Raw genomic sequence first — 121,896 nt, forward strand, 5'->3', positions numbered from 1 at the left:
CAAATGATGCTGGTTTAAGAGTGTCATGAAGCAAAGAGCCTCGTCCCCATCCCTGCCCCTATCCTCGTCCTCAGCCTCGTCCTCAGCCTCGTCCTCAGCCTCGTCCTTGGCTTTGTCCCCGTCCTAAGCCTCAGCCTCAGCTTCAACCTTGTCCTCAGCCTCTTCCTTGTCCTCGTTCTCGCTCTCGTTCTCATTCTCGTTGTCGTCCTCAGCCTCAGCCTCTTCCTTGTCCTCAGCCTTGTCCTTGTCCTCGTTCTCGTCCTCAGCCTCAGCCTCAGCCTTGACCTCAGCCTCATCCTCGTCCCTCAGCCTCGTCCCTCAACCTCCGCAGGGACTCCTGCACTCATCCTCTGCTCCTCTTTATGTTTGTCGGCCCATCTGTCTGTCTTAGGATCACTCCCTCCTCCTCCTTCTCCTCGTCCCTCCTCAGGTTTCTGCACACTCCATTCGAGAAGTTGACTTTGATTTGTATTTTGTTCCTCTAAAATTCTGTTACGCGCTCCGCTTTGGCCGATTAGCTAGTTGTTAACATTTTTCCACGCCGCCGCTGCGTCCCTGCGAGAGTCGTCTCCGGCGGGAGCTCATTATCGCCGGGCATGAAGTTGACTGCCAGGGTCCCGACTGATTTGTCACATCCCAGTTCTCCTCGCTGCCGAGCCCAGCAGATTGGGGGTGTTTGTGTGTTGGGGGTCTGCTGTGGTTTGTCTATGACTGCTTGCTCAGGGGAGCGTTGCAAATCCTTGATTTTTTTTATTTGCGGCCCCTGTTTATTACTGTCGTGTTTCCTGACAATAACTCTCATCAGAGCAGAGGGGCGACGGCTGCGTCTAGGGCCTTTTCCGCGTTGGCATTTGTCATGCGGCCGATATTGTTTACAGTGATTCGTACCTTTTTATTTATGACTCTGCGTCGCTGTGAAATGGAAATGACTGGAGCCCACTTACTCAGTGCACGAGATGCACTGTGGAGGAGAGAATCATCAACAAAGACAAAGATTTACGAGCCAAAGAGTCGTTTTTCAGCATGTTGGCCTCATCAGCGTGTAGATCGATTCATCCAGACGCCTGACACCAGTTTTATTGAAGTACTCCGTGTCAGCAATGTACGCATTACTAGATTTTCTGCTTTCTTTGCATTTAAATAAGAACAAAAACTGCACATTTACAGCGTGGCTTTGAGATGAGGTTGTTCTGTGCAGATGTAAATGAACAAATGACAAGACAGACTTGTCTAAAAGTTCTTTATCTTTGACTAATTCAATTCAGGTTATTTATATTCCCCTAAATCACAGGAAAAGTCATCTCAAGGCACTTTCCACCATAAGGTTTATGGAGTTTTTACAGTTGTCAGCTGTTGTTGTTCTTGGCCTATTCTGTCTATGTTGCTTAATGCACCAGTGGTTTCCTTTTCGGGGCCTTGTCAGTTACTGTATTACTGCAGTTCAACACACTTTGCTTGCATGGAGGGGCTGGGACCCTGGTTTTCACTGTCGATTCAGGCGATTCAGGACTCAATCGGCGAAGAGCTGGATCACAAGGCAAATCCACTGAACTGAGCTTGTGAACCTTTGGAAGGAGGCACGGAATCACTTTTGGCTATCTTGACATCAAGCTTGTCGGCTGAATGAAAACAGTGGGTGAACGGGAGAAACGGAGAGAGAAAAAGAAAGGGGAGAGCATGTCAGGAAAAGCAGAGGAGAGCAGGAACAGGGGACTCAGCTATTCATCTGTCACTAATCCCGTGTAGGATTCCTTCCCTCTGCTTGTCCGGTGACTACCCCCCCCCCCCCCCCCCCCCCCCCCCCCCCCCCCTCTCTGTCTGTCTGTCTCGCCTTCATTCCTCTTGTCTTTGTTTGGCAGCTTTTTCTCTCAACTCCCGTCCTATTCCTCCTCAGCATCTTCCTCTTTGTCTGCCTTATTGTTGTTCCTCATTCCAAAAGCCTCCCTCTCCTCCTCTTTTTCCCATCAAACACCCCCCACCATCCATCCCTGTACGACAACAGCCTTTCCTTTTATTAAAAATGGGAAACATCAGGGAGACTGAGACCTGTCGTGTGTGTGTGTATAATTGACATGTACTCAGATGTGATGTTTCAGCGTTTCTGCAAACAAGCAGATTTTACAGTCTTGGGGATCTTGGGACGGATGGATAGGAATGCAGTGTAGATGGATGGACAGATGTGGTAAGTGAGAGAAAGATGGTGTCACGGTGGTGCAGGGAGGCAGCTGCCAACCACAGCACTCACTTGAGACACGGTGTGTGCGGAAAGTAAATAATTAATAGGTTTGAGGATTCATACAAGAGGATCAAGTCTTATTTTTTTACACCCTGTAATTATCATATTGACATTACGCACTGAATTAGTATCATCTATCATTTGAAAGCCCTATGAGCCCAAAAGACTTTAGTTGCGGCAATGATGACGTTGTATAATCGTACCCTGGCCGTATCCTTTCTGTATGCCGGCTCAGCATTCGTATAGTGAACCCAAAGTCAGTTGTTGTTTTGATTGTTGATGATTAATTTGACTTCCTGCATGACAAAACCTCACATTTCTGAGCATCTCTTCACCTATTTTCAACCTCTGGAGCCCCAGACTTCCCTCTCTAGACACAACATCTCATGGAGGTGTTGGAAAGGGAAAATGATCGATCTAACAGTTATTCTGCAATGGTACCTTATCTATATGTACAATATTATTATTAGAACCCCCATAATATTAACTATTTACAACCTGCAGGAAAAAGAAAAACTAACATGCTGAAACCCAGACATTCCAATAACAGACATCAACCACATCACAAGAATCCCACAGAGCAAATCAACAAGAACTATTTAGTCGAGTAACAAGTCCATAGATGCTTTTTTCTGGAAATAGTTCACACATTGTCCAAAAATGTGGAAAATGATGAACTCTGCGACCAGCCTCCTACCAAACCGCAGGGGATGTACGGGAGCAGTTGAAAAGATCCTCCAGGCTTGACTCATGGCAGCTTGTTATCCGTCAGCCCAACCAGACCTGGCCTGCATCAATGCAATCGCGACCCACTCATTAACTTTACACAACCACAATCATATTTACAAAATCATTCCCCATTATAGCTTTAACAAAGGTCCTCTTCGTGCCCAGGCTTCTTCCTGGTATGACTGGGAGAGCAGCGGTTCTACTCTGAGCTGCCTCCTCTGACAACAAAGCTCATTGTGATCTTGTCTCCTCCACCTTGTCATGACCCACAGCTTATTGTAGGAATGCACTCGCCTGACCGGCAAATGGAGAGCATTGCCTTTTGGCTCAGCTTCTTTACTATCAGTACATTTTCTGATCCATCTGTCGGATTCTCACCCTCCCTCCTTTCCTTCTTCCGCCTGTGAGAAAGATCCCACAGAAACCCTCCACTTGATGCAGGAACTCTCTCTGAACCAAGCCAGTGCTATGCAGTCAAGAACCATGGCCTCGTACTTGGAGGGAACTTCAGATTCTCAGCCTTGACCGATTTCCTTTTGCCTTTACTTTGTGGTACAAGGTGTGTGTGTACAGTAATGTACATTTACAGGATGCGTCTGAAAAGCATCCTGGAAAGGCTGTAAGGACAACGGTGTGCGCGCGCACACACACACACACACACACACACACACACACACACACACGCACACACACACACACACACACACACACACACACACACACACACACACACACACACACACAGGACAGAGGAACACTCGTATCTCAGTACTGTATCTTCTCGCTGTTTCTTTGATGAAGCTCGCTTGCTCTCCTGCATGTGTGTGTGTGAGTAAGAACTAGCGAGATTGTGTGTGTGTGTGTGTGTGTGTGTGTGTGTGTGTGTGTGTGTGTGTGTGTGTGTGTGTGTGTGTGTGTGTGTGTGTGTGTGTGTGTGTGTCTGAGTGAGTGAAATGGACAGATGTCCCCACTCTCTGTCCCACAGATGGGGTCTGTGATGCCATAGTGTCCTTGTCCAGAATTCACAGGATGCTTGGACACACACAAGCAAACTGAACCCAACTGGGCCCACTGCTGTGCAAGTGTCTGAGTGTGTGCACAGAAAGAATATAGTATACAGTAAGACTGCATAGATCACGTCTCAGGCAAACTAGTAAATCCTCCTGCCGCGATTAGCCACGAGCCTGCTGCACTCGTAACTCACATGTGTGACATGCGCTCACAACAGCCGCACTAAGGCTGGTTCCCCTATCGCTGAAAATGTGTGTGTGTTTGATGTGTGTTCAGCAACCTGCTGGGAGTTACATAAGTCACACTGAGGGCCAACATGTCTCCAATCTGTGAGGTGCAGGGGGGGTTAGGACACAATTACAGCCACACAGGTGGAGGCAAGGCCACAGGAAGGGCAGATAACGGAGCACGGACTCAGGTCCAACATGCCGCACGCTCTGCGCACCTCATCACACACCTGCATGTGTGTTACCTCTTTACCACCTCTGATTTCCACTGGCGGTGCCACACAGTTGTTCAATGCTGTTACGATTGACAGGAATCAAAGATTACGGCGCATTTAGGTGCTCTAATCTCATACGCATTGCTTTAAGTTCTGAAATATCAATAAAAGTAAAAGGGTAAAAAAGTATGTGGCGAATAAAAAGAAACAGCGCCACAACAATGAATGCTGGGAACTCGATTAACATTTAGTTTCTCTAAAAACTATTGGAAGGTCATTTCTTTCATCACTTTTGTTTCTTGTTTTACTATAACTTTCATTTATTATTAATATTTATTTTAGCTTCATCAGATCACCGTCGTGGGCCTGTAGGAATCAACTGTTCATTCAAAAGCATAGCTCCTTCATAAGTAGCTAAAATGGGACAATAATAATAATATTTTTTAGCAATTATTTAACAAATAATGTTCTAGAATAGTCATTTAGGGTTTGAATGATATAACATGACCTTCATCAGCTGACCAGCTGTCACACACACACACACACACACACACACACACACACACACACACACACACACACACACACACACACACACAGCGCACAGGCCAGTTTCTGTCACATATTTAATCCTCCTTATTGCCAGTGTCAGATATACTCTTCCTCCCAGCGCTGTCTTCTTCCTTCTCTCGCCATCTTCACTTCATATCTTCCTCTTTCACTGATTCTCCTCCTGCCGCCAACACTCTCTGCTTCCATTTCGCTCTCTCCCTGTTCATGCACATGTCACTTACTCTCTCTAATATTTGTTAGAATTTGAAGTGTGTCTTTTGCATTGTTAATTCCCCCCCTCCTCTGTTTTGCACTCTCGCTGTCTCTCATCCTGTCTCTGTACTCCTGCTGCTATTGCAGACCAACTTGCAGCCCACAATTAAACATCAAAGTCTGTGTGTGAATGGGGATCTGAATTGTGTGTGTGTGTGTGTGTGTGTGTGTGTGTGTGTGTGTGTGTGTGTGTGTGTGTGTGTGTGTGTGTGTGTGTGTGTGTGTGTGTGTGTGTGTGTGTGTGTGTGTGTGTGTGTGTGTGTGTGTGTGTCTGCACTGGTTTTGAGTCACAATAAATAATTCAGCTGAAGAAACCATCCTTTTGCAACATCTGAAACAACTGGTTCTCTGTCTGTGTCTCTCTAACTCGGGCTCCCGCTGCGCTGCGCGGCCGACGCAGTCAAACTCTCGCATGCTTTGTTGCGTTATTCCACAGGTTGTGTGAGCAGAGAAGCGCACATACACACACTGTCATTCGCCTGCCCGCGTTCACACGCGCCACTGTCTACTGCAGCTAATCCCATTGTGTGGGAGTGAAGTGGTTGGGCCATGGAAGACCCTGATTTAACGTATCATCTCTGTGAAAAACATTGTGAAATTGATTGATTTAGAAGAGGAATGTTTTATATAGGATGTTTTGCAATGTATTTCTGTTCATCCGTCCGTCCATCCGTCCGTCCGTTTGTCCGTCCGTCCGTCACTGGGGAGGTGTGATCACCAGTCTATCACAAACACTCACATCTACTGTACAGGCAATTGAGATACACTATTCTCATAAAATGCTCAATTAAGTCAAGTATGTCCTAAAGTCAGTGTGAAACCTAAATATGCCTTACCAATGTAATGCATTATGTCAACACACTGTTTAATTTAGGACAGGAGGAGACAATGAAGGACTTATTTGAAGCATGATGCAATTACAGTTCAAAATTCTGCACAATCTCCATCCCTTTTGACTTCAGCATGGACTGTCGCAGGCAATTGTTGGAGCTGCAGCTCCTGGTTTTCCCTCAGTCACGTCGGGTTTCAAGCCTCCCTCTGGAGTCTTCTGTGGACGACCAGTCGGCAGTTTAGCATCAGCAGCTTCACAGTAAAGCTCTGCCAGATTGAGGGAGTCCCAGTGAGCAGCGGGTTCTCTGTACAGTCATAATCCAAGCTTGGCCAAGGAGCATTTTGAATGGGGCTAAGTTAATCAAAGAATGTACAGGGACTGGCATTGTAAATGGACAAATAGAGCAGTAGAGGGACAGCGCAGATGAATGTACATTTGGTTACACACACACACATACCACATTTGTGTGTATGTGTGTGTCATTCTCGCCATGCTCCACTCCCACCAGCCTGTTATTAGGGTTGTTAAGTCATGAGTAGTTAATTAAATCTAGCAGAGGTGATCATGGCTGGCTGTTTTCAGTGCGTCGGTGCGTACAGTGATTAGCATGAGGCCTGTGTTACGCATATCTTGTTACAGTAATCCTCTTTAATCCTCTTTAATTGTCATTCCTACCTCTCCTTTCAACGTGTTCATTCATGACCTTATTTATTGGGCAGCCTTTGCTACAGTGGTGAGTTAATGGTTTAGCTGTGTCATATTTGGACACCTCATGCTTGTGGCCCTCTTTGAGTTATTTCACACATCCAGATTCTTACTTGGCCACATCAAAGAGCAGATTTGACTTTAATGCTGCTTCTCACCCAATCAGACACCAATGGATGCATTTAGCACATTTCATGAATGAATCCATCAATCATAAGGCCGATGGGTTGATTGCTCTTCCTCCTCACCTCACTGCCTCTTTAAGGGCCAGAGACAGCACAGCTCTAGTCCACTCCTCCCAACTAATGAGTTCCTCTATTTAACCTTTTGTTAAGTCAAGAGTCAACACACTTTAACACCATGAGATTTCCATGGCTGTTCTCAATAGAGTTGAAGGATCTGCTTTTGTTTGCATTTATTTCAGGCACTTTTCTGAATATTGTTGCCATTCTATCAATACATTAAATCCCATAAAAAGTATTTTATCATTTGTTTCATATGTATGTTGGTCGCATCTAATCTCTAGTGTGTTGACGTCAGCCCAGAGATGACTTAATAATTCTTGGAGATGAGTCAGGCCATTTCACAGTCACATTAATATATATGTTAACATATATATATATATATATATATATATATATATATATACATACATACATACTGTATTGTGTCAGTAGATATATATATATATATATATATATATATATATATATATATATCTACCATATATATCTACCACACCAGACAAGACCCAAGGTGTAGACTGTGCAAAGAGGCCCCTGAGACGGTCCAGCACATAACTGCAGGGTGTAAGATGCTGGCAGGCAAAGCATACATGGAACGCCATAACCAAGTGGCTGGCATAGTATACAGGAACATCTGCGCAGAGTATGGACTGGAAACCCCAAGGTCAAAGTGGGAAACACCTCCCAAGGTAGTAGAGAACGAGCGAGCCAAGATCCTGTGGGACTTCCAGATCCAGACTGACAGAATGGTAATGGCGAATCAACCAGACATTGTGGTGGTGGACAAAGAGCAGAGGAAAGCCGTAGTGGTGGATGTGGCAATACCAAGCGATAGCAACATCAGGAAAAAGGAACATGAGAAACTAGAGAAATACCAAGGGCTCAGAGAAGAACTGGAGAAGGCTTGGAAGGTGAAGGCCACAGTGGTGCCTGTGGTGATCGGAGCACTAGGGGCTGTGACCCCCAAACTGGAGGAGTGGCTACAACAGATCCCTGGAAAAACATCCGAAATCTCAGTCCAGAAAAGTGCAGTCCTAGGAACAGCAAGGATACTGCGCAGAACCCTCAAGCTCCCTGGCCTCTGGTAGAGGACCCGAGCTTGGAAAGTGGATGAGACCACCCGCGGAGGGTGAGAATAGAGTGTGTATATATATATATATATATATATATATATATATATATATATATATATATATTATTGCAGCACTACTTTGTTTTGATCTGATTCCAAACTCAGCTGCTTGCTGCCAAGGTGGAGGACAGCATCAGAAGGGGAAATGTTGAGAGGCTAAAAGACTAGAGACATGTGATAAAGACATCAATTAAGAGGAGTTACAGCTGATTAGACACACAAACTCTAAAACAAACAACACTAACCAGTTAAATTGGCCTTTCTCTCCTGTTCTTAACAAAGGTGTATGTGTGTGTGTGTGGTGTAATATTATTATTAATGTAATAATAATAATAATAATTTCTCATTTTATGCAAATATACATTTACAAATATTCACAACACAGTAGTTGAGTACTGCAGGTTGGTTTTACCTTTTTTTCTGTTGTTCTTGGGTGTATTAATCAAAATGTATGTCTTTCTTTGTGTGTGTGTGTGTGTGTGTGTGTGTGTGTGTGTGTGTGTGTGTGTGTGTGTGTGTGTGTGTGTGTGTGTGTGTGTGTGTGTGTGTGTGTCCGTGCTTGCTGTGAAATAATGAAGTAATGGTTGTGCTTTTTTCACATTGTGTAGCTTGAACATGTGTCGGGGGATTGGCTTTTTCAAAACACAAACATCTGTTTTCTCCTTCTCCTTCCCCCAAATACCACCCCAGCACATTAACTCCATCTTTAATATTCTCCACGCTTCGCCACCAATCTCCTCCTCTACGTTACTGCAAATCAACTGGTACCGTTGTAATCCCTCACAGCGTCCCGATACAATTTGAAGAATTACATTCAGTTAGTCCCGGGTTCTGCCTGAAGCAGTCACAGGAGCGCTTCTCCCGAGGAGGGAGGCGACGGTCAATCCCCTCGCGGGAGATAATCTCTTTTTTTAGTAACTCTGATGGAGACGCCTACAGTGGGCTTTCTTGGCAATGGCGCACGCTGTGAAGAGGCTCACTGCAAAATGAGATATAACCCGTTTGAAAGAAGTGACGTCTTCCCTTTACAGGAGTGATTGATGGCGCCAAATTAAAACAAGCCAGGATGCTTTGTGAAGCCACACTGTAATCCTCGCTTGACACAATGATAGACTGGATCATCAGCATTTCAGGAATGCTGTAAGTTAGGATGTTCTTGTCTTTTCTCTTCGGATGTGATTTAAAGCCTGTTTAAAAACTTTACATCTTTTATGAAGTATGTTTTCTGAGCCTGTGACAGGAACCTCTCCTACATTATAATTTCAGACACCACTGAGTTATGTAATTACTCCAAACAGTCCCTTAGGTTGAGTTCAGTTGCCCCATTCATAACTGTGTGTCTCTCCATCTTCTCTCCATCCTCGTGAATCTCTCCGTTTATCCACCCCTCTGTTACGATAAACCTCTGAGCTGAAGGGGGGGGGGGGGGGGGGGGTCTCCTCACCATCTGTCCTTTGCAGCCTCTCCGTCCCCCTGTTCGCTGGTAGCGAAGCGGCACCATCAATCGCACTGCAACGCTCATTGCATTTTAATTGAGACGTCCGAGTTAAGATGGGCATGAATATTACATAACCGCCCCCCAGACCCCATTAATATGCTGAGGCCAGTCTAAATGTTTTAATATTTGTCGAGTAAATTATTGAAATTGTTTTTCGTGGCCGGCGTCGGATCATTCATGAGAAATATTTACTCTCTGATGTTCAGGATATGATGGAATTTTAATCACTCAGTTGAAATAGGATGTGATTCCCCTAGGTGTACGTGCACTGAACTCGCTCTTCCTGTGACCCCAAGGGCAGCACTTTTACCATTATTACTCAAAAAGAAAAGAAGGTACGGTAGGAGGATGTATGAGACAAGCATGCATTTCTATCTCTTCAGGCACTTATTGTGTCCCCCCCCCACACACACACACACACACACACTCTTATATTCCTGCCTCTAAGCATGTCTCACATACACACGTGCACACCAGAAATTATTCAAAATATTCCTCATCTGATGTTTGACTGAGCACAGACACGTCAGCCTGGGCCGCGGCAATAAAGTTGGCGTTTCAAGTGACTGAACTCGGCAATTTAAAAAAATAAAAGGACAGCTGCGCGGCAGCGGAGGCTCCGCGCACGCGTACGCACGTGCAAAGTGCATGGAGGAGGAAGATGGATCGGGGCACAGATTGTAAGTGACATGTTAATTTCTTCTCCGTCAGTCAACTTGCAGACCAGGCGTCCGCCAAAGAAGTATGGGACGCGAGGCCCATGCGGCGATCAAGGCTTCTTCGCTCCTCTCCTCGATGCCGTCCTTTTTCCTCCGTCTTCCTAGTCGCACACTGTTCAAGGGCTGACTGTGATCAAGGAGACGTTTAATGCACCCACCTCTCCTCACAGAGATCTGTTTGATTCTCCTCCCCTCATCCTCCACTAACACGAGCTTCGTAAGTGCTCCAGGTTCTTACCTGCAGGTCAGACCACGTGCAGATTAAAAAATGAAGACAAGAGTTGCATGAAGGGAAGCAGAGAAGGGGAAATGTGGAAAATCAAGGGCTTTGTAATGGGCTGATCCTCTCAGACACCCAAGTCCAGACTGTTACAGCCAGTGATGCTGCCATGTGTAGTTACTGTAATCTTCTGCCTGATGAAGGCCCTTTTTATTTATAGTTTACTTCCACGTTCATCTGCCATTTTGCTTTACATTTCTTGTGTTTCCGGTCAGTTATGGACAATCACTTACAGTACAACTGCTTTTGATATTTATTATATAAGGATAGGTTCTGATTTCTCTCATTGTTGGTCCATCATTTCTGATCTCCTCAGGTTGGTCAGTTACAGCGTAATTCTCACAGTTCAGTGTCGATCATGGCTTCACTCTTTGTCAGGTGGTTTTATTGTTGGCTTTCACGCCTCCCTGTTGCTTCTTGCGTCGTCCTCTGCGCTCTTTGAGTTTTCTTCTAGTTTTTGGTGCTGCCCTGCAGTGAATTGAAGTTCTGAGCTCATTTTCTCCTGTGGTGCATCGACTTTTAGCTATTGGTGTATTATGTGTGTCAAGCAGTCAGTTGTTTTAGATTTTCTTTATATTACAACTATTTCTGTAGGTTCATGCAATTTGGTCCTCTGTAAGGCTCTGTTGGTGTGTGAAGGTGTCGCGGAAAACAAAAAAGACCACACCTCTGTAACTGCATAGTCTACGTGTGTCACAACTCACCTGAGTACTGCTACTGAGATCAACTTTTCAATAAATGTCTGTACAACTGGACAAAAAGTTTAATAATAATATTATTATTAATGTAATAATAATAATAATAATTTCTCATTTTATGCAAATATACATTTACAAATATTCACAACACAGTAGTTGAGTACTGCAGGTTGGTTTTACCTTTTTTTCTGTTGTTCTTGGGTGTATTAATCAAAATGTATGTCTTTCTTTGTGTGTGTGTGTGTGTGTGTGTGTGTGTGTGTGTGTGTGTGTGTGTGTGTGTGTGTGTGTGTGTGTGTGTGTGTGTGTGTGTGTGTGCGTGTGTGTGTGTGTGTGTGTAGGCAGCCATGGTACTATGGCTGGGGCTTCAATCTGCCAAGGGGTCAGGCTTTGCTTGACAAGTGGAACCAGATCCCGGAGAACACGGACATCCTGGTTACACACTGCCCTCCGCTGGGTGAGATACACATTACAACACACACCTGCAGCCACTCACTGACACAATACTGTATGCTGTCAGGTCCAGCAGGTCAGGACCCAGGACCATAGCTTTAAATGTATGTGAACTAGGTTTGTCTGATAGGCAATAAAAGGCCACATGTTAACCACAAAGTATAAAATAAATGCATGATACATAAAAATCATATATGTTTCCACATTTCATTCATTATTTTTAGATTCAACACTAGGACAGGACAGTTTTGTGCCGAAAGACCTGACTTGAATTTAAATGTGATTATAATAGTTTTTTTGGACTGTGTGTGTATGTGTTTCAAATGAACAGGCATATTGTTCCCCACTCAACCAACCATATTGATCATCAGTGACGGGTTTTCAAAAGGCTGTCGGACCATGTCCATAGTGACAGCTGTATTACTGATTCAAATATACATTAACCATATCATAAATGAATAGGAATTTACTGATTCATTTCAGTAGGTTTATTTGACCCTGGTGAAAATAAAGTCACGTAAGTTGAAAAAAAAGCCATCACACAAACGAAAGAGAATTTCAGCCTAAATGATCTTCTGTAAAAATGTGGTGCATCCAGTGAGGAATACAACTACATTTTTTATCAACAACTGCTTATTTCGTTCAGTTTTACACCCTTGACAAGTTGCCAAACCAACACAGGGCCACACAGTAAGACCATTCTCCCTCTATAGCCAACAATATACGCTCTTTCTGTTTGAACCAGTCACAGTCACACACTGGATACTCGCAAATATGAAAACACAATTTTTACTTTTCAGCCGATGCAGTTTGGCTTCATGCGTTGATGTAAATTTTCATGAATGTGTTGACAGCACGCAGCAGCAGGAGCACTGCACACCGAGGAGAACATTTCTCTCCACATTGTAAAATCAGCCGCAGAGGGATCTTAGCGAATGAGTCCATCTTACTGTTGCACTTCACAGGACAGAACACCATACTGTAGTGTTGAATACCTTGGTTGTAGAGAAAGACGTCGTTCCAGTGGACAACACACAGTATATTAGCTTTACATGTCTTTTGTCTAACGCTTCTACAGGAAGTGGTTGCATACTACTGTATGAGTATAGGCCCATTTATTGTAATCTAGAGCCTAAAATGTAGATAATGGATTGTAAATTTAGCCCCATAGGGTGCAATTCATTCCATCACATAGGAAAGGTGACTCCACAGTATGTATGTGACGCATATAGTAAAAACAACATAAAATGAGCCGCACGCTCTGTGGCAGATTTATCTCTTCTCAAATGAAAGTCACATGGAGTGGATGAATAAAAAGTGTCAGTAATCAAAGCAATGACTCACCCATGCGAGTCAGCTCGTCACACCTTACCTTTAGAGATTATTAGCCTTCTCACTGATCACCTCTCAGCGTCAGCGTGCACGCGCGTCACATTACGAGAATCTGAACAAACACAGATGCAGACTGACATCCTGTAAACGCTGCTGCGCGTACACAAACACACACACACACACAGACACGCACGCACACACACACACACGCACGCACACACACACACACGCACACACACACACACACACACACACACACACACACACACACACACACACACACACACACACACACACACACACACTTCTTTCACACCTCATCTCCCGTCGCAGCTGTGGCGCTCAAGACGACTGCGTGTGATTGATTTCCGCGTCTGCGTCTCGGCTGTGAGCGCGGACGCTTATTTTCCGTTCAGCTCAGCCAAGTGTCTCCAGCTATCTGCTCGCAAGCCACTGGCATATGGAGCAGCTACAGCAGGCTACTAATGCACTGAACACACACAAACGAAGACTCACAGCAAAACTGGAGGCAATGCCATCAGTGAGAGAAACAGAAGAGGCACCAAGAACAAAAAGTGTGGACAAAGGTGTGGTTTCTCTAAAGCGCCGGGAGCAAAGGATTAGACGCCCGCTTTCAAAGCGCGGTGTGTTCATTTATTAATTTATTTCTTAAAGAAAGGATAAGTGAACACTAAACGACAAGGTGAAGGGAAAAAAGGCAGCGAGACATCGTTTCGCACTGCGGCAAAAAAGCGCCTGTCTTTTATGAGGCGTGATAAAGCGGCAGATCGGAGCTAGAGAGGAAAAATATGGCCTCTTTATCTGGCTGCGAGGGAGAAGTTAACAGAAAGAGGGAGAGAGAGAGAAAGGGAGACAAAAAGAGGAAACAGGCCCGGTGCCCAAAGCAGCAGCTGCTGTGAAACAAGTGGCACATTAAGAGCAAAATACCCCGAGACACAAAAATCCTTGTAACTTCTCACTTCGCCTCCGTCGTCCCCAGGCTTGAAAAAGTACACGCTTAACGTTTTGAGGCGTTTTACACCTAAATGGATGCTAAGAGTGTGTTTTTACAGGTCCGTATACTCGAAGGACAAAGACGCGAGACTGGATCGCTTCACCGGCGCTGACGTTTTAATGCCCGCGCTGCGTACGAGGCGGCCCATTATCTCCACCGGCCGCCATGAGACTTCCAGCGCTCAGTTTGCTAGTTACACAAACGGAAAATGAAGAGTGTCGCCCTCCGCTTCTCGTGTCAGCTTCAGCCGCGAATAATTACTGTTGTGGTTTTTGTTCATAGGGATGCGACCGTTTTTGTTTTACTTCAGAATCACAGAAGTTTAATGTAAAGGGCCGATTTCCTTTCTTCATTGTTGATCCCGAATCCCTGAAATTGAGATTTGTGTTTGGATGTCTGGAAATACTGAGTTGGGTTTGATACTGACTGTGGCCAAAACACGACCTATAAGTGTTTATAAGTCTGACCTGAGCTGCCGTTTTCAGAATCAAAGTCAGAGTTTAATGGCCAAGTTTGCACAGGACAGCCAAGGAATTGTATTTAGTCTGACTCCGTCTTTGTTCCCTCATTCCCTAAATATAGTTTTGAAGACGAATATTAAAAATAAAAAACTGTGGCTCACTATGTGACATTCAAGTCGAGTCATTGCTGTATGTATCTGGTAGAGTTCAGCTTGGTTCTCTCATGTCTCCTTGTTCACTTATAAAATGGAGGGAATAAATGTGGAAAAAAAGTCTGATTTGCAACTTTTGCATCATTTGAGTCTGGCCAATAACTACATGGAATCAGAATTCCCATGTAACCTAACCTATCTTTTTCTGTGACCTTTGAACTTAGAGCACAGTAACGTTCCTATTGTTGCACAGCTGACTGGTTTCCACATCCCCCACTGACTGTGCAGTGCAAACCTCCTTCCTCCACATCTCACAGATCCACTGGACTTTTTTTTCCTGTAGCCTGCCAAATATCCATAATGCATAAATACACACATCTATCAAAAGTTGAAGCATAATTGACTGATTTTTGTGGCATTTTTTCAAAGGACAAACTTGCCGTAATTGTCTCCGAGACTCTGAGCCGAGGTGGGATGCGTTGTATTTTGCTTTCCCCACGGGGAAATTTGGGTCGGACTCAACAGGCAAATATTAACAGGTCACCTTGAGCTCTGTCTCTGGGACTATGTGAAGTATGATACAACATCAGACATTGTATAACACTTATTTACTTCAGCCCCAACAACTCGTTAGCTATTCCCCTAATGACAACTTGCAGCCATTTTCTGTCTTTTTGTCCATTTGTTCGGTTCTCTCGCGTTTCACTTCATGTTTTTTTTATGCTTCCTGTCTGAGCTGAGCGACAGACGGCAGGAAAAACGGAGACATGAGCGTCTTCTTTTTTCTTTTTTCTCTGACTTTTATTGACTCTGCATCAGCAGCATCCATCCTGCGCAGCAGCCACTAAATCATATATACGCCACGCTGCGTCTGTGTGCGTGCGTGTGTGTGTGTGTGTGTGTGAGATTGATTTTTTACTTCATCATAGTTTTTTCCTTTTTTGTGTGCCATGATGTACGTATTGCAATCAGGCAATGCTTTTGAAATGAAGAACTTGAGTATAAAATGTAATGTATTGCTTTTTTAAGGGACAGGAACATTCATGCAGGCCATTCAAAAACAGTGTTAAACCTCACACCTCTGCCTGTTAAATGTTCTGTATCCCCAGCTTTTTAGAGTCATTCTTTATGAGGAGACAGGAGAATGTTGTGGCAGTACAATAAAACCAGCTTGTAACTTGCTGGAATTTGGCTGCTAGCCGGCCAGTAGCTGTAATTCTGAGTGGGATGGGGCTCATTTGATATAAAAAAAACTTAAACAATATATGAATCACTGTTAAAACCAACACTGTTGACGTCATACACTTCTATAATTCATAGGCTCTGAAAATTGCAAAATTGAAAAGTGTTTTTTTGTTGTGTGCAGGTTTCCTAGATTGGGTCCCAAAGAAGATGCAGCGCGTTGGTTGCATGGAGCTTCTCAACACAGTCCAGAGGAGAGTCCAGCCCAAACTGCATGTGTTTGGGCACATTCATGAAGGTACTGTACAGTACAGTACACGCAGATAACAGAGCTCTATTACAGATACTGTATAGTAGATTAAAAAAAGGAAATAAACACAACAAGACTATAGACAGAATCCTACAACATACACACTAATTTTATATTGTTATAGCTGAGAAGCAAAATCCACTATCAGCATTTTATCTCCCAAGACTAAGAATTGCTCTTTTTTCAGGGGGGGGTCAGGTCAGTGTTGAGGCCATGGAGCAGTAGTTGGCCATCAGAGAGAATCAGATTAAAAACTAGTTTGGCTTTTATGAGAGGAGAAATCGTCTCTCTTCACTAACCTGAGGACTCTGTGAGCAATCATTCTTATAAGCAAAAAACCCATCATCATTGCGTTTTCCATTCATGTATTCCACATACTGTATGACGAGGGCCCGACGCTCACGAGCAAAAGTTACACTTACACTAAACTGGAGTTTGATGTGACAGGTGGGGGCCAACCTGTGCTTAACAAAGCAGTAGCGGCTTTAAATCTGCCTTTTGGGCGACGCATCCAAAGTGCTCTTGAAGCAGTGGGTTTGTTTGAACTGTAGCATTGTTAATGTCACTCTCATGCACTCACATATTTTAGAAAGCTTATTTTGACGCTAAGGGTTTATTGCTGCTATGATTCACTTCCTCCAGGGTAAATCCTTTTTGTCCCTGTCATGGACAGTTGCATAGAGGTCAACTGTCAATCAAACTTTAGCAGGAGTGTGTGAAAAATCATTGTATTCATTACTGTATACATAAGTTACTGTACAATGTTATACCAGATTCCAAACATTTTTTTTAATTATCGGGAATCTGTGCTACTGTAATTCAATTCCTCTACATGTAAATTTAGCTAAGCCTCATTTTGTCTATTGTGCTAATAGGCATACCCAAATTAAAATGGTTTGAGCTCCTAAGGGCAACATTATTGAGCTTGGTGTCATTGAAAAAGAAACTCATTCTAGTTTTCACTGAAAAGAAATATACAATTTGTTACAGTCATACTGAAGCACAGACACAGAGACACAGACACAACATTTTGATCAATCTTTGTGTATTTTTTTTTATTTTTAACTGAAGAAATGTCAAAAACAGTCTATGTGGTAAAGTGCTTGATAAAATGTACACCACAAATTGTATAGATGAATTCTATTAATATTTTGTGAAAAGACACCTGGAATTATGCTGTTTTATGTAAGACACTATTCAAGCGAGGGTGACAGTTTGGAGACTCCAAAATTGCACAATGCAATTTTGCATTTTGTTAAAAACAGATTAATACAATTTGATAATCTACTCAAAATAAAAAGGAAAATCAATATACGTACTGTAAATTTGTCTTAGGTATTCCAAATAAAAACCTTACAATATAGAATGTACAGTAAAAAAGAGAGGGACATTACATTCATATATTATTATAAAATAATTATTTACATTAAAACCCCACTATATACACATAAAGGAAGATACTGCTGAACATGAAAAATATGATGGTTAAAAAATGCAGCTCATTAATTGATTGACAGTAATTCTGACTGCAAGTCTTTGGACTGTGGGTGGAAGCTCACGCAGTCTAATCTAGTCTGATACCATTATATAATCAAACGCCCAAGGTTTTTAGGCTTTTACTTTTTCTTTTACTTGTAGTAGTAGTAGTGTTGTGTCTAATGGCAGCGTTCAATTGCTTCCCAGGTTACGGCATGATGACTGACGGCACCACGACGTTCGTCAACGCCTCTGCCTGCACCGTCAACTTCCTGCCCATGAACCCGCCCATCGTCTTCGATCTCCCCAACCCGAGGACCACATGACTAGAGGAGGCCCGCCCCCAAACCCCTACTGCCAATCAGGAGAAAGGGGCCAGGAGAGGTAGGTGAGGTCCACGAGTGGGCGCATCGGAACCAAGCCTGTAAATATCAGCGTGGGCAGGTGCCTGCGGTGCACACCTGGAGAACCCACTCCAGAGACCCAAGGAAGTGTGGATGCTCGCACACTATTAATATCATTTTTCATGACATCATTTCTTCATCAGCCTAAAAGTCGACAAATGGCCTTTTGTGGCGAGATGCTTCTACAGTACGTGGAGACATATCTGGACATAATTGTGTGTTCTGACAATCGGCTCTGCGAGAGACTAGAGACCTGCTGACCTTAGATAATTAAGGAAATGAACTGGAAGCGCTACGGTGGCTCCCGACTCAAACCCCATCTGTGGGAGAGTTGGCTCTGTGGATGGAACATTCAGGAGGAATATTTGCTCCTCTTCTCTTCTCTCTCCGTGCTCTCCTCTCCTCCGGCCCACAGTGTGCTGTCGTGCGGGGCATTTGCCAATGTGTGTGTGTGTGAGAGGGAGTGAGATCAGAGCGAGCACGCGAGGGCAGCGAGGGGTCCGGTGCCACGGGCTGCGTGGAGGTTGGGGTGTCAGACGTGTTGACACCGTTCCCCTGGGCCTCATTACAGCCCTCAGTCAGCCTCTTAGCCGGCGAGGGGAGGATGCTGAGGAAGCCGCTTGCAGCTCTCTCTCTCTCTCTCTCTCTCTCTCTCTCTCTCTCTCTCTCTCTCTCTCTCTCTCTCTCTCTTCCTCATGCTGCAAGGGACTCGCTCGGTTTTCTAAGCTAGGGGCTTGTGGCGTTTTATGGCCTCGGGCACAAAAGGTGCTACATGGTAACAGGACTTCTGAACAGTGGGAGTCGTTGCACTGGGACTCGCTTGCTTATTAATAACGGGAGATATGGGACTTTTCATCCTGTTTGAAGAGGAACAAAGCTGTAACTAAATGTACTGTAACTGGTCTGTAAATGTTTTGTCGGTGTTGAAAACGTTGTTGTTGTTATGCTTTTTTCCAAAACAAAAAAGAACTACGTGTCCAGTATTCGTGTCCAGAATGTTGTGGTTGTTACTTTTCATTTGCTCTCTTTCTTAGTAATGTAAATGCCTATTAAGCTTTTCTTTCCTGTGGAGCCACTTGGTCCCAGTTTGACGATTATTAACACTTTCATGGCTATGAGCCCTTTGTCTGCTTTTTGTTTTTCCCCCTACGCTCTGTTTTCTGAATGAGGCTGTTTCCACTGGAAATGTGCTCAGCAGAACAGGACCATGTCACACTTTGATCTCCCTGCTCTGCACGTTACTCATGAACACCTCCACAAAGGAGCGACAGTACGGCTCCCTCCTGCTTCCCTCATCTCTACAGCACATGGGTGCTCATTGTGCCAGCCGATGTCTTAGCGTTTCCAAGTGGGCAAAGGAGAACATAGGCTTGTCTACACGTTGCTCTACGACAACACAGCTGAAGCTGAAGCCATAAAAGAGAAGGCCTGGTCAATATTAGTGTGATTGTAGTAAGACAGAATAAAGAGTAACACCATTAATTAACATGGGAGATGTAAATTAGCACTGTAGGAGGCATGTTAGTGAATTCAGAACTGCAAGTCCCAGCAATGGTGTAAGATTTCCCTTCTCAGTTCCTTGTTGGGAGATTTCAGTATTAAACCCATGGAAATTTCTTTTCCCAAAACATCTATTGAACCTGCATGCCTCAATAAGTAAATAAATAAAACCCAAATACCACGCTGCATCAATCTCGTCCTCAGACTCAGAAATTTGATAAAGTGGATTTCACGTAATAGGGGACCTTTAAAGGTTGGGGAAGTCACTGGTAGATTACGGCTCCATCACACTGTGATGTGGCAATGGAATAGATGACTTAGACCATCAAAAGACAAAGCATCACAAAGTCCTTCCACCTGTCAGAATTCTCAACCCATCGTTTGGAACTGAAGGCGCCTAAAGAACCTTAAACAAGTCCAACTGCCTCAGTAGCAACTTTCAAAATGATTTCAAGCGCTCTGTGGTAATGAGCGGATTTAACCCTCCCTCTCCTTTCCCTGTATTTACCATGTTCCTCAAATAATACTACATCATAATAATAATAGGAATAAGGGGTTGTTGCTGCAGTGTCATCCTTCCATGTAACATAATCTTAGGCCAGACGTCAGATGATTTTAGATCAAGGTGTGAATTCAGGAGTAACATAATCACTCGCTGCGAGAGAGAAAAGCTTGGGCTAAAAAATTAATTAGCGTCTGCGAAAGAACGCGTTCAAGAGAAGAATAAAGGGAACTATTAAAAACCAAAAGCTGGGTGGAACTTTCATCTCTTAAGTTTCATGAAAAGCTCTGTTTGGTCTGACTCTCTAGTTCCACTCCTCATTTTTAGATGTCTTTCACTTTGATTCTCCCTCGCTTGAATAGCTGTGTTGTGTGTTTTCTGTTTTTTTTTTGGTTTTTTAATTCTAAGAAAAAGAAATTACTACAGTACTACTTCATTTATTTGTTGGGGCATGCTTAATAGAGTAAATGACTTCTGCTACTCGGACAATCTGCATATGAAGAGTTTTGTTCCAAAATGAGAAACAGGCCATTTAAGAAAAAAAAATAAATGGGGGGATCAGAGGGGGGGGTGACGCCTACACAGGCAGAATGATTGGCAGCTAAAACCTGAAAGCAGATTGCGATGGTGCATTTCAAAAGGACTGGAAGTAATTTGTGTCCTTGGTGACATTTTTTTTACTTACTGGTTGTTTTAAATTTAACAATGCTGGGTGATTCTGAACTCTGCAGTCGTTTTTCTAATGGATCATAACATTTTGGAATGAAAAAGTTCATATGTTGCGTCTCTGTTAGGGACTTCTACGTTTAAAAAAGTGAAAAAGTTTAAGAAACTGATGATTCAGCTGCTGTACTGTAGAGATGCGTTGCACCAGATGACAACTATAAAAAATGTAAAGTACCTTCCTTTCTTAAAACTGCTGGTTCTGAGAAATTATTCATGGTTGAATAAATCTTATCTGTGGGCCAGTGGATCATGTTTTTTCTTATTTCCCTCCTCACTCTCCCCTTTGTCTCTCATTCTTGTCTCTTCGTTCCTAGATTAGAGGCAGCGGGGAAACTTTTCCTCGTCCTGGATCTTTTCCCTTTTGTTCCAATCAAAGGTAACTGTGTCTCGTATCAATTATTTAGCCCAGAGCGGCAAGTTAATTTCCAGCGGCTGAACCGTCTCGCGTTTTGTTCCACAGGTCTTCCACACCTTTGCACATTCTAATGAGAACCCTCATTCAAATAATTACATTAGTGATCCCGGGGGGAGACCGAGTAATTTATTCGCAGGCAGCTTCTTACTTTGCCATTAATACACCTAGCTTTCATATACTCTTGTCTCCCGCCTCCTTTTTTGCTCTTACTCTTCATTCACAACATCAAGCTCCTCTTCTCAGCTCTCATCATACAGTATCTATTTGCATTTCCATCTGCTCCTCTTTTTTTCGCCTCCTCTGATAATCATCCCCAGTCCTTTACATTTCTCGCCCCCTTCTCTGTGTGCTATACATTATGTCCCGCTGCTGTAGCGGTTTCTTTGCACGACTCACAAACGTCGCCTCGTCATCTATTTAAATCCACAGTTCCCATCGGAAACAAAAAAACCCAAACAAAAAGCCACTTGGTGCGAGTGGCTTTGGAACACGAATTAATGTCAAACAGTGAGGCAGCAGACAGAACAGAAGTAACAAAAGTCTCAAAGCTTTCATCAATTCCTCCCTGTTAATCTTTATTTTCCATGTTTTGCCTTGATGGATCTATTTGTCATGTCAGGCTACTGTAGATCCAATTTGAAATGCTTGCTGTCAACGCCAGATTAAAGTATTAGCAGGGGCCAGGACAGAAATCAACATTGTGCAGCTATTTACCACCCCAAGGGCACATGCACAGTGTTCATACACTATTACTAAAGACACTAAAACGTGATTTTGACATTGCAGGCTTCTATACTGTAGGTGTCTGGAAGAACGTCAATGAAGAAACACCCACAGGAAGTCATTGTAGCAGATCTTTCCTGTTGCATTGGCATCCAAGTATGAGCAGAGGTGAAAAAATTCATCTTCTGACAGTGTCACGCCGAAATGACACAGCACCTGCAGGTCAAGAACAGGGAGAGATGGAGAACGTGTGTGTGTGGGGGGGCTTGCTAATTGTTTCTATCGATTAGCCCAGGGAGCGTTATCTACTATAAATCTATAAAACAGGTGAGTGGCAGGGACAAGAAATCAACCACCTACTGGGTCCAAATGTCAGATGGGTCTCGTTCTAACATTCAGCTTTATTGAACAACAAAAATTACTGATTGGTTTTGAAGCGTGCGTGCGTGCTAGCGTGCGTGCTAGCGTGCATGCGTGCGTGCGTGCGCGCGTGCGTGCGACCTCACCTTCCTGAAGTCCTGCACTGAGACGCTTCCTGTCCGGCCGCGGTCTAATGCCAGGAAGCAGCGCCGAATGGAGGACCAGGATGAATGAACCACGTCGTAGGTCCTAAACATAACCTCAGTGCAGTCTTTGGTCAGAACCCCCTGGCTCATCTGCACCATAGCCGCACCGCATCCCGTGACACAGTGAACGAGAAAGAAACAAACAGATTTTTTTTCTATGTATCTGTGATCAGATCAGATGCAGGGGGTCCCTGCAGTTTCACACAGATGGTGGGTTCGGCTGAGACAATGCAGGTCTTTGTGATTAAAAAGTTGGTTAGAAGGTTTCGAGCGAGTGGGTTGCCAGATTAGGCCCTCACCCACACGCTCTGTCAAATGTTGGGGCTTGGCTTAGTGGCTCAGCGGGAGCTCTTTCAGAACGTGCCCACCCGTGTGTCATTGTTCAAAGCTTTGCAATCACCTCCTAATGCCAAGAAAGCACTTGAAATCACCAAGCGCCCAGTTTGCCTGTCATGGGAGGTGATAGTCAAGCGCCCGAGGGTGGGAGGTCCCCGCTGAGTTTACTCGATCTGGCAAACCCGGCGTCGTCCATCATCACCCTCTCACATTCCAGAGCCACCCACCACACACACTCATGCAGAGTTTAAACTTCCAACCAATAAAACCAAATTGGATCAGGCCTTCAACAGAGAGTGTTAACTTTAACCTGCTGCTCAGCGTGGCTGTGTGTAGATTTGTGAGATTTCAAGGGGATTTTATTCTGCTTTGCGATCAAATGGTTTCACATTTAGCAGTTCAAGTTTTGTATTTTGCACTTTTTCTGAAAGCTCTACTTACAAAGAGTTGCAAGTTATACCTGAAGCCAAATAACTGACACCTTCTAAATCAATTATAAGCCTTTACTTTTTTAAATGGCATGGTTTCTTACCAGTGTGTCCATTATTCTTTTTCAGGAAACTCAAATTAAAAAAAGATTCAGGTTACAATTAAAATGAAATGTATTCAATTTGTTGGCAATTTTTAATTTTGTTGACATAAGGCTAAAACCTGCAGCTGTGGTACCAACCCACACTGACACATTCAGGTAGTTTTGGATGACCAGCTTTTTGCTTCCACCTGCTTCATGTGGTTGTGATGATAATTGAAGCTATATTGATCTGGACACTGCGGCGCCCGGGGAACTAGTGTCAAGTGTCTTGATTAAGGACACACCTGGTGCCAGACCTTCTGCTTCCCAGGCCCATGCTCTACCTACTGAGCGCCCAGGCCACCCTAGTTTGAACGTGATTTAAAGATCAAATGGTTTCAGACTATGATGATAATGATTTTCAACTTGAATCATTTCACCTCAATATAACATGAGCGGATGCTGTCAGACCACCAACCCTCGGTGAGGTTCCCTTCAAACTGTGCCAGTGCTAACTGGCTCATTTCAAATGTCAGTGTTACACGTTCCCCCAGAGGCTGTGTTAGATTCCATATTCAATAAAGTACGATAGCTAATACATTTTTGTTTATGTTTGTAAACAGACCTAACATGAAATCCGTCAGTTGTCTGTGCAAAACTATTCAGTTTAATTATAATAAAAACAGAATAAACCTTTAATCAGATTGTGAACAAGTAAGGCTGTTTTCTGTTCCCCTATTGTATAGAAATGATGTTATTGTTTTACCGGTGTGGCTGGGAGAGGGAGTTTAAGCCGCTCAAAAGCCTTTGCAGTCTCCGCCGGGTTCAGGTTCAGCAGGAAACGCTGGAGGAAGGTGTGATATAAAACACAGCCATTATTCACGCAGCCGTATTTCGCAGCCAGATCTTCGAACTGCTCCTGCGTCACACTGATGTTGAGAGACTGAAGGATTCCTGTAATGCATAATAAGCGGAATTAGCATATTGATTGTAGCACTCAATAGCTCAGTGTGTAGCTTTCTCCACTTACCCAGAAAGGAACCGGTGCTGATGCGTCCCGCTCGCTGCGAGTCTTCCGTGGCGCATTTCCTCTGAATCTCCTTCCAGCAGCGCCTCAGTGCTCCATGCAGCCTCCTTTCCATGCTACCTGGAGGGCTTCCTGTTCCAGGCCTCCCCACCGAGGCCGGATGCCTGGAGGTGCCCTGGGGAGCAGACTGGAGAGGGACGGGGGGTATCATAGAAGGGAATCTAACTTTGACTAAAATGTCTCCAAAACATACTAGATGCTGTAAGCAGTCATTAGATAGTTGAACTAATATTAGTGCAGAGCTATGAAAGATCATGCTTGTTGGGTTTGACAGATTACAGATGTCATCTCCTGTGACTCAGCAGGTTGTCAGCGGTGGACCACTACCTGGGTCCTGCCCGTTCTCGCCGAGTGCTTCTCAAATTCTCCGCACTGCAGCTCTCTCTGCTCAGTCGCGGGCATCTGACGCCACATGTGCTCCAACTGAGAAAGTGAAAAACAAAACACACACAAACATAAATCATCCCCAGTGTGGGACTGATGCCCCAACAAGAGTTACACGCAGAGCAAATTGGCTTTACGGACTACTAACTTTCTCACACAGTCAGTAATTATCAACACAATAAATTAGATTTTGATTAGAATAAAGAACTTGTATTGGACCAAAAAAGCACAGAACTGGCAAATGTAGCACGTTTCAAATTCATACTTTGTGTTTGTGAGCATGGACGCCTGCCAACTTATGTTGTTTCAGCTTGACAGCGTACAGAGAGTGGTTGGAATTTCCTCTTTTAATTCTCTCAGCAATGATGCACCAGAATATAATCAGCAGTGGAAAACCATTACATGTATGTCTATACCTGATCATTGCTTAAATCCGGGCGATGCCAAGCACAGAGGTGCTGGAGATGTTCCTTTGAGACAGTGTTGGACACGTCTGCACCTACCAACTCTTTGGTGATTTCAATTTGGTGATCTGAGGCCACTTCTAGGATCTGTTGTGGAAGCTCAGTGTTTCCAGAGATTTCCTTGTAAACAAGGGAGCTCGGTATAGACTCTTTCTCTGTGCTTCTACTCAGATTCTTGTCTGATATCTACAGAAACACCAAATATATTGTGTGTAAGATACACAGAAGGCAAGAAACCATTGTGAAAATGTTGAATACCATTACTCCACTCATCAGTGGCCTGTGTACCTTAAACTTCTTGAGGAAGTCCTTCCAGTTAACTGTGGAGTTTTCACAGTCTAGCTCCAGTTTGGTCAACAGGTGCCTGTATTGTTTTTCTGAGAGACGAGCACAAAAACTGTCCAGCACGCGTCGGAACTCCAGAACTGTTACGGTCCCTTTCCCATTCTGGTCGAAGGCTGAGAAAGCCTGAAGACACAGAGGAACAGAGAGATGTTACGAGACTGATGGCAAAGAGAAAAAGCGCGCTTGTCTCTCACCTTATAGAGACTGGGTGCCGAAAAAGCAACTCGTTCTCGCATTTTGGCCAGAGCCATGTCTGGACTGAGGCTGTCCAAAGACTCTATCTGCAGTACGGCACCAGGAGGTGGTGGCTCATTCTTCTCTACTTCAGGGACAAATCCAGATAGAAAATCCATGTAATGCAGCCTTTTGGTGTTATCATTCATAGAAATGCAGAGTCTAAAATGAGAATTAGAACCTTCAGCTCACATGTTTCCTTGCTTGCAAAAGTAGCTCACAGCACAAAATACTGTATAGCTCAGTTATCATTAGAAGGATCTTCTCGATGACCTTTGCAGGTGACGTACGAACTGCTCTCTTGGCGTGTAGCAGCCATAGCCGTGCAGCAGGCTCAGCACCTCTTCCACCGTTACAGTGCCGTCTTTCCTAGTGTCGAGGTTGGTCAAGGCTCCACTCAATTCTTCATGGTTCTCCTGCAAAATGTGCCTATGGGCAGTGGGAAAAGGACATATACAGACACATATGCAACATGAATGAATGCTTTCTCATGCACAACATCTATTAGGATGTCTCAGTAATAATGACAGAATATAAAAAATGTCTACCATTTACTCAAAGGGCGTTAACTATTGCATCTATAGTATCTTTATATTCTGCTGTGGAAAATTAACAGATGATCTAAAACCACCTTTGCTTACTTGACCTGTTCCAGTGAGGCAGAGTCACTGAAAATTGGAAGGTCTGGTTGGGAGACAGTCAGGTTGAGCTTGTCGCCTTTATGATGGAGCCCAAGTTTTCCCAGGAAGTCGCAAACTGCTAAGAAGCCCCGCCCCTCTGCATCATACCTGTCAACATGTAGTATGAAAGTGATTCTAGCACAAGTGTTCAGTGCATAATAAAGGGGCTATATTTGGATCCATTGGGTTTTCCCTCACCTCGACCACAGCTGATCAAACTCACTGTGCCTGATGGGGAGAGCATAGGTGAAGAGGAGCCTCCTCAAGCTTTTTTTATCGACCCTGCTGTGACCGTCGGAGTCCACCTGACACAACACCTGGTGACCATGTGACAAATAGCTAAAGGTCTTCACATTGCTGTATTCGTATAAGATTTTTGAAATCTGCTGACCTTGGACATGTCTGCCCACTTGTAGCGTGCGTCACTTGCCAGAAGTTCGTGGAGTTGGTCAAGTCTGGGAGGGTAAACATGACACTATAGAGCCAACTGTTCTCTAAATATCAAAATCGGGTGATTACGACCAGTAATAAAACACTTACATATTAGTGCTTGGTGCTTCTTGTTTGCCATTATTCTCAATCACATTCACAAATTCGGCATAGTTCAGATTTGCTCCAGGACGCAGGCCAATTCGATCTAGCAGCTTATTGTACTCTGCCTTGCTGCAAAAAAATCCCAAGCTCTGATAGAGCACTTTAAAATCATGGGAGTTGACCATGCCCCTACACTTCCTGTCCATCAAGCGGAACGCTGCAAAAGTGTTCTGAGTGGAAGACAGTGAAAAATGAAAGATGCAGAATTATGACATAACCCCCTTTGTAGACCCTGAATCATCAAACATGGCAGCTCAACAAGCTAAGCAGCTAAGCAGCTAAACTAAGCAGACTAAATGCTGGTTGGTTGTGAAGATAAGGAGTACCACCAAAGTCACAAAGCAATAGTAGTGCAGTGGACACGTTTTCCCAAAATAACCCTTCACTTCAGACTGCTTTGGATTTTTCATCACATTTGAAATTAAAGTCCAGACCAGTTCTAGCAATCTGTGAGAGATGATTTACTCCTCAAGCTGTGAGTTCATATTTGTCATATCATATTTGTGGGTTTAGGAGTGTAAGCTATCTGTTGGGCTGAGGGCCCCGCTGAGGCTCTATAGATTTTTATTATTTGGTAATAAATCTAACCTATACAGTACATCTGGAAGCCTTCTCAACTACTGTACAATACGTTTAACCCAGGAATTACTGTAGAATTAGGAACAATCATAGCAAAACCAGGACAGCATTTACAACAGCACCGCTGAGGAATGACTGCTTTGTAGCATCTTGTCCAACAGCTATTATAGGATACTGAAAGCCAGAATATACTGTAGGTTCACTATAAATGTGAATGAGGTTACTGGTTGCCGACCATAAACAATGACATCCAGCCATCTTGTTACCTCATCTCTCACACTCACTTTAATTTCCAGTCAAATCTTATTGTACAGTATAATATAAAATAATAAAACAAATGCTGGGCACATCTATCTACTTCTACTTACCCCATAAATGAACTTGATCCTGGTCTTTAAGGCAGCAAGACACTGCTCAGCAGAAGTAAGAAGGGGCCCAATCTTCTTTTTTTCACAATTACTGCTCCCTGAGTCCAGATGATCCCCTGTGCTGCCCATGGCCTCTGTGGAAACCCTGGATGGTAAATCTAGAAGTTTTGGTGTCTTCCATTTTAAAAGTCTTGAAGTCACCCAATATCTAACTTCTTGAGATTTAATTTTATGGAACAAATGGGAATTACTCTATGCAATTCAGAAAGTGCCCTTAAGGTCTGATGATTGGAATATCCATTTACTTTAACTACCTGAACTAATTTAGAGAGACACTTTTACCAAGTCTTGGAAACTCTATTTTTACTGTATGTCAAGCATTGGCTTTTTATGTTATTCTTTGTGTTTCCATTTATTTATTTATTTACTTTTGACGATACAAATTAAACTGATGCCTTGCTGGTCTGTTGTCTGCTTCCAAAGTGGATAATTAGCCCAAACAAGGAGAAATGAGGATGACTCTAAATTTGTGTGCTTCCCCACACTGTTAATGAGATGAAGAATCTCATTATTACTCTTTTATTATTTTTAATCATATTTAGATGGCTCACAAAGGGATAAGATTGTGGTAGGAATTGGGATGCAATGCAAAATGAAGGTGGGTTCAGAAGGGACTTTTTTTGATTTATTTAAGCACTGGTAACCCCACCAAAGAATTGATGGGATTTGCTGACACTGTTGGGTCAAGATATTGTTCCTGTCGTTTCCTGTGTCTCACCCTCGTATTTTGCCTGGAACACTGAGAGTCTAATCCGTCCATCCGTGACTCCCAGGCATTTGGCGAACTCGTTGAAATTCTCCTCGTCCAAGATGACCCAACTGTCCTCTAGGATCTGGGGGCATGTTTTAACAAAACAGAGCATGAATTGTGGCAAGTGGCTCTGCTTCAGGCCAAATTCAATGGCCATTCTGTCACAGAGCTGCACGGCCTTCAGTCAATCTGGAAATGGTTTCAAAGAAGGACTCTTGTTTGGTTTTAAATGACACTCTCTTAGCAGAGTGTGACGTGTTTTTTTGCCCAACACTTACCAGTGGCCACAATGAAGAACAACCAATTGCTAACGATATAAAGATACATAGGGTAATATACAGTACAGTAAACTCACTACCAAAGCCAGTCAATGGTGTCACTTTAAAACATGCCCGAGGTTTGTGTCCAATATACCCGATCTTTTTGTCAAGAACTTCATTTTACTACAGATATTTTAATGCAAATAAGACATACAACAGTCATTACAGAAGTACAGTATGAAATTAAAAACCAGATAATAATTGCTGAATATCCTAAGATGAAATAAATGATGCTGTGTGGAAGAACTTGTGTGAAAATAATACGACTAAAGTGACTGCGTGTGATGATTCATGTACCAGCTTCATGTTCTTTCTTTTGCATTTAGCAAACAACAACATTGATTCAGACAGCATATGTATTTTTTATTTTTAGTATCTGGTTAGTCCACAGCTGCTCTCACATTGGCACTTTTGGTTTTGATTTTCATTCTCACAAGCACCAATTATACAGTAGGCCTCATGCAAAGATTTACACTTATCAAGTGGCCCAGGCCCTAAAAGAATTCAAATTTTGAAATATGGCTGGAGTATAATGACAACTGAAAAGGCTGCACTGTTACTTTATAACAGCTGCACATTTGGTTTCTAAATGTTCTATGTTATACAAAAGGATAAAGCATAAGAGTTATGAGAATAAAACTGTAGAAGATGAGTGATTGAGTGAGTTTATATCTCATTAAAACTGCCAACTGCCATTTTCACTGATGTCATGTTTTTTTTTTTTACAGTCATTAGATATCAAGCCTTGGTCATGCATTTCACAACTAGGCCTTCGGAGATGTCCTAGTTTATCCTACCTGCATTAAAGGAACACTTAACCTTTTATGTTTACCAAAAACATTTTGAGTAGTATTAAGAATGAAAATACAAACGGATTCCTCCACAATTTCATGCAGAGAAATAGATAGAAACCCAACTGAAAATTCCAGTGCTGCAATGAATTTCACCGCTGCCAGTTTCTATTAGATAAAGTTGTGGATTCTACTGCTGACAGGGAACATATATATGTTACGGATCATCAGTTTTGGGCTACATGTGGACACTGGAACACTGAAACTAACTTCAGGATACCAAGAAGAAGCTGATACAACAGCCAGGACAGAACAGTCTAATGAGCAGTGAATAAGTAACATTCGCTAGCTTACGTTGCTAATGTTAGCTTGTGCATTAGCCTGGCTGGCAGCAACTCTAATACTAATAAGTACTGTAGCTACTGTAGGGAGATTTGTCAGGGCTTAATGCATTCTGGGTGTTGTAGGATATGACCAATTTCAGGAACAACACATAATACTTTTCCCTGTTTTCTCTGTACATAGAACATCAGTGGTAGTTTTTCCATAATTTGGCTCAATAATTAAGTGGTGTATTATTCCTTTAATAAACCTTAAAAAAACAGCAATATAACACCACAGCTCTAGAATCTTTGAATTACCAATGCCTTTACATTTCAAATATTAAATTTACTTTTCTGAGTATGTTTAGGTCAGCAGAGAAGGCTTTGCTGGCACTGACGTCCTGCCACTGATGGGTACTAGTTCACTCAAACCCGTGTGTAAATCTAAAGTCCAATTTAAAGATTTTTTTTCAGAAACCTAATATAGAATAATTTCTTTCCACTGGGTAAAGTTGTAACCATACACCATCCCACTGCCACAAATTCCACTAGAGACTAAATGTAGATTAATCCACCACTAAAAATAGTCCACAAATGCACTATCCCCTCCAGTTTGCTTCACAACAACTGGGTCACATCCCACTTATCGCCACTGCCAAGACTATGTCACCAGTCATCAAAGCTCATTTCTGGCATTATGGGTAAATGTTTTTAGGTTCATCAGCTTTGTGGTCTCTTTAAAATGGCAAAAAGTAGAGTGTAGGCTTCACTCACTCCCTTTCTTCTTCTGTCCCCGCAAGGATTGCGAGACTATACCCGCTGTCATTAAAGGCGAGAGGCAGGGTACCAATACTGTATAGACAGACCATCAGTCTTGCACTCACATCTACAGAGGGGAGGTAACCTAAATTACGGGTTCAAAGACTGCAGAAAGAAACCAGAGAACCTTGAGAAAAAAAAGACGCAGACACAGGTAGAACATGGAAATGACACCTGTCATTCAAACCCATGACCTTCAAAATGGCAGGCAACAATGCCAATTACTACACAGGCATGAAGGAGGGGTACTGTATTCCAACTGTCATGCTGCACACAGAACACAGCGGAGAGCCATCCAACTGCAATATGAAATATACACCATATTTCAATAAATGATAGATGTTCATGTACTGTAGGTTTGTTGCCTTTTCACCTTCTTTAGATTCGTTTCTGTAAGGTCCACAGTTTCAGGGTTGGGAATGATAGCCTGGATACGGTCTGTCAGGCTGGTGTGGTGTTGCTCTAATCTCGATCTCATCCTCTGGAAGACAATGTGCGGAATGTAGCAGGTCTCTATTCGGTCCTGTGAGCTGGAGAGAGGCCGCTGTCCCGAAACTGGTTTTAGCGCCAAGGGAGATGATGTACATGTTCTGGGAGCAGATGGCAGACAGCAGACAGTTACTTTCTAGTCTTAACAAAAACTCCATCAAAGACTAAAAGACAGTTGTATACTGTATATTTAGATGTTTTTGCTTTTACAGTAAATAGGCTTTCAAACATACCTCAGGAAGTAAAGTACAGATATGTCCTGATTATCTGAGTTAAAAACAAAAAACACACCACTTCCATCCACGTCGATGACTGAACTACATCAGGATCCTTTGTTAGACTAAAACAGAGGTCTTACTACTAAGGAGATGCATTTATAAACTAAACACATTGGTTTGCTGTTGATACTGTACAACATCCAAGAGTCATCCCCGTCCAAACACCTCACCTCTCAGTGTGGCAGCTAGCTGCATGGGACGACAATATGTTTCTCCTTCTGCTATTGATTGATGCCCAGGTATTCTAAAGGTCGTAAGAAACCACTGTAGAAGGCGTGCTACTTCTGAGTGACTCACAAAACCTATAACCCACTACCTAGCTTTGGGGAGCACTAGTAGTAATATGCTACTGTATGCTGAAATATTGTTGTCTTTTACACAGTTTTGGTTATATATGTATATATATACATATTGGTTATATATTTAGATGTTAATGCTTGAAAAGTATAACTTTGTCTATGGTGCCCATTAGTTTTTGATGATGGTTTAATTTATTGTGATGCACCTGTATAGGGGAACAGCACCCACTGCACTCTAAATTATTTACAGTAGCTTTTACTACAGTACATGTACACATACTACTTTAGACTACTCCTCTAGCTTTGTTCTACTCAATAGGATTTAAAGGAATTACGTGTGGTACAAACCTAGACGTATATAAATATATTTCTGGATGTGGTGATTTCATAGAAGTACACTTGTACTATGTTCCCATGGTCACAGAGAAGATGCACGAGTCTGATACAACACTAAAGATAAAATAATCCTATTACAACACTCGATTTTAGACTCTGTGGGATTTTAGGTTTTCTCTGATTGTCTCAGCCATTCATTGGCTGCAGTTCATTGGCAGCAGTTTTAGCTGCATCATTGCAGCTAAAACTGCTACAACTGTCAAATGTTTGTCTATACCATATAGTAGTTATCAGCAGCAGCGCTGATAGAAGCGCTACCGCAGGTCATTCCTCCCCTCAGCCATCAGACTGTACAATACAGCACTATAGTGGCACAACAACAAAAAACAATACCACAATACCAATGTGAAAAATCTCAATCTACAGTGTGTACTTAATATGTGCAATACCTAAATACACATACATGTGCAATACACAAATGCTGTAAATATGCTCTTTCTGAATTAAATTTATTCGAGTGAGTTGTTTTGTTTGTTATCTTATCTTATCTTATCTTATCTTATCTTATCTTATCTTATCTTATCTTATCTTATCTTATCTTATCTTATCTTATCTTATCTTATCTTATCTTATCTTATCTTATCTTATCTTATCTTATCTTATCTTATCTTATCTTATCAGCCTGATGGGCTGCAAATACATATATCAAGGGTTTTTATTTGTTGTGCTCAATGTCTGACAGTTATCTGCTTTTTCACTGTAACTTTGTGTGTTGAACCTGTGTGAGTGTCTCACTTATTGAAGTGTGCATCTGCGACGCCACAGCAGCTCAGCGCCTTCGTCAGATCTTCCTGCATGACATATCCAGTGTGCTGAGGGTCAAACTGCTCCAGCACCACCTGTAACGACCTGAGCTGTTGACTCAGATTGTCCAGCAGTGGGCTCTCTACCTGACACACACCAACGCACAAAAATAACCCACACACAAGATCCCTTAAACTTGCCTTACTAATTAACCCCATATTTTTCTTTAGCTCCATCTTCTGTTTGATCTCATAGTGTAGCTGCAGTAAGTGTGGGATTGATACTCACTGTTCTCCATGAAGCAGATGAAACTTTATCAGCCCACTGTTTGGTTTCCATTTGATCTGCTGTTTTTTGTTCCTCCTAATGATAGACAATCAGTTACATATGCATAACACTTTTATCTCTGTATGCAGATGTGTTACATAACAACTTATACTGTATCTGCTGTGATGTATTTTGTTTCCTCAGAGATGCTGAGCGGCTCTGGCGCGTTGTCGAGGGAAGGTGTTGGTGCTGTGTTGCTTGTGGGAGCAGGGGTGAAGCTAGGGTTGAGTCTTTCCAGGTTGGCCTGTTGAATTAACCCAGTGTGTTCTGGATCCAGTACATTAAACAGCTCTTTGATCCGTGAATGGTGAAGGAAACGATGGGGGGTTTGAGGGTGAGTCCCATCTGGTTTCTGCAGCAAACGTCGCAAGTCTGCTTGAGTGATACTTCCTCCCTCCTTCTGGAAAGACAGATGATGTGATCAGTCCTCTTCAGATCACGAAGGCAGTGCCATTAGACATTCCAACACTGTACGCACCTGTATCTGTGTCTGTGAACATTTCGTCTCATTCTCTTGAGTGAATTTTTTTTTGACCACCCATCAAAGTTAGAAATGGTGTAACAACAGGAAAGCACATTTACAGTGTTTCCAAATGAAGCACATTGAAAAACAGAGTAAGGGCTTAACAATACTTCTAATTTTCTAGTTTGCTTCATTGATTTTTGCAAGAAGTAACATATTTCTTTTCATGTTCCACACAAAATAGTGGAACAAGTTCTTAGTGTACTGTATATTATGGAGCTGACTGTAAGGAAGCAAAAACAAACAACAAATACCAGAACTAACCAAATACCTTCAAACAAAGGGAAAACAAACAAACATAGCCTATGGGAACTGAACAACTGCAACACGGCTACACAAAAAGTGGTTCCATGAAATATGGTTTCTTAATCTACTTAACTTCTTAAGTAGCGAGGTGAAAAATAAGACAATTCAATAAAAAGGGTTCACCTAGAACATACGAAAGGATGGGATTGCATTCACCTGGGTCTCTCTAACTGTCTTACAAAGCAAGAATTCATCACAAGGTTTCTCATAGACACAAATGTAAATCAGGTGGGAGTGGCTGGGTGCACGGGTGGTTGAAGAGAGATTGGTCGATGCTAGACCAGGGATTATGAAGTTTATTGATTGTCATTCCACCTGAGACACAGTAAAAAATCAATTTTAAAAAAAGCTGCAGTAAAAAAAAATTGACATCCTTGGAAGACTGGGTTTCAAATGTACTTAGTATCATGATTGTTGCTTTTTTAGATTGAAGATCATCAGCAACTGTGTTGTAATTACAGCCTTATTACTTTTGGCAATGATTATGCTTTTACATCTACAACTTTTAGTGACACTGTGCTAAGTTTACGATTTATAGTGATTATACACTATTACAGTACTGCAGTACTAATTATAGCCTGGCACATCTGATATGCATGTTCAATTGTGCATTATACACAAACAATGTGATTTATTGCAGCTCGTCTGAATGCTTCCCCAGAGACAAGTCTAAAACTATAGTTGGCTTAGAACCTGCCTGAGTGAAAAAGCTCATTATTGGCTGGCGGTGAGGACACTCTTGTTTGATCTCCCACCCGCTGAATGGATTATTAAAACAGTTGATGGAGGGATTTTTTTTCCCTCCCATGCCATTAAAAGGAGGAGATCCTGGCGGATAGATATGTGTGATTCATATCTGGGAGAGGCTTCACACACAAACACGCATACATGCATGCACACACTTTCTTAAACTTGGAAGCCGCCGGTTGTCTTGTGAGTGGCGGCAGCAACATCAAACATAACTGCGAATTAATAGAAAATATCCCCTCCCCCCTTTCCCCAAAAGTTTAGTCAGACTCAAAAGTTTCATCCAGCTGAAGACTGATTTGAAATTAAAGAGGCAGAACCGAATGTGGAGGCGTGTTGAAGGGGATGGCTGTCAGACGAACATATGGCTAGTGACTGAGTGGCTAACCAGTGGCCATATGCAATCATCTAATCATGTTTATGGCCATCAAAAACCTGCATGCGATGATTGGCTCATCTGTAAAGCTGTCTGGCGTTTATATTTAAAGCACATACCTGAGCATGTGCCTTCTGCTCACATTACTCCCTTGTGTCCTGTCTGATAACATTAAATATATTGCTTGTGCCTTGTCTTTCTTACAACAGTTCTCACAAGACTGAGCAAATAACGGGAAAAGGTGAACGCATTTCAGCAGTTTTTCTATGGTTGCAAATTCATCACTCCTACCAAATCCAGTTGATAGAAGATGTCTTTCAGTTGAGGGTAAATGTCATTAAAATTGAAGGTTTGACCATCAGCATCAGACTGCTTAGAGGACCTGAAGAAAACAGATGAGTGAAAAGGAAAGGAAATGAAATGAAACAAAAGGAAACATTAAATGGTTGGAATGGGTAGTGATTTCAAAATATGTAAAGTGGCTGAGTAGCTACAGGTACCTGCCACTGGGAGGTTTTGTGTCTTGATCTTCTTTACTTGGGCTCATGAAGTGACCCAAGAAGTGCTTCCACCTTATCAGCCCTGTAGCTCTTACACCATAACTGCTTTCGCACACATAATCCATGCACATGCATCAAACACATATAACATGAATTCATCATGTGCTATATTTAAAGATTTAAACAGCAGAGGGCTTGATATAGGAGAAGAAGGAGAAACAAAGAAAGATGAATAAATAAAATCCTATATTGCTACAGCTACCGGCTTGTCAGCTTCTGGAAGGAGTTCAGGTCCATGGGAAATATGAAGCTGCTCAGTACAGCCTTCAGGACTCCTTGTTTTACCAAACCAGAGCAGGTGGTGTCAGAGGCCTGCAGGGCTTGCCACACCGGTACAGAGTTCATGCACATCTGTTGGAAGGTATAAGAACATGATGTTCATGTTTGACAGGCAAAACCTCTCATGTTGTCTTCCTTTCAGGGCGTGAGACATCTCCGGTTTTGGTTGTCATGGAGAACATCCCCAGCGTGCTCAGAACCAGCTCGGGCTCCGCCGCCTTGCTGCAAATTAGCTGTGATTAACACACTAACGCAGGAGCTCATTTTTCTGGGCAAACATTTTAATTAGAAGTGTTCCCTCTGCCGTTTGCATTCTGACGCGCCACTTAGAGCCAATTTGCCCCTCCGTTTTAAAGAGGATAATGCATGGGAGAGGGCCAGATGGTGACACGCAAACAGGAGGAATTAAACACACACAGTCATTGGGAGATGTTCGCACCTCGTCGTAGAAGAGAGTCTGCAGATTCTTGTGTGAGAGGGCCGGTGGTGCGTCACAACAGCTCGACTGACGACTTTGCTTCTTCTGATCAAGTCTCCCAGAAGTACGTGTCTCTGGACGGGACAATGCTACAAAACAGGCATAATGAGGCTTAATTCTAGGCTTTTTCTACCCACAGTGTTGTGTATACTGTCTCCATACCTAGCTTAGTGCAAACTGGAGCAATATTGAAGTTATGGCCTTCGCCAAACCCCAACTTGTCCAGGAAGAGTTCGTACGAAAGTCTGGCCATGTTGTCAGGACTGTAATGATGCCACAGCCTAGGAAAAGCAAACACATGCGAAAAGAAGTGATACACAAATTATGTTTGCGTCACCAAGTGACAACTGTGTAAACTGCTGTACAAGATGACAAGAGCTCATGCTTTGTGGCGGGTTTTCCCTGTTCTACCATGCAGACAAGGGACGCGTGCACGTGTCGTGGCGAGTGCTAAGCGCCAAAACCAATTATACTGAAAATGAACCTGTCACACGCAATCCTCTGGAGTCGCGTCAAAAAAAAGTTGAGCAGCGTTTGTGGAGTGGATTTGACTGCAGGGCCCAAAGTTTTAAAAGTCAATTAGCTATTTCTCTCTCTCTCTCTCTCTCTCTCTCTCTCTCTCTCTCTCTTGTAGGGCATATTGGAAATCAATATGCCCTACAATGTTTGGTTCTGTTTTGGTGTGACCTGTTGTGTTACAAATCGCTGCACTAACACTGATCGGCCACTAAAGCTGACAGACCAACTAAGTCTTAAAAGTGGGAAGTATAGGCTAGTAAGTCTTACTGGACCTGGTCTTATAAGGGGCTGATAGACTGACTGAGTCACGGCAAGACCTTAAAGGGCAAGTATTTACATGTAATCTTTACTATATTACACTAGGCTGCTCTATGGACAGGCTGAGGCCAGTACAGCAGACAAAAGGGAGGAAACCCTAAAAAGCATGACCAGCAGACACACACAATGGATAAGCATAATAAATTAGTTAATTTATGCGTACAAGAACAAAAACGTAGTGAAATAAAATAGAGAAACCAAAAGGATATAAATTATTGGGTAAGGCAGAAGAAACTGACCTGAAGTTAACACATGGAACATTAAGGCATAAACTGAGAATTGCTGCTTAATCAGGGTAAACAAACTCACTGACGACAAAATACAATCTAACAAACCAATAACAGACATGGACAAGGAGTAATATTAATAAACTCAAAATCCATCCCTTAGAAAGAAAGACAGAGAAGCAGACGGAACACATTCAGACAAGACAGACCTGCCACACTGTCACTGAAGACAGGTTATGGAGACACGTGATGAGTCAAATACAGACAGAAAGTGATGTCACAAACAGCAACAGAAAAAGCATGGCCAAACATAATCAAAAGATTAGCCCTGGTATACCAGAGGGCTGAACACGCGTCACTCTACCCCACCTTTGAAACTCTTTATTTGTCAGCTGGACGCAGTAGTTGTCCAGGATGCGCCGGAACTCGTGCTGCTCAATGTGTCCTTCCCGGTTGTGGTCGAACAGACGGAACGCTCTCAGCACGGTTCTCAGGTTGCCTTCAATCTGCAGGTTTTAATGCACAAAGGTGAGGTGGGAGAGGGAAACGGAGCAGTGCAAAGATGGCTTGTAGAGAGAGAACACTGAGCAGGATAATGTCTTAATATATGTCTTGGTATTGTCACATAGATGATGGTCTCCACTGACACATGATGCCACGATGAATGAACATGCCAACCTATTGGCTATGAGAATGTTTTGGATTTAAATGCCATGATAAGAGGCCAGCATGCATGCATGAACTCAATGCAAATTCCTTGGGCAACAGTATCTTCATATTACAGTATTTAAGATTATGTTGTACTAATTATTTGACCTCATTCTATATTATTCTATTTCTAAGGTACATTTGTTGGTCCCAGCCAACCTCCATGTGATGCTGTCTGCCTTTTGTTCTTTTCTCTCTTCCCTTTCTCTTCACCCCATTTGTTAGAGGCGTATGGCCACCCAACTTACTGTAAGCCTGGTTCTGCTGGAGGTCCTTCTCTCCACTTGTCTAATAGGATTTAATGGGTTTATCAAATAATTGCTGTATGCTGCAAGGTCCATCTTAAATCTCATACCCTAGGTCACTCTAAACCATCTCCACAGTATATTTAAGTAAAGCTGCTATACACTTTGCATCAAATCCCAAAGTGCATCTGTGTTAGGGCTTTGAGATCAGCTACAGTAAAAAACTGAATGTACTGTTACCTGAAGTTTTCTGCTTATGAAGCCTGAACAGTCAGCCTTAATGAGTACTGTATACATAGAAGCAGCAGATCAAAGATCATGCACGTTACTGTAAATGTAAATGTTTGGAAGGCACCGGACACCAACATCATCCTATTGGTGTTCAGGTTCAGAGCTGCAAAAAGGGGACTGAGAAGCCACCAGAACAAAGAAATCCAACGTATGTATAATTTGGAGCAGCCTCACACTCAGGAAACCTGGATCATGACATCATGAGTGAGGGGAGGTGTCCCCCACTTTCAGTGCACTCTAGTTCCACACACTCACATTTAAGCTTGGTTGGAGGGTTCTAGAGTGCCTTTACCGCTGCCCCCTGCTTCTCCCAGGTCGAGGTGGGTGGGTGGGCGGGGCTCGGGAGGTGCTGCGGCCCCTGCCTGGGGCCATATGGGCAGCAGGCAGGGACCTACTGTATCCTCCCCACTCCCCATTAATGAGAACAAGCGAATGGTGTGGGTGTGAGAATGTGCATGGGTTCACGTATGATTGAGTAGTTGTTTGTGAGAGAGTTTGTGGTAGTTTGTGTTGATGTGTGTGTGGGTGTACATGAGTGTGGTGCCGTTGGTTTGTTGGGGGGCCCGAGGTAGGTGGATCCGCTGCCTGGGTGGTCTCTTTTCTGCCGGTCCCCACCAATTGCCAGACTCATGTTGTGGGCAGGGGTAGGCCCCGCTCTGCTTGTGTAGGGGTGGTGGACCGGGAGTGGGCCCCACTCTGGGCGCGGGGGCATCTCCTGGCGGGCTCCCTACGGACCGTGGGTCCTCAGGCTCCACTCTTTCAGGCCAACCCTCCCACTGGAGGGGAATGTTTGCCCCTGGTTCTCATGGGGCGGACAGCGTTGACCCCCGGTGGCCCACTCTGGCCCGGGTGCTGTCTCTGTGGCTGCTGCAGCTCTGCCTGGGGGGCTCTGTGTGGGCGGCTTGGGTCGTGACACCTGCCCTCCTGGAACTGAAGGTGTGTGGGCTCCCTGGCTGCTAGAGTTCTTTCCTCTGCTTGTTGGATGGGCGTAGTGTAGCTCCTCCCATCACCCCATCACAAGTGGCATTGTTCATGCACCAACGTCTGCCTCACCCTTTGGGTGAACAATGTTAAGCTACAGCTTTACTAACCTTGTAGTGGGACACTCAACACCTGAGCTAATAAACAGGCTTTCTAAACCCAACTGTAAGTATTACTGGTACTAATCACTACAAATATCAATATTGTGTGATTATGGTAGTTGTGATGTTGTATATCATGGCTATTATTAAGTATTATGAGATTATGTATAATAATGCATATGTGTTTGTTTATAATATATGTATAAGTATGTTTGTATGAGTGTGTGCACATACCGTAACGCTATTATTAGCATTAAAATTAATTTCACAGGTAAACCACAGCACAGCAGTTATTTAGTTATAAATGTGTCAGCCTAAGGTACATCCCTAATTATTTACTATGTGCCTACTGTTTGCGTAACACACACACCCCAACGCACAAACCTGTTCACCAGCACAGAAAAATCACACATAGTTAGGATGGACTAAATAAAACCAAAAAAAAAAAACATTATTCAAGAAGACTATATATTTCCTATACTGTATACTCCTTTTGTTTAAGCAAAACTGTCCATCACAATACAGCATTCAGCCTAGTACATGCTGCCTGTTAAACTGCTGGACAGGACAAAACAAGTATGGGTGAGGGGAGCGCTGCTAAAGCTGAGCTGCAGCCAGCCAGGCTCTCCGTCTGTCCGTCTGAGCCTGCACCCCCGCCAAGTCCGGCCGGTCCCCCCTTCCAAAGTCTTCACCAGCCCGCTCTGTAGCTCCAGGGCGTCATGCTAGCCACCGAGGAATGGGAGCAGAGATACTAAATATACCCCCAGTGACTCCTGGGTAATCAGAGTCTTCTGTCGCCCAGAGAAGGCGCCTTCTAATTGCACTCTGATTAGATGAGCTGCCAAGTCTCTCAGTGAGTGGCGTGGAGGGAGCCTCCCTCATGTGCTGTTACACTGACATTGTCTCCGTGCTACGACGTGAATGGAGCAAAGTCGAGCTAAATTATAGACGCTGACTATAATATGAACAGTGCAGTAACTTCCGTGCTGTACTTGACCGCCGCAGTGTGTTTCTGTAATTCTCATTCTTCAGATCTCTGCTAAACTCACAGGGGAAGGTGGGGGTTTTTGGAACAGCAATAAAACTTTCCTTTTTGTAATCGAGCAACTTCAGCTACGGCGCACGCCTTCCTCGCGAGCATGACAATTAGCCTGGCGTTCCCACCACCTTTCATTCTGACGGAGTCGGGGGGAAAGGAAGAGGCGCCGCACAGAGCCCCCGTGTTTAAAAAAAGATCAAATGAAAGTGAATTTATTAAAGACAGATATAAATATGATTATCTCCCCCCAATCTCCCTCCCTCCCCCTCCAACTTAGAGGATTCTGTGCTAATTAGAAATGTGTTAAAATCACAAAGGAGGGAGAGAGGAGATCATACGGCATTAATGAACAGAGACAGAGGAATATCATTCAATCTCCATCTTTATCTCCACACACTCCCCCTCCCCTTTTATCTGCCATTGTGTCTCAGTTCCCTCGCAAACTTTGTTTCCTTTCCACTCTCCCCCCTTGGTCTTTTCATTCCGTACCTTCCTTTGAATTTTTTCCTCCTACAAATTCCTTGATTATTTGGTTTTTCTCTCCACTTGCTTGTCCTCTGGCGGTGCCAGTGCTTCATTAGGCAGCTGTGTTCTGGTTGGCATGGTTGGAGGCCTGGCGCTGTGCCGTGCTCGGAGTGTCTCAACAGCCCTCGCCCATCCGTCTGCCCGCCCAGCCCCATGGTCCTTAATTAACCAAAGCTCTGTTGTTTTTGTTTACCAGCCTGTTATATGCTAATCCTGCGAGCTCCGTGTGTACGTGCCTGTCCTCCATGTCTGTTTGACACAGAGGGGGGACGGGCAGAGGAAAGGCCCTCTCAGCTGATTAGCACGATCTCAACAGCCCTGACCCAAAATCGCTTGTGATGGCCAGTTGATGAGAATCCTCAGCATTTGTCTATCTGTTAGTCCATGCACATTCAAAGGGTCTGCTTATTTAAATTATAAAACACACAACAACGTCCTTTCTCATTTATTCACGGCGTCACGGTATCAATCTGAGTAAATACCATTTGTGTGTTTGTCCAAATATGGAGACAATGGTATTTGATTCCCTTCTGATTGGCTCATCAAATGATAAAAAGTCAACAGCAGCCAATTCCAGTTTCATGCAATTGACTGACATTTGGTTGCAGGGACACGCCAAGAAGTAAAGCGATGCGCCAACAAAGACACAAGAATGTGTGCGCTGTGCCTTATAGTTCACCTACAGCATTTCATCTTTAAGGTTTGCTAAAAACCGTGTGTTAATGAACAAGACAAGTCCTACAGTACAGAACAGCCTCAATCCCAGGGTTTGAATAAATTCAGCAACCGCATTATGGGGGAGTTCAGTCCCTCACTGCAGTGATAACAGGCTTCAAACTTGACAGCGCCGCTGACTGGCATGTTCTCCATAGCAACAGCGGCTAGGTATTGTCATATCGACAGCCATCTGCCACACAGGCACTAGAAGAGAAGGTGGGAACATTTAAAACATCCAGGAAACTTATTGAAGGACTAAATTATTCAGACGGCTCCTTAGTGTGTGTGTTGATGAAAGTGAGGCATAGGATTTAAAGATGGAAGGAACCTTCGACAACTGAAATCTGAACAAGTTGCAGTGTGTTTGTGTGGATGTGTGAGAGCAATGATTTTTTTCAAATTTTGAATCACTAAAGCAAAAATGTGAATTTACAGTAGCTGCCTGAGTGTGACCCAGTCCAGCTGGGCCCTAATTAGACTGATAATTAATCGCTCATGTGATGTGTTTACGCCTCTGGCCTTGTGGTGTTTGCTTTGGTTGACTTGGCATTAACATGATACTTAACAGAATCTAAATTCACGTGCATGAAATCAGTAAAAACATGACAGTTAAATAAATGTAGAGCTGGCATGATAATCCTCACATGTCAGTGATGTCGCTGTCCTTCAGTGTTGCAGTTCGTGCGTCTGACTTGTAAACACGTGTCTTGACGAGGCGTTAAAAGACACTCCTCTCCCCATCAGTCGGGGCCTGTGTCTCGCTCTAACCTTTCCTGTCATCATGAATTATGGGAAAAGGAGGAGCAGAGGGACAGGGACATCTCTCTGAAGAGGCGGGATGAAAGAGGAGTGGGGGGGGGGTGAATGAAGGAAGACAGTCGGATCACAAGCAGGAACACGAAGGAGGAGAAAGCGCTAAGTGACACGGCGACGAGGAGAATGAGAGCAAAAGCAGCAGGAAGATCAAATAGTGATCATCAGAGAGCAGAGAGATTATCTTTCTTTTGTTTGTCAATTAGGGGGCTAATTTCTCTCTGGTTGGGTTTCAGAGTGCCAGAGACAGGCGGCATTAAAGTGGAGCTCAGAGGGATAATAAGGAGCTCTGGGACCAGTCTGCTGCTGTCACTTCGTATCCAAACATGGGTATTACAAAGGCACTACATAACCTAAACAACACAGAGGGGTTTCAAGAGGCCTTCACACAAACGCATTCTGTGGCTCCTGATATGTTAGACAGCAGAAGCCCATTTGACAAAGCTCTTGCACTTGGGAATTCCTGTACACGAATTCTCCTGCTGTCGTGTTGGGAAAAATGGGAGGAGGATGGCAAATTTATAAATTATCGGTGTGAAGGTTCGTCCAGGGCGTCAGACCTCTAAACTGACCGTCACCAGGCTGACTTGATTTCTTTTTTCTCAAGAAGATCCACCTCCCATCAAATTAGAAAATGATCAAGCTTATAGTGATCCAAAAGCAGTGGGTAGCACTGTACTTTTCTTTTCCAATCAGTTATAAACTTTTAAAACTGCAGATTTAGACAGGGATGAATCAGATTAAAGTGCCAGAACATGCTGATCCGTCACCAAGAAAGACAGAAACTGTGATTGAGCAGTGCCACAGCACTTAGTGTAGTTTGGGATTTTTGTGACACATTTCAATCAGAAAAGGTGCCGCTGAAGGGATAATGACGGCATCAAACTTAAACGATTTAATTTTTCAAAAACCTTTACATGATTAAAATGGACAATCTGACACAAGCTGGAGGGAAGAATTGGCTTATGAAAAGTAAAGGCTTCTAGTATTTGTTTTTTAAATGTGTTTGCTGGTTGAGCTGCAGGAAAAGTAACAAAAAAAAGGAATTAAGTGCTAAAAAGCTGCGACTTTGGAAGCGATCCACTTAATGTGACTAATTTGGAAGGTGGAAGCCTTATGTTGTCTTCAGAGAAAATGTTTTAATATATTTCTTTGCACAGATGGAAGGCTGTGGATTTTGGCCTCCATCGCTTACATACTGTAGGAAGTATCTTTTAGAGGGGTCCTTTACAGACCTGTAATGGAACTGGTTACATAGTGATGCTTATAAAAAAAGTTGGACTTCTCCTTTAATTGAGATACAAACAATCTGATAAAATGTGATACTTACTTTTACTTGGATGTGAAATCATTATTTCCTGTTTCTGCCCGTCAGGAAAGCATCACAAGAAGAATAGTTTCACGCCAGTCGTGTGTCATTTTTCAACACAATTGATTAGAACTACTGTAAGTCACTATTTACCTGCTGCCTCTCTGTGTCAGCACGGTCTGATGTGTGTAGCCCATTCTCACAAAAATTGAAGAATCCCAGTGAATATGGAAGAATAATATTCTGTCTCCGGTATGTTGGCACTGTCAGATTCAACTCTGCAGTGATAATAAAAAACAAGTGTGTGTGTGTGTGTGTGTGTGTGTGTGTGTGTGTGTGTGTGTGTGTGTGTGTGTGTGTGTGTGTGTGTGTGTGTGTGTGTATGTGTATGTGTATGTGTATGTGTGTGTGTGTGTGTGTGTGTGTGTGTGTGTGTGTGTGTGTGTGTGTGTGTGTGTGAGCATACTTTGTTGTGATCTTAACTGAATATTGATAAGTGAGCTGAGCACATGGGGTAAACAGCTGTGACTGGTACTTCATCATATGCGTGCATGCATCACTCATTATCAGGCCCAGCTGCTCTTCCGAGACAAGTCATCAGACAGTGACCGTACACACATACGCGGTCCACACTTATTACAATAATTGACAAACAATTTTGACAGTGATCAAAGTTGCCAAAACTGAACAGCGTACAGAGGGAGTCCCTCGTGGCTTTGTTGTTTGTTTAGTGAACACACTCCTACCTAAAGCATAACTAAATTTATTTGTAGCAACTTTTCTGAATGTAGTCCCAAAAAAGTCAAGTCTTCTTCCTGTTGCCACGACAACAGAGCTCGTCAAGAGAACGTCTGAGACAGAGTGTTGATTGAAATGGCTTCAAAAATGACCATTCATTTGGGCGGATGGTAACTGTAGATGTACAGGATTTACTGGATACAACACAAGTCTCCTAGCAACCAACTTGAAGCCATGATGGAGGACCACCAGACAATGGGCTGTGCATCAATGGGTGAAGATCAGTCACAAACAAAACCACACTGGTAAACTTATTAAGCGTTCAGCCAACAACCACAACAGGACATGACTGGGTGGGAGTCACGCAGATGGCGACTTGCCTAAAAGGGGGTCAGGGTTCTGCGACAGGCCTCTAGATTGCATAGATGATTTTCTTGTCTATTCCACCTGACTCACCCTGACACTCAATGACAATCTTTAAAGGATGCTGCACTTCAGATGAAGGGGACATATGGCTTCTCCCACCCTTGTAAATCACTGAAGTCACTGTGGACCATCTTGACCTTCTTTTCAACAAGGTTGTAGTGGTGTTAGTAATGGTAGCTTGGGGGCTCTTATTTTGAAAATCGCTCACCTTTGCTATGTGCACTCTGCTCACCCACTTACACATAATTTTTTATTTTCTGTTGGACTTTCCTTTGGTTCACCTTGGATTGCCAAGGACTTCCTGGTTCTTGTCGGTCCTCTAAACCAGTTCCTTTTTTAAGCGTGACCTGGCGCCACAGCCAGGTGCTACCAAACCCTGTTGTCACAGTCAGGGTTTTTTTTGTCACGCATTTCCTGCTTTATTTTGTAGTTATCACAAACAGCATTTCATCACAAACACGTTACAGGAAACGAGCGCTCTAAGTTTAATCAGTTTAATCCGTATGTTGGCTGGCATTTCACCTTGCCTTACCTGACAACAATTTCGGAGAAATACACAGTAGCTGTTGTTAAATGTTGTTTCTAACCACTTTAAAGCTTTATTTGTATAAAATCTAGTGAAAACAAGTTATCAAATTTAAAGACGTTCCTGAAACTAGTTAAAGGGAAACCAATTATACAAGCAAGAATAAAAACAATTGCATTGTTTCAGGCTACTTCTGCTTTCAGGTTTGATGTTTTGCTACAGGATGCACTTTTTGCAGCGCCTATTTACTGAGCTTGCAACTGAGTGTGACCCAGAAGAATGAGAGTCAGCACCTCCAAGTCTGGGCCTATGGTTCATCTAGAAAAGACTTAGCCCGTTTGGTTTGGGGAGGGTTCTTGCCTCAAATGGAGGACCTTGAGTATCTTGGGGTCTTGGTCATGAGGGTCGGGTACATTTCTGTCTCTGTGGGTTCTCACTTCAGGTATTCCAGGTTCCTCCCAGCTTTAATAGTCAACTGTAATTTGGTCATACTGTTTTATTGTGAGTCTCAGTTGTTTGTATCTTTGCATTGGACCTGTGACTTGTTCAGGCTGTAACCAGCGTCTCATTCAGTTATACTGTAACATAAATGGCACCACAGTAACCTTTAGGACAACTATTGGTTTAGATGACAGATGGATACACTATTGAATATAAACTGCAACTCCATCAAGTACCTGCCTCTTCCAGTAGCCTTTACCACATGATCCTGGGCAAACAGTAGAGAGCCAGTGGCAACTGTTTACACTCGAGGTGATAGTAGTTTGGTCGACCACTCCGGTAAAAAGTCCTTTTAACTGTTTTTCATTTGCACTTGGTGAGTTTGACTTGTTTTTCAGCGCGGGTTACTATGACACGGTGCTGTCAACTTGTAAAGCCCAGTCTGTGGACAAGCTGATTGCATTATTTTATTCTTGCTACAAGTCAAAGCAGAGATACATATCCTCACAATACATAGCATGACGTAAGAGGAGCAGGACATGGATGGTCTTTAAATACATGGGCATTGTGTTGACTGAAGGACGTGGGCTGTGAGAGATGCTTTTTATCACTTGATGCTACCCACACAGAAATAAACTGCTCAACACACACATGTACAGTACTGTACTCTACACCATCCATCATGAGGGTAAGACCAGCCCGATGGCCCTCAGGTCCTCATTTATGCAAAGACGTTTTTGCCAAAATCGACGCCCTCTTTTTAAACATGTGGAACACAAGCGGCACAAATCCAGAGCTGGTTCTGTCATGCTTCCTACGTAGAGCCTCCATTCTGCCAGAGCTGCCTCGCAAACAGAGCTGCCGCTACATGAATCACCCCCTCACACACACGCATGCGCGCGCACAAACACGCACGCATGCACACACACACGCACACACACACAGTGAGTCATGTTGGCATCTTGAAAATTTTATTCATTTTTCGGAGCTCAGCATGATATGATGTGACTTTGCAGCATTAATGGATGTTAAAAGAAGAATTCACTCGTTTGTATATTTCATTGTTTCATTCACTGCTTCTGGGTAGTGGTGCCACATGTGTGTCACAAGGAAGGGTTGACGTTTGCTAACCTGAGGATTCAGGTTTACAGGGAACTAATGTCTTGTCTTTTGACTTTAAATCATGGTTTTATCGCTGCAGTGGTGCTGGAGTTTCATCTCAAAGACTTTTGCCATATGGGGCAAGATGTAAAGCATTACAAAAACATTACACTTGCTTAATTGAAGGAATGATGAGTCTATTTTGTGGACTGGTTCCATTTACGCCAACTGTCCAAACTGTTTAACTACGGACTCATTAGGCAACAAAACATTCTCCTGAAAGTTTGTAAATCACCTACTGTAGGTGAGTTTTGTTATGTGACGTAGAAAACAGACAGTGCTGTTGATCCCACTATTGTTTAAAGGGCTCATATCATGCAAAATCCACTTTTTAGACATTTTGGAGCGTCCCTATGACTCTATGGGTCACATATACACACACTGAGCACGGTAGAAATGCATTTCCTGCTTTTTTCACATTTTGAAAACGTAAATTTTCTCATCCAATGGAGAGAGAGATCTACTGTTCTGAGGCCTTCCCCAGGTTTCGTCATACTAGTTGAAAGTTCTCCCTGCAAATCCTGAACCACCACCCCCACAATGATCCCGAACCAAAACTGGACTTCCGCCATTTCCCCCCTCTCACTCACCGTGAACAGATGAGCACGGCAGCGCCCAAGTCCTCCCATAGAAATAGTTCAGTTCTTAGGTGTTCTAACCAACACCAAAGTCTATTCACTTTAACAAGGGATCAACAAGTGAGGGCTTTGTAGGTCACTTTTATTTTTAACGGACCGGTGCCAGAAACACTGACTCAGCATTTATACGTATGTGCATTTCAAACGAGGGTGCGTACAATGCTGGATTTGTTTCACGGCTCCTGATGGAAAAAAGGACCTATTCCTAAAGTCCGTCATCCACTCACTGAAGTAAGTACATGCTTGATATTTATAATGTTTTAAAATGTTAGTTTGTCCGTTTAAAATGTAGTAACCTATGTGTGAGGCAAGTTACTAGCTAGCTATGCTGACGGCTACAGCAAGTCGAGCCTTTGTCCCCTTCAAATGTGCTCATGTGGGCTCCTGCAGCCACACACCTGTGTGGAGAAAAGCTAATGACTAACGGCATCGAGCGGCTACACGCAGGGAGCGGTGGATCTAGCTCGCTGTAGTAAGTTTGTGCTTGATACTTGTGATCTCTAAATATGTTAGTTAGGTCTGTTTAAAATGCAGTTACCCACATGTGAGACAAGCTAATCGCTAGCGTCGCTAACGGCTACAGTGAGTCAACTGAGCCTTTGTCCCTTTCAAATGTGCTACTCTGAGTTGGTGCAATCACACACCTGTGTGGGGAACAGCTAATAGCGATGGGCCTTCGATCGGCGACAGGCAGGAAGCGGTGGATCGAGCTTTTGTCCTGTTGACGTGCTGCCGCTCCTGTTTGTGTTGCGTTAGCCGTTAGCATGACTTTAAGCCTTTGCACTTTAGAGCTACAGCTGGTCGATTGCTACAAAAAGAACCTGCAGATGAACGCGGTTATGTTTATTACCCCGTCCTGTGTCACAGCCTAAATCAACTTGTGATTTGGGGTTATGTCATTGTTCTATCAAATTCTAACACGATTAGTTGGAATGATTACTGTGTTGTGTTTCAAGCTTAGTTGCTAATTAGTCACATCTCTACAATACCTGCTGCTTATCTGGTCAGTTACCTATAGCTTGTACCATAGCCATTATATTTGTAGGACCAATACAATTACAGTAAATGTAACAGTCTTTTCTATACTGTAGGGAGCCACATCCCAGTTACCTACATGCAAGGAGGCTGTCAAACAGAGAAATCACTGCAGACTGTTGGTACACGGACATCTGCTGCCCAGCTCAGGAGTGAAGGTATGTAAGTTTGTATGTACCAACAGTAAGATAGGTAATAGAAGATTTTAATTGGTATATACTGTTTAGATTTTATATTTGAATTGTAACAACTGTTTATCTGTTGTTTTAGCACAGACAGGCCTGTCCTCTTGTTTGGTTTAATTTTTTGTCTGGTATTGTGTGTTCTTACATTAGAGAAGGTTTTGACCTACATAATAATGAACATTTCACTAATCTACAATTCTGATTGCAGTACCTTTTGTTTTGATGAGGTGATGGTGAGGACAGCCACAGCTTCCATCTGGTAGAGGACTGCTTCCGCTCAGTCTTCCAAATAGTGATGAGAACAAGGATCACCACATCTCCCTGTTTACCCTACTTTCATGCATTTCGTCTGCAAGGCCCTGCAAAAGCTTCTGACCTCAAACCCCCAGACTTCTTAATTAACTCAGTAACCTATACATTGCACATTGGAGTGTGAAGGTAACAGTTTGTTCTAGCTTTGGAGTAGTGGTGTATTTTTTTGGTTTACAATAAAGTTGGCTTTAACTATTATGTATTTCACTAAACTCTGTTTCTGAAGGTAAAACACTTTTATTTAGGAAATCATAGTATTGAAATTACATGTTTTTCTCTTTCTAATATGGTAAGCTATAAAGTTGAAGCGGCCATAAATAAAAAGCATATAAATTCTATATAAATAAAATAAAAAAATTCTTAATGAGTGTTGCACTCACAAAAAACACATTTTTACTCAAATGGTAAAGGAGTTATTCCACAGGTGGTCTACATCAATCATACTATGAGTATTTGTGTTTTATCCATCAGGAAACTGCCTTCATCTACAACCCAAGCATGAAGAGATGGCAACTCAGATTCTTCACCCCAGGAATCCTCAGCACCAGCTCACTAGCCTCTGTAGACTAGATACCTGTAACAACTTCAGATACAGAGACATATTACTGTCAGATTTATCAAGAATGACAAAAAACATAATTAAAAGCAGTAAAAATACGTTAGGTCAATATATAATTTGAACCAATGCTTTTTGTTCCCAGGAAGGTCATGCAGTGATTGCTCTAAATATTAATGCACATTTTTTAAATAAAATTGTCAGAACAGCAGCACAAGTAAGACAAAAACAGTGAAATGTGTAAATGTAAAATGTATTTATATTATTTCAGCTATGCTCTCAAACTTATTTATTTGAATAATGTAAGCTAAAGTAGTGTTATCTATTAACGAGAGTTTTCCAGGAAAGTCGTGTTGTGAATATTCAAGCTGCACACGCCATTTAGCATAAGCATTAGCAACCGCTAGTCGCTTTGCAAATTACATAAATCAATTAAAGTAAATGCGACATTACCAATGAGACACATCTTGCATCAGCCGAAATGTGGCGACTTCAACAGCCTCCTCTTCAGCTTCAGGGTCAGATTCGGGATCGTAGACGTATGGTTCTACTACGCTACGAGCCAGCTGGCTAATGTCGTGCAGTCCTGTAGTGGGTCGTCTTCTTCTGTGGAGGATTGCGGTGGATTGCATTCTCAATGTCGCACTACTGCCACCTATTGTATCGTAACCGTGCGGTGGCTCGTATCCATGGAGCCAATTTTTTAAAAAAAACAACAACAACAAAAAAGGTATGCGCTTCCGCACAGAGGTGTGGTGAGCAGCTTCGCTTGCGACACGCCCAGAAAACACAGCGTTGATGGGGAGTGAAAACCACACATTGACAGGGGCAGTGTGGATGATCTAAAGGGATGAAAATTTACAGAGACCTTACTGAGACATTAAAGTCTAATATTTTTTAGAATGAAAAGTATGATATGACTCCTTTAACTGTGGAAATTATTATTTATTATGGATTATTTTTCCTCTTTTCTAAGTATAAAACACCCAAATGCACTGGCATATTGTTTACTTGGCTACTACTGGTGATGCGTCCACCCCGTACAGTACACTCACACACCGCACACAGAGCGTCAGTCAGTGAAGCAGTAGGATCAGTGGCTCTCAATAGAAGCGTCTCTTTTGTGAACTGAATTATTCAGTAAAAAGGAGATGATTCATTTTAAGTTCACAATTTGGACTAAACCTTAAACACCTGTCATGAGTATAGATCTCTTTTCCGTTCATCCTCTTTCCAACAGGGAGTCGGCCAAGCGCAGAAACTTTCTTCGAACTACAGACATTGCCTCAACCAATCTGTCGTCAGATATACTTGCAGCCAAATGTGAGTATGGGCTTCAAGACTCCAGATGCTTTGTTAGTTCAGTTTTGAAGGCTCAAAACAATTTATTCTAGATAATTTGATACAATTTGGTCCATGTACGAAAAGCCTGGTTCACTATTGTGGTGTTCAGTAACATTGCAAATCTTAAATATCTCCGAAAGGTATGGGGTGCCAAATGTAAAAGTAGAACCTATAACTAGTTTTCTCACATTTAACTAAATGACACAACATGTTTTCTCACATTTAGTTAAATGTGCAAAAGTCTAAATGTAAATGTTAAATATAAATGTAAATGTTAAATATAAATGTAAATGTTAAATCTAAATGTTAAATGTTAAATCTAAATGTTAAATGTTAAATGTAAATGTTAAATGTTAAATCTAAATGTTAAATGTTAAATGTAAATGTTAAATGTTAAATGTAAATGTTAAATGTTAAATGTTAAATGTAAATGTTAAATGTTGGCCGAGTGTAAAACTCGCGCTGGTCTCAAATCAGAGACGCGAACTCAAACACGTCAAACAGTACGCATAGCTCCGCCCACATCTGACTCTGGATCGGTGCACGAAAATACTGGAGAGAAGCTTGAAGTCGAAGCCATCATGGCCGCCAGCTCCGACTCCCTCCCGTTGGGGGAGATTGAACGGGCTGTAACGGCAGTTGTGCGGGCTGAGGCTCCGCTTCAAACTGCCGTTCTGTCGTAAACACCATTAATGAGAAGTCAAGTAGGTTTAAAAAGAATATTTCTGTGGCGCCGGTGGAGAATTAGTTGGCTAACTATACTAGCTAGCCGAAGTTACGTCCAGGCTAAAAACAAAAGTTTCCAGATCAGATGTGGGCGGGGTTTGCGCGCACTGTTTGAGGTGATTGAGTTCGCGTCTCTGATCTGAGACCAGCGCTGTTTGAGGGTAGGGATGGAGTCTACTTGCCCATTCATGAATATTCAGTTTTACGCTCGGCCAACATTTAACATTTACATTTAACATTTAACATTTACATTTAACATTTAACATTTAACATTTACATTTAACATTTACATTTAACATTTAGCATTTAACATTTACATTTAACATTTAACATTTACATTTAACATTTAGCATTTAACATTTACATTTAACATTTACATTTAACATTTAACATTTACATTTAACATTTAACATTTACATTTAACATTTACATTTAACATTTAACATTTACATTTAACATTTAACATTTACATTTAGACTTTTGCACATTTAACTAAATGTGAGAAAACATGTTGTGTCATTTAGTTAAATGTGAGAAAACTAGTTATAGGTGCTCCTTTTACATTTGGCACCCCATAGAAAGGTGGTGTCCAATGTCTCTGCCCTGAACTGAGAGCGAATCAAACATCTCATCTACAAAATCTGCTGCTAAAAAGTTAGTACCTCAAAAGATCTATGAATTATTTGTGTATATAAAAAATAAACAGGAAAGAGCCAAAGCCAAAAATGTACACTAATCTCTGTTTTTTGTGGATGATGTCATGTTGACATCATCATGTTCATCCAGTGATTTTCACGCGGACATTTAGCTATAGTAACCCAAGCTGCGAATAACGTACTGTATATGGATATCATACAGGGTATGATACTGTACTAATAAGTAATTATCAATATGGGTAATGTAACAATGACTTACTGTATGTAATACTACCTGGGCCGAGGTTTGGCTCTTTTGTTATATGAGATACAGTATGCATGGTTTGTAGAGTGCCACATGTGTTTTGTTTGATTTCTTAATTTGAATATATTAAATATATTTGTTATGAGCCTGGGTTAGTTCCTTATAATGAGTGTGTCAGGTTATGTTTGTGTCTTTAAATTACGTTAAATTATGGTCCTCTGGGTTGTGCATTTTGGTCCTCACCCTGTTTATTTGCCTGGTCCCAGGCTCCAAGTTTGTATTTTGCCTTGTATTTTGACAATGCCGTCAGGGATTGAGTTAGCTGTGCTGTGCAAATGTCATTTAGCCTCGCCTCGGCTAAGTATTCCCCTGCTCAGGCGAGCGGCATTAGTTTTGTTTGTCTGTCTTGTTAGACAGTTTGTAACACACAGTGTTAGGGCATGTGTGTTTAGACAGGCCTCAAACTTATTGAGATACAGTGAATTCTAAGGTTTGTTCTGTGTTTTAACCTGATGATAACCAGATATGATACCAAAAAGCAGTTATAGCTTATAGGAAAAGCTGAAATTCATATAATAAAACCTAACCTAGGGCCCTACACACACTGAATGGAAACAGAGGGTGCACACCTTATGTTTGAGATGCTTCTCAATCTCAGGCAGGGACAGGTTCTTTGGTCGATGTCTGATAAAAACAGCAGAAAGTGTAAAAACAGCTGTATTAATTTGCTGCCACCAAATGCCAGAAAATTCAAATGCATGTTTTACATACGTGCATTGTGTGTGTGTGTGTGTGTGTGTGTGTGTGTGTGTGTGTGTGTGTGTGTGTGTGTGTGTGTGTGTGTGTGTGTGTGTGTGTGTGTGGACTGTACTTCATTTCGCTGCTGTGATGGCTGGTGCCAGTGCCGGTTCCAGCTCTGGTGGCCACGAGCCCTCGGCCGAACCTCTTCAGAAAATGCACATAGTCCACTGTTGCACTGGGCTCGACACACACCTACAGTACACAGAAAAAACATGGGAGTGAAACCGAGCCACACATACACACGCACAAAAAGTGGCATGAGTTGATGATGATGATGATGATGATGATGATGATGATGATGATGATGTGCGTGCTGAACTGCCTACTCCAAACTTTTTCAAACATTCCATTAACAGCATCTGTGATACATGTAATGGCACATGTAATGGAGTCTCTGTGGAGACAGGAAGAGCAGCGTGTCATCGCCAGGGGTGGCAGTGCTGGATTGAGCAGTAATTTTCACGCAATACACTGGGTGCTGTTCTTCAGAACGAAGCACACCTGGGGACCGCAGCTGCATGCTTTTGTTCTGACCTTGTGCTTCTTTAACTCTCACACACATGTTTAAAGGAAAACTTGGGGGGTGGAGTTGGCACCTACCCAAATACACAAAATTAAAAGACTAGTTTTCACGCACAAATACTCTCAGACAGTTCATCCAATCAAGCAGACAGATTCTTGGCGCGCACATGCTCGCTCGGTGCGCTGCGTTGTACCTATTTCGGTGTCTCATAATCAAAGTACAGTCCCTGTGGCCCTGCCCTACATCCTTCCATGGTGTAATCCAGTGCAGCAGTCCCCCAGCGGAGCTCCTGGCATTGAGTTTTATTATAGGCACCACCCCATCCAATTATCACCGCTATCAGCAGCCACAGAGCAGAACACACAGCCCCCACCGTGCTCTACATACCTGCGACAGCGGGGGTGACGTGCAGTGACATGGAAGGTCAGTGACAGAGAGATGGTGGAGACGGGAAGGAAGATCACCTTGAAACGACGTCCTTTATGCAAAAACATGACTATTGCTAAAACTCCCTGTTATGTGCAACACAGTACTTTATATGCAATATTTAATTGTAATAATCACAGTGTAATTGTGCTTCGACGGAAGAATTCTGACCCGAGTCCAGTTGTGCAAATGGGGTACTTAACTAATCAGGCTGGCGTTAGTCTGTTTGCATTCAGTCCAAACTGTCTCACTGCTGCATAACAATATACAGTACCACGCCCTCCTTTGGGGAGAAGTAGTGGTATCTAAAAGTTGTATGAAGTACTGTAGGGGTTGTTGGTTTTCCAGTACTGCATACAGGTAGTTTTACTATTCTATTGTACTGCATACCATTCACACTACACTATACACACACTGAATTTTTATTTACTTCACACAGATGGTTTAGACATTTGAATCATACATCTCAGAAGTTAGAAAAGAAGACAAATTCTCCCAAATTAAAATTGAAATGGATTTTGTTTCCAAATAGGAAGATGGGATTCTGGCAAATTTAGGAGGAATCCAAATCAATTTTTATTAACCTGAAAAACACAGCAGAAAGACATTAAGTCAGAGGAGGAGCATAAAACATGGCTTTTCTCTGCTTTGGTCCCTGTGTATGTTTTTTTCAGCAAAGGGGACAATATTTAACAAAAAAACAGAGAACAGAGACATAAAATGTGCAAAGATGGGGGAAAGGGGGCTTCTCACTCGATACAGCATAGTGACTTCCACATCAAGATGTCATCAGAACTAACAGCTCCAGGTCCAATGCCTTAAAGTAAACTTTGAGGAACTTTCCTGAATGTGCATTAATCTGCTCCGCTCCATGTCGTGTCTTTTAATGAAAAAGATTGTGAATGGGAGGGGCAGGCATGCAATTCAGGGAGGAGGGGTGCGTTTGGGTGGAGGAGGGGGGGGCACACGGAGTGTGCAGATATTATGGGTAGGAAATGTGTGCTGGAAAAGACAGCCAGTCAAACTGTCAGGCGTGAGCGCTGAGACGGAACAAAGAGGAACAGTGGAGACGATTACAGCGGTGTAGCAGAGTGACAGAGGCATGATGCTCACAGATGAAGGTAAAGGAGGGGGGCGGGTACGCCAGAGTGCACACACACACACACACACACACACACACACACTGATCAATGGCAGAGAGAAGAAATGTTCCAATGCATTCTCATTATTGGGCTTCGTGAACATGACATCACCCAGACGTATCCCTGCTGCTGGGGCCCCGCAGGCTTTCCCACGTTGAATTTATTTATTATAAACATCTGCAGGTTGCTGTGGAATTCATGAAGTGAAGAATAACTTAGCGAGGGAGATCAGAGGAGGAACTTGTGGCAGCCAATGCGACAGAAGTGCAAATAAATAACGTCTGCTCTAACAGCTGCCAGATTCACTTCTTTCCTCGGACCAGTCCTTCCGCCCAGGATAAAGAAAATCCTCTACTGCCATCCTTTGGTGGACGACTGCAACAGCAAAACTACTATAAACATGGCAGCTGCATCCTGGTATAAGGGATCTGTCCAAACCAGAGTGATTTTCACCCGAGGAAAGGTATTTACATACATGACTCAGTATGTTGCATTTTTCTGAGGTTTATGGTCCCTGGGTAGCTTCACCATTGTTTTTGAGTCAATTTTGAACATCGTCCTGTTTTTATTTTCCATTTTGCTACACATACTACAGCTGAAAATGAAAGAAAATCACTCTAAATTATCACGTGTTCTCATATTTTGATTCTTTAAGTACTTTGTCGTGTATATTACATGACGGGTAAAAATAATAAATTATTTTTTTCTTCTTTTCCTTTTTTTCTTGACGTTGCCATTGTTGCCATTGTGAATATTAATGTAGTGTCATTTTCAATGTGTGTGTGTATTTACCAATTATATATTTGATGATTCAAGCTACAGTAGTGATGTCACTTCCTGTCTCTGCATCCTGTAATCATGCCAGTCATTACAGTAAACCTATCGCCACATTCAGTGTTTAAGGCTTTAGTCCACATTACACTTTTGTTGGTCTGGTGTCACTGTTATGTTGGTCTGTATCCTGTGTTTGCAAGCTGTCACTCTGTCATTCAGTACTATTTTCAGGTTTGTTATATGTTGCCTATCGGTCTTGTTATACTTCCTACCAGCCTACGTTAAGCTGTTATCCTGCGCTCAGCAGGTTAGTCAAGTTCTCTGTTTATTACTTTATTTGTTTCCATAGTTTTAGCCTGTTTGTGTTCCCCGTCCTAACTTTATTAAATGAGTTGATTTGGTACATCTGTGATTGTACAATTGGGTCCTCGGTTTGTTAGCCTGTCTGGTGTCTTTAAGTGGAATAGTCTAGGTAATTGGGTCTGTCTGCCTTGAGTAGCTGCCCTCCTAATGTGTGCATTTGTAACAGCGATAAGGAGAAATGACTTTTAGTAACACAAAACAAAGAGTATCAATCAACTTTATCAAAAAATAAAGTTTGTCTTTGAACTTACACAAAATGACTTTTCAGGCTGCTTATAGTAAATATAATATAGTAAATCTGTATAGTAGCACTTTGCAAGTGTGCATGCTGGTGTAGTGCCTCCCCCACAGACAAATATTAATTCACTATTAATGATGCCTTTCTTACCTCGCTGAGGAGGGTTTGGAGCTGTTTCTGGCTAAGACTCGTCAGGCTGTTCAGGACTTGTCTGAAGTCTTTGTTGCTCACTAGGCCTGTCCCCTGAGGGTCCTTGGCCTTAAAGGCTGCCCTGATGTTCACCACTTTGTAATGGATCATGGGTGCCAGCTCCTCCATGTTGAGCCCCTGACCTGAAACAGAGGACAAGTAGGTCTAGTTTCTATGAAAAAAGCCTTAGTAATCTTTTACGCACCTCTTTTCGCGTGGAGCCACATCTGCCTGGGTCTTCTACCCGTCTGTTTCCTCGTAAAGGAATGCCTTGTGCTAGGAGCCCTGCTGGGTGAGGGGCTGAACACGAGTTGCCCCCTGTCACTGCGAAGAGGCAGCAACTTGGCCATGGTGAGTGAAACTGCTGTGCTTGTGTGGGGAGGCGGCTTGATAAAGTGCACTGAGAGGCCTGGCTGTGGTTGCTAGTTAACGCATGAAAATGATCGCATGTGTTTCTGTCTCCATGGATGTGTCTGTTTTACAGTTTGCAAGACGGATGCAAAGGAACAAGTGCATGCAAAACTACATTACTACCAAACTACTAAATTTAGTTTTACCTTTACCTTCATGTTCTTCTCCACAACATGTCTGTAACAGGTGACTGCTAACAAGGGGATGAAACTTCTGCAAACGTCTGGACTAGTCTATAAACATTTGACCCCTACATACAGTTCTGGCACAGATGCATTTCTCTCACTTCTACTTTGATATTCTTTTCCCCAAGAATGACAACACAGTCATCAGACATACCCTAAAGACACAACTTTATTAATAAACCAGCAAGCAAAGTATCTCAAATACAATAGAAGGAAAGAGAATAAAAACCCAAACTAATAATAAAAGTGGAGGCGGGCAGCTGAAACCTTGGCTACGAGCTGTAAACACAAGAAAGGACAATGAATGGATGGGTGTAACCGAAGGAGTGTGACAAGTGCACCAAGGTTGCTGTTTACATCCACGCAAGACATTCACAAGTGTGAATATAAACTGGTTGTAAACTGGTCCGTCGGGCTGGCAGTTGCGACGACAGAGGAAGAGAAGGGGCTGCTGTTTCCATGACACTACACTGAACACAGTCCATGCTGGTTATAGGTTTTTATAATAGCCTGTCCCCAAAACACAACACTGCTGGGAAAAAAGGAGGAGACAGAGACCAGCGTGTTCACCAAGTGCAGTCAAAAGAGAATAGAAAGAAAATATGGCCGGATGCTTTATCATCAGCATCATCAACCCGTACTACTCTAAAGGTCCTGGTACCTTTTGGTTATTTATTAACCTTCAGGAAATTTACCCAGAATAATTTACCCCAACGCAAATCTTGAGCAAAATCTCTCATTGGCAGAAAAAAAGTTTGGCCAGTCGTTACTCTCCCATCGTACTTTTCTAATGAACAAGAAATTACATTTCCTTATGAGTAGATAGATCTAGTAGAACTAGTACGTAGAAATTAGCAGATCTAACCTTTAAGGTTACCTTTCTGCTCTGGAACAGATTTTACAGCCTACTTGTAGTGGAAAACAAAGGACAAAGGTCCAATTCCTTAAAGATACCTGTTGCAACTTCTTGTTCTAACAGTACTTTATGCATCCAAAAGATACTGTAGATATGAATTACAAGGCTCAACAAACAGCTCTAATACCTGGGAGATCGCATATTACTGTACACAGGATGTTATCCAATAACAGAGCACCACCACTAACCACTACAGGGGAGCGGACAGAGCAAGTAAATACATCACATCGAGTGTTAAACTTACAGTAGGTATTTGTAGCAGCTTAGCAGCTTTACAATGCCTTGAATTTGAATTCTGACAGATATCTTCAATGTTAATTTTTCATGCCCACTCACTCACACAAAGATGAAACACTTGTGTCAAGTGTTTATAGTGGATGGAACTCCCCCCAGCAGTCTTTAGCAAATGAACCTAAACAGTGATCCTCCATGACTCTTTAGTCCACCACCTTGGACCCCTCACCCTATAATCTGAGTGAGATGCCACTGATAAGAACTTTGTGTAACATTAGATTTAAAGTTGAACAAAAGTAAAATTAAAGTAATTATAATGTTAATCTACGTGTATTGTGCTCACAGTGACAAAGCCACAGATAAACATGCTCAGTTGACTACTTTTTACAGGCCTTTTAGTAAGTTTTAGTTCATTGTTTTGATTTTCAAGCATTTTTGGTTCAGGTTCATTCTACAAGTGTGTGTTCAATCAAAAAAGCCTAAGCAAAAAGCTCTGACTCTTCAGTCCTACTCAACCTATCTGGCAACAATGAGCAAGGGTTTAGCAAACTAGTTGCTAAACACAGCAGCGCATTTAGCTTTTTAAAGCTAAATTTAGTCAGTGGCGGGCCGTGCATTTTACACCTAGGCCATTAGCGATGTCCTACTTAGTCCTGCCTCAACTCGGCTACTCTTTTTCTCTCTCTGCTCGAGCTCCTACTGATTACCTAGACCCGGTGTGTTCAGCCAATCAACAGCTGGATAAGCCACCTGACACAGCTGTTCCAGGTAATCAGCAGAGACAGTCCCTCGAGGACCGCTGTTAGACACGTGGCCTAAATGAATACACCTCATAATAGCGTCAATGTGACACCACAGCTTGCAAATCCATTCAGAATCACACGTACACCTTACATCACCTTAAAATAGGCCAGTTGAACACTTAATTTTCAGAGCCTTTAAAAGTAATAAGCTCACTTAAGAGTTGAAAACAAAGATCATGGACACTATCAAAACTCAAATATAAAAATGTAAATGTAAGATATTAGTCTACAAAGTTTTAATAATTGTCACCATTTCATATAAGACACCAGCAAGACATAACGAAACAAAACGACCCGCCACTGAACTTAGTTAAAATCTACAATATAATAATAATATCATAATAATGCTGCATTAGTAAAATGGTTTGCCAACAGAGAATTTTATGATGGGTTAAAATGTCAAACCTATGAAACTTTAGTAACCTCAAATTGTTGTGTATTTATTTTCATCAGTCCACAGAAACATCCTGTCGACGTAACTTGCTTTCTTAGAGAAGTCTTGTAGCGCAACCAAAACATTGGTGGGCTTGAATGAAGGTGCAAGAATGTAGGTTTTGGCAGATAGACATTCCTCACAGATTGAAATCAAAAGTCAGGTCGGACATTTCCATCTTCTGTCTATACACTGCGTCAAACTTCTCATTCATAGACACCGTGAAGATGTCCTTCCACAGACCCACACGACCTGCAGAAAAGACATAATATAAAGAAAGACAAGGATGGTTTTCAATAACCAATATCTTTAAATGTATAAGTTTAATTTTTTTTTTTAAACTTCGTATAAAGAGAGAAGATCGATTGATTGTCTTTGTAAGGCAAAACAGTTGTAACTGGAATTACGGCAATTAAGTGCTTGTAACTTGCAACCTCTGCATGTTTCCACAAATAACAGAACAAATAACTAAGTAAAAAGGTAAAACTGAATGAGTAATATTTGATGTCACACATAGAAACTACATGTATGTGAACATATGCACTGCACCCTGCACTTAGGATTGGTGAGTGAAACAAATGATGTAATGAGAAAAATGAAAAGGAATCAAATCATGGTGAACACACACGGAATACTAGAGAATAAATAAATAATAAGTACTTGACAACAAGGCTGATATATTCTGATATAATGTGATATTCTTCCATTACTACCCATGTATTATTACTTGTCGACACTCATTATGCAATTATGATGGTGGTGCTCATTTGAAAAAGCCACATGAATTACCTTTTGTCTTTTTAGTGTGTGTTTATTTGTTTTAGTCTGTCCTGAAAACATCAGGTCTGATGTGACGTGCTTCAGCGGCAGCATGATATTGCAGTGACTCACCTGCTGCACTGTGGTGTGAGAGACCAATCACAATGACTGCCACTTGTGGGCTAAGCCCATAGCACAGCAGACACCAGACCTCCAATTTGCACTAAAAGACACACAATAGATGGAGGAACAACAAAATGGGGAAAAAACATATAGAACAGGAATGACAATGTAAAGCAAACTCAAAACTAATAAAATTAAAAAGGAATTAAAAAATAGGTAAAACTCAAAGTTTGAATTGATGAACAGAACTGAACTGAAATGTATTTTATGATGTAAAACCACATGTAGCCACAGTGTGGTGCTGTCATCACCTTCACTGGTCCCTGGTTTCCAGTGCTTCAACAGGACTTTATTAAAGCTTATATTAAAGCTAAAGTATTCAACAGTAAATTGTATAATTGATTGATATGAACACATTGCGTTACACAAAATGATCTAATTGAAGTAGCTGTTATTTTTATTTGCATAAAAGTTATGTTTTGTTGCTTGTTTGTGAATTTACCAATCTCTTTGGGAATCGATATAACAGCTAGAAGAATATTTACAGCAGTCACATATGTGCATGTATTTTTTGTAGACTAGAATGTACAGGTGTATATGTTTGTTTTAAAATCTGTGTAATCATCATGCTTCTATAATCATCAGTGCAGCTAAAGTAAGTTTGAGGCCGAGGTGCTGACAAGGTCTGATCGCATCGTACGATGTGTGTGTCGAAATAGGAAAATGTTCCAGCTAGACCAGGCAAAAGGGCAAAATATCTTGTGAAACCTGCTGTCACGACCTATTTCTCTATCACAGCCATTCTGATCCTGATCCAATAATATTCCCACTGCAGCGAAAGCACACCACACCCAAACAAACCCATTGATCCCCGAGGCAGCCAATGACCCATGCAAAGCACCATATCGTGCCCTACAGTTAGGCTTTTTTGGGTTTTTGGTTCCTAGAAGTGAGAAAGAGGACATTCAGATTAAATATTGACCATTTGTCTCTCTAGAAAAGTTCATATAAAGCTCCAAGGGAGTTGTAAAATACTCTTACGTGGTAGTAAAAACACAATGATAATTTCCACAATACAGTAGATCCTGTAATCTAATGAATTTTGCAACTGCAGTAAATCAAATGTAAGGAGTGATGACTTGGTAAACACATTAGCACCATTCTTTTCCCAGCATTCAATGTGCAACTTTGTTCACTGCACGGTTCAAACTCTCAGACGGACTGGACTTGAGGCATAGTTGCATTCCTCACACAGTTACATGAAACCTGAAAGGAAAGTTTAGTTCAATACACGCCATGTGAGGACCATCAAATGTAATCTGCTTTATGTATTTCAAATACCTCAATTTGAAAATCCGTCTTGGAAGGAAAGCATTGTTCCTTTCGAACATAATTGCAGCTTGTTCACTCAATTAAAGTGAATTGAATCAATTATATCAACAGAATATTCAACCAAAAAATACAAATATTTAAATGATCTATTGAGTCACAGTATCTCGACTAGAAAGAAAAAGAAAGAAAGAAAAAAACAAACTGTGGCTAAGTAGCTGTAGGAAATCCATCCTGGATGTAAACTAGTAGTAGTCTGTTAACACTGCCCCACCAAACACTGCCTAAAACAAACCAGGCCCTGAAACTGAATTATGGCAGACAGTAATTAATATCGTGGCACAGCCACTGTGATCGAGGAAACCTCTGAATGGACATTTGAAAAAAAAAAAAATAATAATAATAATGTACTGTGGCTTCTGTTACCAGGACAACAAGAAGGATTGTGACATTTCCTGCCGTCATTTGTGCTTCTGCAAAGGAGGTGTGAGCAACATTCTGTTGACAGCTTGTTTTGTTAGATGGCTTAAAGCGCACATTTTCAGACAGACCTACAAAGTTTATCTCCGTTTTACGCTTGGAAAAAAAGCATAACAGGGGCCTTTTAATGTAGCTATCATCTGATTGTTCAGTTGAACGCATCACTCGTATTGGATAAGTGCAATCACAGGTTTGTTCACCTAGACCCGTGCACCAGCTCTATTCTCTATCCACTCAGCTGCAGACGAACTGGGCATGTTATATTTTGCTGCGTCTTCTCCTACTCACCTCTGCAGACTGACAGCGCCTCTGAGTTGCCACACTGCTCAATGAGCTGGTTGCAGCTCTCCACCATGCCCTCCAGCTGCACCTTGTCACAGGAAATGCCCAGGAACCGGGCTAACTGCTCCACCAACGTCCCCAGGTCCTGGAGGAGAGAGAGGGATCAGCACCCTGTGAGTACACAACATGTTCAGCAATAGAAAGAGAGTCTTAATGTGCACCTGCAGAGATTTTTAGTTTTTAGTGATGTTCATTTCATATTTAGTTGCTGCATATATTTTGCTTCTTAAAAAGCGTCTGACATACATTGCAGCAAACATGAGATTAGAACAGAGCAGAGTTGAGTTTTTATGTCATCAAGGATGCTCCTGCTCAGAAGTACAAGATTCAGCCTTCCCATTCGCCATCTTAAGAAAAAGTTAGTCTCCACTATTTAGCACTTTATTAAAATATTGATTCCAATAATTCTGTAGTTCTAAATATAATAATTTTCTAAAATATAAAAATCCATAATTATCTTTTCTTGTTCTTCTTATGTGAACTGCATATCAGTCTGTATCTCTTTCCAAGGCCATTCATTAAGATGAAGACATATGGTACAACAAACCATGCAAACCTTTTATTTTATATTCTTGAAAAATAAAAGACATAGTCTGACATTATTCAGCTGATTGCGTAGGCGTCCCTTCAAAGAACCTTTTATCTGCAGGGGAGAGGATGTGTGCAAGTCTGAACCTTATCCTCCATGATAAGACCGGATAATGTAAAAGGGGACCTTTGGCGAAGCAAAGAACAAATATTGATTGGGCACATGATGCTTCTGGAAGGTTTCAGACAAAAACATAGACCAATTGCAAAGGCAACGTGTGCCACATTGTGTAAAGCAAGGTCTACAGTGTAGCAGTGCTTGCGCAGACACACTTACGCAATGCCCCCATCCGTCTAAATGGTCAAGCCCTCATAGACATACAGGGTTTTTGTTAGAATAATGCCACCAGACAGATGGTAGCACAAGAGCCAGTATTAATCTTACCTTATACATGTCTTCATATTTCAAGAAGAGGACGTTGGAATTCATCCGATGCTCCCAAAATTCCTGAACATGTTCAAACCAGGATCCATATCCCACTGGGAGAAGAAAGAAAGAGAGGGACAGAACTTGAAAAACTTGATCTCTAGACTGACGAGTGGACCAGACCTGATGGTCTGTCACAGTCCCAGTCCTTCACTGACCTATACTTCATACTCACGTTTGTCATTCATGAAGCGCCGGCAAAATTCCTGAAAGTTGCCTCGGTAGCTCATTGTCCTGAGAGAGCGGTGAAACTGGTAGTAGGAGACCACCAGGTCTTTAGGGTTTCGAGCCATGTAGATCACCTACAGAAGGAGAGAATCACAACAGCACTCACCACAGTCCGATAACGAACACGGCATTAACACGCTTCTGTGTGATAAAAATAAGAAATAGAAATTGGCTCTATCAATTGGACACAAGTTAAAAAAAACCTGTGGCCCTTTTCCATCTGTTAGAAACATATATACATACAGTACACATATTAGTTTGACATTTTCACATCGCTGTGTGTTCAATGTTATTTCCAGCTTTCAACATTAGACTTCATCCAAAGGATTTGGTTGATGCCCCAACTGGCTCACCATCCAAGATCACTATTAGAGTGCTAGTGGGGAAAGAGTAAATTATTGAGGGTTTTCAGTGTGAATAAAAACAGATGTATTGATGAGATTCTTGATCGTCAAACTGCTTTGGTTCTTTTAAGTTTTACCTTAAAATGTCTACTGTAGTTTTTACATTTAGAGAGAGTTTTCTATGCTTCAAAATCAACAAAATCACTAGTTTACATTTTTATGTGTATTAATTGAGCTATGCCTACGGACTTGGTTACTGTGCATTTTGGACACATCGTCACTCTTTTATACAGACAAATCACCTTAGACATATATAGCAATTCTATATAATACAATAAATGATTTTAAACTGTGCTTCGTAAATTGTAAATATTTGTGTTTAACACAATCTTTCTCCACAATATCTTGAGGCAATGTAAATGAGAGTTAGTTGATACTAGTTGTGCACAGAGCAATGACTATAAACTATAAACAAAGGTCACAATGTTTTGTGTAAATACGTAGAATCCCTCTAGATGTATAGTTCATCTTGTTATGGGTCGTCTAATTTGGTGAGACAGTGTTATTTTGATTTCATTGTGTTCGTGTGTCTCCAGATTTACCCAGACAAACAAAACTTAAAAGACGCTGAGCATATGATTGGATGCTGCTCTCAGCCGATGGTTCAATGGCCGACGGACAAGCCTATGATGTTCGTTGCCCAACATTACCATTTTGTCTAAGGTCATGTATTAAAAGTTCAGATTTCATTTCATCAATAATTCATGACTACTATACTAAGAAGGTGTCCAATCTCGGCTGACTGACCTTGGCCTCCCCGTTATGCATGGCCGTAGGGAGGAATCGATATGGAAGATGGCTTTTGATTAGACGAGGGGATGTCAGCTCCTGTTGAAAGATTTAAAAAAAGAAATCATTTTAATCAGACATCTGTCGTCCTCTTATCAAATGATCTTTTAAATTAATAGAACTTTATTGATCTCACATTGGGGAAATTGTTCTCTGCATTTTAACCCAGCCCCTGAGGGGAGTCACCCGCTTCGGATGTTATCAGCCATAACGAATGGGCTGATCAAAACTTATCAGCGCATTCGTACGAGCCAGTAGGTGCCTGCTCTGCCTCCTCGCAAACAGCTAACAGCTAGCTAAGTTGCTATGTTAAGCAGCTTTAGAGGTTATTGTTGTTAGGGTTAGGGCTGGATAACGGGTGGGGGGGTTCAGGTTACAGTTAGCTAACACAATACCGCTAGCTACTTGCTAAGTTATGCTCGCTAATAAATCAAAATCCAAAACTTCGATCCTCCAGTCTGAACAACAACCGCTCAACAGCGCCCCTACTGACTCTGCTGGTTAAATCATCTGAGCCGTGATCAACCTTACGGATCAATGACGACGACCTACTGCACCTATTCACCGCTGCCAGCAGGTAGATGGGCACCTACCGACTCATACGTATGGGCTGATAACCACTGATAACGACCATTGAATGGCGTGATAATGTCAGAAGCCGCTCGGGGAGTAGTGGGCTGCCACAGGGGAGCTAGTGCGAGGTGTCTTACTCAAGGACACACTTGGTGCTCTGGTGGGGCATTTTGAACCTGGGGCCGACTGCTCCCCAAGCCAACACTATATCGACTGAGTCACCAAACCACAAAGGCATATTATATTATTATTTTACTGCTCATAAATATGGTCCTTGTTTGTTTTTGTATTTCACCCATAGACATTTTGGCAAAAAATGCACATTTGGTCAGTTTAAATTTATTGCAGTTATTTTCATTGAAATTGAAAAGCTGAAGATTTGTTGAGTAGATCCAAATGAAATCTTAAGTAGAAGCCTGTGTATTGTCTTCGGCTCAATGTTTTTTCCAGACTTTGGAATTATCTAGATGAAGAAGTGTTTATTTTTATAGAGGTTACTTGGGTTTGTGCTTTAAGGAAATTACGAACTGAAGAGAACAGATACAGTAAGGACTGGTACTACAATTTCAAACCTAAACAAGGTGTTGGCATGTCCCCTGATCCATGTTTTATTACTGTACCTGTATGATATCCAGGCCAGGTTGAGGATACTCTAGGACGGGCAGCTGTTCATCGATGTTCATGAGGCCGATCTCATCTGGGTCTGCTCCTTGGCTTACTAAATACACAACTTCTTGAAGTAGACTGGTTCCTGCAAACACCAAAGAGACAGAAGTTTGGAGGACCACCAGGACTTTTGTGTCAGCTTCTTTCTCAACTTTACAATAAAATAAATGATCAGTCCTGTAAAGTACAGTATAGGAAACGGTATAGATTGAAATATTCTATTTTCCCTATTGTCTTTCCCTATTGCCTTTATCAAGGGCAACAGAAACACAACAATGTTAACATTATCATAAAATCAGGTAAAACATGAATGTATTAACTCAATGAGCTGTGACTGTAGCTGTTTTCATCTCAGGAACGCATGTGTGAGCCGCTAGTAATTACCTATGCTAAGGAACAATTGTACCCTTGGTGAGCGCAGCGAGGTATGTATCGGTTACCGTTTAGTTTACTGTGATAAGTATTTTAACACTATTATTTATTTCTTGTGATCTGTTCTTAGTTTCACAGTGGGTGCTAAGCGATGCACATTTTACTTTGCCTTTGATTATACCTATGTTGATGTTTCTGGGTTCATCGATGGACAGCATGTTGAACTCTTTATTATACCGCTTAGTGTTTTTGCCTGTCTGCCTGCTGTCACTGTCTACAGGACCGACTAAAGCAGTATGTCAGTTGCCATGCTGCAGAAAAAAAAACCTTACTCAGGATCTTACCCATGGGTAAGTAATGTAATAATGCAAATGCAAACTAAGTCACTAAGTCTCCTGTCACCACTACTTATAGATCTTCAAACGTATTACGCCCACTTACCAGCTCAATTGTGGGACAAACCAACTTCACCACTTATAAACATAATCACCTACAGACCAAATGTCATCCTACACTTTCCCAAGATTAAAAATGAACAAGATTAAGATACATACCTTTATGCAACCTGTCCAACTACCAAAATGTGAATGAAGACAAAAATACAATTGAATTTTTGTTAGTTCTTAGAAGAGGCCACTCCATGTCCTTGTTGCTATCCACCAAGATGGTGGCATGAGGTTAAATTGAAACAGTGTTGAGCATGTGAGCTCAAAACAAATTGACTGGAGGGGGAAAAAAACCTACAACGATGAGTACTGTGATTTATTTCCACAAATAAATGCTCTAAGCAGTGAGGATGAAAAGCAATTTCCAGGGTGCTCTGGTCTCATTGTAAATTCTGTGGTCAGTTCTGTGAATGTGTCCAATCATAAATCCACAAACACGAACCATAACCTAGCACGTGGTTCAAAATGAGACATCAAGTTCCTTGAAAGTCACTAGATCATGGTCCCCATAATAATTGAGCCCCTTAAGCATAAAAACATTGTGTAGCCACTTACTGGGAATTGATGATTATCTTAGTTTGATTTACCAGGAGTAAAATCAGCAGCCTGAAAGAACAATGACGACCAAGACACAGGCTAGAACTGAGAACAAGGCAAGAACAAAACTTAGAGTATCCATCAGGGTCTGTGTGATCGAGTATAGGTGAGTTGTCACAGTGTGGGGAGTACAATGTACAAAGCGTATTGTAGACTTTTTCTCTGCCTTGTAACACACTGATTGTCTCTGCAAGTTTAGCAGCAATTTTAGGTTTATGTACCTTACATACAGTACCAATACTTTGGCTAATTAGATACTTTGTATTTGTTGTCACAAAATGGCAGACCAAGACAGGAACAGAATTAAGGACCCAGGGTCGGCCATGACTGGCACAAAACAGATTTAATAAAAAGGAGCCAAAATGAAAAGGCAAAATCAAAAACACTCCTTACCTAACCTAACCTAGAGACCAGGACTTTGGCCAGAGTCAAGGGCAGAAACTGGCTGCAGCAGGATGTCAGAGTGCGGCAGATGTCAGACCCACATGCACAGTGCAACACAACTTGAAGATGGTAAGTGCGAGTTTATTCTAAAAAACACAGGGGGTCAATACGTGGTTACACAGGATCAGGCAGAATCGGTGTCAGGGACAGGCAAGGTTCGTACACAAGATTCTGGGTTACAAAACCGTTCCGTCAGGCATAAGATCGTGGTCAGGCAAGCAGGCAAGGTCGGTATCAGGCAGGATCGAAAACCAAGGCATACAAGACAGGCAGGGACTAGACAGGCTCGGCGTCGGTGGTCAATGCAAGGTTCACGGTACGAGGCTAGGCTAGAGAACGCTGGAATGTGATGAACAACACACAACAATCTGGCAAGGTACTGGGGTGAGAAGTGGTGCTTAAATGCAAGGTGAACTGATTACTGATGAAGTGCAGGTGTGGATAATGACCGGGTAAAGCAGGGAACAGCTGTGACATGACGTAAACGGGAAGTAAGGCTAGAACAGAAACAGAAACTAGGAGTACTACCAAAATAAAACAGGAAATGAAAACTGGAACCAAAACGTGACGACATGGCTGACAAACTAAGTCCTTACAAAATAAAAGCAGAACTAGAACCGGATCGTGACACAGGATGAATATGTTAGTTTAAATGAGTCGACTACAATGAGTCACACATGACATATGCGGTTATCTGACCGTTTCTTATTAACTTTTGAATTTACCATTATTGATCTTGTAGCAGCTGGAAAGAAATCTTACTATAGCAGAGGTTTATCTGACGATGCTGTTGCCATATTCAAGCAGATCATTCCATCATCTTTTGGAGAACAGTCACCTCCTTATGAACAGGTGGATTCTCCTGTAGATGATGCCGCAGCTTCTCTCGTGCTGCTAGAAAATATAGTATTTCACCTTAATTCTTACTTCAGCCTTTTAGGAGTGCAGACATGTTCTCTTTCTGCTACTGTACCTGGCACTACTTTTTATTTGCATTGTCTCTGACTCTGTCCTTTCTGAACACCCTGGTCTGCTATTCTGGAGTAAATATTTTTAACATGGGGCTACAGTAATCACTTGGTCACTCAGCCGATTGGCCAAAGTACAAAGGAAAGAATACTCAGTTGACAGGATTACAACAGAAGCCCAGATTGAAGGACTGATTATTAACATTTTAGCCTGTTCCGTGGAGGAAAGAGGATGGATGGACAATAGAGAAACTGAACTCTTTAGGAGAGGGTTCTCCATAGACCCAATGGAGGCCTTGAGTCCTGACCGATTGAATTATAGATCTAGGCAAATTAGTCATAAATCGAAAATAATTTTATTACATTGGTTGTATTTTTTTATGTCCCATTCCCCTTCCCCCTCCTTTTCCCGAGTCCAATCTACAATCCAGTTGTGTTTTATCCCTTCTTGTGTCTCCCTCCAAGGACAACCAGACTAAACTGTAAATATCTTGGTCAGCTTCGGTCATACAACTATATACAGTCATTATACTAACGCAGATTTACTTCCATCTCTTCCCCCCTAGACCAGTATGACTGTCTGCGCTCCAACCTTATACATATATGGATTAAATGCAGAGAAAATAATATCCCTAGGGATTCAATAAAGTATGTTTAAGTCCAAGTCTATTTGAGGAAAATAAAAACAACCCCCAGGTGTCTTTTCAGCACTGTAGCCAGGCTGACTAAGAGTCATGCATTGTGCTGTGTTGAGCCTACTATCCCCTTAAATCTCAACAGCAATGACTTTATGAAATAATTTACTAATAAAATTATCACCATTAGAAAAAACATTCTTTTTTTTCAAATTACAGAAATCACTGTCTAGATCAATCAACTTGAAATTTACCAGGACCTCTGGTTTTTACTAACAGATTTGATTCTGCCCAGCAACCAGTCTCCATCCACTCGGGCCCCCTCTTCACACCTCTCCAGTTCAGGCGTTTCCTCCCAGCTGTAGCTGTTCACAACTCAGCACCATGCAGTTGACTTTGCCCTTTCTCCGACCACAACCCACAGATCCAGATCAGCCACTGCCCACCCCCCTCTGCCTCAATCTGAACCAGGTAAGGAGGGAGTTAAGGAGGACAAAGGCGAGGAAGACAACAGGCCCTGATCACATCAGTCCCAGGCTCCGTCCTAAGGAGCTGAACCACTTCAGACCTGTCACCTTAACCTCCACCTGATGAAGGCCATGGAGAGGATCGTCCTCAGTCACCTCCGTACCCAGGTGAGCCCAACACTGGACCTGCTGCAGTTTACCTATCAACCAGGCATCGGCGTGGATGACGCCATCATCTACCTGCAGCATCGGGCCCGGTCTCACCTGAAGTCCCCAGAGAGCATTGTGAGAGTCATGTTTTTTGATTTCTCCACTGCTTTCAACACCATCCAGCCATCACTGCTGTGGAGGAAGCTGGAGGTGGCAGATATACACAAACATCTGGCTGCTTGGACCACCACTTACCTCACAGACAGGCTACAGTTTGTGAGGCTGAGTGACGGTCTGATGTGGTAGTTTGCAGCACGAAGGCACCTTAGAGGACAATTGATCACATTGAGCAATTCTATTACAGAGACTGGAACATAGCATCGGAATTGAAGGAACAGCACTTGGATTGTTAAAATCTAATTTGTTGAACAGATTCCAGTTTGTTCGTGTTGATGACAAATCCTTCATACGCACACGGATTACCTTTGGAGTACCACAGGGTTCTGTGCTTGGTTCCATACTATTCAGTCTATGCAGTACATGTCTCCCCTAGGTGATGGTATTAGAACACATGCAATAAATTTCTATTATTATGCAGATGATGCTCAGCTATAATGTCTTTGAATTTAGACTAGTTGATCTGGTTCATTCGGTACCAAAGTTGTTTAAAAGACATCAAATCCTTGATGTCCCAGAACTTCCTTCAACTAAATTCCGATAAAAAAGAGGTTCATATTGTTGGGCCTAAAAATCACACAGTGACACTATTGAATCAGATAGCCACACTGGACTACTGTAACTCCTTACTCATAGGATGTCCTAACAGTTCCCTAAAAAGCTTTCAGCTAATTTAAAATGCTGCTGCCCGAGTTCTGATGGGACTTAGAAAGAGAGATCACATTTCTCCTACATTAGCTTCTCTGCACTGGCTGTCTAGAATTTAAAATTCTCCTACTCGCCTACAAAGTACTCAATGATAAAGCTCCTTCTTATCTTAAAGACCTCATTGTTCCTTATGCTCCCAGCAGAAAGCTTCGTTCTCAGAGCGCTGGGCTAGTTGTGGTTCCTAGAGTCTTTAAATGTAGAACGGGGGGCAGAGCTTTTAGCTACCAAGCTCCTCTCCTCTGGAACCTGTCACAGTCTGGACTCACTTCCTGCTTTATTTTCTTATACTTCCGGTTTTGTCTTGTCACTTTTGTTTTAGCTTTACTTGGCAGTCACGTGATATCACCAGCTGTATTCTATCAATCATTACTCACCTGTGTTCTTATTAGTATTTAAGCACCACCTCTAAGCCCAGCACTTTGCCAGATTGTTTGTTCATCCACCCGTGACAACTCTCCAGCGTCCTGCCTGTAAGTTATCGTGCACCAGTTTCTGTCTGCCGTCTTGACCGTGTCTTTTGCCTTGCCCTCGTCTGTACCGTTGCTGGAGTTTCTGGATTGCTGTGTATTCGACCCGAGCCTGTTCTTTGACCACCGATTGCCAGATCCTTGCCTGTACCGTAACTGCTTCCTCTGTGTACCGACCTTTGCCTGCCTGACCACGAGAACTATTAAACCTTTTTGTCGCCAAGCCTTGTCTCCGCTGTGCATGTGGGTCCGCTACCTAGAGCGCCGTGACAGAACCAGCTCCCTCTTCAGGTTCAAGAAGCTGACACACTCTCCGCCTTTAAAATCAGACTTAAAACCTTTGTTTTTGATAAACTCTCTCTCTCTCTCTCTCTCTCTCCCACTCTGTCCCCTACAGGTATCATCGGACTCAGAGCTATGTGTCTGTGATGGGCAGCTGTGGATTTAACCATCTTGCCTGTGTCCAGTCCCTGTTCCAACCATCCTGCCTGTGCTCTGTTGTTGCTAGTTGCTGCTGTTGTTCTTCTCCCTCTCTCCATCCCCTCACCCCAACTGGTTGAGGGAGATGGCTGCCCACATCCAGCCAGGTTCAGCAGGAGATTTCTTCCACAATAGAGAGGGAGTTTTTCCTCTTTCTGACAGTCATGCATTCGCTAAACCTCTACTAGACAACATTTTCTTAGGGAGTTTACACAGATCAGTTTAAATGCCCTTAGTGAAAGGCTGCTGTGCTTTCTGAGAGCCAATGGTTATTTTTAGACCTGCAGCATCAACGATACAGTACTTCAGTGTTTTCATGGGCTGAGTCACTGGCCTAAAAGCGTAAATAAAATGCATTCTGTAAGATTACGCTGCCAATCAATTATGTTTGCGTATGTGTAGCACAGAGGTGTGAAATCCAAATAGTGCATAGTTATGGCTGCCGTCATAACAAACATGAATTTACTTCCAGTGTAAAGCAAGCCCCCTCTCGGTATTTATAGAATCGCCATTGGCTACGACAGACCCACGTGAGCCAATGGCCTCATAGCTCTGTGGCATCCCAGCCATCTGCTTTCTTTCCCACTGCACCATAAAGAGCATACAGACACTGTGGAAGGACACGAGGGAGGGGGAGCTACGTCATGAAACAGAGATGGATGCTGACTGAATCTGTGTTCTTTTCTAAAGCCTCTTTACAGTAGCTGCTTGGTGATCATGTAACTTCCTGCATTTCCATTTTCTAAAAAAACTCATCTTGAACCTTGTTAAGATTTGCAAGGTTTACAAAGTGTCAGCTCAGAACATCAGTCTGAGAACAACAGAAGATTGCAAGTTGCACACTGGTTCGGAAGTTGCAGAGTTCATCGAGTTCAGTCTGTTCAGTGGACAATGATGGAACAATCCAGCCCTGGTGGTGACAAACTTATGAAACAAGTGTTTCCAGGGATTGCATCCAAAACTTTCATTTGAGACTAGAAGAACGTGCAAAAACAGAATTTTAAGGTTTTGATGATTAACAGTTTTCTGTTCTTTCATACCCTAAAGGCTTGTTATCTGTATGTTTTTAAGCAATCTGTTCAAATGCCAAATTACCATGCAGCGATTAATAATCCAGTTAGTTCCACTCTCTCCGTAAAGGCCTGATGTCAACAGCAGTTGAAACAACAGATTTTATTTCATAGTGTAGACTATGTTCCAGTAAAATCAAATAAACTCAGATGTGCTTTGCATAGGAGGGCCTACATATTACTGTACAATACCTGGTATAAATAGTGTTCAATTTAGTTCAGTTTCAATTCAGTTTAATTCCCTCCCCGATGAACACACCGTAATCTTTTATTTACATAGTTTCCTATAAGATGAAAAAGGCTGCATCTGGGAAAACTATTATTGGTCTGATAAGGCTTCATTGTAAACAGACTTTACTTGAGGTTTTGTCATGCTGAGATGTGGAACCCGATGAGAGAGAAGATTTTCATGAAGCCAAACATGCATCTTTTTGTTTTTCTGCATGCACCAGCAATAGTGCACCACCTGCCTATAACCGGCCATTACATGAATAGACCCACCCAGCGACAGCAGGCCTGGGCACTGTGCACGGAAAGCCATGCTGCAGCAGCACTGCGCAACAACACTGTAGGATGTGAGTAAACATTAAGACCCATCTGTGCAGCTATGGCGTGGGTGATTGCTGCAGGTGATGACAACCAGCTTGGATGTGTAGGCAAACTGACGCACCGCACCACAGTCAGACTCCAATTTATGTGTGACTCATTGCTATGTGTGACTCAGTTTGTTGTTATCTGAATAATGTAAGCTTAGATATTAGATAGCTGCGGCTGGCTAACCCACCCAGTCCTAGGCCTGACAAGATTATTAAACATCAAATCAGCAGACCAGATGAATCATATGTGTAATGTTGTGTGCCCGTGTGTTTTATTTCCACTATAAAACTTTGACAATCCTCAGGGGACGTGCAGTAACCTTTGCAGCGCAGAGCAAAGGCCAGTGAAGAGATTCGTAAAAACAGCGAGAGGCTTGGTTTGCTCGAGGCTTAGTTACCTGACTTTGGATAGGTGACAATCCATATGTCGCTACTTCTGAGGGAGAGGCTAGCGATCTCCTCCATCTTCCCTCTGCAGAAGGGCGGCAGCCGCACTCCATCAAACTCAAAGTATTTACTGTCGAACTCGATCGGCGTGCTCGGCGTGTCTGCTTCGCTCTCGGCCATCGTCGAAACGAGCCGCCAATCCAAAAAGGAGGAAATCGCGCACACCAGCGCAACCGCTGCTGCGCTAAAGAGTAATGAAAAAAAAAGATGACGATAATAGTGAAATTTTAAAGCGTCGCTCGACTCGGGATGGTGAGGCTCGCGGTGGATGCTACGTGTACAAGTTAACCTTTAGCCAATCACGAGGGCGAGAAGTGATGTAATGCGCGCACACGGGGCACAGCATCAGGACCAATGCGCGTGCGGAGGAAGGGTTCTTCCGAGTACATTACACAGATATGGACGCTCCAGTAAAGCTATACTACCGCATTTGTGTGTATTAAACATTACTTTGAGTCAGTCACTGTTTCATATATCTGGCCCAACTGTGGCTAGAATGTGTGAATAGCTGCATACGTTTTACAGGTGTTATATGATGTTTAGTTGGGAAGTCACCGCTACCGATCATTCAAGTCTGTTAATTATTATTTTGGTTCCACGTATTTTCTAGTCAGAATCGGCTCAGTTTTCATCAGGAACCAATCACGATGAAAGTTTGTGTTTCGATTTCTTATTGTAAGCGGGCGGGGACTTGACGTCACGTGAAGCTCGCGGTCCACTGGTTCTCATGTAGACAAGCTGATGCGAGTCCGTCCAATCCTGCCCTCACAATACTATGTTGTCTTCATCTTGATTGGTAAATTTAATGATCTATCTCATGACGCCATAAAAATATGCAGTGAAGTGTCACTGTACCGAACACGTGCGCATTGTGATTATTCTGACAGCCCCTGAAGGCAACATTGTCAGCGCCGCCCCTTCTGCTTGTTCCCGTTCTTCCACCGGGTTCTGACCCGCAGGCTGAATCTGCGCCTTTCGTCCGGTGCTGCGCCTGACGGTGGCAGCTCCCTCGGTGCTGCTTCAGCTGCCAGGGCTCCTCACACCGGGCATGCCTCGCCATGTTCGACACTGAGGGCGGCTGGAACCTGTCTTTCGCCGGCTGCGGGTTTCTGGGTGTTTACCACATCGGAGTAGCCAGCTGCCTGCTGGACAGGGCTCCGTTCCTCGTCAACGGGGCCACCAAGCTGTACGGGGCTTCTGCCGGTGCTCTCACCGCCTCGGTGCTCGCCAGCCAGGCGTGTTTAGGTAAGAGTTACTGCTAAGGTGTGTAGCCTGGATCTCAGTCATTTATGAAAGAAAGCCGGAGGACCTTATTATTGCTAGCTACAGAGTACTACACTACTATTACTGCTACTTTTGCCAGTAATGTTGTATTAGTTATTACTGTAATCTGTATGAGTTTGATTAAACATACAGTGACTTCATTGATCTGTGAAACATCCATAATAATAATAAAAGTAACATACAGTGCAATGGCCAAATGATATGCCCAGCAGACGTGTGACTAAATATCTAAAAGACTGGTGTGGAGCCACTAGATGAAGTAAAGAAACCTGTTTAGGTTACAGGAATCCTTTCACTTCCCCTCCCGTGAATCAGCTACTGTATCATAAGCGTTCATTCTGTTAATAGTGTACACGTGAATGCAGGTTAGTCTGTGTGTATTACACCAGTAAAAACATTAGTTTGTGAGTTCAAGAGTGGGGCGAGGATTCCTTCAGGTGACTGTTGGTCACTGACTCGTAGTTACTTCACTGCATATTGATTGAGTCTTTCACTGATTGAAGTTGTGTTTGCAGCAATCTGATTACAAAGAAACGTCAAAGCAGCAGCATTCAGAAATGTTTACCAGGTTTTTTGTCCTTCCCAGCAAAGTGCTGTGAAGATGTGATTGAGATGGCGAAGGAGGCCAGGAAGAGAAACCTGGGCCCCCTCCACCCCACCTTCAACCTGATCAAGGTCATGAAGTCTGGCCTGAATCGCGACTTACCGTCTGATGCCCATGTCCTGGCCTCGGGGCGCCTGTGCATTTCCCTCACCAAGGTGTCCAATGGGGAGAACGTGCTAGTGTCGGAGTTTAGCTCCAAAGAGGAACTCATTCAGGTGCAAAAAGTTTGTTTACCGACTCCACAGTAGTAAAACGAGCAAGTTTGTAACATGCACTTTGCTCGTTGCCTACAGGCCCTGATATGCAGCTGTTTCATCCCCATCTACTGTGGCCTGATGCCGCCAACCTTCAGAGGAGTGGTACTGTTTTAGACAGTTTTTTTTAGCCTTGTCCAACACTCATGGATGGTTATGATAAAATTCAGATTTTCATGATCTGAGAGGACAATAGGCAAGATGGCATGTGAAAGGGCAAGACTTGCCTGAGAAAATGTACTGTCATTCACAAATAATTATGATTAGTCATTCGTGTGTGTGTGTGTGTGTGTGTGTGTGTGTGTGTGTGTGTGTGTGTGTGTGTGTGTGTGTGTGTGTGTGTGTGTGTGTGTGTGTGTGTGTGTGTGTGTGAGAAAAACAGCTTGGTAATCAAAGATGCTTTCTGTTTATCAGGTGCTGATGGACTTTGATTTTGATCTCGTGCAGATACTGTAGACAGAGCTGGGGTTACTGTCTGTGCCAATGTGAGCAGGCAGCGCTAATCACAGCTGAGCCTGCAGTCATTCCCACTTTTACAGTAAATGACATGAAACAAAGGTCAAACGAAGCCAGATAGAAGTAATCACCATGACTGCATAAATATCATAAAAACACTAAATAGTCTCAGGAGACATGCAGAAGTCAAAAGCTGTGATTGTCACAGTAGTTAAACAGCTGTGATCCGACAATTTATTCGTGAAAAAAAAATACTTTCAGGATTTTTACCCAGATAACATTGACGTTCTAAAATCTCCACTCAGTTCTTTTTTCATGGTTTAGGTCAGAAAACGTACAGACACAGATTTCCCAGGCGTTCCTTGAGAATCACATTATTCACATTATGAACTGCAGAGATGTTGAAAGAACAAAACTGTGTGAGAATTACTCTTTTGTATGATTGGCAAGAATCCCCAAAAGTGCCAAATATGTGAACTACACAATGTTTCCACCGACTGAGCATTTGGTGGGTGCTCCTTTTATACATAATCGTGATCCCTGTCAGTCCATTACCATTAAAATATTTAGCATTGATTCCTTGTAGAAAGGAGGACCAGAATTGTTCATCAGAAAGGGGATTGAATAGTAAAAATGTTCCCTAAGTTTGATGGAAAAAATATGCTCGCTGTAAATAGAGCTTGTTGTTTCAGCCCCTGGTGCCAAAGTTCACTTTGACACATTGGTTCCAATAAATCTGTGCTAGGTGCAGTGTTTACAGTCCCACAGCTGTATGTATGTACTGTACATTCTGTACATTCTGTACATTCTGTTGCCTCAGGGAAGATTGAGGGTGCGTGCATGCTGAGCTAACACATGATCTACAGCACACGCTGATCTCTGGGCAATGGATGAACAGATAAACTATCTAAATTTTTAGACTGCTCCTTGAAATGATTATGTCATTTGATAATGAAAAGGAAACATTCCAGGAAACTAAATGACCTGAATTAAATCAGAGTCTAATTGATAAGGAGAATACAAAAAACGTTTTATGTACATTTGTCAAAGTACTGATTTATATATTTCTCCACAGTGTGTGTGCACATCAAGTGATCCTGACCTCGATTTGTTGGCCTATATTCCGTCAGGCTGGCAGGTCCCATCGCAGAGGCAGATTTTCTCTCTTATTCAGATGGGAGCATGAGGTTTTACAGCCAGTACTTAGAACAGGGTTAAGTCCTTCTATGTCACAGTGTAAGTGCTTTAAAACGAGAGAGCTCTCCTTTCATTAACTAATGTCGCAGAGGAATGAAAGCTGTAAAACTGTTTTGTTCGTGCATATAAAGATATTGGAGCAGTTGTAGATCAAACAGGCATGGAAAAATACTTCCTGCATACAATTAAGTGCCTGTGTGTGGTACTCTGGTCTCATTGTCATTATTACAATAGCCCATCTGTTACATGAGTCTTTTTGAACATTCTAAAATGTCAAAATACACATTTTTGCTATTTCAGCGTTATGTGGATGGAGGCATCAGCAACAACCTGCCGCAGTCAGAGCTGAAGAACACCATCACCATCTCTCCTTTTTGCGGCGAGAGTGACATCTGTCCCCGAGACAACTCCACCAGCTTCCATGAGCTGCGCGTCACCAACACCAGTATTCAGATAAACCTGGGCAACATGTACCGCCTGACACGGGCCCTCTTTCCACCGGAGCCCAAGGTACAGTAAAGTAGGCTGAGAAATCACGCTTGTGCCATCATCCCATCAAAGTTTTTCTCTCTTACTCCTTAACCAACTGCATATTTACTTCACATACACGTTCCGGGTTTTCCTGCCCATCAGATCGTCATCTGTGCATCTGCTGTGGTGTTGTTGCCCCCAGTTTACCAGCTAACAAGCCTACAACGTGGGCTCCTCCAAAAAGTCTCAGTAGATCTGTTGCATACAAAAGGGTTCTTTGGTCCTTTGCAAACTGCACCCAACCTACTGCCACTACCAGTTTAGCCAAGACTTGGTTGTTGCACGAAGCCCGTTTGCCCCGGGCTCCCACCAAAAATTTCATGATCTTATCCTGGGCTGCTCCAACCATCTCCCCCACCTGAGCACAACAGGCTGATAATGGGCCACAGTGTGTCTTCATTCCACACACCTCTGCGTGTTACCCCCTCTCACTGTGCCAACCTATAATAACCTTTTTGTAATCTGTGATCACTCACACTCACTTGCGTGAGCTTACGTAACTCAGTTCAGAGATTTTTGGAACTAAGGTGTTTAGGTTATTAGCACATTCCTAAATGCAGGAATTACCTCTGAAATCATTTCAGACCTGCCAGAGCCAATGACTCCTTGCTGCAAACACGCAATCTTGGCTGTTGCCCGAATGGCGTGTGCGCTTTGACCCACAACCCCGGTGGCGTGACCATTCCAACCAGTGGATTGGCTACTGAGCGGCTCAGCTGATGTCAGAGCGCTTGTGCTAGGTTGCCCTTAGACAAACTAATGTCTGTGGTTCATGATGACAGTGATGGGACATTGTTTACATTTGAAGATAGGGATATCTCAGTCACCGGTATCATCTGTTTTCTCAGTAAATGTTTTGTATCGTGCATTGATCCAAGATAGACGATACTACTACATTATTTCAGCCTTTTCTACTGTACATGTATGTCTCCCATACATACTGTATGTCTTGCCATTTCTTTATGAAATCCGAAAAGAATTAAGATAATTATATACACCACTATAATAAAATGTCCAAACTCAGTAGTAGTCATTGCAACATTCCTTTTCTTTGCTATAGGTGCCATTATTCAAAATACAAAATCCCTGCTCAATCACAAAAGAAACCAGCAACTCTATTACTTCTAACACTGAACTGTGTACTATATGTGATGATGATCAGTTAGGTTAAATAATTCAAAGTCCTCCAACTTACAGGTCCTGGCTGAGATGTGTCAGAGTGGCTACAAAGATGCTCTGCGCTTCCTGGAAGAGAACAGTGAGTTTCCCACTGTTGGCATCTAGTGTTCCTATACAGTACATGTATACAGTACAAGCTTAGACGTTTGTGTAGCTGTATCCTTCAGCTGTATCCTTCAGCTTCTAGTTATTAACTATTCTAGTTACGCAAGTGATGGACTATTGTGGTTCCAGACTTGCTGATGGTGGACCGTCCGACCTCTGGCCCGGCCCTTCTGGAGAACGCCCCTAACTGCTGCTGCAAGCAGCCTGAAACCACCAAAGAGTGGGTGCTCCGAAGACTGTACTTGCTGCGTAAACCTCACTGGTGGCTGGATGAACAGATTGCTCTCCCTACGCCACTTAAGAAAGGTGAGGTGCTCATTTGTCCGTAATCACATATACATGCGGTTTGGTTGACTGGTCTTTTTTCTGTGTTTGTGTGTGCCAGTGTTCTGCGAGGCTTGCCAAGACAAATCTGGTCTTTACGGCAAGGTGTCTGACATGCTGCCGATGAGAGTGGCTTCCTACATGCTCATGCCATACACACTTCCTGTACAGTCAGCCTACTCAGTAGCCCAGAGGTCAGCTGATGTTACGAATATCTAAAATTTACAGCAAAACATCAAACATCGCAATCTCATGTTTACTCCACCTCAGGTTTGTGGAGTGGATCCCAGATGTGCCAGCTGATGTGCGCTGGCTGTTTAATGTAGCGGGCGACGTGTACCGGCAGGCGTGGAAAGGACAATCTAATTCCAGCAGGTGATTTTGCAGACAGTGTTATTTCCTGGAGATCAAAGGAATTGTAATAATTTTCTTAATTTATTAACACACAAACAGGCATTGTGTAACAAGCAAATTGAAAAATAAAATGATAAAAAAACATAATCCATAATCTCTAATATAATAAAGTGAAAACCTATATTACATTTTTTCAAAGATGTATTAATAATAGCAGTAGTTTAGGGCCAAAAATTATTATATTATTATTTTTAACAATAAATTCATTGTAACTGATATTCACTCTTGATCTACTTTTTTAAATTAATTGGTCATTTGCCATCAATAAATAATAAGCAAAACTTTAACACTGACTTTTTCTCAAATACATGATTAACCACAGTCTGTAGAATGCATCAAAATACACACTTATAGCATATTGATCTGTCTGTGTCATAAAAGTGTTTCATTTCAGAGGTTGCAGATAAAATGCAAACAAAGTAAAAATGGTTTTAGGTCTAGGCCTCAACCAAGTGGCCAAGCAGTCCCCAGATATTATGGTGCATGCTTTATAACTGTGAAGCTGCATGTTTAGGAGGCCAGGATCGGTAGGCAGCTTATCATGGTGTGAGGCAAGGCCCACATCCTGGTAGTTACTGTTTGGTACAAGATTGAACTATAGAACTACACTTATTAATGACAGCAAGTTGCAGTGTGTTCTAAAGTCTAGACATTCCAGTGAGACTATTGTAATACCCTAATTGATACCCTGATTTAGATCATCTACATCTAAATCATGAATTTACTGCTACCACACTTTACCAGGTGCTTAGAAACAGTACGATAGTTTCATTTCTCTTATCAGTGCTCTTAGGGAGTCAATCTGTTAAAGGTGTTCTTGACTCATTGCACTAGGGCAATGATACAGTTTAAACCTTACGATGGCATTAACAACTGGACTTTAATACATTACATCAGACACTAGTCATCATTCTGTTATATTAAAGCATTGCACTGGTATAATTCATAAATAAAACTTTGGAAGGTCCAAAATCTCTGTAGATTAGTAGATTAGAGAATTGAAGGTCTGTTATCTAATGATTCCTATTTGACTTTTACAGCGAGCCATGCCTGAGGAAGTGCTTGAGTGCACCTCCACTGTCAACAGATCACAACAGGCCCCCGCAGAGAGATAACCTGCCTGTGCTTTCGACACTAGATCTCCACGGAAGCGACCTGGACAATCTCGACTCTACCTCTTCTTCCTCAGCCTCGCGACGCCATCATCCTCAAGGCACCCCACCTTCTCCAAGACAAGTCTCCTTCTTTGTCGGCGCCGAGCAGGACCCTCGAAGCAACGCGTAGCAGTGAACAGAATAAGCACTTTAACCTTGATGTTTCAGAACACTCCAGGACGGCACGCTGTATTATATTTTGCCGAGTGCTCTGGAAATCTCTCTCAGGATCTAACAGGATGTATTAGGACCCCTTTTAATGTACAGCACACAATTGGTTTTTAAAGTCTGACTACAATCCAAACTCTTGTTCTTTGTTTAAATGTAAACAGAAGTACAGTAGTATTCATTCAATGCTTATTCTGATACAAATTGTATGTGTGCCTCTTCATATCACTTATGAAACCATATTGTGTGATGATGTCTTTATGTTCACTCCATGTGGCTTCTGTTGAAGTTGTTCCAACATTTTACAACACAATTGAAGCTACAAATTTTGAGAATCCACAGAAAATTTTGAATAAATAAAAATTGCTAAAATCTATAGCACTTACCAAGCAGACACAACTTGTCTTCTCTAATTGGTTAGAATGGAGAGGCTTGTTTAAATATGGATATACTGTAGGGGAATGTCAATGCACTGCTTCCAGGAAGTTCAGTGAGTCTAAAGGGCTCGTATTTTCCTTTTTCTGTTCTCATGTTACATATATTTGTGAAATAGAGTGTACATGTTACATACATTCAGAGTTCATATGCATAAAGCATAAATCCTTAAAGCAGCAACAGACAGCAATGGTTCAGGGAATGTTTTCTGCTGCTGAATTTTCAGCCGAATAGCTTTGCAGGGTACTGTAAGTATAGTATGTCCCAACTAGTACAGTATAACTAGATTTAACTACTCACATTAACTAGAATGATGGACATGAGGAGTACATTACAAATGTATGAGGCTTTGAGGTTGTTATTGATCACTTATTGATTGATATGACGTGGATTATTGAAAGTCACATCATATTACAGTAGATGGTCAACATTGTGGTGAATATGTAATTCTGGAATTTAATTACCAGTATGTCCTTGTTGCTAAGAGCGGATTGTCAGATCTCAGAGGTGGACACAGATGGCTGTGGTTGTCTAGTGTCATTATCAACAAAGCTCTGTTTTTTATTGTTTAATCAAAATTGGAAAATTAAATGGGAAGAAGTCACTAACATAAGAAAATGTGAAGTTTGTACTTTTTTTCTCTTGGATGCAACCCAATTCAACAAAACCCTAAATTGAAGAAATGCAAATGTTTGTGCACCCTTTTGTACTTGTTACACAATGATTGTCAAAATTAATTAATTTGAGATTTATTAGCTATGGTTTGAATTATTTTCTGATAGCAATTAAGGAAAGGTCACAGTTAAGCATTTCGTTGTGACTGTAAATATAAGGGGGTAGGAAATGTAATATGTGAGTGATTGCCCTCAAAAAGAAGATCTATTATAATTCTTTTTTAAATGTTTTCAGACTGAATTTCTCCTGTTTCAGGTCAGATATGATTACCAAAGTTGTTTTTATTTGCTACATACTGCAATAATAAGACCGAGAAAAGATTTCAGGGAGGTTTGTATTATTTTCTTGTATTATTAGTAGTATTATTGTTATTGTTATTACTGTTATGTTTACAATAATTAATATTGTTTAACCTTTACACATTTAACTGATTTTAAATAGTTACGTTAGCAATAGCGTGTGTTGGATGCTGCGATGCTTTGCGCATGCGTCCTGGCTCCCCGACAACATCAGGAGGAAAGATGATGGCGCAGCAGGGGAAAGAGCCGCTGGCTGCCGACGACGTTTCGAACAACACGGCGGCAGACGAGAGCATAAATAACGCGGTAAAAAGGAACGACAGCGTTTCGCAAAAACAATGCCCTTACTTCTACGTATGTGCTGGGTTGTAGTTCGGTTATTTTTTACGTCGGCAAACATTAGCCGCTAAGTTCGAGACAGAGCAATACAGCCAAAGGGTGCTGCGCTAACCTTGTGTGACTACTACGCTAGGTAACAAAGCTGCAGTAACGTGTCATAAATATATAGAACACTGAGAAATGTGTTGCCATGTCGTTTAGTTAACCTGAATTGTCTTGCTCAGTTGTGACGTCAGGTACGACGATTCTCATGTTAACGTTGGTTAGCCAAGTACAGTACATTTTTCGTCACTAATTGCTGTTAGCTAACGTTAGCTGCTTCACAACGAGTAGGTTGAATGAGTGAAATTGAACATGAGATTCGTTACAAGCTCGCCAATGTCTTCCATGGTTCAGATGGTGGAGCAGGGGTCGATACTCCTGCGCAGGATGGAGATCTGCGTTGCTGAGGCTGAGAAAAGGAGTGGCAAAAATGCAGTGAACATGCAGGAGACATTCACCGTGTACCTAATTGAAACACGGTGAGAAAACTGTACATGTTGCATGTGAGTTTGTGTGGCAATGCAAATCATGGTTTAACGGAATTGTCCTGTGGCTCTGTCTTTGTTAAAGGCCAATGGACGCAGTCACAGAGGGTCAAAACCCAGCTCCCGACTCTCTGTGGAGGCGATACAGTGAATTTGAACTGCTGCGGAACTACCTCATCGTTACCTATCCGTACATTGTGGTACCACCTTTACCTGAGAAGCGAGTGAGCCCAACACACCTCTATTGTTCACACCTCGTTTAGTGATTGTCCAAGCTGTGCATAAAAAACACAACAGAGATAGTGAACTTGTCATAGACAAACAGTTCTCCTGAATTATATTAGTGCAACTAGAACTGCAGTGATCAGGTAATTCAGTTGTAATTGCTTATCAGTACCCCAATCAATGTTGTATTGAGTATATTATGAGCATTGTTAAAACATTACCATGAGCATCTGTGCAATATAAACAGTCACACCAACTATAGTAATGTTTAATTAGATGACATACACAAGACATGCTGATCATGCTATGATTTTAAAATAAATAAGATAGGATCAAACTATGCAATGTAGAAATCAACACAGATACATGTTAGGTTCACGTAATACAAGAATAGAGAAAATGAGTCACAGCCGCTGTTAACATGCAGAAGAGATGTTGTTCCAGCTGAGGCCAAATATTTGTTTTTTCACAAGGAAAGATCTTCACAGAAGATTCCCCACCTTTTCTTTTGATGTGACCTAATGGTTTCACCTGTTCTGTTCCCTCCTAAACATGCAGGTTTCTTTGTGAACTATGAAGTGTTTTTTATTGTTTAAATATAGACAAACAATATCAGCTGTTAGGAACTGTAAAAACATATTGCACAGCCTGTATGACTGTAAGTGTTGACTGAAATCAAGGTGAAACAATTCACCATGGGGCGTCATGCTGGTGCAGTGGGTAGCACTGGTTCAATAGAGAACCTAGAGAGTTTTAGATTCGATTACCGGGGTGGACCAGGTGAGGGTGTACCCCGCCTCACCTCCAAAAACAGCTGTGTTAGGCTCCAGCACTCCCCGCGACCCTGCGTAGGAACAAGCGGTAGATTAATGGAAGACATAAGCAATAAGAAAACCTTTAATAGTCCCACAATGGGGAACTTTCGTCTCACAACAGCTCAGAGTGTTATACAGGAGAAGAGAAATATAGCAGCAAGTAAAAATACAGAGCAGATCAGTGTAACTGGGTTGAGTTGGCACAGTACTGTATAATACAGTGATCAGAGTGGGTATGCAGTCATAACTATAATCTACATATTGCACAGTTTTGCACAAATATTGCGAATTTCTGTATTGTCACTGATGCAGTGGGTGGTTTATCAGTTCTGGTGTGGAAGTTAGTTAACATTGTTGACATTGTTGATTGTATAATCTGATCGCAGCAGGTACAGTAGGAACGATCTACGATATCTCTCCTTCCCACAGCGAGGGTGGATGAGTCTGCTACTGAAGCTGCTCTCCAGAACAGACATTAAGTCCTCCTGTGGGTGAGAGTCCTGGTCCATGATGGATGTCAGTTTAGCCAGGACCCTTCTCTCACCTCCTGCACAGTGTCCAGAGTGCAGCCCAGGACAGAGCTGGACTTCGTGATGACCCTGTCCAGTCACTTCCTGTCCCTCACTGTGATGCTGCTTCAGCAGACCACACATACAGTACAGGATGGCTGATGCCATGACAGAGTCATAGAAGGTCTTCAGGAGTGGCCCCTCACTCCTAAAAGACCACAGTCTCCTCAGCAGGTAGAGTCTGCTCTGACCCTTCCTGTACAGTGCATCTGAGTTATGAGTCCAGTCCAGTTTATTGTTCAGATGGACACCCAGGTACTTGTAAGAGCCCACTCTCTCAATGTCCATTCCCTGGATGTGCATCGGTGAGATGACAGCAGGCTGCTGTCTGCGGAAATCCACCACCATCTCCTTCGTTTTCCCTGCATTGATCAGGAGGTGGTTCCGGGGGCACCAGTCCACAAAGTTCTGAGTGAGTCCTCTGTACTCTGCGTCGTCATCATCGGTGATCAGTCCGACGATCGCAGAGTCATCAGAGAACTTCTGCAAAACACAGCTGTCCGTGTTGTGCCTTAAGTCTGACTAGTAGAGGGTGAAAAGGAAGGGGGCCAGTACAGTCCCCTGTGGGGCCCCCCACACTGCAGGTCAGAGTGTCAGACACACAGTCCCTGGCTCTCACAAACTGAGGCCTCTTTGTGAGATAGTCCATAATCCACCCCGTCAGATGAAGGTCAACACCACCCTCCTCCAGTTTGTGTTTTAGAAGCACCGGCTGGATGGTGTTGAAGGCACTGGAGAAGTCAAAGAACATGATCCTCACAGTGCTGCCCGGCTTCTCTAGGTGGGAAAGAGCTCGATGTAGTAGGAAGATGACGGCGTCGTCTGCTCCTATGCCGTGTCGGTAGGCGAACTGTAGCGGGTCCAGGTAGGTTCCCACCGCAGAGCGGAGGTGACCCAGGACCAGTCTCTCCAGTGTCTTCATCAGGTGTGATGTCAGAGCCACTGGTCTGAAGCTGCTGGGGTCTTTGGCGTGTGGTGTCTTGGGCACTGGTACCACGCAGGAGGTTTTCCAGAGCCGCGGTACTATCCTCAGATTGAAGACATGCTCCATAACTCCACACAGTTCGCCTGCGCAGGACTTTAGGAGTCTGGAGCTGATGCCGACTGGTCCAGCTGCTTTCCTGGCCTTGATCTTCTTAAGCTCTTTCCTCACCTGGGTGCTGGAGAAGGATAGGGGTTGAAAGAGTGTCTCAGGATGGTGTGAAGTGGGGGGGGGGCTTTGTGTAAAGATGTGAAGGATGGACAATGCACCCTGAAAAAAATTTAGTTTTTTTCTTTTCTCTTGTGTGTAGGCAGAGTTTGTGTGGCACAAGCTGTCTGCAGACAACATGGACCCAGACTTTGTGGAGCGCCGTCGAATAGGTCTGGAGAACTTTCTACTACGAGTGGCATCTCATCCTGTCCTCTCCAATGACAAGATCCTCTGCCACTTTCTCACTGAGGTGCAAGTTGTAGCCCAGAATCAGTCGAGCACTCTTCCATCCATTTCTCTGTTTGATCTGATCTCTCTTTGCTGCTGTCTTTTTGGTAGGAACATGGCTGGAAGGAAGCAGTGTGTGAGACAGGTTTTCATGCAAAGGTACCATACAGTATATTTGTGGACTTTGTATGTTTTCAGAGGCAGTTGAAATGAATGCTTGACCACCTTGTTTTTCCTTACTGCAGTCAGATTCCAGGCTCAGAGCTCTCAGCGCCACCTTCAGGGTGAGAAATCCAGACAAGTAAGAAGTCAGCTAAGCAGTTTGCACAAGTGGCTCTTTTAATGTCATCAGCTGTTATCAGTGCTGACCTGCTGGTTACTGTTTGTCATTCTTAGACGTTTCATGGAGATGAAACACTACAGTGACGAGCTGCAATCTCACACGTCTCAGTTACTTCGAGCAAGAGCAGTATGTTTTTTTTCTGCTTATTTTTCTCTCTCATACATACATTATCCATACATCCATACATCCATTTTCAACCGCTTATTCGGACATACAGTTTTCAACAACTACAGTATAGCGCTGTGAACAACCGCGAGATTTGTTTATATTTTGTGTCTCTTCTAGAGAGTTGCTGATCGACTCTATGGTGTTTATAAGGTCCATGGGAACTATGGTAGAGTCTTCAGGTTCGATAGCAAACATACAACAGTGTGACTGTGTATGGTTTATAACACCCTACTGATGTGTCTTCTGGGTGTGCATGTGTCTTCATACTACAGCGAGTGGAGCGCTGTAGAGAAAGAGATGGGAGATGGATTGCAGAGCGGTGGTCATCATATGGATGCGTGAGTATATAGTTTAGATTTTTTTTCTTTGGCCAAAACCCATTTAGAAATTACCTATCTTTTATTATTATTTTGGTACAAATTGTGTTTATATTTACTGATACATGCTTCTCCTACCTACAGATATGCTGCCTCAATAGATGACATTTTAGAAGAAGAAGAACACTATGCAGACCAGCTGAAAGAATATCTGTCCTATGCTGAGGCTCTGAGGTAGGATATATCCAATGTGAATGAAGTCAGACATGCTAAATATATTAAGCCTTAAGAAATTCAGGTTTAGGCTTGTTGTTTTAGTCCGTATTAAATACATAACTGAAACGTCAAGGTCCACATTCAAGCCCGTCCCTAACCAATTTGGCACCCTAGGCAAGGTTTCAGGTGACGTACTGTAAAGCACCTATTAATACTGCCAAAATAAAAAGTTTAAACGACTGACATTAACTCAAAAATACAATATAAAGTGACTTGCTTCATAAGTCCCATAAGTTAAGTTTGCAGAAGCAGTTCGAGTTACCATCTTTTTAGAGTACATAAGCCGGCTTCTTCTTATTTTTCTCCATTGAATAAGACTTTGTTAAAATAGTCATGTTGACACCTTTGACCTATCCTTCAAGCTATTTTCTATTTCAAATGCACTTTATATTGTATTTTTGAGTTTAAACTTTTTGTTTTGGGAGATTTAATAGGTGCTTCATGTAAGCTATTTATATTGTTTTCGTATGTTCAGTTAAAAAAATTCAGTCATTTTTTTGTATTTGTTTCTTTAATTTTGAGTATTTTATTATTTTTAAAGTATTTTGAATGTGCAATTGGTTTAATATATAACAGAATGTCCAAGACAAAGTTATTACGTTTCTTATGAGCAGTGTATATCCTAGCACTATTTTATATGTATTTTATATGTACAGTAAACACAGATACAACTTTAAACATTAAATATCAGCCAACAAAGTCTAACCAAGTGACCAGCACAGCTGTGGCAATTCAACTGTATGTTGTTACCCTTTTCAAATTCATCACATTGAAATAAAGTCAATGACTATTTTTAAGCAAGATTCTAATTTTACTTTGATGTTGAAGTCTTTTTTCACTGGATATGGACCCTTTTTATTATTCGGCAGGGCAGTGTGCAGAAAACATGAATTGAACCAGTTTGAGCTTGAGATGGCCTCCCATGACCTCATCTCTAAGAAGCAGCAGCGTGAGGAGCTGGCTACAGGGGTACAAATTTTTTGCTGACCTTGAAATCCTCTTTATAAGGGATCACTATGAGGGCAATCTGTAGCAGAGCTGAACAGCGCAAGCATTAGAACTTTCAGTGATACCAGTCTGTCTTTCAGCTATTCCATGTGTGGTAGATTAACTGTTCACCTGCATGTATTTTTTTTTGTCTTTACATCTCTACTGTACCTCTACGTTTTGGCAGATAGTGCGGACGTTCTCCTTCAAAGGCATGACAAACAAGATTTTTGGCCAAGAGGCACCAGAGCAGCGAGAGGCCAGACTGAAGCTGCTAGAGGAGCTGATAGCAGAGGGAGAGGAGAGCGTCAAAGAGAAGACAGTTGAGTGCGAGTACGTGATTGATACTGATTTATGCTGAAAGACAGTCTGCTTTCTGACTGGGCAGAACTGTCGTGTGCTGATTTGGTCATGTTCTGCTTGGTGATTTTGTTGTGTATTTCTGCAGAGAGCATGTTGAGCAGGCTTGGGTGGACATGCAGCGCTTTAAGGAACAGAAGGACAAAGACCTGCGGGAGGCACTTATTAGCTATGCTGTCATGCAGATCAGTATGTGCAAGAAGGTAAGAGGTTGCCACAAACAAAAACTTTACATGCACTCAACTAACTAGGTTAGCGTTTCAGTGTTGCCAGATATATAGTAATTAACATAGTTTTAGGGTCTGTACGATATACAATAGTTATGGCAGAAAGGAATTGTTTTGATTGATGTGAATAACCACGCATCATCAGAAACTGCTCAATCAGCTCATACTTGGTTGGCTCCCCCTGACTGCTGATCATGTCAGCACCACTCTGCTCATTTGCACACTCGTTTGTTTTCTCAGCTGCACTGGCACTGGAGGAAAAAAGACTACTTAATGAAAAAAGAGTCTGGCAGGACAGGCACAAACACCAATAATTAATAAATCGATTGGCGCACTGGCTTTATTGGCTCTGGCTGGGAATTAGACATTAAATTGCCATCAATCAAATTGAACTCTAACTCATTGGCATTGTTTAACTCTTTGTCACCTTAGCATGCCCAAACACTGTACATACTGTTAAATTATGTATGTATTATAATACCTATGAAGATCATAGCCTGTTTTGTACTTCTCAGTAAATCTCTAATTGTGTATTGTATATATCATTTTTAGCACTCTGCTAAACTGTACCGCTGTTGCAACTTTGCAATTACTCCATTGCAGGACAAATAAAGGTTTTCTGTTATATTCTATCAGCTGAAATGAGGCTAAAGCCTTTGTACAGTAGCTGCTACGATATGTTCAGCTTCTCTTGTTGAAACAGTGCTGCTTGCTGTAGTGCTAGTCGTTTTACCAAGACACTGTCTCATTTCCTTAGTTTACTGCATTTATATGCACATAGAATAGGTAATGCTATTATAATAGCAAGTAATAGTAAATGCACTGTCCTGCATGATGGTGATTTCTCAAGTTGTTTTGTATATTATATTACATATAATAATTCTGTCCCAACAGGGAATACAAGTATGGAGCAATGCCAAAGAATGTTTCCTCAAGATGTAATATTGAAGCTAGGATTGAAGGATTTCCACTCTCTGTGATACTTAGCAGTGGATGCTATAGGATGATCCCAATGTCGCCTGGTTGATGTTTGAAAACAACTCACCAAATGCACATTTGATTTTCATGCTTCAGATTTCAAGAGGTATTTGGTAGATTTACATGTTACTGAAAGATGTGGAAAATTAATTAAGCTATTTTAATCAGCCTTTGTACTTTACTACTGTACTTCTACTAGATTCTGTACTAAATACCTGGATTGGACCAAAATTTACTGAGGTTGCTTTCACACCTATGGTATTGGTTTGTTGTGGTTCAATCAAACAGCGCCTTGTTTGGGGAGTTTTGTGGGGGCTGGTGTAAACATATTTAACCAAATACTCAACTAAAATACACAAAAAGAATCTACAGTATGACAGTTAATTATAGATGTATATGTTTCAAAAAATTCCTAAACTTACACTAATAAAATCAATGCATTACCTGAACTCTTGGGTTTAAATCTACCTGAATTTATCTTATTTATATATATGAACTAATATAAATATATAAGACCTTAACTGTTTTTTCCAGTATAAGCATTTTTTCCTGTGTTCCCTGTATAGTATATTTTATTACTTGATATAGTGTAACAGCAGTGGAATCATAGAAAGAAGATCCCACTTCAATTCAGAATTTTAAAATTCTCTTATTTATACGCATATTTCATTTATACATTTTGTATGTTTTTCTACTCACGTTTGCGGGACATTTATGCTTTAAATAATGAGTGAATAGGAAAAATAAATAAAAGAGAATTCAATTTTAAGTCTGACACAAGCTGTATGCCTCACGTTATTTAAATTAGATCTCCTGTTTGGAAGGCTTATCACCCAAAAAACTTGTTTTTGTACTGTTGTGTAGATATTGAGGTGTAGTGTTTCTATTAATTTAATACACAGTGACCTCTGTGTGTGTGTGTGTGTGTGTGTGTGTGTGTGTGTGTGTGTGTGTGTGTGTGTGTGCTAACCTTTGACACAAAAAGCAGTTGAGGTAAACAGTGGATGGATAATGGTTGTAGCTTTGATTTGTGCTATTTATTTTCAATAAAGTTGTTGCACCACTGTTCTGTGTTTAAAGTCATTTGTACTTTCTACTTTGGTTTAAAAATAGTCCGTTGTAGATCTACTCAACAGTTTACACTGGAGCCATTAAATACATACTGTACAGACTAAGTCAGTGCGTGAACATGTCTTATGGTCCAGACAAAGGCAGGAACGAGTGGTAACAAAGTATTGAGTCTATGAACTTCAGTAATTAAGGCTAAACGATGTACGCGGTAGACGGAGCCCTTTAAAAATCCCCCATGATGCATCCCTGGGTCACCTGTCACACTTCTTCCGGGTTTGAGCTCCTGTCACACATGAGCGTCTTACGCTCGCTGAAATAATGTCAACAGAGGAAACGGACACAAATGGGGACGGTGCCGGAGAATTCGAAAGCTTCGTGGCTCTGCATGCCGGAGCCCTGCAGTCCTCGGGAGTGCCTCAGGTCTACTGGAGGAGCCTTCATCACAAAATTGCCAACGAGGTGCAGTGCTGCACGCTAATGTTGAACCGTACAGAGTTGTGTATTACACGTTCGGAGAGAGCTAGCGTGGCAACACCGCTACGGCAAGTGTACAAGTCAACAAGCCAGGACGCGTAATTCTCACTTAGTAAGAGATCTGTGTATGTAAAATGTTTTATTGCAACAATGAATCTACTAAATACTTTGGTGCCTCTTTGTCGCGTGCGTTACAGGTAACAGCTTTAACAAACTTCGTCAAACTTCCGTAAATGTTATACTTGAATTATACTTGTTTATGTTATAGATTTTCGATGCCGGAGAGGTTTTTGGAATTATGCAGATCCAAGGCGAAGTTCACGCGGAGAAGAACCGTGGGATAGAGGTTCAGTGTAAAGTGGTTGTGACGAGGGATAGTGGACTGCAAACCTCGGACCCGGCCAGGTGAGGGCGTGAGGCAATTACCATAATAAAATATAACCATTTAATGCAACCAACAATAGATTAATAGAAATCTGTTTTTATGTTAAATTTTCTTTTGTGTTTTGTGTGTGTGGTGTGTGTGTGGGGGGGGGGGGGGGGGTAGGGTTTACCCCTAAAGTTTAATAAAGTCTTCATGTAGTCTAAGTGGAGTTACAAAACATATACTTCTATCTTCTTTAAGTATTTTTCTGGTGGACCATGCCTGGACGTATCGTGTGGAGCATGCCCGTCAGCAGTTGGAGGAGATCCCAGGCCTGTTGCCCAGAATGGCTGCTCTCATGGGGTTGAACTTCCATGGTGAGGCCCCTGACCCTCACATAGTGGAGCTTGTGCTAAAGCACATGTGGAAGTACAACCAAACCTATCATCTCTCCCAGGGGGTATGTTAAGTAACGTCATAATTTTAATAAAACAACAAATCTCCAAGATGCATATACTTATGGACAATATAACAAAATTGATGCGGTGGTCAATGCTTTATGACACTAAGAATGGGATGCACTTAACCGAATACAATAATCACTGCATCAGTGTCCTTGCCTTGCTGTCCCTTTCTCGTCATCCTGTGCAGTCAGCAGAAGACAAGGTCCCTGTGTGGTACATTATGGATGAGTTTGGCTCCCAGGTGCAGCACTCCGATGAGCCCAGCTGTCGCATGGCTCCAATGTTCTACATAGAGGGCCAGCTGGCGTACACTGTACTGTGGCCTCTGCAGGACCTGCAGAAAGGAGGTGAACGAAGTGTAAAAAGCTATCGGACGCTTGTCTTTTTTTAGTTCAACTAAAAAATAACAGGTCTTACAAATGCAAAAGGCACCTAAAAAAAAAGACATTTTATGCAGAAGTTGGATTTACAACAACATGCTTACATTGTCATTGTATGGCTCTCGCTTCATGACATCTTCAGGATCGACTAATACAGACTTACACACTACACTTACACACACAGTCTCATCCAATTATGTCATTTTCACTTAGTTTCTGCTTTCATCTGACTGAATAAGATGCGTTTGAGTGCTTCATTATTATTAACGAACACCTTGGTTTGTGAACGCTTATGGTACTTGTTCCATTTCTCATTACAGACGAAATAACTCGTGATTATGCATATGGAGAGTCTAATACCCTGGTGAGGCAATGTCGATTGTTGCCATGGATACCTGTTGATCTAGAAGGGGTCAGTAGCACCATCACCGAGCCCCCAGATTCATACTATGAGGTGAGACCTGTATAGTATTTTATTATTCAAACCTGACCTGGGTAACTTATGTGAGTAAAGTTTTTAAGGGCGTCCAGTTGACCTAAATATAGTTGGGTATAGAACTCCAAAACTAGGTTTTGTGAGCAATGTAGGTCTCTCTGGTAAGTTCTTGGCTTGACATGTCTTTAACCTGTGTTAAATCATAATTACCTGTAGGTGGCATTCAGCTTGCATTTAAAGCACACATGCATAACCCTGCTATGGTGCATTCGCCAAATGCAACAAGGGGGTCACTGAGTGGTCAGCATTGGGAATTGTGAGTATAACTGAATGTTGAGATTGGGCTGGATTTTCCAATATTTATTTAATAATCTAGTTAATGTAGTGACCTATTAAAATAATAAGGAACTACTTAATTACTTACTACTTACGTAAACATGAACTGGAATTCATGTAGATCCATTTTGGGCTTTTTGCATTCCGGTTAATGGTTGCCTTTAGTGTGGAAAAACCTAAATATTATATACAAAGCTTTCTAAATAAATGTCACAAGGGCCCCCAGAAACGCTGGTGCTTTTTAATTGTTAGGACTATAGGTAATTTTTCGGCAAGTGATCAAAGAAGTTGCCACAGATTATAATTGAAGATTTCTCAATTGTTGTTTCCAGTATGTGCTTATTCTGAGCCAGCTGTTAAACAGTAACAAAGTTTGAAGTTGAAACGAGGGCAAATGCTATTGTTCCAACCAAAGGAAGTGAAACTGATGCTTTTCATTTGCATGCATTACCTCTTTCTTGGAAAATCCTTGCTTTGATATCTGTAGCCTCTAAATCCTCTTTGTTACTTTCTTGGTAAAAGCTTGGTGATTGTATTTGGACATGCCATATACAGTATAACACACTAAGCGTAAATGATGGTGTCCGAAAAATAATACCACCGTAAGACGGCTCTCTCTTATTCTGACTTGTCACAGCTACAGAAGATTGAAAGACACAATGAGCTCATTTGTCTTGCTACTCTGTCTTTATTCTTTTTACATCTCTCAGTAGTTGGTTTTGTTTGCACATTGTATAATGGATAATATTTAGTTTTAACATCTAGATAAATAATGTCAGGTTTAGTTGGTTGGTTGATATACTGTACATGTGCAGCCCTTTTGGGCCCCACCATTTGGGGTGTGGTCAAAACGGGTTTGGTTCAATCCTATTCAATTGTAGTGTGTCGAGCCATTCACACCAGAATGACCAGTACCGAGGTTGGTACTCCGTAGCCCAAAAGGTTACATTTTAATAGCAATGCCTTCCACCCAATTTCCAGACCATTGCCCAGGAGAACAAGGAGCAGCTTCCTGTGGAAATCCAGCCCCACACTGTGCCTCAAGACAAAGCTCTGAAGTATGTCTCAGCAGTAAAATATACAGATACGGTTTGCAGAACACAGACCCAAAGTGGCATATCACTTACCTGTATTAGTCATAAACGTAATTATATCCAAATTCTTTCCAGCTAAGCTTTAATTTGAAGACACAAGATAAAGAGTGATCACTGGTTATTAAACTAAAGTGGGGATTTATTTGTAAGCCAGCTGGAGATGGCAGTAATTCAAAAGTTAGTACTAAATTAAGTGTGCAACCATTTAAAAAATTAGTCCATAATAAGTATTTTAAGTATCTCTGGATGTTTATGAAGTAAGTTTGATTTGGAAATGACTTTATAGGATGCATCCTATAATACTGTAATTGGTACCATGTCTTTCAGAATCAAAAAGAGCCTTATTGCCCGTTCCTGTAGAGTGCACTTTAGTGTTTTATTAGTATTTTATTTGTGAAAAGTAGGTCATATTAAATATTAGAAAACAGTCAAAACAGTGAGCTATTTCTTTGGACTTTGATGTTTCCGGGTGGTCTAATAACATAATCGTTTACCTGTTTTTGGTATTACTAATATAATATTCTGGGGTTTTTACCCAGGGTTTATTCCAACATGTCACAAGTAAGAAGCAATCTGACGCACCCACGGTTCCAGCTGACTGAGGAACAGGAGGAAGCTGATATCATTTGGGTCTATGATCACATTAAAGACTACAGGTCAAAAACCAACACACACAGACACAACAACTTTCTAATAATTCCATTGACAACATTTGTTCCAGGAGTTTGGACTTTCCACAACATTGAAGCACTTTTCACCTGAAATATCACCTCAACACAAAAAAGTAAGGAAGTAGGTCCAAGTCAACACTAGTATTTATGGTACTTTTATTACAGACAGAGCTAATGGGATTTGGTTCAAGTTAATTCATTTAAATAGTTAATGCCTCTAATCTCTCCAAACTACCTCACTGGAATTTAAGTAATAACAGTAATTGATTTTCACTTCACTTTTTTATATATTGTTTAAAAAAAAAAAGGCATACCTTACATACAAGTAAGTGCCAACCTAAACAAAGTGCACGTAATGACAACTCCAAAGCCATTGAGAAAATGGCCACCATTGTAAATGTGCTGCTTTATCATGTTGCCTCAAAATATGCAAATTGTTGTCAAAATAAATAAGCGATAGGAGCAGCAAAAGACAAGTTACCAGTAATGTACGTTACACTACCAGTCAAATGTTTGGACACACCTTCTCCTTCTTTCCTTTCTATTTACATTGTACATATTCACTGAAGGTGTGCAAGACTTTAGTTTGGGTTATTAATTTCTAAAACATTTTTCCTACAGGAAACTAAGCAAGGAGCGACCTCACGTGATGCTTAACCAGTTTCCCTGCGAGAGTCTCATCACTGTGAAAGACTGCCTGGCTGCCGTGGCCCGGAGGGTGAAGGGTGGCCCGCCACCCCATTGGCTGCCAGAGACCTTCAACCTCCAGACAGAGCTGCCACAGTTTATCAGGCATTATCAACAGCGGCAACAACGGTTTGAATTTGATAGATTTGTCCACAGTTTATCTTTCTTCAATGCAGCCAAAATGTTGACCTTCGGATGTAGTATAGCTTCATGAAAGATGGCTGTGTCGCAGGGGGGAGAAAAACTACTGGATCTGCAAGCCCTGGAACTTGGCTCGTGGACTGGACACGCACATTACCAACAACCTGGATTATATTATCAGGCAAAGAGAGAGCACGCCGAAGGTATCGATACACGTGACACCCACATAGGAATCATCTTGACCTTCTCTTGGTTTGCTATAGGAACACTTGCATAACCTACAGTATTCATTATCAGACGTCAACTCTATTTACTACAAATCACCACTTCTTGCTGTACCTTCCAGGTATATTTGACTGACTGACCAACAAACAGATATGGACCAGGAAATAAGATTTCAATTATTCCTTTTTGTTTAACCCAGGTAGTGTGTAAGTACATTGAAGAACCCGTGCTCTTCAACAGGATTGAGGTGGGACTGGTGAAGTTTGACATTCGCTACATGCTAATGCTGCATTCTCTGCAGCCTCTGCGCCTTTATGCCTACAATGTCTTCTGGCTACGCTTCGCTAACAGGTACATGCATAAGCAAACAAGCACATTAACAGCATCTACAGAGTATTGTGAAGCAGATTGTGTCTGGATGTTGTCTTTTAGCCACAGCTCTTGTTCAGGATGTGATACCACAAAATATGTTGTTTTGGTTCAACCTTCACAAATGGAAAGGACTGATTAGTGGTATGAAACCTTACTAATGGAGTCATGCCAGAAAATGTGTCTGAACCTGTGCTTTTTTTTAAATTCTTTCCATCTAGGTCATTTTCTTTGGATCATTTTGACGATTATCAAAAACACTTCACCGTTATGAATTATGCAGAGGGTGTGGAACTTAAGCAGGTATGTTTTATTATCCTTGTTCTTCTATTTCATCTGTGGTTGGGCATGGTATTATTTATATCAGAAAAAGAAACACGGTACTTTAACACTTGTTGCTATGCTGCAGGCTTTAATTTCTGTAATTTGTCTCATCTCTGTTTTAAAATGTCGTTAAAGGTTCTAGCGACTCAAGCTGATAAATATCCTTAAAACGTTATTCTAGGCTTAAGACTCCACCTGTGTTGGTCCAAATATCCTGCCCTATATTTTTTTGACCATTGTTGAGTGCATGTAAAATATTGTATCATGACAGTGGAAGTGTGTTAATGTGTTTTAGAATAGTATTCACATTTATCATTACACATGCACAAGTAAATGGTAAAGATGTGACCCATCCCCTGGCAAGCAGTGAGCAGCCAATTACAGCGCTAGTGTAGTTTCTCAGTCAGGAACACACCTGGTGCCAGAGGTAGGGATCGAACCAGGGACATTCTGCTTCACAAACTGATGTTTACCTACTGAGGTATGAGGTCACTTTACCAAAGTGGCATTTAGTAGTTGATTTGAAAAAAGTAGGCAAAGATGAGAGATTATTCCTATATAGTATGAATTTTCTTTTTGTAAAAATTTGTATACATTTCTGTAAGAACTTTTCACTTAATTGATTCAAAAGATGTTTTGTACAGGAGCAGCATTAAAAAATATTATCAAAATCCTAGTGGGAAAAACAAAACTTGGGTCTTTATTGTCCAGCTATAGGGGGATCACACTTCTCAGCCTCCCTGGGAAAGTCTATGCCAGGGTACTGGAGAGGAGAATTCGGCCGATAGTCGAACCTCGTATACAGGAGGAACAATGTGGTTTTTGGCCTGGTCGTGGAACGCTGGACCAGCTTTACCCCCTCAGCAGGGTGCTTGAGGGTTTGTGGGAGTTTGCCCAACCAGTCTACATGTGCTTTGTGGATCTGGAGAAGGCATTTGACCGCGTCCCTCGTGACATCCTGTGGGGGGTGCTCCGGGAGTATGGAGTCCAGGGCCCTTTGCTAAGGGCTGTTCGGTATCTGTACAACCGGAGCAGAAGCTTGGTTCGCATTGCCAGCAATAAGTCAGACCTGTTCCCGGTGCATGTTGGACTTCGGCAGGGCTGCCCTTTGTCACCGGTTCTGTTCATTATTTTTATGGACAGAATTTCTAGGCCCAGCTGGGGGCCGGACGGGGTCTGGTTTGGGGACCACAGGATAGCATCTCTGCTTTTTGCAGATGATGTTGTCCTGTTGGCTTCATCAGGCCAGGACCTCCAGCGTGCGCTGGTGCGGTTTGCAGCTGAGTGTGAAGCGGCTGGGATGAGAATCAGTTCCTCCAAATCTGAGGCCATGGTTTTTGACCGGAAAAAGGTGGTTTGCTCTCTCCAGGTTGGAGGAGAGTTCCTGCCTCAAGTGGAGGAGTTTAAGTATCTTGGGGTCTTGTTCACGAGTAAGGGAAGGAAGGAGCGTGAGTTTGACAGACTGATCGGTGCAGCGGCTGCAGTAATGCGGTCGGTGTATCGGTCCGTCGTGGTGAAGAGGGAGCTGAGCCGAAAGGCAAAGCTCTCAATTTACCGGTTAATCTACGTTCCTACCCTCACCTATGGTCATGAGCTTTGGGTCATGACCGAAAGGGCAAGGTCACAGATACAAGCGGCTGAAATGAGCTTCCTCCGCAGGGTGGCTGGGCGCTCCCTTAGAGATAAGGTGAGGAGCTCTGTTACCCGGGAGGAGCTCGGAGTAGAGTCGCTGCTCCTCCACATCGAGAGGAGCCAGTTGAGGTGGCTTCGGGTATCTAGTTCGGATGCCTCCCTGATGCCTCCCTGGGGAGGTGTTCCGTGCATGTCCCACTGGTAGGAGGCCCCGAGGAAGACCCAGGACTCGCTGGAGAGACTACGTCTCTCGGCTGGCCTGGGAACGTCTTGGGGTCCCACCGGAAGAGCTGGAGGAAGTGTCCGGGGAGAGGGAAGTCTGGAACTCTTTGCTTAGACTGCTGCGACCCGGCCCCGGATAAGCGGATGAAAATGGATGGATGGATGGGTCTTTTATTGTGGTGAGGTGTGAACTGTTGCTGATCCCTTGTCCTTCTGTCTCTACTACAGGTCCATTTTGATGATTTCATCCCCATGTTTGAGATGCAGTATCCCCAGTATCCATGGAAGGAGGTTGAAGTAAGTGTTCACCTCGGTGTAATATCCAGAAAGACCTTAAACGGACATGCTGAGCTCCTAGAGAGCTTTAAAACATTCCTTCCTGTGGAGGAGAACTTGTTTAAAGTTGAACAAATCCTGATTTTTGCCTCACTTCACTATTCTTTATCTGTAAAAAAAATATCCGTTTTAGCATTGACTCTAGACCAAACCCCATTTGAAATAAATGTTTGGTTCAATCATCATCATTGTTCATGCCTCAAATTGTCACTGTTAGACTGAGATTTAGACAAACTCAAGCAAATGCAGCAAAGGATTAAGTCTAAAAAAAAAAATTTGATCAATTTGAAAGAGCGTGATTGTGTTGTCATGCTGCATTCTCTTCTCTTCTCTTCTGTCTCTCACGCAGACAGAGCTGTTTAAAGCCTTCAAGGAGCTTTTCCAGGCAGCCTCCTCGCGACCTCCCCCTTATGGCATTTGCCCCTACCCCTCATCCAGGGCTATATATGCTGCAGATGTAATGCTGAAGTGGCGCACGAGGAAAAATGGTGAGCCCTGGTTCTGTGTTTTTTAAATCAAGAGCCACATCTGTTTTGTTTTCAATCTCTGGCATCTGAAGCCCTCACTTAAACCAGTAAACTACAAATTTACTGAATCACAATTTGCCTTTGTGATTCCAAGATATTTGTAGCTATCCTCCACATCTGCTATCTTGCCTTCTGGTAGTTCTGTCCCCTCAGTTCTGACTGCCTTTCGTCTCTTTCCCACCATCTGACAAAACTTGGTGGCTGATGGTTGTGCTATTTTGTAGAGCTATTCCGTAGTCTGTACCTGTAACCAGTCTTGGTGATGATCTGGCTGCGGGGACGGAGCATCTCCTAGGTACATGCCACACTTGATGTTGACTTGGGCAATCGGCTTGAAGTTTGCCTCTAGGGTTGTTTTCCAGATATAGATAGATATTAACATATTTATATAGAGGCGTGTCACAGTTTGAGTCTGCTAATCAATTGACTGCGCCCAGTTCCACGTTGATTGTCTGTTCAGAGATTGGAACCCAATCTCTGATTATGGGGAGAAGGATGATGATATCTCCCTCTCTAACCTGGCTCCCCCTTTCCATATCTTATCAATCTCTAGTTGTGACCTCAGGTTCTTGCAGATATTTGAGCACTGCAAATTCCAGATTTCACTGTCTGCTTCTGACCTATCAGTCCCTCCTTCAGGCCTTGCTGTTTTTCTTTTTTCCCGGGTTTGTCACCTTGTCTCAGATCTAGGAGATTGTTTATCATCTAAAGTCCCCGGGCTCTCCAAATGATACTCTTCCTCCCCGACTTTTCAAAGAGGTTTTTAGTGCTCTAGGTCCATCTGTTGTCTCCATCATTAAACCCAGCTTAACCTCTGGATTGGTCCCCAAAGATTTCAAATGCCATAGTTGAACCTCAAGGCAAGAAAGCTGGGCTAGATTCGCATTTTCTTGCTAACTTCAGACCCATTTCCGGATTGCCTCTCTTGTCAAAGGTTTTAGAGAAAGTTGTTTATAGTCATCTTATGACATTTTTAATTGAGCACAACTTGCTTGAAACTTTTCAAGTTTTATGAGACACAGTATGCCGTCTGCCCTTCTACTACTTATATAACAGAACGTTCTGTTAAGCATAGAAAGTTCCAGTCTTCTGATCCTTTTTATTTTGTGGGGTTCTACAATGTTCTATTTTAGGTTTTATCCTGTTTTCTTTATTTATTGCCACTGGGTTCCATCCTCAGAAGATACGGAATTTCTTTTCATTGTTATGCTGATGACTGTCAGATTTACATACCACTCACAATAAAAATGGTGGTTTCTTTGCCAAGACAATGCTGGTTTGATGGACATTAGGGCCTGGGTTGCACTCAACTGGATTTATTAAGTCTGAAGTCAGTAACCTTGGGTTTAAAATGGACACTTACCTGAAGCTAGAAAGCCAGATTTGAGCTGTAGTCAAGTCCAGTTTCTTCCACCTGTGGCAGCTGGCCAAGGTGAAACATTCTCTCTAAACAGCACGTTGAAACAGTAATCCATGCCTTTGTTACCTCCCGACTGGATTACTGTAATGCACTTTGTTTTAGTCTCAGTAAATCTTCTGTCTCCAGTTGACAAGTTGTCCATAATGGACGTCTTTTTCTCGGAAATTTGAGCCTATTTCCCAAGTTTTATCCTCACTTCACTGGTTGCCTGTGCCTTTTTTAAGCTTCTTTTATTTGTTATCGATTGCTTGAATGGTGCCTCGTTGTACCTCTCTGAGCTCCTGCACCCATATGTTTCATCACGGTCACTCAGATCAGCCAACTTGCTGCTTCTTTGTGTACTAATAACTAATCGTAAGCTCAAAGTGGACCGGGCTTTTGAAGTGTCAGCCCTGAAACTTTGGAATGATTTGCCTTCAAACATTAGACAGGCCTCATCTTTGCCTATTTTTAAATCTCTTCTTAAAACCCACTTGTTTGCTCTGGCTTTTGTTTGAGTTGACACTTTTTGCTTTTATTGGTTTTTATTATAACTTTCTTCTGTCTTAATATTATTGTATGTTTCTACTCTATGTATTTTATGCTTATGCTGATGCTTTAAACTGTACAGCACTTTGTTCAATTCAATTGTTTTTAAAGTGCTTTAAAAATAAAGTTACAGTCACTGTGCTACTCTTCATGTAACATTCTCTTCATGGGTTACTGGTGTAGTAGCATTCTAATAGTTCCCTGTTCTCATCTTTTTATGAATGTTGTCATCTTGTTTCAGTAGATTTGCTTACATCAGGTTGCCCTGGTTCCCTAATGGATCTTGTTGTGCCGGGCGACGTCTGAGCCAGTGTGACCCTTGTGCCCTACTGTACCAATATGAGTGGCACTAACCACTATGCTGTCCTGTACATTGGCACTATCTGCTTGTGTGGGTTGTAGACTCGGTCTCATGCTACCACTAGAGTGACAGCACCACCAGCATTTAAAAGTGACCAGAACATCAGCCAGAAAGCATAGGAACTGAGTGGTCTGTGGTCGCCACCTGCAGAACCACTCAGTTTTATTGGGGGTGTTTTGCTAATGGCCTACAATTTCCACCTGTTGTCTATAACATCTGCACAACAGCATGTGCAACTGATTGTCAGTGTTGCTTTGTAAGTGGCCAGTTTAATTTCACAGAAGTGCTATTGGCTTGGACTTGCATTGTGTGTTCCCTTTTTAATTTTTATTTGTTAGCAGTGTACTTTAAAATTTAATGCAAAAATGTTTTTGTTTACGTCAAGTATTTAGGAATAAATCCTTTTTGGTTTTAGGTGAGCGGGTAATGCAGCCTCAGATCTTGGAGTTGAACTTCAGCCCAGACTGCGCCCGGGCCTGCCTGTACCACCCAGCCTTCTATGATCATATGTTCCAGACCCTGTTCCTGGATCAGCCCGAACAGTGCCCGGTCACGCAGATTGCATAATGGACTTGAGACATCCCCATACCCTGTGGTGGTAGTTCTTTGTTTGTTTGTTTACAGTATGTGCACTACTGTACACACACTGTCTGTCATAGTTCTCCTTGGCAAAATGTTTTATTTTCTTTGTTGCTAGAACTCAGTGTTTTCTAAATAATTAAGAAAATGTTTCTAGAGAGGAAAGGAATCATGTTATTCTTCAAGAAAATGTGAGTGTTTGCTCCCTGCTATAAAATGTTTAGCCCGTACATACAATTCAATTTAATTTCATTTATATCGCACCAATCTCGAGTAAAACCCAACAAATCCCATCCATCGCAGTGCTGACTCCAAATCTTATTTTTCCTTATGGTGAAAACTGTAAATTCAGCAAACAATATTTTATTAATTTAACTAAATTTGCTTTATTCTAGATAGATATAAAATTACTATGGCATGTAATGGAAAATAACTCCTGACCATGAAAATGAGAACTTATAATGACAGTGAGCCAGTGATAATTTGTTTATCACTTATATTTGTTTATGGTCAGTTTACTGGGTATAACTGTAAAGTCCAGTTCATCACAATATTTTTATTAGTATATTGTATGAATGAGAATAATAAAAATTGCCATGGTGATAAAAACCCTTTGACTCTATGATATGGAAATACACTGATAAGATGAATAAGGTGTAATAAACATCAAAGCCTAAAAATAAAGGAAAATAAAGCCATCACTTAAAGGTTTGAAACACATATGAAATAATAACATAAATCACCTACAGCAAAGTAAAAGCCAAAGATTCAGCTTTGGCACTGATGCATAAGGGCACATCTGACCTGAATGAGAGTGGCTGAGTGCCCATCCAACACAAACCATTGTGCTGTGAGAATTTGATCTAAATCAACAAGAGAACATGATGGCCTGATTCGATATGGAACTTGATCTCCTTATAGGAGCAATAGATGCACTTTCTCATGAAATGAAACAATACAAATAGCAACAAGGGGATACGATGCATCTTGTTAATAGTGGCTGGTTTATCTGTCTCCCTTTAACCATTTGTCTTGTCTATGTTGTTCATTGTTGTTCTCGACTCTCTCCTTTTTGTGTGCTTTGAAGTGAAAAATGGGTCAGACTGATCAGAACAGCTTGATTTGAAACTTCCAACGACCTCACCTAGATTGGCTGAGAATCTTCCCCGACTGTTATAGAAATGGAGGCTGCTTGTGCAGAAGTAGAAGTCTATTGATACCACAGTTTCTACAGCAGTAGTATAGAGCACTGAATTAAAATAACGTGATGCCATGTAAGGAACCTCCACAGAATGCCTCTGTTTAAACCATTTTGGCCCAATTTATGCATGATCATAAGCCTTTTAATTGGGCTGGAAGATGACTACATCTAGTGAGGACCAGGAAACTGGTTCAGTAAACTTGGTGTACAGGCACAAACCAGCAACTCTCTCATTGATGTTTAAATTCTGCCTGTGATGTTGTGGGTGGTTATCTACAAACTCATGGCTGACGACCAACCATTGCAGGGAAGGATTTATCTTCAAAAGTGTCATTTGTCATTAAAAATATTAATGTCATTCAGACATGTAGACCAGAGATCAAAGGTTAGAGGAAGACAAAATACTATTTATGTCAGACGCCAGCACCAACTCCACCTCCAGAGGTGCTTGTTTCCTGGGTGTAACATTGAAGGTGCACATAAAAGGAGCTAGAGCTTCATTCATGTTGATGAACTTGTCCGACAGCTGCAGAATCTTGAAGCACAAAGCTCCAGAGGGTAAGACAAGCTTCTTCACTGGCACTAAAATGAGGAATAATAATATTCATTTAAATAAAAGGTAGCATGTATAAAATTATTATTTATTATTATTTAACCTTTAAAAACTAAATTAAGTTAATTCTCAGTAGCATTAGTTCAATGTTAAATGTAGAGTCATTGTGTGAACCCATTTTTTATATACAGTAGCTGTAAAATACTTATGCATCTCATTAAAGAAATCACCATTATTCCTCATTTATACCTGTAAATATAAAAATGTCTTGCGATAGACACAGGAAACTCCCTTATGGGGACCAGGACTCAGAACTTTTTTGCGTTTGTTATAGAGAGTCGACTGTCTTTCATAGTTGACATCCTGTAGTGAGCCAAATTTAAAGCTTTGTCCAACAGCTGTGTCAGTTCCCTGACGACCTCCGACATGTTCCACCCCCTTGTCTATCTGTCTGCTCTCAGCCTGCTGACAGGTAAGCACACACTACATTCACTGGGTCTGCTGGTTCTCAGTTTTGCATCACATCGTTTGCTTCTAACAAGTCCAGACTTTTTCTAATGAAGCCAGATTTATACTTTTCCTGTTGTTCAGTCTGGTAACAGTAATTTTCATGTCTTAATTCGTTTATCTCCCTCACTCTCTAGGAGCTGCTGCTGATGAAATCATCAATGGCTCGTCAGTGCTGAATACCTCGTGTCCCTTCAATTATTATGGACAGACCTATAAACAAATCTATGTAAGTAGAATGAAGCAATATTCACACAGTCACCCTGGACCCCTTCCTCATCCTACCATGTCTGTCTCATATGAATGCATAAAAGGGAAATCTCTTTACCTACAGTACAGTATGTGTCTGTGCTTTTCAACAGTTCCATTACCCACACTTTCAAGAGGATCGGTGTACAGTTTCAGTACAGTACAGCTAGTTTAATCTATTAATAGGGAAATCAAAGCTTCAGCTGACACAGCTGGGCTGAAATAGTTGATCCAAATAGAACAACGACTCCTGCTGGTTGTTCTCAATAACTGCACTTAGACAGACTCTTAATAGTTCAGTCCAAATTTCTCATACTTAAATAAAAGTTTTTTTTTTTGTTTTTGAGACAGTACAATTCGTATGAAGGAGCATGTCTGCCGGTGTGTGTGTTTTTTTTTCAACATAGTCAATTCAAAGACTATTACTCTTTTTACAGTCCTTGGCTTTAATCTACTAATCTCACTGACATCTTTCACTCACACAATTTCACTTTTTTTAACACCTTCACACACTGAACTCTGGGACAGACCCATTATTAAACCTGTAACATTTCTATATGTGACCTGTGTATATAGATGTATGTACTTAATGTTCAGCACTAAAGTAACTAAACCCAAATCTATATTGTCTAAACATCCTCCCTTTATATAATTCTATTGCCAGCTGGACATGATGCAGTGTGAGCATTTCTGTATCTGAACACCCACTATGGAAATCCACCTTATATAGCGGTGTCTCTCCTATTAACAGGTGACCCTCTCCAACGACACATTCGCCATCTGTTTCAATGGCTTCTACGACCCTCGCACCAGAGGAGACTGTATTGTGGGGCCTCAATTCCCACACCACCGAATTACATTTTATACATATACATGGTCGTACTACCCCCACTACTATTACTGTAACATGGGGCTATATACATCAGACTACTACAATTATAATGTTAGTATTGTCAAAAATATACATTTAGTGTTTTAATATTTATACTACAATAAATCAAACCTAAAAGCTTTGTTGAAATAAACTTTCCCCTCTTTTAACAGTTTTCCTATACACAATTTTACTTTCATAACTCGGACAGAGAAGCGAGTGTGAGTTTATATGGTGGCAACCGAGGATCATGGGTGAGTAAGTTCTACAGCTTCAGCATATGTTTGTAGCTCCTCACATGTCTTTGCAGACAGTGGATGTCCTGGTCTCTGAACGCCTCATGCCTTAGGTTTGGCTCCAACCAAACTTATCTGTACTGATCATACAATTTTTTTGAAGTGAAAAATCTCGACTGTTACTTCGTGGGTTCTGCAAATATCTATTTATTGCAATATCTTAGACATATGGCTCTGATATTGCCCCTTGGGTTCATTCTTCCACACAGATTTATAGCAACAAAACTGGATTCAAGTTATTCTTTAAGTCCTTATTAAATAAACTCATTTTATATTACTTACATTTTATGTTAGCTTTTGAGCCTCCGCTGAATGTGTGCCTGCTCATGCACAGACACGCAATTGCTTGTTATTGTTGTTGAGTATTTTCCTGTTTCCTGCTCTGTGACGGTAAGCTGCGTTTGTTCATGTTTTAGGTTTACAATGTTCAGGTCAATGGCGTCACAGTGGATACGCTGAACATTACTAACAATCCTTCGACCTACTCATCTTACGCATCAGTAGATATCAGGGGATGCAGACTCTCAGGTTGTCCTTAAAACCAATATTGTAACATGTTTTTACTTCATCTGTGCTTTTTGTAAACTAATGCTTTTCTCACGTTCATGCTTTCATAGGTGTTGTGTACAAACCAGGTGCTGTGCTGACCACTAACCCTGAAAACTGCTCTTCTGTAATCTGTGATGAAGCTCTGGTCCTTCGTAGAGTTACTTGTAACCCCTGGGAGCAATGTCAAGGAAACGGAATGTAAATATAAAGACTGGTAAAAAAAAAGAGTCAGATGATTTGCACTACATCAATATAAACCAATTTTTTGCTTTACCTCCCACAGCTGCGCATCGCACACCTGCACTGTGACCGGACCCACTGTCATCGACTTTAATGGGCAACTTAACTCTATCCAGGATCGTTGCACTTACTCTCTGCTGTCCCATTTCTCGGTTCCAAGTTTGCAAGTGCTGGCCAACTTCCAGGAGCGCCGTCGTAAAGATGTGAGCTTTTTGGACAGTGTGACACTGGTACTGAATGGGTCGGATATTCACATCCACCTGAAACAAGGTGGGGTGGTTCAGGTAAGATTTCTACAGAGACAGTCATGTCACCTTTCATCGTCTCAGATGGTTTAATCATGGCTTCCCTCACTTTGTCTCTCACATTGTGATGCAGGTTAATGACACACCCTTGACCCTGAACGGCTTAGCTGAGATAGTCGACGGTGTGGAGCTCTCCAAAGACCAAACTGGGGTCACAGCCAAGCTGACATTTGCCAGCTACACCGCTTCTGTTTTCTTTGACGGCTATACAGCCCAGATCCATACAGCAGGTACAGAAAACACCATCATAGAGTAAGGTTGAAAATATTCTGCTGTTATTCATCTGGTTTTGACTCACCTAAACTCTATCCTGAACCCATGCAGTACCTGCTGGAACTCGTCTGTCTGGTTTGTGCACAAACTCCAGCGTGTCTCTGAGTCAAGTGATGCTTCCTGGATACAGTGATGATGAGTATGAGCTTATTTGTCAAAGAGATCATATTACAGCCCTTTTCTACATGATTCAATTGCTCAATCTGATTAATGTGTCTTATTATTTTCCATTAAACATATCAGATCACCCTGTTTTATCTGTTAATATTAAAGTGTTGTGTATTGTATAGGCTTGTGCCCTGTTGATTTGTGGAGCAGGATCTGATCTTGTGCTTGTCTTCCTCCAGCTGTGAGATTCTATACGACGATGCTGCATACAGTACAGTCATCAACTGCCCTGTGGCAACTCAACGGTGAGTAGATTCATTCAAAAACTGTATATATGGATAATTTTAGATATTCGGGGTAAATATTTATTTGTGCCATGATCAGTGATGACCTGTGTCTTTGTTTTAAGAAGCATTGTTTCATTGTTGCCTTGTTGAGTGTAAATAGGACATGGTAGCTGAGGTTTACAACCTTAAACACAATGGTGATTGTGAATGTAATAAAAAGACCACTTTATACATAAAGTGATCCGTAAAGTGCATATTTTACATGCTCATCCATCATCTTGCACATTATGTCTATCCTGTGTTTGATTTTACTTTGATTTTCCTGTCTCCTTCTTTATATGTGGAACAGCTGCAATGACCTAAGGGCGCCTCCCTTCACTTCCTGCAACACCCTCGTCGACCCACAGCCCTACATCAACGCCTGTGTTGACACGTTGCGCAGATATCCTTTAGTGGACAAACTCTACTGTCAGTTTCTGCAGGCCTATGCCAGAGCCTGCAGCCTGTCGAGCAACGACAGTGTGGGGAACTGGTGGTCAGGTCTAGGCTGCTGTAAGACCTTTACTGTAGTTTAACTTGCTTTTCCATTGTTTGTGTCTCGCTGTTTAATGGCTGTGTGGTGAATATCACGTGTCCTGTCAGCCCCTCCTCAGGCCTTCTGTCAGGACAGAATATGCAGCTCTCACGAGTTCTGTGGTCAGAACGCAGACGGTGGAATCAGCTGCCTCTGTCGGGCCCTGTTCGCCGCCAGTTATGACTCCACGGGTGCTTTGGGTACGACAGCTGTGATACGTCAACGTCACATGAAGGTTTCACACAGTTGAACTGCTATGAAGGCAGATATGATCCGATGTCGCTGAGCTAAACTTCACACCTAAGTTTAATGTTAGAATCATATGCTGGACGTCACTAAATCAGCTGTTTATACTTCCGGTTGGTTCCAGTCTGTTCAGTGCAAACATGGACGAAGAATGGAAGTAATGCTGATTTAATGGTCCAGCAATTAATCAGTTAAATGAATAACTATATGATCATTCAGTTGTAAATGTAACATTGTTAGCTATATGTATTTACCTCTTCTCTTGGTTTTCAGGCAATTCAGTGGTTTGCAGTCATAACTCTGCTTCCATCACCTTGGCCGGTTGTCTCTTGGAGAGAAGAAATATCAATTACTTAACTTTACACCTCAATAACAGATCTTGCACAGGTCAGATGGATGAGCTGACCCACATGATAACCTTCAACTTTAACACCGGCAACACCTGTGGGGCCTTGATCACAGTGAGTCCTCGCTTCTCAACAAGCAGCATCTCCTGATTTACTCTACTTTGGTAACATTACGTGGACTTTTTTTGGTGGCCTTTGACCTTCATGTCAAAAGACTGAGACCCGAAGAATGTTTGATCCTATTAGGACCTTGTGCGGTAACATCTGAAGCGCTGTGTCTCTACAGTACGACAATGACCGCATAGAGTACAGCAACACCATCACAGCCGAGGACAGATCACCTGGCATGAACTTCTCCATGAACTTCTCCTGCTACTACACTGAGCCTGAAATCAAGAGCATAGGATTCAGATTCAAATCCAGGTATGTTGGTTTGAAATGCTCAAATTACTCTGTGGAGGTTGTTGTGAGGAATTATCTTGATTGGAAAATAACTGTGTGTGTGTGTGTGTGTGTGTGTGTGTGTGTGTGTGTGTGTGTGTGTGTGTGTGTGTGTGTGTGTGTGTGTGTGTGTGTGTGTGTGTGTGTGTGTGTGTGCGCGTGTGTGCGCGTGTGTGTGGTTGATTGGGTTTGTGCATGCGTGCGTGTGACTTCTGCAGCTCTGTGATCCAGCAAATCACATCTGGAGCTTGGTCTTACAATCTGACCATGACATCCTACACCAGCGTAGAAGTCAGGCCAGACCAGAGAATCTGGGTGGAGCTGAAGGCTGATGGTCTAAACGACAGCATGGTTTTCGTGGTGACCGACTCCTGCTGGGCGAGCACTGATCAGTCACCCAGGGGAGGCCAGCGCTACAACCTGATCATGAACGGGTGAGATACAGCTGCTTAGTCAATAATCAAGACGTGTGGTTCCTGAACGCAGCACCTGCTCTGATGTGCCTTTGTAAACAGTTGTCCTGCCACCCAATCCGTGAAGATGCAAGGAAACGGCCAAGGAACATCCAACCACTTTTCCTTTACCATTTTCCAGTTAAATGGGCAGATTGGTGACGTCTACCTTCACTGTAAAGTTCAGTTGTGTGTCATTGGTAACAACTGTATACCGGTAAGCCTCACTGCAAAGAACACCACACATGTACTTATGTAACGTGCTGATCCTGCTGATGATTATCTTTATATACAGTCTAGTGAGAGGAATGAAAAACTAGCATTTACAGATAATTGCACTGACTTTACATTGAAACAAATGGACATTGTTCCTTAGTTATATTTGACAATCTGTACGTTTGCTTTTACAACAAAAATCCAAACTGTCTCTACTGTATCTCTGTCTAATTTACAGGTGTGTAAGGGAGTTGCTCGAAGATGCCGATTCACCAGAAATCAACCTATGTATGAGGAGGACTCTGCAGCTTTTGTCACCATGAACTGGACCAGTTAGGCCCTTTTGCAGATTCAGTTTCCTGTGAAACAGTGTGTTTTTTTTTTAAGTAGTGAATAGTATCTGAGGCTGATTGACTGATCAGTCATAAGGTTTGAGGAAACGATTTTCTGAGATGAACCAAAATCTCACCATTAAAAAATTAGTCCACAGAAAGAAAACGTATTTTTCAGACACAAAGGTTGACACAACCCATAACTAAACAAAGAATCCTGTGGAAGCCTAGAACACATTACAATTGTTAAATAACAACATATCAATCACTGTTTGATCTAGTCTTTTCTCAGGTGGTTTTCAAACTGACTCACCCAAACTGACCAGTTGTCGGCCCTTCGGAATTTGTCGTTAGAGTAGCTTTGTATTGGTTCTAATCCGGTGTCTTTACATTTTGAAAGATATTAATGTTAATAAAATATTTTTAAATATTAATGGTAATGTTAAGATATTAACAGACACAGGTTAAACAAAACAGCTGTTTAGAGACCAAGAATCATTATTGTGTCTTTAATCTATATAATTGCTGTTTAAGTACCTTGGTGAAGGGAAGTAAAAGTGATTAGTTCGATACACTAACTTTGTTTGTTTTTTGGCTGAATATACTGGTTGATTGAATATATTCAAATAGTTTGTAATTTACATTGATTTCCTCTGATTTCTGAAAAGAAAGTATACAAAAATAATAAAGAGCTAGGAAATGGGTGAAAGGCAAACCTGAGGTTGGCCTTTTTTTATGCCTTGGCACTTAGCATAGGAAACATGGTTCAGTGAATAGCATGTGTCACACTATGTACTGAATTTTTGCAATTAGTCATGTTCAAATTTCCACCTACTGCAAAGCAGACCAATTGTAGCACTAATGATTTTTGCAGACATCATTCTGGCACAATTTATTACTGTTAACTATTTACATATTACTGTATATACCAGTATTACTTACAAGTACAAGTACAGTATGTGCAAGTATTATTAATGTTCTTGCACAATTATTAATGTTTACTTTTCTTTTTGTCCCGTCAATTGCTGCTGAAAACACAAGAATTTCCTTATTGTGTGATTTAAAAAAAAAGTGAAAAGGAAGGAAGGACGTGATGTTTGTTTAGATCATATGGAAGTCGGCTGAAAGCATGTTGTTGATGGGAATTTAATAGAAATAGTCATCCTTGATCACGAAAAAATGTCTTAACATACTTATTAGGATAGATACAGTAGACCCTCCACTCTTTTCTAAATATTATCGCCTTAAATCTGGTAGTAACTGCTAAAAGTCGCAAGGCAAGCTTGTAACAGTCAAGCATCTTTTCTTTAAATGTCCTTCTAATCTTCACAGTTATCTAGTGTTATCTCTGCTAAGTTAGCGCCTAGCTTATCTTCCTGCTATGGCTTCCCTCTCTCCCTCTGCCCCTCTGTTTGGTGCTCGGTGTGTTTTATGTTTAGCTCATCCTCTGCCTCCTTTAGTGATAATGGTTTCTGTATTAAGTGTACGCCAGTTGCAGGTGTGGAGGCCAGGTAGTCAGGGCCCTTTAGCCAGTGCGGAGCTACTAGCAGTCCCCCCAGCAGAGCCTGAGCAGTTTTAGGCAGGCACCCACGGTTTACCACCAAGGATTCCCACTCTGACGATTGGTGACTGAGCAGATGACATTGAGTTTTATCTTAAGCTTCTGTCTAAGGATAGGTGTTGGTACGCTAAGATTGTAATACACGCAGGAGCTAATGACGACCGGTGTCCATCAAACGTTGTGGGCTTTGTGGCTAATTGGAGCACTTTTTGGGGAAAACCTGGGCTGATTAGAAGAGACGGCGTCCATCCCACGTTGAACAGAGCCTCTCTGCTTTCTTTTTTTTTTTGGGTGGGGCCGAGGCCACAACTGGCCTCAGCCCCAGGCCCCAGTGAAAGAGCCCACCCCCGGCCCTAAATGTATGTGTATGTAGCTAAGTATGAGGAACTTTGGGAGATACCCAATTCTCCGGGGGGTCCAGCAGACAGAGCCATCAATGGGAAGGCTCCGTCTACTGGCCCCCCCGGAAGGAGCCCCCAGATTCCTGGACAAGTGTGTATGACTAATGCAATTAAAACTGCAGAGCATCCCACTTGGAAGGGACGGAACCACTTCCCAGTAGCCCCAGTCCCTCCATCAGCAGGACACCCCTTGCAGACCTAAGTGGATGAATGCGGAGAAATGTAGTTGGGAAGCAGAGCGCCAGGGTCCGCAGAGCCAGGTTCCCGACTGGCTCTGCTACCTATCCCACCACCCCCCACAACCCCCAGCCAGGAAGGGACAGCCGAGACCCAGGGATCGCAGTACTACTGCCCAGGCGCCACACGCAGCACAGCCAGAGCCATCCTCACCCTTCTTTCACACTTACCCATTCTCTCGCTCAAGTATGCCCATGCTCGCCCCGTGTAGTGTGACACTCAAACCCACACACATACTCTGCGGTTGTGCATTGAGGGCCAGCCTCCGCCCAGGGCCCAATGAAGGTTCTAGCCTGAGTAGTACGCCAACCCCCCCTGCAACAGGCCCGAGCAGTTACCAGAGGGCGTCGGACCGCTAGGGCAGGCAGCGCCCCACCCGAGCAGGGGCAGCGCCCCAGGGGAGAGACACCCCTCCGGGCACAGGCAGGCACCCCCAGAGGGAGTCCCCCGGACGCAGGTCACCCAGGTCTCCACCCCCAGGTCCGCCCCCGCACACCGGCAGGGAGGCCCGCCTCCGGCTCCCCGGAGACAGGCACACGCCAACCCTCAAAATGGTCCCACCCCGGCACAGGGCCGCCGGTCTCAGCAGTCACCACACCCCCGCCGCATGGGACCCATGCGGCCAGCCCAGAGTCCACCAACCCGTTGTCCCGGTTCCTTAGGCAGGCAGGCACCACCAACCACCAGTCACCCCCCCACCACTGTGCCAGACACGACGCAGCACCCGAGCCCCACGCATCCTTACCTGGAAATGGAATCAATCAGAGTATAGTTTTGGTCATTGATTTGATGAAGCAGACAATGTGTCTAAGGTGGTATAATCTAACAAGCTGTTCAGGTATTGAGTAATGCTTAATTTTTTTTAGTTTTCCAGTTCATGAGGATGATTTTCTTTGCGACACAGAGGGCAGAAAGAAGTGTGTGTGATGAGTTTGTCTCTAGATCAAGCCCACTTAGATCTCCTAGAAGACAAAGTGCAGGGGCTGCTGGGATTGGACAGCTTAACTGGGTTGACAGGTGTTCACATACTCTTTGCCAAAATTGCTGCACAGGTGAACATGACCAGAATGCATGTAGGAATCTATCTGCTGTGTTATCTGTACAGTGAGGGCAAATATTTGAGTTTGTGAGACCCATTTGGAACATCCTTTGTCCTGTATAGTGAGTTTTATGAAGAATTTTGTATTGTATTAGTTGTCAATTTGTATTTTTTGTCATTCTGAATAAATTAGAACATATGTTATTCCAGAACGTGTAATTAGTGGTGATATTGAGATCAGCTTCCCATTTAGAGATCGGAAGGCTCACTGTCTGGTCTACATTGGAAATTAAGATATAGATTTTGGATACTGTCCTTTTCCCTGATATATCAATAAATCGCTCTATTACTGGTGGTGGTTGCATGTGGATGGCAGTATTCTTACTTTTTGCATTAAGTATTGACTTTAGTTGTTGGTATTCTAAGAAATTGGCACTAGTGATTTCATAGTGAGACACTAGTTCTTCAAAAGAGGTAAACTTGTCTCTTGTGAAAACATGTTTCAGATGTGTTATCCCTTTGAAATGCCAAGTTGGAAAGTGTATTGCCTTTTTGTTTTGTATGATGTCTGGATTGTTCCAGAGAGGTGTGTTTTGGCAAAGAGTAAGCGAAGACCCATTCATTTTAAGAAACCCCCACCAGGCTTGCAGAGATGCTTTTATGCTAATGTTCTGGTAACAACTATGATATTTGATTTTGGTGCTGATAAAGGGCAGATCTGCAACTTTAATATTTCCACAAAATGTTTGTTCAATGTCTATCCAGGAGGAGTCTGCTGGCATGGGTTTTATCCATTTGTGGACATGGTTCAGTCTATTGGCAAGAAAATAGTGGTGGAAGTTAGGTAGTTCTAGGCCGCCGCAGCGTCTAGATTTTTGAAGAGTTTTTAAACTAATTCGTGGTGGCTTGGTTTTCCACAAAAACTGTGAGATGTAGGAGTCTAATGTCTTAAACCACGCCTGGGCTGGCTGAGTTGGAATCATTGAAAATATGTAATTAATTTTTGGCAGGATCATCATTTTTATGGTGGCAATTCTTCCCATAAGTGAAATGGGTAAGGACTGCCATCTTTTGAGGTTGGCTTCTATTTGTTTTAATAATGGATTGTAGTTTAGATCAATAAGCTCTGATAGCCTAGACGACAATTCAATGCCCAAGTATTTAATGTTCCCTGAATGGAGTGTGGTAGAGGAGATGTTAGTCACCTTAAGGTTAAGTGGTAGCACTATAGATTTGGCCCAGTTAATAGAGTACTCTGAAAGTCCTGAGAATTCATCTATGAGGCTGATAGTTGTAGGAAGAGACGTCTGTGGCTCCAGGAGAAACAGTAACACATCGTCAGCATATAAACTTATTTTATGATTTACTGATTTGGTCGATATTCCAGTAATTCCTTCATGCTGTCGTATTGCTGCGGCTAGAGGTTCAATAAATATTGCAAATAGTGATGGGGACAGTGGGCAGCCCTGTCTTGTCCCTCTATGCAGATTAAACCTTGGTGAGATCTGGTTGTTTGTTCTGACTGCAGCGTTTGCTGAGTTGTATAATATTTGGATCCAGTCTATGAATGTTTCCCCAATGCCGAATTTGTGCAGAGTGGCTAAAAGAAACTTCCAGTTTACTCTATCGAAAGCTTTTTCTGCATCTAAGGAGACGATGGCTGACTCTAGTTTATGGATGGTGACATAATCAATTAAATTAATTAGTCTGTTCATATTGTTTGTTGACTGTCTACCTTTAATGAAGCCTGTTTGATCAGAGTGAATTATATATGGAGTGATTTTTTCTAGTCTTCTAGCAAGTGCTTTACACACTATTTTTAGATCTACATTTATTAGTGAAATTGGTCTATAACTCGATGGGAGTGTAGGGTCTTTTCCTGGTTTTTGGAGCAGGCTTATGAAGGCAGAATTCATATTTGTGGGTAATGAATGTTGTTGTTTAATTTCAGCTAACATTTTGTAAAAGCTGGGTGCCAGCATGGACCAGAACTCTTTATAAAATTCAGTTGGGAATCCATCTGGTCCTGGAGCTTTTTTATTGGGCATCTCCTGCAGAGCTTCATGTAGTTCTGCCAAAGATAACAATGAATCTAGAGTTGTAGATTGTTCTTCATTTAGCTTTGGCAGTTCTAGTTTATTCAGAAACGCCTCTATGGCTGAGGTGGGTGGATCTATTTGGGACGTATATAACTCTTGGTAAAAGTTTTTAAAGGTATCATTTATTTCATGGGGATCACAAGTAATGTTGCCTTCCTTATTAGTTATTGAATGGATGATTTGTTTCTCTTTATTATTTTTTAATTGGTTAGCTAGAAATTTACCACATTTATTAGCATGGTCAAAGTTCTCCCAGCGTAATTGGTCTATCTGAAACTGAGTTTTGCAATCAATTATATTATTTAATTTCAGCTTTAGATTCTTTAGGTCTTCTAGGACATCATTGGTTGGAGAGGCTGCATATTTAATCTCTAGAGATTTTATTTTTTGCTCTAATTCTAATTCAAGTAACATGTCCTTTTTTTTGTGTGTGATGAATATGAAATAATTCTACCGCGCATAACTGCCTTCCCAGTCTCCCAAAGAACACAGGGTGAGATTTCCGGTGTATCGTTGATTTCTATAAAGGTTTTCCATTCTCTCCTGACATAGCTGATGAAGTCTTGATCATTGAGTAATGATGTATTAAACCTCCAATTCCTGGTTGATGGTGTGGCTGTCTTAATCAACGAAATGGACATTGGTGCATGATCACTGATTGTGATAGAGTGAATATTGGTGTCAGAGACATCTTGTAAGACTGAGTTATTTACTAAAATATAATCTATACGGGAGTGAGATTGCTGAACTGGTGAGAAAAAGGTATATTCCCTGGATGTAGGATGACGAGAACGCCATGTGTCACAGAGACCGAAGTCATCCATGTACTGTTTTAAGGTCTGTACTGATTGCCAGTTCCTGTTGCTCACAGCTTTGCTTAGCCTGTCCAACTCTGGGTTGAATACTAAATTAAAGTCCCCTCCTACTATAAGTTTGGAACCAGAGTGAGCAGACAGTGATGTGAAGAAGCTGTGAAAGAAAGAGGGGTCGTCAGCATTAGGGCCATACACATTAGCTATGCAATATTCAATGTTTCCTATCAAGATATTAATGATTATATATCTCCCTTCTAGATCTACAATGGTATCGTTATGCGTAAAGTTAATCTTTTTATTTATCAGGATGGCGACCCCTCTTTGTTTAGAATTGTAACCGGCTAAGTAAGCATGTGGGAACTCTGCTGATGCCAGAGTGTAATTTATAATTTTGGGAATATGAGTTTCCTGTAGTAAAACAATGTCTGCTTGTAGGGTTTTCAAATGGTTAAATATTTTAAATCGTTTCTCCTTCTTATTGATTCCACGTACATTCCAAGTGACAATCTTCAGTGGTGTCATATCTTACCTGACTGCTGTGGATCACTAGTCTTGTGTGTATGTAGTGTGACAGACTTTAGGTGTGTGGCTAACCTTAAGTACCTGTGTATTCTGAGTTGTGTGTCATCTATGTATGTGCACGTGTTTCCCCTGTGCAGTAGATGTTTGTGTGTGGCTGCTGGAGGGCTACATAGCTGGCTGACTACGTGGAAGAAGAATAGAGAAAAGGATGTAGACAGTGTGGAGTGAAAGTAGGTGAAGGAAAAAGAGTAAAGGGAAGGAAAATTAAAGTGAAAGGAAAGTGAGTGATTACGTATGGTGAACGCTTTGCAAAGTGAGTGAGTGAGTGACATTATAATGACAATAAACATTTACATGAAACATCTGCGAGAGAACGAGTTTGAATACTGGATGTAAAGTTATAACACATAGTTGCATTGCATCTATTATTTTTTTAACAAACCTTATACATTAAACCATTGTTTTTACATACCACCTGCTAGTACAGCCACGGAGTTGCTTCCCGGTCCCGGTAGAGCTCTCCGTTGACGTACAGTTTGTCGACGCTGATGACAGCCCTGCAGCCTTCTGCCATGAACCTCTTACGGATGGGGAACAGTCGGCGGCGGCGGTCGAGGATCTCCTTGGGGAACTGGTCGTTAACGCTGTAGTCGGTTCCCTTCAGCTGTCTGCCCCGGCTCTTAACCAGTTCCTTCTGCTTAAAGTCATGAAACTTGGCAACGATGGGTCGGGGGCGCTGGCCATCCGGTCGTCTTCCTCCAAGTCTATGCGAACGGTGGAACGCCATCTTGTCGACAACTTCCGCTGGAATCTTCATCTGTTGTTTAATGAAGTTTTTAATTGTGGTTTCAGTGTTTTCCTCTGCCTGTTCTGGAATCCCCGAGAACACCAGGTTGTCCCTCATGCTGCGGGCCTGCAGATCGATAATGCCTTCTTTTATTTTTTTATTTTCGGCCGCTAGCTGAGCCACATCCTCCGTCATGGACTGCACCGTTCCTTTCAGGGCCTCGTTCTCGGTGGCGAGAGAAATCACCTGCTGCTGGCTAAATTCCAGGGAGTCGCGGAGGGCCATAAACTCTTTGTGGAGGAGTTCCACTAGCGCCAGACGTGCGTCGAAGCTTGATATTTTTTTCTCGATTGACTCCAGGATGTCCGTGATGTTTTTGTCCGCCGAGCTAGCTCCAGGTGACTCAGGTGAGTCAGACGGACGGGAACGCTTGTTGGGAGCCGTCTCCTTTTTCCCCATTACCAGACGCTCGAAGCACTCGTCGATATACTCGAAACTTTCTTCGGTGTTATCCAGAATGGTAGGGTGGTTGATTATTTTCCGTAAAATAAGGTAGTTATTTATTTAAATTGGCGGATAGTTTGTCGCGCTGTTGTTTACTACCGGTGTCGCGCCGCCTTGTTGAATTTCTCGTGCTGTTCTCGCAGAGTCTCGCGTTCTCTCACAGCATCGCGTCTCTCTCCCGCCAATACTTCTAAACAATAAGCACTCGTGGGTTTATAAGCCTCTCTGCTTTCTAGTAACATGGCCATGTTGCTTAGTCTCCCCACTCCGTGACAACTCAGAGTGGAGCCCAGGACGCAGAGTCGCAGTCTTACACGCCTCTCTGCACGTTCTCTACAGCCGCCACCCACTCTTAGTCTAAGTTATCGCATAGAGACTGTGTCTGCTTCTCGACCACCTAAACTATACAAGTCACACACAAATCAAAGAGGAGTGACTTACTAGAATTTAATAAACATCAAAACAGTTCCTCTTACGGAACAAAGTAACAGTAAGTTAATAAAGTGTGGTTTATTATTTTATATTGTTGCTTGGCAACTGCACGGACGAAAAGTCAGCTGCTGGTTGTAACGGTTCTTTTACTCTTTTTAAAATAATCTTCTTTAATTAAATCGTCTCTACAAGTGTAATTTTTATGTATATGTT

At 42.2% G+C, this 121,896-nt stretch overlaps 8 protein-coding genes and 1 long non-coding RNA gene across 20 annotated transcripts in view; 6 read left to right on the top strand and 3 right to left on the bottom strand.

The window, feature by feature from the left end:
- Positions 1–21,110, top strand: part of mpped1 (metallophosphoesterase domain containing 1) — a 53,307-nt gene extending 32,197 nt beyond the window's left edge. The window contains exons 5-7 of the mRNA XM_029160286.2: positions 11,694–11,809; positions 16,132–16,245; positions 17,941–21,110. Of these exons, the coding sequence (XP_029016119.1) occupies positions 11,694–11,809; positions 16,132–16,245; positions 17,941–18,059 (349 nt within the window). The 3' untranslated portion in view covers positions 18,060–21,110. The remainder of the gene's footprint in view (positions 1–11,693; positions 11,810–16,131; positions 16,246–17,940) is intronic.
- efcab6 (EF-hand calcium binding domain 6) lies at positions 20,507–36,449 on the bottom strand. Its single transcript, XM_029160281.3, has 21 exons — positions 36,201–36,449; positions 35,992–36,082; positions 33,861–34,148; positions 33,710–33,784; positions 33,413–33,567; positions 31,589–31,805; positions 28,930–29,044; positions 28,152–28,285; positions 27,151–27,374; positions 27,002–27,065; positions 26,809–26,927; positions 26,572–26,718; positions 26,204–26,359; positions 25,891–26,092; positions 25,640–25,819; positions 25,304–25,537; positions 24,831–24,926; positions 24,447–24,630; positions 24,183–24,370; positions 22,510–22,659; positions 20,507–22,219 (listed from the first exon to the last, which is right to left on the bottom strand). Exons 1-21 carry the CDS (start codon positions 36,329–36,331, stop codon positions 22,097–22,099), a joined length of 3,273 nt encoding a protein of 1,090 aa, XP_029016114.1. The 5' UTR covers positions 36,332–36,449; the 3' UTR covers positions 20,507–22,096.
- A 12,180-nt stretch (positions 36,450–48,629) lies between these two features.
- On the top strand, positions 48,630–50,470 carry LOC129604539 (uncharacterized). 2 transcript variants are annotated; one of them, XR_008695514.1, is made up of 2 exons: positions 48,630–48,971; positions 49,832–50,470. It is a non-coding gene; the product is annotated as an uncharacterized LOC129604539 (long non-coding RNA). The 2 variants fall into 2 exon arrangements; XR_008695515.1 differs by lacking the exon at positions 48,630–48,971 and adding an exon at positions 48,995–49,212.
- An 8,531-nt stretch (positions 50,471–59,001) lies between these two features.
- sult4a1 (sulfotransferase family 4A, member 1) lies at positions 59,002–76,292 on the bottom strand. Of its 2 annotated transcripts, XR_003786771.3 has the most exons (8): positions 75,920–76,292; positions 67,899–68,029; positions 66,664–66,744; positions 65,460–65,586; positions 65,243–65,337; positions 64,216–64,354; positions 62,128–62,218; positions 59,002–61,488 (listed from the first exon to the last, which is right to left on the bottom strand). XR_003786771.3 is itself a non-coding variant. In XM_029160287.3 (7 exons), exons 1-7 carry the CDS (start codon positions 76,086–76,088, stop codon positions 61,376–61,378), a joined length of 855 nt encoding a protein of 284 aa, XP_029016120.1. In that variant the 5' UTR covers positions 76,089–76,287; the 3' UTR covers positions 59,002–61,375. The 2 variants fall into 2 exon arrangements, 1 of the variants encoding a protein (XP_029016120.1); XM_029160287.3 differs by lacking the exon at positions 62,128–62,218 and having other exon boundaries at positions 75,920–76,287.
- Positions 76,293–76,865: 573 nt separating this feature from the next.
- Positions 76,866–84,830, top strand: pnpla3 (patatin-like phospholipase domain containing 3). The gene is made up of 9 exons (XM_029163110.3): positions 76,866–77,213; positions 77,839–78,071; positions 78,150–78,215; positions 80,064–80,273; positions 81,492–81,552; positions 81,708–81,884; positions 81,964–82,096; positions 82,173–82,277; positions 83,357–84,830. The coding sequence occupies exons 1-9, from the start codon at positions 77,027–77,029 to the stop codon at positions 83,598–83,600; spliced, it is 1,416 nt and encodes a 471-aa protein (XP_029018943.1). The 5' UTR covers positions 76,866–77,026; the 3' UTR covers positions 83,601–84,830.
- A 368-nt stretch (positions 84,831–85,198) lies between these two features.
- Positions 85,199–93,663, top strand: LOC114862611 (sorting nexin-4-like). Of its 3 annotated transcripts, none has more exons than XR_005898144.2 (14): positions 85,199–85,353; positions 85,783–85,907; positions 85,999–86,137; positions 88,815–88,964; positions 89,054–89,101; positions 89,188–89,243; positions 89,339–89,411; positions 89,571–89,632; positions 89,726–89,791; positions 89,915–90,004; positions 90,916–91,015; positions 91,221–91,355; positions 91,482–91,596; positions 92,515–93,663. XR_005898144.2 is itself a non-coding variant. In XM_029163111.2 (14 exons), exons 1-14 carry the CDS (start codon positions 85,234–85,236, stop codon positions 92,560–92,562), a joined length of 1,338 nt encoding a protein of 445 aa, XP_029018944.1. In that variant the 5' UTR covers positions 85,199–85,233; the 3' UTR covers positions 92,563–93,663. The 3 variants fall into 3 exon arrangements, 2 of the variants coding, with proteins under 2 accessions (XP_029018944.1, XP_029018945.1); XM_029163111.2 differs by having other exon boundaries at positions 91,221–91,366; XM_029163112.3 differs by lacking the exon at positions 85,199–85,353 and adding an exon at positions 85,371–85,519 and having other exon boundaries at positions 91,221–91,366.
- Positions 93,664–93,911: 248 nt separating this feature from the next.
- ttll12 (tubulin tyrosine ligase-like family, member 12) lies at positions 93,912–105,785 on the top strand. Of its 3 annotated transcripts, none has more exons than XM_029163073.3 (14): positions 93,912–94,128; positions 94,412–94,548; positions 94,769–94,967; positions 95,159–95,318; positions 95,672–95,805; positions 97,105–97,181; positions 97,757–97,873; positions 98,510–98,704; positions 98,808–98,919; positions 99,141–99,292; positions 99,532–99,613; positions 101,717–101,785; positions 102,174–102,312; positions 105,076–105,785. In XM_029163073.3, exons 1-14 carry the CDS (start codon positions 93,988–93,990, stop codon positions 105,225–105,227), a joined length of 1,866 nt encoding a protein of 621 aa, XP_029018906.1. In that variant the 5' UTR covers positions 93,912–93,987; the 3' UTR covers positions 105,228–105,785. The 3 variants fall into 3 exon arrangements, with proteins under 3 accessions (XP_029018906.1, XP_029018907.1, XP_055367573.1); XM_029163074.3 differs by having other exon boundaries at positions 94,115–94,255; XM_055511598.1 differs by lacking the exon at positions 93,912–94,128 and adding an exon at positions 94,193–94,211.
- LOC114862593 (uncharacterized) lies at positions 95,168–121,416 on the bottom strand. Of its 6 annotated transcripts, none has more exons than XR_003787005.3 (7): positions 120,433–121,416; positions 111,753–111,826; positions 110,309–110,403; positions 110,072–110,214; positions 109,837–109,965; positions 109,572–109,636; positions 95,168–95,305 (listed from the first exon to the last, which is right to left on the bottom strand). XR_003787005.3 is itself a non-coding variant. In XM_055511599.1 (4 exons), the coding sequence occupies exon 1, from the start codon at positions 121,204–121,206 to the stop codon at positions 120,439–120,441; it is 768 nt and encodes a 255-aa protein (XP_055367574.1). In that variant the 5' UTR covers positions 121,207–121,416; the 3' UTR covers positions 109,837–109,965; positions 110,309–110,403; positions 111,753–111,826; positions 120,433–120,438. The 6 variants fall into 6 exon arrangements, 2 of the variants coding, with proteins under 2 accessions (XP_055367575.1, XP_055367574.1); XR_003787004.3 differs by having other exon boundaries at positions 110,060–110,214; XR_008695602.1 differs by lacking the exons at positions 95,168–95,305; positions 110,072–110,214 and adding an exon at positions 106,884–107,022.
- Positions 107,015–119,229, top strand: LOC114862591 (uncharacterized). Its single transcript, XM_029163071.3, has 17 exons — positions 107,015–107,465; positions 107,638–107,729; positions 108,501–108,692; positions 108,794–108,874; positions 109,333–109,444; positions 109,534–109,663; positions 109,749–109,989; positions 110,084–110,240; positions 110,335–110,422; positions 110,631–110,696; positions 111,028–111,230; positions 111,321–111,452; positions 111,772–111,959; positions 112,132–112,268; positions 112,505–112,720; positions 112,802–112,955; positions 113,193–119,229. Exons 1-17 carry the CDS (start codon positions 107,420–107,422, stop codon positions 113,289–113,291), a joined length of 2,334 nt encoding a protein of 777 aa, XP_029018904.1. The 5' UTR covers positions 107,015–107,419; the 3' UTR covers positions 113,292–119,229.
- Positions 121,417–121,896: the final 480 nt, after the last annotated feature.

This window comes from Betta splendens, chromosome 9 (genome assembly GCF_900634795.4).
Source record: "Betta splendens chromosome 9, fBetSpl5.4, whole genome shotgun sequence".
Lineage (NCBI taxonomy): Eukaryota > Metazoa > Chordata > Actinopteri > Anabantiformes > Osphronemidae > Betta > Betta splendens.

Excerpts from the sequence above, each read along its gene's own strand:
- efcab6 (XM_029160281.3), bottom strand. The coding sequence starts at position 36,331 with ATGTGCATGGATTATGTGTGCGAAAGCAGTTATGGTGTAAGAGCTACA. Across the intron at positions 27,375-28,151 it reads GGATCAAGTTCATTTATGGG|AACACTTTTGCAGCGTTCCG; the intron begins GTAAGTAGAAGT and ends TCTTCCACTCAG. Across the intron at positions 22,660-24,182 it reads TCCCTCTCCCAGCCACACCG|ATGAGCCAGGGGGTTCTGAC; the intron begins GTAAAACAATAA and ends GCTATGGTGCAG.
- sult4a1 (XM_029160287.3), bottom strand. The coding sequence starts at position 76,088 with ATGGCCGAGAGCGAAGCAGACACGCCGAGCACGCCGATCGAGTTCGAC. Across the intron at positions 65,587-66,663 it reads TGCATAACGGGGAGGCCAAG|GTGATCTACATGGCTCGAAA; the intron begins GTCAGTCAGCCG and ends CTCCTTCTGTAG. Across the intron at positions 61,489-64,215 it reads GGCGCTGTCAGTCTGCAGAG|GTCGTGTGGGTCTGTGGAAG; the intron begins GTGAGTAGGAGA and ends TCTTTTCTGCAG.
- pnpla3 (XM_029163110.3), top strand. The coding sequence starts at position 77,027 with ATGTTCGACACTGAGGGCGGCTGGAACCTGTCTTTCGCCGGCTGCGGG. Across the intron at positions 77,214-77,838 it reads CGCCAGCCAGGCGTGTTTAG|CAAAGTGCTGTGAAGATGTG; the intron begins GTAAGAGTTACT and ends TGTCCTTCCCAG. Across the intron at positions 78,072-78,149 it reads CCAAAGAGGAACTCATTCAG|GCCCTGATATGCAGCTGTTT; the intron begins GTGCAAAAAGTT and ends CGTTGCCTACAG.
- LOC114862611 (XM_029163111.2), top strand. The coding sequence starts at position 85,234 with ATGCGTCCTGGCTCCCCGACAACATCAGGAGGAAAGATGATGGCGCAG. Across the intron at positions 89,412-89,570 it reads AGTTACTTCGAGCAAGAGCA|AGAGTTGCTGATCGACTCTA; the intron begins GTATGTTTTTTT and ends TGTCTCTTCTAG. Across the intron at positions 89,792-89,914 it reads GGTGGTCATCATATGGATGC|ATATGCTGCCTCAATAGATG; the intron begins GTGAGTATATAG and ends TCCTACCTACAG.
- ttll12 (XM_029163073.3), top strand. The coding sequence starts at position 93,988 with ATGTCAACAGAGGAAACGGACACAAATGGGGACGGTGCCGGAGAATTC. Across the intron at positions 94,549-94,768 it reads CAAACCTCGGACCCGGCCAG|TATTTTTCTGGTGGACCATG; the intron begins GTGAGGGCGTGA and ends ATCTTCTTTAAG. Across the intron at positions 102,313-105,075 it reads GTGGCGCACGAGGAAAAATG|GTGAGCGGGTAATGCAGCCT; the intron begins GTGAGCCCTGGT and ends TTTTGGTTTTAG.
- LOC114862591 (XM_029163071.3), top strand. The coding sequence starts at position 107,420 with ATGTTCCACCCCCTTGTCTATCTGTCTGCTCTCAGCCTGCTGACAG. Across the intron at positions 107,730-108,500 it reads AGACCTATAAACAAATCTAT|GTGACCCTCTCCAACGACAC; the intron begins GTAAGTAGAATG and ends TCCTATTAACAG. Across the intron at positions 108,875-109,332 it reads GTGGCAACCGAGGATCATGG|GTTTACAATGTTCAGGTCAA; the intron begins GTGAGTAAGTTC and ends TTCATGTTTTAG.
- LOC114862593 (XM_055511600.1), bottom strand. The coding sequence starts at position 121,206 with ATGGGGAAAAAGGAGACGGCTCCCAACAAGCGTTCCCGTCCGTCTGAC.